The sequence below is a fragment of the Lytechinus pictus genome, chromosome 2, assembly GCF_037042905.1.
Source record: "Lytechinus pictus isolate F3 Inbred chromosome 2, Lp3.0, whole genome shotgun sequence".
Taxonomy (NCBI): Eukaryota; Metazoa; Echinodermata; class Echinoidea; order Temnopleuroida; family Toxopneustidae; genus Lytechinus; species Lytechinus pictus.
This window is the reverse complement of record NC_087246.1, coordinates 8,182,328-8,326,506: the sequence shown is the minus strand read 5'-3', so window position 1 is coordinate 8,326,506 and position 144,179 is coordinate 8,182,328. Positions and strand designations below refer to the sequence as shown.

General features: G+C 35.3%; 6 protein-coding genes and 2 long non-coding RNA genes across 15 annotated transcripts; 2 read left to right on the top strand and 6 right to left on the bottom strand.

The window, feature by feature from the left end:
• The first annotated feature begins 11,807 nt into the window (after positions 1-11,807).
• LOC129253608 (C-type mannose receptor 2-like) lies at positions 11,808-25,638 on the top strand. Of its 3 annotated transcripts, XM_064108609.1 has the most exons (8): positions 17,241-17,321; positions 17,802-17,877; positions 20,129-20,383; positions 20,860-20,973; positions 21,671-21,715; positions 21,918-22,172; positions 22,564-22,680; positions 23,044-25,638. In XM_064108609.1, the coding sequence occupies exons 3-8, from the start codon at positions 20,194-20,196 to the stop codon at positions 23,511-23,513; spliced, it is 1,191 nt and encodes a 396-aa protein (XP_063964679.1). In that variant the 5' UTR covers positions 17,241-17,321; positions 17,802-17,877; positions 20,129-20,193; the 3' UTR covers positions 23,514-25,638. The 3 variants fall into 3 exon arrangements, with proteins under 3 accessions (XP_063964668.1, XP_063964674.1, XP_063964679.1); XM_064108598.1 differs by lacking the exons at positions 17,241-17,321; positions 17,802-17,877 and adding an exon at positions 11,808-12,299; XM_064108604.1 differs by lacking the exon at positions 17,802-17,877 and having other exon boundaries at positions 17,180-17,321.
• Positions 25,639-27,809: 2,171 nt separating this feature from the next.
• On the bottom strand, positions 27,810-34,777 carry LOC129276021 (perlucin-like protein). The gene is made up of 4 exons (XM_054912469.2): positions 34,370-34,777; positions 32,666-32,920; positions 31,747-31,866; positions 27,810-30,658 (listed from the first exon to the last, which is right to left on the bottom strand). The coding sequence occupies exons 1-4, from the start codon at positions 34,464-34,466 to the stop codon at positions 30,387-30,389; spliced, it is 744 nt and encodes a 247-aa protein (XP_054768444.2). The 5' UTR covers positions 34,467-34,777; the 3' UTR covers positions 27,810-30,386.
• A 13,230-nt stretch (positions 34,778-48,007) lies between these two features.
• On the bottom strand, positions 48,008-52,012 carry LOC129253610 (uncharacterized). Its single transcript, XR_010292731.1, has 3 exons — positions 51,962-52,012; positions 51,351-51,414; positions 48,008-48,160 (listed from the first exon to the last, which is right to left on the bottom strand). It is a non-coding gene; the product is annotated as an uncharacterized LOC129253610 (long non-coding RNA).
• Positions 52,013-69,881: 17,869 nt separating this feature from the next.
• LOC129254894 (inactive peptidyl-prolyl cis-trans isomerase FKBP6-like) lies at positions 69,882-108,221 on the bottom strand. 2 transcript variants are annotated; one of them, XR_010295473.1, is made up of 14 exons: positions 108,033-108,221; positions 99,060-99,162; positions 98,417-98,514; positions 97,298-97,421; positions 95,888-95,977; positions 95,164-95,295; positions 93,712-93,842; positions 91,189-91,248; positions 89,813-90,010; positions 86,126-86,303; positions 85,141-85,219; positions 83,424-83,550; positions 80,916-82,071; positions 69,882-72,952 (listed from the first exon to the last, which is right to left on the bottom strand). XR_010295473.1 is itself a non-coding variant. In XM_054893433.2 (13 exons), the coding sequence occupies exons 1-13, from the start codon at positions 108,096-108,098 to the stop codon at positions 82,015-82,017; spliced, it is 1,443 nt and encodes a 480-aa protein (XP_054749408.2). In that variant the 5' UTR covers positions 108,099-108,221; the 3' UTR covers positions 79,298-82,014. The 2 variants fall into 2 exon arrangements, 1 of the variants encoding a protein (XP_054749408.2); XM_054893433.2 differs by lacking the exon at positions 69,882-72,952 and having other exon boundaries at positions 79,298-82,071.
• Positions 108,222-109,331: 1,110 nt separating this feature from the next.
• On the bottom strand, positions 109,332-118,062 carry LOC129276033 (uncharacterized). Its single transcript, XM_054912478.2, has 4 exons — positions 117,410-118,062; positions 112,331-112,518; positions 111,906-111,947; positions 109,332-111,319 (listed from the first exon to the last, which is right to left on the bottom strand). The coding sequence occupies exons 1-4, from the start codon at positions 117,700-117,702 to the stop codon at positions 111,099-111,101; spliced, it is 744 nt and encodes a 247-aa protein (XP_054768453.2). The 5' UTR covers positions 117,703-118,062; the 3' UTR covers positions 109,332-111,098.
• A 3,510-nt stretch (positions 118,063-121,572) lies between these two features.
• On the bottom strand, positions 121,573-128,948 carry LOC129254895 (zinc finger SWIM domain-containing protein 7-like). Of its 5 annotated transcripts, none has more exons than XM_064108540.1 (7): positions 128,160-128,948; positions 127,016-127,129; positions 126,437-126,458; positions 125,662-125,767; positions 124,817-124,895; positions 123,739-123,764; positions 121,573-123,202 (listed from the first exon to the last, which is right to left on the bottom strand). In XM_064108540.1, exons 2-7 carry the CDS (start codon positions 127,095-127,097, stop codon positions 123,077-123,079), a joined length of 441 nt encoding a protein of 146 aa, XP_063964610.1. In that variant the 5' UTR covers positions 127,098-127,129; positions 128,160-128,948; the 3' UTR covers positions 121,573-123,076. The 5 variants fall into 5 exon arrangements, with proteins under 5 accessions (XP_063964610.1, XP_063964603.1, XP_063964620.1 ...); XM_064108533.1 differs by having other exon boundaries at positions 128,182-128,915; XM_064108550.1 differs by having other exon boundaries at positions 128,356-128,915.
• On the top strand, positions 128,086-142,478 carry LOC129254896 (2-oxoglutarate and iron-dependent oxygenase domain-containing protein 2-like). Its single transcript, XM_054893435.2, has 7 exons — positions 128,086-128,511; positions 135,997-136,053; positions 136,302-136,412; positions 137,238-137,337; positions 137,853-137,977; positions 138,325-138,582; positions 139,856-142,478. The coding sequence occupies exons 1-7, from the start codon at positions 128,362-128,364 to the stop codon at positions 140,141-140,143; spliced, it is 1,089 nt and encodes a 362-aa protein (XP_054749410.1). The 5' UTR covers positions 128,086-128,361; the 3' UTR covers positions 140,144-142,478.
• Positions 130,386-134,120, bottom strand: LOC129283375 (uncharacterized). The gene is made up of 4 exons (XR_010295467.1): positions 134,073-134,120; positions 132,456-132,552; positions 131,936-132,055; positions 130,386-131,454 (listed from the first exon to the last, which is right to left on the bottom strand). It is a non-coding gene; the product is annotated as an uncharacterized LOC129283375 (long non-coding RNA).
• Positions 142,479-144,179: the final 1,701 nt, after the last annotated feature.

The window sequence follows — 144,179 nt, the reverse complement described above, 5'->3', positions numbered from 1 at the left end:
CTTTCTTCCAGACCCAATTATTCCAAAATAACAAAACAATACAATATAACCCAACAATCTTTAAAACTAAGAACCTGTAATAAAATAAAGGTTTAGAGAGTTTTCTTTATTCCAGACCTTGTCATTTTCAAAATTAAGATAAATGAAATCTTCATTTAACTAAGACTCAATCATGTTCTTGTGCCTGTTTAACATGAATGAGATGATCGGGGAAGCATTTCATCAACATTAGTTATGTCCGACAAGTTGTCAGAACTGACAACCTTCCTTGATGTTGATTGGCTAAGAAGCAGTGGTACCATGGTAAGTGACGGATAAAACGTCTGACAACTCCTTTCATGAAATGCTCCCCGGGCTCTTTGTTTTGAAGATTTCATTTTTAATTAGAAATTTCTTTACCTTGAAGAAAAGGTATGTTTTATTTTTTTTAATCTTTATTACAGGATCTTAGGCTGGAAGAGGGTTTTAATTTTAAATGTTGGTTTTGTTGTTCTGTTTCTTTTGTCTGGTAAAACTAAGTATGTGTTATCACAGGGTTTTATAGTTTGGAAGATGCTGGGGTCTAAGTTTTATGATTATGTTTCACTTAATTTGTATTTTTAAAAGAACTGGGTGTGGGGTAAAGACAAAAAATGCTCTAAACCCAAGCATTTTAACTGGGTTTAATTTGGAAGATTGATCTTAGCTTTGAATTTTTTTCAGGGTTGTAATAAAAAACATTTTTTATTAAAAAAAACAAATAAAACGTTTTTTATTGTTTTAAAACGTTTTAAATCGTTTTAAAACGTTTTTTTCCAACGAATGATGCAATTTTCTGTGAATCAATTAAAATATACACTAAATACAGTATGATTTAAGCTCTTGATGTTTTAAATAAGAGATGACCACAATTTAGTTAATGAATTTCCAACAAAAAAGTTCATATTTCCCCAAAAATTACTAGATCATGGAAATTGAATGCCTACAAAAAAACCCACTTATAAGTAATTTGACATTTTATTCCTAATACATGTAGTCCCGAGGTATACTGAGTCTTGTCAATCGAGGGGGGGGGGCAGGAGAATTTGCACAATGGATGAAATTGACGTACATGGGGTTTCAAAGCTTAATTTCATTAGCGGTAAATCAATATGCTTTATTTCATTTGAATCAATTATACCAATTTTAGTGCATGAAATACAAATCTATAAATAAAGCCCTTGAACTACTTATTTTTTCAATTCAGGAATTCTGATCAAATGTATATTAAGAACAATCAGTAGGCCTATAGAATGTATTTTTAAACCCTAATAAGACTGGGAGGCTGATTCAGCCCCCTTCGTCACTTTTTGCGATAAATCCACTGCGCAAATTTTTTTACCACGTCACTCTCAGACTTCCTTTTTCAAGTCTCACACAACTTTTGAGACAGAAATTGCGACCCCCTGGCATGCGGTTACGAAATTACGCAACATTTTGTACATGCATGCAGACCCAAAATTGCTCAAAAATGTGAATTTGTGTACAAATCTAATGCAAATAGTGTTTTTAGCCATAATTTATAAATATGCCATTATTTTCCCTTTTACTGATTTAAATCAATTAATTTCACCTTGTTTATGGTCAAAATATAGTCCCTGACTATATATTTCCATTGAAAAAACAATAAAATACATAAGAAAATAAATGTGATGTTGACATTTTTTTAAAGAACATCTCATCAGATTCCTATAAAGAGTCTGTGAACCAAAAATGATAATTTCAGGGGCATTATTTAGTTAATTAGAGCAAACTTTTGATTTTACACATAAGTTTTTTAATAGCAATGACATTTATGCAAAATTTGATTTATACATGTACTTTTTTAGATTACGCCATGGGTAATGCGTGTGCCAATTTCCGTTGTGATACCGCGATCGACGGCCCAGATCATAAGGGGGGGGCACCCCCCTCAGTTTTCTTAGGAAACGAAATAGCCCAGTCTATTAAGGTTACCGGTAATGTTTTTTTTACTTTTTATATTTCATATGTACAGATTTTAAAACTTTTTTTATTACTTATGGAAATTTTTGGCAATTTTCCAATCATTAACAATAAGTAAAAATAATGATACAGATACACATTTTGGCAAGAACTCACATTGGGTTTATACATGAAATCATGTTTTTAAGCAAATTCGGGATCTGATAATATGCACTTGTGGTGTATATCATAACTGCATACCCATGCATGTATCCCAAAAATAGTCTTGAACGATATGGCGTGGCCCTGTTGTGTTTATGGATTTATCATAGAAATTTTTAGGGGGCCATTAAGGTCCCCTGGAATTGTTAGGGTTAAGGTTTGCTAGATGATTATTTTATACTGTTTAAAGTACTTTTCTTCATCTTTATGAAGCGCAAAGTTTCATCAACTTTTGTGTGTACCTCAAGAGTATGATGTCAGGTTTACAGAATTTGTAAAATATTATTGTGGTTGTGGAACACTTCCATTTCATTCAGTTAATTCTATTACATTTACATGTATTTTAGCTTATTTTAATAATGTTTCTTTACCTGTCCAAAAAGTGAGCAAAGCACTCAGATATGAGAATATTCTTAATATGGATTGATGTGCACAATTGAACAGGGAGAAGAGGAACATGACAAAGCAATGGAGAAAGAAAGAATAAAGGGGGAAAGAGAAAGAGGAGAAAAGGAGTGGTGTTGGAAAATAGTTTTAGTTAGTTAGAAGAAAATAATACACCACTTCAGAAATAACAGTATATAAAAAACAACATTTATCTAAAATCACATCCATGCAAATTTATAACACACAAGTCTATGCGGTGTTTTAAAACACGTTTTTTTTGTAAAAAAAACAAGTGTTTTAAAACGCGTTTTAAAACATGTTTTAAAACACACCGTTTAAAACGCACCAACCCTGATTTTTTTGCTTATTTTTTAAACCGGGTCTAGACGAAAGACTAAGCTTAAAACTCGTGTTGCTCATGTCCGTCTGGCCTTCCGTCCGTCCCCCACTTGGTTTCCGCGCAATAAATCGAAAAATATTTAACAGATTGAACAAAAAAAATTGAGTGTGTAGGTAGATGACACCAAAATACAGGCTAAGTTCGAATTCGGAGTCCACAGGTCAAAGGTCAAAGCTCACTTTATATGCGAGTTGGTTCAAAGGTCTAAATTTGTTCATTATATATGCATATTGGTTTCTGCACGATATTAAATTCAAATATATTGAATGGATTTCTGATTGCGTTAAGCGGGGGCATCTGTGTCCTTTGGACACGTAAAATTTATAGTTTATTTTTAAATAACCGTGTCTGGAAGAAAGTCTACAATCGTTCTTCATGTTATCCATAATGTATCAAATTTTATAACCACAAAAATAAGACAAATTAATCATAGGCGTAAATATTAATATCTGAATGGTACACGCCTTAAAACCCACGATAACAACAACAACGTTATTCCACAGGGATTAGATTATCGGGTATTCGTTGTAAAATATTTTCAAAAACTTTTTTTTTTTAATAATAACCAATTCTGGAGGAGGAATATTTGCTTTACCCATGCATTATTACAATGTTTTGTAGGGGTCTTGGTTTGTATTAAAAAAACTGGGTGTGGGATAAAGATAATGCTTGAAACCCATATTTTTTTACTGGGTGTAAATTTTGAAGATTGATCTTAGATTTGAAGTTTTTTTTTAATTCATTTTTATAAATAACCGGGTCTGGAGGAAATAATACTTTTTAAAACTTGTGTTATTCCAGAAGAATAAGAATATGATAGGGTCTTACTTTAAAATATTTTTTTTTCATAATTTTTTGATGACTAGGTCTGGAATAAAGAGAACGCTCTAAACCTCTGTTTTATTAAAGGTTCTTAGTTTGAAGGATTGTTTGGTCTTAGATTTTGAGTTTTTTTTACTATTAGCATTATTTTGAAAAAAAATAACAGGGTTTGGAGGAAAGACTACGCTATATTTCCATGTTATTCAACATTAATATGATTATGGGGTTTTTATATTTATTGTTGAACTGCTATTCATAATTTTGAAATAACTGGGTCTGGCTAAAAGACTACACTATATTTCCATGTTATTCAACATTAATAGATTCTGTGGTCTTTATATTGGTTTTTGGGTATTGTTATTTATCATTTTGAAATAACTGGGTTTGGAGGAAAGGCTGCCATATTTTCATGTTATGCAACATTACCAACCAAAAAATTACTTTTTTTCTTTCCAGGGCTACTTTTTCATTTTCCAGGGCTCTTTTTCCACTTTCCAGGGCTACAATTTCTGGAGCTATTTCGCGGCTTTTTTGCGTTTGTGTGTGTGTGTGTGTCTGTGTGTGTGTGTGTGTGTGTGCCACATTGAAGGGATGCTGGTCAGCAGTGCAGGGCTGCTCTGCTGCAGGCTCTGCTTCAACAAGATGTACTGTACATGCGATCGCGACGAAGCTTCGAAGCAGCGCGGCGCGAGCTAGCGAGAAGTACGTACCGGTACCATCTCAAATTCATAGGCACATGTACCACATGCGCTATTCACGCCCGTAAACAGAGATTCACAGGTAAGTTCTCTTAGCTGACACGATCCTATGATGGACTCGCGTGCGCTGAAATGAGCAATGTTATTGTGCCACTGTATCTTGTATTTGCTTGTGTGACTCTGCGGGCAGCTCCGCGGTGATTTACGTACATATATACGTGATCTTCGCAACTGCAGTCGGGCAATGAGTTTGGGATTTTGTTGTAGCACAATTGGTGTGCGCGTAGGAAACAGCTCAAGATTGTAATATAAGCGGTCACACGCAAATGCAAACAAGTACACATTTAAATGCAATATAAAGTATAATGTATAATTTAAATGCAATCACGTACGTATGCATGAAATGCTACATAAATACACAGTGGCAAATTGTATAGAACGGATAGCGGTACGTTCAACGCTAGCGGGCGTGTATATTTTGCTTATTACATGACGTCATCCAGCCACTGCCGAGAGCCAATTTATGAATGAAAATATAGTAAGCATGCGCAGTGCAAGCCTTCCATAGCCCCATACAGTATTCCACAAAAACAAGTGTGCAATACTCTATCACCTCGTACCAAAATCGACCTAGAATTTCACTTTCCTATAATTTATATGAATTATGAAAGGTATTCTCGGAGGATCTATTTTCTCACCGATACCGAACAGGTAAGCGAATTTCGATTACTTCTTGATTTTCGGTCAAAATCTTACGAATTAGCGTTGATATAGCATCGTGTTCGTTGGAGTTTGTAGAGTCTATCGCAACGTGTACAAAGTCAATTGATTTCCGGGTTTCGGAGCGTCGCGTGAATATGCATGAAATTGCCGAGTCTAGTCTCGATAATTTTCGATCGATACTGGAGCGATCCGATCACGAACCAAGACCATTTCCCGCGTAGACAATGTGACCGGATATCGTTATCGCTATCGATACTTTCGCACGCAGTCCGAAGGGAATTATTTTGGCGACCACGTAGTCATGACGTGATCTGCGCGATTGGCCAATCAGCGGTCTCCGATTCGCTGAGCCGAGACGGTCAATTCGTTGTACACAGTCTATGGACAATTTGCCACTGTGAAATATACAGTGTTGACGGGGGCGATTATGAGTTTTGCAGTCGCCCTCGTGTGAATGTTTTTAGCCCTTTTCCGGGGCTCTTTTTGGACTTTCCGGGGCGAATTCGCCCGCCGCCCCCGTGTAATTTTTTGTTGAAACATTACCAACATTATCATTTTAACAGTAATGTTATGAAAAATTTCATGAGAAATAGCCTTGATTTCAATAAAAACAGTGATTTGCACATATCCCGGAAGTTTGCACATTTCCCGTGAAAATTGTACGTTTGCACAGATGCCGTTAACAAATTTTGACAGATTTTCACATTTCCCGGCGTGGCGTTTGCACAAATACCGTTGTTTGCACAAATCCCGGCGAAATTTTGCACATATACCGTTGTTTGCACATATCCCGGCGTTTGCACATAACACGGCTCCACAACCCCCGGGATACCCAATTTTAATAGTTTACGAAAGTAAACCATAACGGTTTTCTTTGTAAAATGATAATTATACGGACTTTTACAATTCCAAACGTCATCAAAATATAGTTTAACGAAACATTTTTAATCATTGATACCGAAAGATATGATATTGGACAAATTATATGCATAAATTAGATATGAATTCATCCAACTGTTAATAGGGGTCTGAAAACAACAAATACGAGTTCAGTTATGGATGGCCTGACGTGGTAGAATCTTTATCGATTAAATCATTTTACTATTTCAAAATGAATGGTTTTGTGGCGTTTACCAACAGTTTTTATAGTTTCTTTGTATTACAATTATCATTGAATGCATTAACCCACTTGTTTTGTGATGTAATTTCAACCTCTATGATTGATTACGTAAGATTATAATTTTAGAATTTCTAGGCACTTTCGCATGTCATACAATGTAGTCTACCCACGTGATGCCACTACGTCATTTAGAAAGAAGTTACAATGTATGACAGGTTCGGAGGTGTCATAAATTTTTAGTGAGGTTGTTGTACCCGATCTTGGTAAAGAGGGCTTCGTGAAACGGTTGGCGGACAAGTAGCTCACTATATCCGATTTAGTCAAGAAGTTAGACTTATGACGGTGTTGAGAAACGGGTCCCTGAATGTCAACTGCATATTGTACTTGACTTTAGCCTTAGGGATAGCTCAAAGCATCAATCTTAATGAAATCAGATTACAAAAATATTTGTGAATATATTTTTAAAAAAGGTATGTAGACATCAATTTAATTAAAGGGTTACCCTAGGCTGAAAATAATACGATCTGGACATAAAGAAATATCAGGAAAAAGAAAAACACTGAAAAATTCATCAAAATCGGACAAAAGTAGATAACGTTAGATCTAATCCAATTTTAAATTGCCCTGGTGACGTTTCGTTAGGCCTAATATTAATATCATTGGCGGCGGAGCAGAGGATTATCTTTTGTGTTTGGGGGGGGGGGAAACGCAACAATATATATCTATTGTTGCGTCCCCCCCAAACAAAAGATAATCCTCTGCTCCGCCGCCAATAGGTTGAGCTTTTTTGTTAATTTTTTCCTTGATGAATTTCTTGCCATCTTATTCTTATTCTGCAGTAGAGGCGCACGGCCAATATTGGAGACTGTCTCCAATGTGGGAGATTGTCTCCAATATCAGAGACTTTTGTAAAGAATTTGGGTATCCAATTTCAGAGACAGTCTCCAGTTTTGGAAACCAATTTCCTTTGTTTACATTTGCTGCAAAAGGATTACCTTGGCGGCAAATAAAAATGTGATAAGGAGATTCCTCCTGAAAAATTACCCCTTTTCACCGTCTACTTTAAAAATTCACCGTCTAGGCCTACTTTTGTTTTGATAAGGATTTTTGTTGTTAATCACACACAAAACAAATGGGCTTCTGACCTCAGTGAGACAAAATTTTGGGTGGAAAAAATCATGCTTTTGTTGGTGTTGTTTCTTTTGTCCTTTTGCAAAGCAAGTCTCCAATGTGGGAGATTGTCTCCCCTATTGGAGAGAGTCTCCCATATTGGCCGTGCGCCTCTACTGTTCTGACTTGGTCATGTTGGTGAATCAGTGAATGTCTTTTATTAAATATCATTTTTAGCCCAGAGTACCCTGTACAGCAAATAAAGACATACCTCATCTGAAATGTATCTGTTCAAATAAGACTGCAATGCTGCATCTTCACGATAGACATTGCCAAGCCGAGGTTGTTCTTGAAAGAAATCCCCTCGCTGAGCTCTCTTGAACGGGGGTACTTGGAACTTTTGGCCCTGCGGTTCAGGCGCACTCTGTTGTTGTGTTCCGGTGCTGGTACTGGTAGATGCTGCTGCGGCAGAATTAGAAGACGTTCCTAAGTCATATTTTCGCTTAGAAGAAAGGGAATAAAAGGTTGTGCTTTTGCAGATTGATAAATCATTCATGAACCACCCTCGAGGAATGTGGATCCTTGAATGCATCTTTATTTTTTGCTGATTTGCTCTAAAAAATTATCAGAAATTTTAGCAGTAACGAACGTTATGAGGCCCTGTCTCACAGTTAGTTAGTTCGCTGATCGAATAATCGGATTATTTGTCGAATACCGGTACCGGTACGGTAATTATTAGATTGTCGGATTGTACAGTGGACCGGATAAGTCGCTTTGGCGGATCCAGGAAAATGGCTATTCATAATGGTATAGCATTTTCATTTATTTGATGCAGGATAATAAGACAGCAATGTGGATAAAATGCCTTGCATGCTGAGGGGCATAATTGCGAGTCGGGAATCGAACCCCTGATCCTCAGATCTCCAGTCAAGCGCGCGCCTTACGGCTGTTCGCGATCCGATTTTGGAACAATTAAATTGCATTTTGCTCATTCTCTGGAAAATGTGAATGGACCATATCATTTTATTTGAGGTTAAAATTAATTGAAAGAATACTAATTTAACCATTTTGTAAGATTGTAAGCCTTTATTTTGGAGTAAATGCCAAATTAGTTTCAAATCGTAGCCGATCGTACGACCGCTATATATGACGTCATTAAGACTAGATATTAAATTTGTTTTTATTCTAAGAAGGATGATAGCATAGTCACAGATTTTAACATAGGTATTCGTATGATAATTTCGAACATTACACAGTAAGATATTCCAAGTCTCAATATTAGCATCAAATTCTACTACGTTTTATTCCAAAGTTAAGTCGCAGACCAATCGCAAGGTGTGCGGTCGCCTTTAGACAATTCGGCCACGGCACCTCCATACATATACGTATACTACATCTCATTCTCTCTCCCCCTCCCTCCCCCTCTCTCTTTCTCTCTCTCTCACACACATACCCACACGCCCCACGCACGCACACACAGAGACAAATAAATACTACCACTTACTTTGTCTCTGACTCAGTCTTTGCTCCATTATAATCGCCAAATAGAGTTAAGGAGAACACACGTCACTTCCGTCCAAAGCCCCCCCCCCCCTCCCATTTGCCGAAAGGCTGTTTTATTTTTTAATTATGATGAACTACAATTATTATTATAGTAAATTCGTCTAATATAACAATTTGGTATAATACCGATTTGGGTTGATATTATCATTAGGTCTTATTGAGATAAAATCAAATTTTCAAAAATTTGTCCATTGTCCAGTTGGTTTAACCAGTCCAGGGGGCCAGAGGGGCAATGCCCCCCCCCCCCAACAAAAAAAAAAGGGAGAGAGAGAAAGAAGGAAGGAAGGAAGGTAGGAAGGTATATAGGAAAGAAAGAAAGAAAGACGGAAGAAAGAAAGAAAGAAAATAAAAAGATAAATAGATAGAAAGATATCTATTTATATAAAAAGAAAATAAAGATATAAAACAGATCCAGGGGGCTGAAAGGGGCCTTCCCATACCACCCCCCCCCCCCCAAAAAAAAAAACAGACAGACATATAGAAAAGGATAAGAAATGGCTTGGAAAGTGGGAAATAGAGAGGGAAGAAGAAGAAAGAAAAGAAAGAACAAAATAAAGATAGAGAAACAGATCCAGGGGAGTTTGAGGGACATCCTCCCAAAAAATGTAAAGGATAAGAGAGACACAGAGAGAGGGGAGGAAATAAGGAAAGATGGGAGAGAGAGGAAAGAACAGAATTAAAGATAGAGAAATAGATTCAGGGGTCGGAGGGGTATCTCCCCCCAAAAAAAAATATTAAAAAATATTAATAATAATAATAATAATAGTAATAAGAGAGAAGGAAGAAAATAAAGAAGGGTGGGAGAGAGGAAAGAACAATATTAAAGATAGACAAAAAAATCCGGGAGGCAGAAAAAAAATAAAGAGAGACAGACAGATGAGGAGGGGTGGGGAGGGAACATGAAGAAAATGAAGAAAAGGGGGAGAGGAAAGAACAGAATAAGAGAAAGAGTAGCGGTTCCAGGGGGCTGGAGGCTGCCCCCTACAAAAAGAAAGAAAGAGGGGGGGGGGCATAGCCGTACAAATATTTTTTCGCGGGGGGGGGGGCACGGGTAATCTTTTTTGAAAAAACTCAAAAAGCAAGAAATTTATTATCCTTTCTCTTTCTCTTTTTCATCATCATAAGTTAAGTTTATTTTTTTCTTAGATATTTTTTATTCATTTTTTTGGGGGGGAAGAGAATTGCCTCTCCGGCCCCTGGATCTGTTTCTCTATCTTTAATTCTGTTATTCCCCCTTTCTTTATTTTCTTCCTCTCTCTCTCTCTCATTTTAATTTTTTTTGGGGGTATACCAATACACCCCCTGGATCCGTTTCTCTATCTTCTGTCGTTTCTTCTATCACATCTTTCTTTTTTCTCCTTCTTCTTTCCTCTCTATCTCCCCCTTTTGCAGCAATTTCTTATATGTATATATATATTTTTTTGGGGGGAGGGCAATGCCCCTTTCAGCCCCCTGGATTTGTTCTCTATATTTATTTCTCATCTTTTCCCTTCTTTCCCCCTTTTCTTTATTTTATTATTCTCTTTTCTTTCTTTCATTCTCTCTCTCTCTCTCTCCTCTCTCCATTTAGGAGGGGGATGGCATTGTCCCCCTGGATTGGTTAAACGAACTGAACAATGGACAAATTTATGCAAATTTGATTTTATTTTACACCATTTGATACTAATTCGACCAAATGACAATAAACCAAATCGGTATTAGACAAAAAGGCTTTAGACCAAAGGCTATATTAGACGAATTGGTTGCAATTCATTGAAATGAAAAACGCGCCCTTTTGGTAAATGGTGGGGGGCTTTGGACGAAAGGGTGTGTTCCCTGAAAGCGACACGCCAGCGCCCACCAAAATGGTGTAAGCCTTGAAAAGAGACTAAAATCCTTGAACATATTTTGTCAGGCATGAACATAATTCACGTCTTCAATAAAACGAGCGACTTGCATAATTATTATGGCAAGCCTTGCATGAATTTATTTTGTGTCTTGCAAATTATTTTTTTTTCTCGCGTATACTTTTTGTCTTACATAAATATTCTGCGGTTTAAATCTATTTTGTTTCTTACACAATATATCGGGAGTCTTGTTATTTCGTGCCTTGCATATATTTTTAGCCTTGTAAATATTTATGCCATGCATATAATTTGTATTGTGCCTTGCATATATTTTGTGTCTTACAAATGTGTTTTGCATCTATTTTGTTTCTATTTTGGAGTCTGGCATATATTTTGTGTCTTGCATATATTTTTGTGTCTTGCATGATTATTTTGTGTTTTACATATATTCTTTTTTTTGCATCTATTTTGTTTCTTAATTATGTTTTGCATGTATTTTCGTGTCTTGCAAAAGGCCTTTATATTTTGTGTATAGATATCTTAAATATTTATGGTCTTGAATATATATATTTCGTATTTGTTGCATATATCTTTTCTTCTTGAACATATAATTTCATATTTTGTTTCATGTAGTTTTCCTCTTGAACATAAATGATATTTTCGGCAATGGCTTGCCATATAGGTGCATTATCGGCACATTTATTTTTGGTAATTTACCAAAATGTGCCGAAACACCCTCCCCTCTCCCTCTCTATATATATCTCCACCTCTCACCCACCCTTATCCTTCCTCTCCTTCTCGTCAGATTAAGTAAATCAACGGACGATGGTTTTTCATTTGATGTTTGATGAGACTCATCACCCATTGGATATTGGTTGCCATGGTGTCCACTGATCCCATGAAGAGTTCGTACAAACATGTTTAATGATGTACCTTATATACATAATTACTGTTAAGCTTCCCGCGCTTATGAACAGTCATGATGAAAAAACCTAGTATATTTGGAAAGTAATCGGCCGTGGATATGATAGGTACTTCTTTCGTTTAATTAATCGATATCCATGTGGTATTGTTGTCAGATATAGTCGACTTTCATGTCATTATTTCATTCTTTTATGAAATCTCACTCAGACGTAAAAGCAAGAGCAACACGTTTGTGCTCTATTTGTAAATTCAAAGCTACAAGTCTTTATTATCATATTACAGTGAATTCATATTCGTAATTTGTTTCAATCATATTTTTCTCTACATTTTAGAGAAGTCAGACATTGGTGAGTTACGTTAATATGTTCAATTCATCTTCACACAAAGTAGAAGGCCTGGTTGCGATGGAAAAAACTATATTATGAGTAAAATCCTTTATCTCGTGTGGATACCTTGCTGAGTTCTAACGATGTTCTGCTATTTTGTGTCAAAATTATCTTTCTTCGGAGTGATATTGCTTGAAGTCTTAGCTAGCTACCAGATTCAAGTAGTCGTGGGATTGGGTAAGTAATCAATGGTTTTAATGTAATTTTTGTATGATATATGCTATTTGTTAATAATTATAACTGAAGATCAGACCTGAGCCTCAACCTGACCTTGTCATGAAGAATGATTTCTGTTCGACAACTATATAGACCTCTCCTCAAATGGTTCTCAGTATCGTGCAATCCTTTACGAGCGCCACGATTAACCTATCGTAACTGATCGTGAAAATTGTGGAACCTTTCAAAATATTCACAATCATGTATTATGAGCTACACGATTGTCACGACTGATCTGATACGATCACTACGATTAATTTAAGATTAAGATCACCGTTTCAATCGTGGCTCAAATCGTGATAGTGGGAACCAGGTTTGAATAAAAACCAATTAATGAAACAGATGTTTATTTCAAACAACAAAGTTGATGCGACTCGTGTACTGTGTCCATATAAAGCTTTCCTAAAATAGTTTTTGCACTGCGACGCAGAACGCTTTCAAGAACATACAAAAATCTATTTTCAAATGCCCTTCATGACAAAAAACAACCAAGAAGTTTTTGTCGAAAATTCGTGAATCAAAATAGTAGTTTCGCCCTGGACTCTGGACAAGAGACATATTTGCAATTTTTCGTCAGCTCCGAAACTTGGGACGAAACTGCTGTCCCGATTCACCAATAATACAAAAACCTCTCAGCTGTTCATTGTCATTTGACTTGCACTTTCAATACAATATCTGTGTTCTTGAATTCGTTCTGCGCTCGCGGTGTAAAAACTCCACAAGAGCATCGCAACGTCTCTCTGCAGGTCTCTGTGGCATTCCAAAAATTTGTGGAAAACTTGCACTCTAAAAAAAGGATTTACCCACTATTGGGTAAAATGGGAACATGCATGTTGGTTGGGTAAACAGATACCAAATATTTTTTATATTTTAGGCAATGTTGCGTTGAAATTTACCCTCTTAACATGCAGTTTGCCCAATAGGGTAAAAAAAAAACACCCAGATGTTCCCTTTCTACCCAATATTGGGTAAAATTTTACTCAGTGTTTTAGAGTGTGCAGAATATGGATATCGAGGCATATCTGCCCGATACCCGACAACTGAACAACAACTTGGTATCTCTTGACTTCCGAAATTTCTATTCTTAAGTTGTAGGTGTCGCATCATCCAAAATCACTAACTCCTGGGACCAACTATTCGATCTTCATGCCCGGCAGCGGGATGATATCTTCACTGCTTCTCGAGTTGAGAAAAAGGACTCCATGGAAGAACAGTGGTATTTTGTTAATATGGGCCATCCTCCATACTTTATATGATGTATAAGATTTGTTAAATTTGAACATGTATACATTTTATTATTTGTATATGGAAATAAATACAAACAAACAGTGATAGCATAGATAATAGTAGTAATTCATCACTTTATTGACATTCAAATCGTTCAAACAAAGGAATAAAATATATACAAACATAGAAGAAAGGAACGCCCAGGACATTTCTGAGTAACAGAACAAGCAGGGCATACATAAATAACATAGATTATATTAACATAATAGCATATACAATACATTACTATAATTACCCCGAATCAAAATATTAAAACAAGCATGAAATTATTATGTAACAGGTCAAAATGAACTGTTTAATGGAAAATCATATATTTTCATAACTCTTAATCATTTGTCTGTAAGTGATAGATGCCTTCACAGGAAGTGCGCAGGAAGTAGTAGAAAGTAGAAATATTTAACAATCTTCAAAACATCACATTCCAGAGCTATGAGCTTGTATGACGTAGATAATTATGGTCAAGGCTTAGCATCTGTGAATGGAGAGTGATAACTGCATAAAAAGGAGAGAGGATTTTGCTCCAATTCACTCCTGCACTGCACCCCATTCATGGGGCAGGCAGAGAGGCTTCTTCATTTTCGGGTCAGAATTAAAGGTAAGATAATTATCTTATTTTGTCGATTCTGTTAGTTTTGAATAATAGTTTATAAAGTTGGTTCGTAATGCATTTTCTATAGTTTTAAATAATACGTTAGGTTATATTAAAGAGCTATCTTTGCTAGCATAGCATGTTATCTGTCTTATTTTAAAGGGGTTTGTAAATTAAATAATTCATTAGTTATGCATCTGTCTTCGTTACTTCAGATTATTCTTATGTCATTTTGTTATATTTTGTATAATTACTCGTACGTATATACTTGATTGTAGTATGTAGTTATAAAACATAATGTGTTCGGTTCTAATCTTATAGTGAAACAATTTAGTAAAATGATCTTTAGAGTGAAAGATTTTGGTTAAATTGATTTTGGTTATTGAATTGTTAATTCAATGTTTCAGTTTAGTGTTTTCAGAGTAAAGGGTCACGATGATTGCTTACTATGTGTAATAATTGTTACTTTCCTTTTAAAGGTATTTGACATGACATTCGTGTAGCGGGTGAGGCTCTCACCAGAGGAAATATGGTCCTCTAGGCCAGATTGTCAGGGTGAGTGGTTATCATTCATTAACCACTGTATTTCAATGTTAATTTGTTGGCATATTCTAATTGTTGTTTGGTAAATTTCACTTGATGGATGTATTTCATTTATTTGTTGGAAGAGTTATCCATAACGATGGAGGAACCGAATTAGTGATTAGATGATTTGAATTCAGGCAATATTGATTAGGTTTTAATGAATGGATATAGACAACATGCTTATCATTGATTATTACGAGTCTACTTGACGTCAGCATATTGATGAATGTTTTATCTTGGAGTCACAAGCAAATATGTGTATATTTCTATTTTGTGCATTTTCAAACATATCATAATTCTATTTAATTGTTTTGTTCTTATCGGTTTTTGCAGGTTTTTTATATCTTGTGTTCTTGTACTTGGAATTTTGTATGTAACGATCCATCGATATTAAACGAACCGAAACACAAGGAATGGTGTCGTGTGTCATCTTTCTACATCAGTTTCCACGTGTTACATGTGGCGTAGTCGGCAGGATCGATGTTCATCGTTGGATACAACCAAGTTCAAACCCTGGCAATCTGAGGAGCTCATCCGTCTCATCTGTTGGACATCTTGAATTTTGTAAATATGAACGTAGCTTTAAGTTTAAGAGGTATTGTGTGTGTGCCCGGGGTGTGTGCATTGTGTGAATGCTGTAGCCGAAATGTAGTTTGTTTTAAAATAATATGAGGCTACAATGTATTTGATAGGGATTAATACTAATGGAAAGGTATTTTATGAGATACCCTGTAAGAGTTTTCAGATAAAAAAGCTTTGGTCAAGGGAACACTGAGCACTGTTCAAGGTTCATTTTTGTGTTGTCATGGTAATGCTGTGTTTTGGAACAGTCCATGCCCCCTTTCTTATGTAATTCTGGCTGGTTGGATGGGAACCACACATTGGGGTGTTGGAAGCCAGAGACACCAGTATTTTATATGTTGATAGGAGGAAGTACAGTATGTGCAGAGTAAGCTCTGGGTTTGGCAAACATGATTAACTTGTGAATAGTTGAGGCGTTTCTTAGTCTGAAACTTGAAGTTTGTTAACTTTTTAAGTTTGGTTTTGGGTCTTGATTAATATTCGGTTTAATAAGTTATGGCGTGTATTAATGTTATTTTTTTGATCCAGAATGTGTATTTAATAGTTTTAGGGGCTACTTTTGAAAAAGTAGGGGAGCCCACGTGTTGATGAAAGTGTTTTACTTTTATTATGTTTCTGTGTGTCATAATGGTTATTATATTGTAATATGCTGATCTTTCTGATTTGTAACTGGGATTTGGCTAGGAGTACTGCTAGGTTTAGTCAGGATAAAGTATCAATGTAAATTTTGAGAACCTCAATCTGAGACCGGGATTACATTAGAGGGATACTGGAGTGACTATTGGGGCAGTAAGGTTTTTCTCTTTACCTTTGTTTTTCTGTTAACCTTCGAGGCCGGAAAGGACGCATTGGTAGTTGAGTGAATTAGTCAAAAGTTATAAGATTTTTCAGTATGTTATATTGATGAACCATTGTTCCATTGGAAATTGCTAAGATTTGGGGAAACATCTGGTAATTGTTGTTATTTGTTTATTGCCTTGTAATTTTGCTTAACAGTTTGAATCAGCTGTAAGTATAAGTAGGTATATTTTGGGAGTTTTAAGGATGACATTATAGTGATCTATTTACTGGTTATAAAGTATATAACGGTCTGTTATTCATTGAGGTACATGGATTGTGAAGGTTTATGTCGATAACTAAACATTGGTTGGTATAAACTCTGGAGCTGTTATGATCAGTTAGGAAGCACTTGGAATATTAATGCTAGGAGCCTCAACATGAAATCGGTATTACATAATAAGGAGTGTAGTTGAAAACTGAAACAGTTGAGTTTTTGCACTAGATATGTTTTCCGTGTTTATTCTCGTCATGAGACCAGAAAGTTCGTATTAGTGGTGCGGGTTCGCCAACACCGAGTTATTGCTGAGATTTTCATATTCTGTATCGGGTGATTACTGGCTTTATATCTTATTGTCATGATTAATTGTAAATTGATTTGTTCTGTAACTGGGAACAAGCATCCCCGGGTAGTGTTATTTAAAGTAGGACTTTAATTTGTAATAATTTTGGTATAGTGAGTGCCGGGACGTCACTCAATTATGTAGGGGAGTATGTAACAGGTCAAAATGAACTGTTTAATGGAAATCCATATATTTTCATAACTCTTAATCATTTGTCTGTAAGTGATAGATGCCTTCACAGGAAGTGCACAGGAAGTAGTAGAAAGTAGAAATATTTAACAATCTTCATGCTTTTGAAGAAGTATGATTCACACTCTTTCTGGGTAAGAGTGATGCTGAATGGTCTTTGGGTCAAAACATCACATTCCAGAGCTATGAGCTTGTATGACGTAGATAATTATGGTCAAGGCTTAGCATCTGTGAATGGAGAGTGATAACTGCATAAAAAGGAGAGAGGATTTTGCTCCAATTCACTCCTGCACTGCACCCCATTCATGGGGCAGGCAGAGAGGCTTCTTCATTTTCGGGTCAGAATTAAAGGTAAGATAATTATCTTATTTTGTCGATTCTGTTAGTTTTGAATAATAGTTTATAAAGTTGGTTCGCAATGCATTTTCTATAGTTTTAAATAATACGTTAGGTTATATTAAAGAGCTATCTTTGCTAGCATAGCATGTTATCTGTCTTATTTTAAAGGGGTTTGTAAATTAAATAATTCATTAGTTATGCATCTGTCTTCGTTACTTCAGATTATTCTTATGTCATTTTGTTATATTTTGTATAATTACTTGTACGTATATACTTGATTGTAGTATGTAGTTATAAAACAGAATGTGTTCGGTTCTAATCTTATAGTGAAACAATTTAGTAAAATGATCTTTAGAGTGAAAGATTTTGGTTAAATTGATTTTGGTTATTGAATTGTTAATTCAATGTTTCAGTTTAGAGTTTTCAGAGTAAAGGGTCACGATGATTGCTTACTACTATATATGTGTAATAATTGTTACTTTCCTTTTAAAGGTATTTGACATGACATTCGTGTAGCGGGTGAGGCTCTCACCAGAGGAAATATGGTCCTCTAGGCCAGATTGTCAGGGTGAGTGGTTATCATTCATTAACCACTGTATTTCAATGTTAATTTGTTGGCATATTCTAATTGTTGTTTGGTAAATTTCACTTGATGGATGTATTTCATTTATTTGTTGGAAGAGTTATCCATAACGATGGAGGAACCGAATTAGTGATTAGATGAGTTGAATTCAGGCAATATTGATTAGGTTTTAATGAATGGATATAGACAACATGTTTATCATTGATTATTACGAGTCTACTTGACGTCATATTGATGAATGTTTTATCTTGGAGTCACAAGCAAATATGTGTATATTTCTATTTTGTGCATTTTCAAACATATCATAATTCTATTTAATTGTTTTGTTCTTATCGGTTTTTGCAGGTTTTTTCTATCTTTTGTTCTTGTATTTGGAATTTTGTATGTAACGATCCATCGATATTAAACGAACCGAAACACAAGGAATGGTGTCGTGTGTCATCTTTCTACATCAGTTTCCGCGTGTTACAATCATAAAGAAGTACAGTATGTAGAAGAAAAACGGGAACTAAAGCAGTTGAGAAAAGAGAGGTAGAAATAAAAGAAGGGAGAGATGGTACATACAAAGGTAAAATAAAAAATAGAAGAGAAGAAATGAGAAAGGGGGAGAGTAAAAGAGAGAGGAGAGAGAGTGCGAGGGTGGGGGCTGGTGGGAGAGAGAGAGAGGGGGGGGGGGTGTGAGAGAGAAAGAGAAATAAAAACAACATGTGACTTCCAGGGCATTACATAAATTCAAATGATTGCACATAATTATACCCCGACACAGGCAAATGACCAGATTACGTTTCTTTCTTCCTTGGATACAAATAAATGGATATTTGTTTCCCTCCACACATCATACACTCTCAGAAAGAAGAAAGAAAATGTATTGGGCTGGTCAACACATGAATCCACCAACCGCTGGACAAAGAAAATTGCACACGAAACGAATGCATTTTACCAATCAACAGTCGGAAGGCCCATACGCCCACCAACGGCAATATATTGAACAAAATATCTCCGAGAGTGTATGTTATGGGGAGGGGGGGGGGGTCACATTTTGGAAATCCTCACAATAAGTCGTAGTATTTTTTTTATTATTATTTTTTTACTTACGGTATTTGGTTATTATTACATTAGTGGGTTATGACATTCCCATACGGGTTCCTCCTTGGCCGAATATATTACAAATGAAGAAGTGATGGCAAGTGACGCAAGTTTATCCCGAAAGGTCTTGAAAGGCACTGGTTTCCCACATAACGAGAGAAATTTCTTCAGCTTTTGTGAATTGTCGTTACTGATATAGCCCTGGAACCTATTTCTATAGGAAAGAAAAGCACATCGAAACCATTGGCTTCTAAGTCCGAAATCATAGGTGCATATTTATTTGATTTTCGTTCATTTGCCCTGATCAGATTTGTTTCGAAAGGAACCGTGAGTTCAATAATTGCAAGTTTCTTATCCCGTTTCCAAAATATGCACATATCTGGGATTAAGTCTGTTTTGGTGCATTCAAGAGGTACAGTAGACCGGACAGACCGCGCGTCACATGCGAGATCACTTTGGATGACAGGACCCGATACAGATTCACTGTGCGCATCAATACCCGACTTGGCGACCTCAACGATTTCAATTTATAGACTGGACGTACTAAGGAAGCATCTATATTACGTAATCCTGACGTTATAATTTCATTGAGGTATTCATAAACTGACCTGGAATTGTCATTATCAGTGACAAGTGACCCAAGGAACTTAAAATGGTTGTCAGTAACACTCAGTGACAAAACATTCTGGCCCTCTATTTGAAATGAGGTAGTTTTGTTTATTACTCCACTAGAGATTGACAATGACCTACATTTCGATGGCTTTAGTTTGAGACCCAGACTAGAGACATGAGAAGTTAGAGTATTCATGATTCGCTGGTGAGACCTATATTAAACACTTAAAACATGTAGATCATCACGACTTACAGAAAAACATAGATTATCTGTTAATTATTTTACTTTGATTTATCAGGATTCCAAAACCAATTAGATTTTTGAAAAAGCCAGAATCTAATTGAATTTAAAAAAGTGTTAATCATCATCATGAGTTCACATTTAAAGACAAATCATTGATACCAACCAAAAGGATTGTCAAGTCATTTGAGTTATTCTACATGACATACACGACAGAGACCTGCTGGTTTGTTGAGTTTAACTTCCAAAATCACTTCAATATGTTCAATATGTACTCTTTGCAATTCTTGAATACAGAATGTCCAAACGGGACAGGATGGAGCGAATTCTCATCCACTTGTTACTACATACAGGGAGGTAGTATGGTTTGGGACACAGCAGTTGCTACCTGTGAAGGTCATGGAGCTTCGATAGTTGAGATCACTTCCATAGAGGAGAACAATTACGTCAATAGCATCTCAAGTGGCTGGCATATATGGCTTAACTGTAGAGACCATCTTGTGGAAGGACAATTTGTTTGTGGAGATGATGATCACCCAATCACTTACACGGGTAAGTACCTAACATCCCGATTCTTATTGGATTCTGTTACTAGTGTCTAAGTCTAGTCTCTTCAAGATATTCGTGTTATGAAATGTTAAAAACATTTACTTTAAAGTGCAGGCCCTATATTTTTCTTGTTTTAAATGCCAATTTGAAACATTGGACTCACTTCCTTTCCAGGGCTCAATTAATCAACTTTCATCACTGGCATACAGATGGAGGGGGGGGGGGCTTAGCCGTCATGGAACCCCCCCCCCCCCCATAAAAAAGTAAAACATAATACGATCAAGAAAAATAATTATGAAAATAAATAAAGCAAAGGAAAAGATGAGTTATGTCATAATGTAAATTTTGCCCCGTCCTTTGTTCTTTTCTGGAATGATATCAAAAATGATATATGCATCCACCTGATAAGCCTCAAACCGCTTTAAAGAATTTAATAATATTTTTTCTTTCTCATTTTTCCTTCTCACTCACTTACGCAGCTAATGAATTGAGTTCGAATACTGAGCAAGCGGACTGTGTTTATTTTATTGCAGGGACTTGGGGTGTTTACGATTGCGCAGTAACACCCATTTCTATCGTCTGTGAAATAGATGGTGAGTTTTTACCAAAATTAAGACAATCGAGATATCATAGAACCAGCCATGACTTACAAAACAACAATGTAGTAAGATAAATTACTTAAAACCATCAGTATCTGTCACCACATCTGCCATTATTCATGTCACATGTTCTCCTTTGTGGCGCCACGTTTGCGGCGCCTCAGAACCGAAGTATAGTTGAGGGGTTAATATAACGTGTCAAGGTGAATACAATTTGACTGAGTGAGTGTGTGTGACTAAGGCAGCATGATTGATGGAGTGACAAAATTACGGTACCTTTTCCATGTCGATGTCGGGATTATTTATAAGCAATATGTTGACATGGATTTTGGTTCCCGAATAAAGCACTAATCATGCTAATGGTTGGTCTTTTTTTAAATCAGGTACCTTTATGATATACAGTAAAAACTCCCAGATGTATTTTTTATAGGGAGATCGAGTGTCGATCTTACACGAGTGTTCTCTGCTTATGCCATGCAGAGACAATGCTCTACCTTACCATTTGCCAGTGTTATATTTTTAGGATTTGCAAAAATTGAAGATATACTTGATTAAAATTATGGTTGGTCGGGTTAAAGTAATTTTTGTCTTTATACTCAAGACATTGGGATGCAAATGAATCCGTTCAATGGTCATATTAAAATTTCTGAAGCTCAATGTTTCCTCTATTTATTAATTTGGTTTCACATAGATACAAACCCACAAGAACTCTCTTCAGCTACTGTCGAAACTGCAGGTTGGTATACTGCGTTGTTTTATTCTTTACAAGTGTTTTTCTTCTTCTTTTTCTTCCTCTTCTTCTTTTTCTTCTTCTTCTTCTTCTTCTTCTTCTTCTCCATAAGGCTTGGAATTGTAGACTAGTACAATGAATTGATAATGAATTAAGCCTCTAAATATCTTCATGTTCAATATATTTTCCTTGCAATTCTTGAATACAGAATGTCCAAACGGGACAGGATGGAGCGAATTCTCATCCACTTGTTACTACGTACAGGGAGGTAGTATGGTTTGGGACACAGCAGTTGCTACATGTGAAGGTCAGGGAGCTTCGATAGTTGAGATCACGTCCGTAGAGGAGAACAATTACGTCAATAGCATCTCAAGTGGGTGGCATATATGGCTTAACTGTAGAGACCATCTTGTGGAAGGACAATTTGTTTGTGGAGATGATGATCACCCTATCACTTACACGGGTAAGTACCTACACATTCCCGATTCTAATTGGATTCTTTTAACTAGTCTCTAGTCCCCTCAAGATTGTCATGTTCAGAAATGTAACAAATACATTCTTTGAAACTCTTGCTTATATTCACGCAAACTGACATTAATCCGACAGAAGTCATTGCTTTCATGGATTTAGATTAAGTCGGTTTCGCCGGTTTGATTGTATATAGCTTAATCGTTCTCTTTTACTGCGTGAAATTATTAAAAATTCACACACCCATAAATGCAGCTCGAATGATTTTGGTCTGGAATGAATGTGCCCACATATACATTAACCTACCTCAAACAGCTTGAAATAATAATCCCTTCCCTTCCATCTCCCATTCTCTCTGTCTCTCCCTCCTTTTTTCATTTATACAGCTAACGAAATATTGAGTTCGAATACTGAGCAAGCGGACTGTGTTTATTTCATTGCAGGAACTTGGGGTGTTTATGATTGCGCAGCAACACCCATTTCCATCGTCTGTGAAATAGAAGGTAAATTTTTACCAATGCCAATAATTACCAATGATTTACCAATTACTAATACTTTGTTTACTGGTCATTACCGGCAGAAAAAAAAAGACAGGGCAGCGTATGGGTTTCACACATTGACCACGGATGGTGACCCGAATTCGCAAGTTACTTTCGCGCTAGTCTTGTGTGAAGAACAACTTGACAAACAAAGTATTATTCGGAGTATGCGCCTGTAGACTAGGTTAATTATACAGGCCTACATAGGATTAGATGTTGGCGAGCATGAACCCTAAGTGAATCCGCGTGAATAATAGATAGAAAGATGTATTTTACATCTTTTTTTATTTTGATCTAATCTGTTATACATTTTCTGGTTCCACACAGTTGCAAACCCTCAAGATACATCTCAAACTGTTGTAACGACAGAACAACCAATTTTTTCGTCAGCCGAGAGTGTGGAGAGTACAACAGAGGAGCACGTTCCATTTACTGCTGAAGTCACCACTGATCAAACGATTCCTTCTGACACTGCTGTGATCACAACCGATATGCTGGTTTATCCAACTGCGGCTCCGAAGAGTCAAATGCGAGGGTTACACTTCGGATACATGAAGATATATTCAATCAGTACAGGGAACTGTCTAGTCGGTCACGTGATTTATGAAGACCTTCTTACTTCTAAGATCCGCTGTGTAGCCCGCTGTTTGAGCCTTCTCGACTGTTTGTCCATAAATGTTTTCTCAAGAGAGGGGAGAGTTCAGTGCCAGCTCAACAATTCCAATCGAACTGTATCGAGCAATGACTTCCTGATGGTTGATGACTGTCAATATTTTGAGTTTATCATGCATTTTTAAAATCTCGTTTGATTCCACCGAATACGTTTTTATACAAGTCATGTATATCTTTATGATTTCATGGTTCGGTGACAATATGCAATCCAAAGTAGTAACTGATTTTTTTAATCGCTCCTTGTATAGCAAAATATATAGGCTTGCATGGGTTCAAAACCTAGTATATGCACCCCGGATATGCACCGCTGAAGCCAGAGTTGCTTTAGCGTTGGTTTAACAGAAGCGAATGGTAGCGAGCGTTGGTTTAGCGGCGAAGCGAACGTTGATAGAGCGGCGTTCTGCGCATGCGGGCGTTGGCTCGGCGGGGGTTTAAAGTTGGTTTAGCGGTATACCGCTTTTGACTGTACGGAACTGAACGAATCGCTTTGATACAAGTTCTGATAGATTCCAAGTGGGCTCCTAGCTGGTCCATTTCTCCCCCTATTTATAGCCAAATTCTGGTCACGCGCGCTTCGACATCTCCATACCAACGCCAAACCAATGTTCATCACCGTAATGGATCGTTGCTTCAACGCCCGACACCGTTCCAGCAATTCCGTGTCCGCTCGTAAATCGCTTACAACCGCTTCACCAAAGTTTGTGCAACGTTTAATCACCACCCGCGGGCAAAGCTGGCGAAGCAGCGGTGGTCCAGCGTTCAAGATTTCTGTGTTGGCCTTGCGGACCCAAGCAAGTGTGTTCTTGTCGTCCTCCTGAGAACGACAAGAACACACTTGTCGAAACGTCGAGATTGGGTGGTCCTTTTCAGGACCAACACTTGCCCAAGAAAGATACATGGTGTACCGTGAAACCTACTACACTATTCTTTTCTTCGCCATGGAAACCTTCAAAAGTATATAGACCTTGTTCATAAAACTTTGACATAAAGTTAATCATGTATTACTGAACATCCTGCTTTAGTTTCAGGTCACATGACCGAGATCAAATGTCATTTAGTGTCAATGAACATCAAAATCTTAACCTACGGTTGTTTTTTCTAAATTTCATCATAACTTTAAAATTTTATGGATCTAGTTCATGAAACTTGGACATACGAGTAATCAAGTATTAATAAACATCCTGTCCGGGTTTCAGGTCACATGATCAAAGTCAAAGGTCATTTAAGGTCAATGAACTTTTGCCATTTGGGGGGGTAATTTAGGAATTGCAATCATATCTATAAAAGTTTATGGATATAATTATTTTATGAAATATGGACATAGGGGTAATCAAGTATCACTTACAGGTCTTGGGTCACAGTCATGACCAAGGTGAAATGTCATTAAATGACATCGACACTAAATTTTAGGGTCAATGAACATAGTATCATATCATTATATGAATGGTGCTTTTTGTGAATACCCATTTTATAGCAGTTTTTTAAGTCATCGCTGCTGCTATATTGAATTGCGTAATGCAGGCGAGACTGCCAGAGGCGCTCCACTTGTCTCCTTCTACCGCTTCTGCTGTGATTTCTGTTTCTCTCTATAGTTGTAGAGGGGTGGTATCATCATTATGAAGGCTATACTTGGCATTAGTTATTAACATCCAGTATAATTTGATTATTAGAAGCATATTCACCACATGTACATGTACTCATGCCTTGAAAATTCCATAAAATGCCTTGTGTTTCAAGGCGTCAATTCCTCAAGACCAAGGCTAAGGCAAACTCAAGGTCAAGTACTACAACACTGGTAAAATTATGATTTCCTGTTTGATATCAAATTGGAATCTGCTATGAAAAATAAAAGTTTGTGTAAAGTCAGTCAAGTATGATTTTCATGGACAAGCTTTCATTGTGATTTTAATTTTTTATATAATCCATTGTCTATTATGTGTAGACATTTACCTATAGAGAATTTCAATGTCCCAGTATATGCGCTTGCAATACTGGATATTTATTCGTGTAATTAATTGATCACTATAAGCATAAACTCTGCATTATCATCTCCATGTTGCCTAAAAAACGGTCATGTTTTATAAATGTGAATAATGCTGACAGTGCAATGAGTAATTAAGCGAATGAGGTAACTAAACAATTAATTTATTAAGCAGTCATTAAATGTTAGATGTATTGACCTTGCACTCTGGCAACAAAGAATCACTTTATGTAATTAAATATCTAATAAATTATGTTCTTTGACTATAAGGCATGAAACCGACTGATGTTATTAGTCAAACATTGATCTTATAAGCAAATAAATGTAGTAGATAATTTGGATATTTTCTTGGAGAGCACAAAATGTTTGGCCAAATTAAAGTTACAGCCGCTGTAAGCGAAATACTTTCTTCAAAATCACGAGTCAGATTGACCGGGAGATCAGTCCTTTATTTCCGATATTCTGTTCCCGGTCAAAAATGACTCGGAATAAGGTCCTATCTGATAGAGAGAGGTCCCGATATGACCCAGAAATGGTTACTTTGGACATTATTCCTGTTTTTTGTCACGAGGAAAGGAGTGGTGTATTAGTAAAATAAAGGCTGTGAATGAAGGGATTTCAGACCCCCCCCCAAAAAAAAAAAAAGACAGGTAAAAAGGACTAGCAAAAGAGCGTAATAACCATAGGAGGATAAATGAGTGAAAGAGAGAGATGGGAAAGGTAAAACCGAAGTAGTGTATTGTTATGAGAAAGAGGAACGTGTGCAGAAGATCAACTGCAAGATAATCATGAAATGAGGAAACGGTATATCATTGTAGAGGCAAGTACATGTATGTACAGTTGAGGCCAAAAGTTTACATACACCCATGGAAGTCAGTGAAATTTGTTCGCTTACCAAACATCGTAAAATTTACTTTACTCTTCAGAAATATAAATACTACCATGACAAATTTGGTATCAAATAAAAGAGCGTATTAAGCTCTTTCACATAATTGGGATGCTGTTAGGATTATAGTATATTTCAGGAGAGATTTTTTCTTTGAAGAAAAAAAGTAATATTCGTGCCAAATATATTCTATTTCTTATTATATTTTCAAACATCGCTTCATAGAAATATACAAATGTCAAATATATGGTTTATATTACATTTCTATCATGATATGTCAACACTGAACAAAAAAGTGTAATCTGAAATGTTTGTGTTCAGAAGTAACTAGCACAAATATGAAATGTTTTTGTCAAGTTTTTATTTTTAATTTTTCTAAAACATGAAGATTTTTGGGGGATAAATGACACCTAAATATTTTTCAGCTCCTGATGACAAAGCAATGTGACGAAGGGGCATGACATAGTTATTTGTTTGATATCAAATTCGTCATAATAGCTCAATTATTTCATAAGATACAGTAAATTTTATGATGTTTAGCAAGTGTCAACTTTTCTTTGAATTTCCTGGGTGTATGTAATCTTTTAGCCTCAACTGTATCTTTTCTGCGCTTTTGTCAGGCTTTTCTGTGTATATTTCCCTTAAACTACCAAAACATACCTCATCAGCGTTTTATCTATCTTATCTAAGTTTACTTTAGCAAATTGAGTCACAATATTGCTTGTGTTACACATGTATATGTGATTTGTATGTAACTGTAGTCCTGCATTATTGTACATATCTTGCCCAAGTAACTTTGGGCGAAAAAATCTTTCAGTCCGTAAATTGCATGCATAATTATACTGTGTGCTGACTGGCAATATGACGGCTTCATATTATTTGCATCAGACTTGTTAGTTTTAAATATGTTTCATTTGCAATATGAAATGGTCTAATGGAACCTCTCTATCATCATCCTCCAATGAAATCGTTGCTGGCAAGAAAGTGTATAATGAAAGGTCTAATGGGTTTCCAGCTTGAAATATTGATTGACTCTTATTCAGCGATCTCATTAAATATTCCTTTGAAAATCTGGTGTAATATTCTGCAAAGAAATAAATCAATGTAGACATATACATTCGAGGAAGGCATGTCATTCACGGAAGCAAACGATTCGTGGAGGAATAAAACTTACATAATTGCACGATAATCGCTGATCATTCAATCTTTTCGGGTTGATTTGTTCGCCTTTGGTCTAAAAGCGAATAATGTATAGCTCGTGTATGTATTTCGAAATTAACAGTCAGTATTTGGATAATGGTAAACAGGTATCAGAAACTAGATGAGTATCATTTCAGGTAAATGGTTACAAAGGTCATTTGAGATCAATTAAGAATCGATATCTTGTTCAATATTAACAAAAATGTCTAATTACATTGTAAATGAACTTGGGATCTGATTATCGGAGTTGTTATGAAAATCATGACTGCTACTCTATTAAACTGCGCAGTGCAAGCGAGACCCCAGACCCAGATATCCCAAATCCAAGAAAAACAACCATAACTTGATCGTCATAAGATATGAACAAAGTTTTTATTTCAAACATAAAGGAATCATTAATTTGGTTTAAAAACAAGAATACTGCTCACTTAAGGGCATAAAACTGCATTTTAATAATAAAAATAATATTCCGCATTTATATAGCGCTTAATACATCGGAACGACGTCTCTAAGTTTTTAATGATATCCCTGCATGCTTTTTTTCATAACGCCCTAATTCGAGATAAACGCCATAACTTGATCAGCATTAGATATGAACATAGACGTCACATTGTTACAGAATATATATGAACGAGATATTCTTCATCGGTTAATCTCAGATATCGGTGCTATGTGCAGTGAAATATTGCGTTCTGATTTTATTGTTGTTCTCAACCCTGCCTAATTGTTCTCCATTCGAGAATAACAAACATACCCCCAACAGTATATATAAGACAGGAAAATATTATTTTACTTAAATATTTGAAGAGGTTAAATATTTCGGTATAAAAAGGGAGGCTCAGCTTTAAACATTGATCAATGTGAAAAGCTGCTTTCTATGGTATTTATGTTTTAAACAACACCCAATTTATCTAGTTACAGAAACAAACTGCACATTGATAAATAACAATATAGTACTTGTTTAACAAAAAAGGGTCATCTGGCTTAATATTAATCACCTTTTTTTACAAACATGTGTACACATTAGTATCAATAATGCATGTAGCGTTTCCATTTAATTTTATTCATTATAAAGGAACAGTGTCTCACCCAAGAGCCGTACCGCCGGAATCGAAACTATAGGCGCCATAGATGGCATGCTGGCATTACAATATCACACAGGTTTCCCTACATAACCCACAAGTTCTCTCTTTCTCTCACACACACATACACACACCTAATGCACGCCCACAATACATATCACCTCTCTCGCACACACACATCCACCCATATACCCCCGCACACGCTTCCTAAACACTTCATAAAGCAGTGTTTTGTGAAAGAGCCGCGGTGTAGTGGTTCTGACTCTCGTCTTGTAAACAGAGCTCGTGTGTTTGAATAGCACCGCGGTCTAGCGTCCTTTGGCAAGGTTTTAATCCAGACTTTGCCACTCTCGACCCAGGTGCTAAATGGGTACCCAGTAGGATGGGAGTGGGAGTGGGAGTGGAAATTGTGCACTTTTTGTGTGGGACTGTAATGAATCCAATGACCGGGGTAATAATATGCTGTAAAGCGGTTTGAGCCGTTATGGGAAAAGTGCTACATGAAAAACTTGCTAACTAGTGTTTATATCATTTACAAAATATCATAAAATCTTTATAATATATATTTCCACCTTGAACTGGGAGGGGGGGGGGGATAAACACAGCATCGCCCAGACGCCCAACTTCTCAGTTGAGGGATGCATCACCCACCCCAGGCCCCAGGCATTATTGCCCCTGCATGTATTTTCAAGAGCGGTACAAATGGGGACAGAGGCGAGTACGCCTGTGATTTATCAAGTTGTAAGATAAAGAAGAGGAGAAACAATGGGATGAAGAAGCAGAAGAAGAACACACCATGCACGCAGACTGCATAAAGGTTTTGAGAAGTTTAATATTACTGCATGTTATTTACATACTGTATACCCCTTTATAGAAAATGACCTTGCCTCTTCCCCTTTGTTTCATTAAAAAAAACATGTTGCCGCCCAAAATTCGCCATTGTAATCTATGAAATAATAATAAAATAAAACTCAAAATAATTGAAATCTTTAACGATTGACATTTATCTATTTAGCCATGCAATTATTAAAATTATAAATAGATACAGTATAACCCGTCATTCATGACAGCTAAAATAATGGTGAATATTTTGCTTTACCGGTCGGGCAAACTATATCATTTTTCTCTAATGTGCTTGCTCTTCTATTCGAATTGATTTTACAGGCTCTCGAGTAATGGATGCACACATCACTTGAAATAGTTGAATTACAATATATCATTTAGTCAGTACACATGTAATGAAGATCCATTTGAGCATGCCCTATATATAACATTCCGATCGTGCCATAGCCTTATTGGACACAAAGAAAGAAAATTGAAACTAATTCCATCAATAAACATAAAATCGTTATATAAAATGGCTAGAGTGGTTTGCCTCGTTTCTGCATCAGCGAAACTAAACATCACGATCCATTTTGGTCAAAAGTCACTTTTGAAGAAGACAAACAAATTGTAATATTTTATCTATTTGTTAAAGATGATTCGACAATAATTGATCAGCAACGTCAAGAAATATAAATGACTTCAGATATCTATTTTTGTTTGGTTCGAAAATCAAAATAACGGTATATTAATTTGATAGTGAATACCAATAGTATGTCAGACTGAGATTTTGAAAATTCCAATTATAAATATCAACTGATAAAGTACTCTTGAAAGTGCTGTTGGAAATATGATGGTTTGGTTTGACGGTTTAATGTAGATAAAAAAAGGTTCAATGTCAAGGACAGCCGAGCCCCAAAACACGAGGTTCAAAATTTCTTTACCAATTAATTTGATTACAATACCTTTTTGAATAAAAAATGTACGAGCCCACTCGACGTCAATGCACGAAAGATTACTGAATGAATTATGAAAAAATATCAAAGTATTCACAATTGGAAACCTCGACATAATCAGAATCAGAAGCCACAGTCTTAGTTGCACTGTTGAGTTGGCATCTGTCGCGACGAGGGAAGTAATTTATTGAGGCACAATCTCCAGTCTTCAGACAGCGCCCTCCACAGCTGGTCAAGGTAGATTGGTCAATTTCTTCGATTACATTATTTCTGAGACAGTATCCTGGGTTCGAGGTGTCCTTCTTAAAGAACATTGATCTGGACATGCTAGAAATAATAGTCGCTGAAAAGGAAGGGGGTTTACAATAATATGTTTCAAAATAGGAAACAAAAAGTAATAATAAGATTTCTGGACAGGTACGCCCTATTTGATATTGCTATCAATGACTAGGCAATTAACGCCTGCTCTTGAGTTTCCAATCAAATGCTTCTTAACGAGCTTTTAGCAAATTATCAGTTGTCAGTAATAACAAAAATATATATATATGGAAAGTACAAGGGTACATCAGCCTTCCTGTAGTAACTAAACAAATACGACAATTAATAATGAGTTTTGGAAACGATAGACATAGAGGACAAGAAGATTCTGTTAAAAGTAGATCTGCGAATGCTCAGTCTGATATTTTTTGTTTGTTTCGAGTTTTAGAATTATGCATTTGCAAAATCTATTTCATCATTTTCTTCTCGTGGTGTTTCCTAGTAACCCTAATAAGTGTAAAAACTAAATTGGGTGACAATTTCATAATCAAATTTTTTTGCACTCAATAATTTATCAGAGAAAATAACTGAAATTAATTTTTTTGGGGGTGCCTTGTTAAAACATTTTCTTTGCCCACGCTCCCCCCCCCCCTCTATCCTCCCTCACAATTTTCATGTTTGATCCGTCTCTGCTCTCATCAAAACAATTTATAAAAAAATATCAATAATTTCTTTCAAAGTGTCTCGTGATATCATCGAGGATAAGAAATATTTTCACTATCATTTTTTAATATAGACTTACGGGTGCCCCTCGTTCACAAATTAAACCATTCAGATCAAACCTTAGCATACTTTCATTTGCACTTAAAATGTAAAATTTGTAGACCTACAGCTCTGATAATTATGATACCGATGACAAGACCATGATATAATTGTAATTCCCCCCATCCACCACCACTTAATTTCAAGAACTAAATCCAGATCAGCTGTAAATAGTGACAGCCTGAAATTGGATTTGTTTGGAATGCTATAAACTTAGTTTTAAATTTCATCTTTATTCAAATCTGTTAAAATTAAATTACAATCCACAATGTTAGAATCCAACTGTTCGACTGGTCACTTACTTACATGCGATGTGGATTTATTTATCCCTCGTTAATGAAAATAACATACCAGTCTTTTTACAAAGAGCAGAAATCTGACTTGTACAGGGAATGTCATACCAGGGACCATTATAGATTACAACACAGTCTTCATTTCCATCGGCGTTGTTCGGTTCTGATCCTGCCCAACCTGAATGGATAAAGCGACAATTATTGAAATGAAAAGAGTTTAATGGAGAGAAGAAAAGTAGAGAAATGTAAGGAGAGCGGGAGTGAGATAAGGAGAGGGAGAGAGAGAGAGGAAAGGAGAGGGAGAGAGAGGGAAGGCGGAAACTAATACATGCCCGTGAGGAGTCATAAAATTATAATCGTGAAAGCATTATGGAAATTGAATCAGAACATAGCCTAATCAAATGGCAGAATATGTGAGGAATACTTTATGAAGATTGCACGGAAGCGGGAAAAAAAATATTTAAAAAAGTTAACAGATCAGGGTTAAAAAAGTTAACATGGTTAAGGCGCCATCCATCTGATGAGATGGCGGGATATATTATGCTGCCAAAGCAACTTATAAAAAGTTACATGTCGTCATATCGCGAGTTACAACAAGTCAACATATCCAGCATTGGCGACATATACATTTCAAAGCTCGACTTGGCAATATATTAACTTCTGAAGGTTTCCATGGCGAAGAAGAATAGTGTAATAGCTAGGTTTCAAGGTACACCATGTATCTTTCTTGGGCAAGTGTTGGTCCTAAAAACTCGACGTTTCGACAAGTGGGTTCTTGTCGTTCTTCAGGAATATAGCTTTTCCCATCGTGTCAAAATGCAACTTTTTAATTTGAAAAATCGACTTCGCAAGTCGCCGAATTGGCATCATAAGGCAATTATGTCGACTTGGCATGATGAAGTATCTCGTAAAGTAGATTGTAATGCTTCCGTTTGAACCCCTTGGATTTCCCCTTCATAATTCATCCCAAATCATACCTGTGAAAGTAATTGGATGGTCATCGTTGCCACACCGCCAGTCACCCTCTGAGATGCTATCCCTGCAATCTATCCACGCACCTATTCCAAGACCGAGATAACTAGTAATAAAACTTTGCTCTGCATCTGATGTTATCTCAGCGAGCCAAGCATCGTACCCTTGACAGGTTTCCAAACCGTCATCCCAAGTCCTCCCGTTAGTATCAAGGAAGTAGCAGTTTGAAGAGAAGTACGACCAGCCAGATGGGCAGATATCTACATTGATTTGAATAAAATAATGTCATGATGTAACAAAGAAAAACATCCGCGTTCTTGCAGGTTAATTGGAGTAAATTGGATTATAAGATCTCGTTGGTATTTAAAGTGCCATCGACTTGACAAGATATCGAGATATTTTTTCCAGTCGATTTAATAGCCCTATTGTGTTGACATGGCGTGGGATATGACATCGTGCCAAGTAGACTTATATATATATTAAAGTCGTATGTCGACATGGTGAGATACGTTGCTATCTTGCTATGTCGGCTTATGAACAGTTATATGTCACCTTGACAAGATAACGTATGTCGCCATGCCAACATATAATTTTTCATATGTCAACAAATAGGCCTCACTTTTTGTTAGTCGACAAAATCGTTCGTAACCACTGATCTGTTACGAAGGATATTACGAACAACTAGATATCCTTTCTTAGGAAATAAATCAACATCTGTGAAAATACGGTGTATATTATTAACCACAAGAAATGTCACTACACTGTAAAAAAAATCTTTGAATCAGTAGTTAACACTTAATGTATTTAAGTAGAATTTACAATTTGTAATTATTTTTCGTTGTTTTTAAGTAGTTTCAACTTGTCTTTTGATTTACTTGATTTATTTGGGTTCAATATACATTTAAGAAAATTCACGTATTGATAGCTTGCTTTGATTGAGTAAATCTAACTCAATTAGGCAAAGATGATTGTTACTTATAAAATCATGTTGAATGTACTTATATTTTTCAATTAACGCCATATTTAAATAATGCATGAATATTCATTAGAGCAAATAAATGTTGTTGTTTTTTAAATAACTGTCATATCTATTTGTGTTTGAAATTGTTTTGGATAAGGGTGTGCTAACTATTGTATTCTTTTGTTGAATCAATGAAAAGGCAATATTAAATAGTCATTTAGCAGAAAATTATTCTCACTGTTTTATTTGTAAGAATGAAACGATCGCGTATAAATATAAATGTCAGTACCTATACATGTACAGGTAAGTGACAATTCACAAAGTCTAATATTTGGATAAAACATGTCTAAAATGAAAATGATGCCACCAAAAGTGGGACGATGGGGGAGCGGACTTTCGAATCACGAAAGTCCACTCCCCCATTTGATATTTTCAAATATTTTGTTGATTGTTTTACTTAATTGAATTAAGTTATTGTAACTTAATTTTCTTGAGTAAAATGGAAGCAAAGAAAATAAGTAAATTTTACTTAAAACTGCCAAAGTCATAAATACTTGAAAAAATTAAGGCAATTTTTTGCCACAATTTTATTAAGTAATTTCTACTAATTTTTTTTTACAGTGTACTTGTTCGTATAGTCTCTCGTAACTTAGGAACAATTTTATGAAACATCCACCTGGAGTGGGGACCCGACAAATATCCAGAAAACACAAGTAGTTTATGATAAAATTAAGAAAACTGTACTCACCATCAGCACTCTGTAGCGATGTTGTCCATAGCGTCAGAGTCATAAAGCCAACACAAATGACGTTCGTTATCGAGAGTATACATTTGGATGTAGGCATTATTATTACTCTTCTTGTTAAATAATGATGTAACTTTGTCTTTCGTTGTGTTGGGGTAGAACAGAGAATCTGTAAATCTTTCCGCGAGAAATATTTCCAAAATATTTGATAGTAGCATCCGAGATTGTTTATGCATGCTTTTCAAAAGGGAATGAATTCTTCTTTAATTTTACTGGTCAATGAACTAACGACTAATATATAATTAGAAGTGAAAGCATGGTCATCATGAGACCTTTATCCTAATAGCAGGATCACAGACCAGAAAATTGAATTGTTAAAGCCTCCCCTAATGAAGGTACTAGTTCAGGCCTAAAAGAATTATGAGTTCAAGCACTTTTTGACTTCATCTATGTATACATAATTAAGTTTTGATTAGGGAACGTGACTAATTAAGATCTGTTGCATAACGCAATACGCATTACAAAGGAATTACCGGAACACCCAAGGTGCTTAATTAAGGCAAATTCAAATTATGATGATACATGAGTGTATATTGTCCTCTCGTCTCCCATTCTAATAAAATATCATTGAAACACCCTTAGCAAACGATCATGAAATATCATGCAGAAAATGATGTTGCTAAACGGCATATAATTTAACAACTCGTTCTTCAACTTGTTCTCTCGACTTTTATACGACGTATCATGTATACGTCGATTATAAGTCATGAGATCAAATAATAGCCGTTGGAATCGAAATATAACGTGTTGGAAAAAAGTGAGAACGAGTTATGAAAAAAAAAAACAATACTGTTGTGCCGGCGGTTAGCAGAGGCACTGTATACACGAGTGATGCAGAGTATATTTATGTTATCTGACATTTTAGATCATTATCATCACTGATCAAATGTCATGTTTGTTTGATAGAGGTATATATAAGGTGGTCTTATGTTGATGATAAATGCAATGATTTTGATATATGCATTCATCAATCACCAACCCAATTAATCGTAATAATAATAAATGGGAAAACCAAAGATCGCCCTGAATCATAATGTCCCAGTTCGTTTGGTTTTATTCTTGGTGCATTCACTCAATACAGCATTTAAGATTCTCGACTATTCTAGGCCTTAAAAATTTTGAACCGAACTACTTTGTTACTACTATCGCAATCGCGCCATACCTTATTAAAATACAACAATAGAAAATGTAGGTTTTTAATGATAAATTGATAATATGAAATTGGTTTGTCTCGCTACTTCAATATTCGAACTAAATGAAGACACCCTTTTGACATTCATGGTTCTTTGTGGATTATTTTTCATCTGTCAAATCTGCAAATGAATATAATTTTGTTTAAAAAATCAGCGAAAATATCGAAATTGAAGAGACTGCACGTTTTTAATCTTCCAGAACTTAAAACATATTTTATTGATTCAGAGTAAACATGGAGAGTAAACATGGTAAAAGGGCTGTCAAGTAAATCTGTAGATTATACTAAAAGCTGCTGAAGTTACGAATACATACAACATGAGGTAATTTATGAAACCAAAATGTATCAACTAATTTAAACAATTTATGTTAACAGTATACAACAGGACAATCATTAATCAACTATTACTTTCAAGTATATAATACAGCAAAGAATTCAAATCAATATCACGTAAAATTACATCCAACATGGAAAAGTTCTAAATTTATGACCCTTTTTAATAGAGTAATTTTTATTTGGATATTGTGCATGTTGGTATTGAAATGACTAAGTTTAAGGCTCTCCAAAGTTATAACTGTTCTAACACCACAAAATTTTCAGGAAACCTTTCCCACAAGACAGATATAGGTGCTGTTGTTATCGGCGAGAGCCATCTATCCTGTATGTTGGGAGAGGTGAAGAATGTTAATCACTGTAAAACTATTACAATATTATTTTCTTCCTTTCGTATTTTTCTCCATTAAAATGTGCATTAGAAAGGTAAAATTCATGTACCATCCTTGACTCTTAAATTATTTAAGCACACCCTACGTCAATTCTTAACAAATTTTTGAATTATGAAAAAATATCAAAATATTCACAATCAGAAGACTCGACAAAATCAGAATCGGCAACCTCAGCCTTAATTACACTGTTAAGTTGACATCTGTCGCGACGAGGGAAGTAATTAATTGAGACACAATCTTCAGTCATCAGACAGCGCCCTCCACAGTTGATCAAGGTAGATTGGTCAATTTCTTCGATTACATTATTTCTGAGACAGTATCCTGGGTTTGAGGAGTCTTTCTTGAAGACCTTGGATCTGGAACGTGTCGCTGAAGATAAAGATGTAAAGTTTAACAATAATTTGTATAAACAAGTGGAACGCCTCTGGCAGTCTCGACTGTATTACGCGAATCGATATTGCAGCAATGCTGAAAACAGTGGCTACTGAATAATTCATTCACAATATATAACATTCATAAATTATGATACTAGTAATAGAATACTATGTCCATTGATCCGAAAGACATTTGACCATGATCATGTGACCTAAGACATGTGCAGAACAATTACGTATACTTGATTACCCTTATATCTATTTTCATTAACTATATATTAATGATGCGAATTCAACAAATACCCAAAACGGGGCCAAAGTTTATTGAACTTTAATGACCTTTGATCTTGGTCATGACTTGTGACCTAAACGCACACGGGTATTCAGGAATACATGGTTGCTCTGAGGTCCAAGTTTCATGAACTAGATCCATAAACTTTTAAAGTTATGATGACAATACCATAAATACCCCCAACATTACCAAAGTTCGTTGACCATAAGTGATCTTTGACCTCTATCATGTGACCTAAAATTCAGGCAGGATCTCTAGTGCACCATTACCCTAATGTTTAAAGCAAAAGTCCACCCCAACAAATAGTTTATTTGGAAAAAAGGAGACAAATCCAACAAGCAAAACATTGAAAATTTCATCAAAATCGGATGTAAAATAAGAAAGTTATGACATTTTAAAGTTTCGCTTAATTTCACAAAACAGTTATATGCACATCCTGGACGGTATGCAAATTGGGAGACTGATGACGTCACCAACTCACTATTTCTTTCGTATTTTATTATATGAAATATGAAATATTCTAATTTTCTCCTCCTTGTCAGGTGAAACAAAGTTTCATTTCTCCTTTAACATGTGGAATTACCATTATTTTAACAGTTTATGGTTAAGTTAAGTTGGTCCTCCTTGTCAAATCTGTAAAAATTGAAATATTGTATTATTCAAACAATAAAAAACAAAAGAAATAGTGAGTGATGGACATCATCGACTCTCCCATTTGCATATCACTGAGTTGTGCATTTAACTGTTTTGTGAAAAATAAGCGAAACTTAAAAATGTCCTAACTTTCTTAATTTAAATTCGATTTCGATGAAATTTGCAGCGTTATCTTTGTTTGATTTTTCTCTATCGATTCAAATCAACAACGGGGGCCTCAATTTTTGGGATCCCCTTTGGTGGGGGATTGGCTCCGGTGTTCGGCTATTTGTTTTATATCGGTTTTTTTTTATGAGTCTCCAGATTAGTTATAAATTGATCTCCCTCAATGTGAAAGGAATTAGAGATAGTGATAAAAGAGACCGTATCTTTGTTGGTGTAAAGATAAAGGAACCGATATTGTCTTTTTGCAAGAAACCTTTAGTACTAGGGAATGTGAGGATAGATGGGATTCATCGTGGGACGGCACCAGTTATTTCAGTCATGGTTCAGCTCATAGCAAGGGTGTATTAGTTTTAATTGCGCCAACGGTAGATATAGAGATATTACATGTCTTAAGAGACAATGAGGGTAGATTTATATTCATAGATTGTAAGTTTCAAGGGGCTAGGTTGATTTTAGGAAATGTATATTTCCCTACAAGAAATTTTGAAAATGAACAATTGCAATTTCAAAAAAAAAAAAACGAAATACCCTTGCTAGGTTGAATAAAGATAGATACCCTGTTATAATAGGTGGTGATTTTAACATGATTAGGGACAATAATTTAGATTACAACGGACAATCTCTAAATAGGATTTCAAATATATTTAATCGAGACTTTGGAAAATTTATGGAAGACTTTCAATTTTTTGATGTTTGGAGAGTTAGACATCCCCTGAAAAGACAATTTACATATATGCAAAAGAACCCCTTCATGCAAAGCAGACTCGATTACTGGATAATTTCAGAATGTTTAGAGGAAATGGTTATAAAGTGCGATATAATTCCATCTGTGGCCCCTGATCATCATTCAATTTTTGTACACTTATTCGACAAAACAAAAAATAAAGTTATCGGTGGGAAGAGGTCATATTGGAAGTTTAATAACAGTTTATGTGAGAATGAAGATTATGTTAAAGAATTAAGGAAAGAAATTCGTGAATTGAGAAATGAATTGCAATCTGAAATAAAGGATAAAAGGTTGTTATGGGATTTTCTAAAAATGAAAATTCGAAGGTTTACACAAAAATTCTCGAAAAAATTGGCTGATAAAAGAAGGATAATGAAAACGGATTTAGAAAGAGAAATACAGTTTTTAGAAGAACAATTTAAAGATCGTACTGATGCAAATACTTTAGAAAAACTAAAAAATACAAAAGAGAAATTAAGGGAAATCTATAGTTATGTTAATGAAGGTCTTAAGGTTCGATCTCGTGCCTCCTGGTATGAATGTGGTGAAAGAGACTCGCGTTATTTCAACCAGTTGATGCAAAGTAATAAAAGAAAAACCACAATTAAAAAAATAAAAACCACAGATGGAAACATCTGCTGTGATGAAAAAAGAATAAGTGAAGAAATTAGGAAATTTTACAGTAGGCTGTATGATAAAGTAGAGTGCGTGTGTTCGGATAACCTCTTTGATGATTTTTTTCAAGGATTACCTGAATTGGCGGAGACATCTCGAGAACTTTGTGAAGGAGTAATAAGTAACAAAGAATGTCTAGAAATTTTAAAAGAATTGAAACATAAAAAATCACCTGGAAATGACGGTCTTTCTTCGGAGTTCTCCTATACTTTTTGGCCGGATATTGGAGATTTAGTTACAGATGCTTTAAATGAGGCATATTGGTCCGGGGAATTGGCTTCGTCACAAAAACAAGCAGTTATTACGTTAATCGCTAAAGATGGGAAAGATCCTCTTTTATTGAAAAATTATAGACCCATATCCCTTCTTAACGTAGATTACAAAATTTTAACAAATATCTTGGCTAAGCGAATCAAGAAAATACTTAATGAAATCGTTGTGGGGATCAGGTGGGTTACATACAAGGTAGAAATATTGGTGAAGCCATTCGTACTATAGATGACGTTATTTTTCATACATCCCATTTTAATCTACCCGGTTTTTTGTTAGCTATAGATTTTGAGAAGGCCTTTGACTCGTTATCACATCATTTTCTTCAAAAGGCTCTGACGGCTTTTGGTTTTGGTCCATCCTTTCAGAGATGGGTCAAAGTTTTGTATACTGATACTTTAAGTTGCGTTTTAAATGAATGAAATTCCACCGGCTATTTTGAAATAAGAGGGGGGTAAGGCAAGGGGATCCTCTTAGTCCTTACCTTTTTATTTTGTGTATTGAAGTAATGGCTCATAAATTACGAAAAGATAATCTGATTGAAGGAATTAAATTTGGAGATGAAGAAATTAAATTAGCTCTTTATGCAGATGACATGACAGTTTTTGCTCGTAATGTAAAATCAGTTGATAGACTAAAAGTTCTATTTGCAGATTTTGAAAAACTTTCTGGATTAAAAATCAATAATGACAAAACTAAAGTATTAAAATTAGGTTCATGCCAACATTTGCATTATGACTTCTCCTTTGGCGAGATCGTGGATTTTCTTAAAGTTTTAGGAGTATTTTTCACTTTAGATGAACATAAAAAAGAAGATCTAAATTACAAAGAAATCTTAAGCAAAATTAAAACACTCTTGAACTTTTGGAAGCTAAGGGATATAACGCTTATGGGGAAAATTCAACTATTGAAGGTGCATATCTATTCTAAAGTCCTCTTCCGAGCGTCTCTTACTCCTGTTCCTAAGTGGGTTTATGAATCATTGGATGAATTAACTTTTGATTTTTTATGGAAAGGTAAGAAAGACAAAATTAATAGGAATACAATGTTTTTAGACTATAAGCAAGGAGGATTAAAGATGTTAAACTTCCCTGTACAGGTAAAGGCACAGCGAATAATGTGGATTAAAAGACTTTTAAATAAAGATGAAGATATGAAATAGAAACAGTACTTTAATTTTGCCACTAAACATTTGGGTGGAGATTTGTTATTTTCATGTGACTATATACCAGGTTTATTGAAAGTAACAGCTTCCAAATTTTACATGGACTTATTAGAAGAGTGGGTAAATATAAGACATATTAGAAGTACAGAGTTTGGGAAGGTGGTGATTTTTAATAATAAGCTTATTCGATATAAAGGGAGTTGTATATTTGATAAGATTCTATACGATAAAGAGGTATATAGATTGCATCATATTTTGGATAATAACGGTAAACTAAAATGTGATACACATTTTCTTAATTTGAATTTAGATGCAAAGGATGTTGAAAAGATTAAGCATATTTATGCCTGTTTACCCGTTAGTTTGCCACAGACCAGCTCATTGTAAATGGAGATCAAGTGTCTGACACCCTTGACATGGCCAATGAATTCAACACATACTTTGTATCTGTAGGTGCCAGATTGTCTTTAAAATTTACCACAGGGGTAGAATGTAGTATTGATGAGTTACTTACCAGTATAACTAAGCCTACCCCTGGTACTAAATATGTCTTTGAACAGGTTGGGGAACAAAATGTATCAAATATCATGAAGAAGCTGCAAACATCCAAAGCAAAGGGATTGGATGGTCTTGATACTGTGCTTCTAAAAGCAGCCTCTCCTTTGATTTGTACTCACCTCACTTCACTCTTTAATCGCTCACTAGATTCTGGATTTATTCCCGATGAATGGAAACATGCTAAATTCACTCCCATTCACAAGGGGGGTGAGAAACATGACCCTAATAACTATAGACCTATATCTGTCATCCCTGTGGTTATGAAAATATTCGAAAGACTAGTCCATACCCAGGTTCAAGACTACTTTTTGGAACATAGTTTATTTGCTAGTGAACAGTCTGGATTTCGGAAGAACCACTCAACAAGCACGGTTCTTACCTATTTGAGTGATCACCTGTACAAGCAAATGGATCAGGGTCGACTAACGGGTCAGGGTCGACTAAAGTTGTGTTTTTAGACCTCAAGAAGGCATTTGACTCAGTCGACCATGATCTATTGCTTCACAAACTTACCATGTATGGAATTCTTGGAACGGAGTATAATTGGTTTGAAAACTACCTGAAACATCGTTCGCAGTGTACTTCTGTAAAAACATCTTCCTCTGAATTGAAAAAAGTACAAACAGGAGTGCCTCAAGGCTCAATCTTGGGGCCCCTCCTGTTCACTATAATGGTTAATGACATGCCCAATGTACTTAAAGGAGAATGAAACCCTTGAAACCAGCTGAATCCATATCAAAGAGAAAAATCAAAGAAACATATTGTTGAAAGTTTGAGGAAGATTGAATGAATAATAAGAAAGTTATGAGCATTTGAATGTCGAGATCACTAATGCCATGTAGATCCTCCCATTGGCAATGCGACCAAGATATGTGATGTCACACACGTACAACTCCCTCATTACTTTAGTACTTATTTCACTTATATTCTCACTTTTATAGAGTCTATCACAAGGTGAGGTGTTCTCTTTATGAGATGACAAGTACAGAGGTTTCACAACATTATATCATTGATGAATCGTTTGTCATATGATTAGAATGAGCAAAAAGAGATGTTTTGGGGTATATTTTCAGTGTCCAAAAGGGGAGAGTTGTTCATCTGTTACATCATAGATCTTGGTCGCATTGCCAATGGGAGGATCTCCATAGCATTAGTGATCTCGACATTCAAATGCTCATAACTCTTCTATTGCTAGTCCTATTTTACTCAAACTTTTGTTGATCTTATTCTTTGACTTTTCTGCTTTCACAAAAGCTAACTTGCTCCAAGAGTTTCATTCTCCTTTAAGAAATGTAAGATCATGCTCTATGCTGATGATACTGCATTAATGTACAGTGCTAAATGCACTGAAGAAATTGAAACAGAAATCAATGCTGATCTTCAGAGAATAAGTCAATGGCTAATATTAAATCGACTTACACTAAACCCTGAAAAGTCGAAATTCATGTTATTTGGTACCTCAAACAAACTGAAAAATGCTAATCCCTTAAATGTGCAAGTCGATAATCATGCCCTTGAAAGAGTTCCAAATTTCAAATACCTGGGCACGTGGTTGGACGAGTCACTCGCCTGGCAAAAACAAGTTGATGAGATGAGCAAAAAGATTGGCTCACGTATTGCCTTACTAAGTAGACTAAGAAAGTACTTAACTATCGATAGTGCCAAACTCCTAGCTAATGCATTGATAACACCTCATTTTGACTACTGCAGTCCTTCCTGGGCAAACTGTTCACAACACGTAAAGAATGTTCTCATTGCCCAGCATAAGAAAATGGCAAGACTTGTCCTTAGATGCAATTTTATGACACCTACTGTTGAGGTATTGTCACAACTGAAATGGGTAAACATTGAACAAAGATGGAAATTCAACAAATGTAAATTAATGTATAATGCCCTGAATGGAGAGGGTCCTAAATATATTTCTGATATGTTTACTAAGAGTAATAGTGTCCACACTCACAATACGAGGGGTGCCACCTCACAAGGCTTGCTGGTACCTATGGTCAAAACGCAGATGGGGAAAAAAAAGCTTTTCTCATGAAGGGTCACTCTTGTGGAACGGACTTCCTTCAGCACTTAAATATGCAGCAACCAAAGAAGCATTCACCACCTTATACTGGAGATTAATAAAAACTCATGGGGGATTGTAATTACTTGTTAATGCAGTTGTTAGCTTGCCAGGGAGTGTAAATCATTTGAATAGCAATCTTATGTAATATTATATTATTATGTAACATGCAGTCACTATTGAATCTTCATTACTCATATTGGTGGTGATTTTTTTTTTACCTGATTGCTAAGAAAGCATGAATGCTTGTAAGCAAGCAACCAGAGGGCCGACGGCTTAAGGTCCCCTCCGAAGGACCTGGTACTGAGGATTAATGCCTTACCAAAGGGCACTAGCGCACCAAGTGGGAATCGAACCCGGGTCACCGGAATACGAGTCCCCCGCTCTACCGACTGAGCTATCGCGCCTCACAATATCATACGCAATATTTCATACGCTGTGTAAAATAAATGTATATAATTGTTAATTAACTAGAATAATATGATGTAGTCGAATGTATATTGATCAGTAATAACCACTCTGTAGTATAAGTGTAATGTATCTTTTTTTAAAGTATAAGTAACTTGTATCCGATACATATACAATCATAGTTCTTTTTTTTTTTTTTTTTTTTTTTTTTTTATGTTAGATTGATTCCTATATTTACCCTTGCATTGTCACTAAATTGATAAATTTATAAGTATGAAAACGTAGAAACCTATAATAATGAAAATACATACCTATTAATTTTTCCTTGTTTTCCTGTCAATTTCCAATACTGCTTCCTCTCTCAAGAACTCAAATCATTTTTCTCTCTTCGTATTACAGTGTAACAATGTTGACTTTTAATGTGTTGTATAAGATGCATTCTTTTGATTGTTTTATGTATATATGTATTGTGCAGGGCCCTGGTTGACAACAGTGTCTAAACCACTGATCAGGCTACCCTGGGTAAAGAAGACAAATAAAATAAAATAAAAAAATAAATAATTGCAAAGCATAACTCTGGAATCGATTTCAATTTGGGTAAAAATACGACTAATTTAATGTTTTTAAAATCAAAAGAAATATACGAACAGCTGTTGTATAAAAATTAAATTAAACCTTCTATTTTTGACAGAATTAGAACGAATTATGATCTAACCAATAAGGAAATAGAAAGTATATTTTTAAGACTAAGATATTGCACACTGAATAGTCGATTAAGGGAGTTCCAGTATAAACTCTTGCATAATATTATATACACTAACCACCACCTTTTCCGTTTTGGTCTTATTTCGACCAATTTATGCTCATTTTGTGAAAAGGAAGAAGAAACGTATGAACATCTATTTTATACTTGTGAATTTTCAAAATCACTTTGGGAACTGTGTGCAAGAAGTTTAAATTTTGAAATAAATAAATTTAGTTGGCAGGAAATTCTTTTCGGGAAGCAGGAGAAAAGTAAAGGTAAATATCAATTAATTAATCATGTCTTGATTTTAGTTAAATATCTTATTTAAAAAAACCGAGAATCAAAAAAACCTCCTTTATTGATTGAAATAAAAAATAGTATTAGGGGGGATCAAAGAGAAGAAAAGAAATTAGAAACAAAGAGGGGGACTCTTACAATCCATTTCTCTAAATGGAAAAACTTAAATATTAGACCATTTATTGGAGCCCAGAGCCAGTTCTCCACCGGATAGGGGATGGGGGTGTTTAAGGGAGGGTCGGGGGGGGGGGGGGGACCAGGGCTGAGTTTGTATTTCAGTTTGAATTTATTTGAGTGAAGAGGCCGAGGTGATGGGTTTAAAAAATATATGCTGATGGCTTCAATTCGTTTAGGTTTTATTAATGATTTTTTTTTTTTTTTTTGTATTTGGAAAATCTCTCTTTTATGTTTTTTATTTGACACTGAAATTTTTTTTCTTCAATATGTTGAATTTACTGTAGAAGTTTCTTCTTGATGCATATAATTATCAACAATGTTATTTATAATTATGTATTGGAAGATGTCTGACATTGTGTTTAACATTCATGAAAAAAATTATGTTGAATTTATGAGTTGTCAAGGTATTTGTAAAGACATCAAAGTTCTATTTGTTTGTTATATATTTTTTATTTTGTATATGAATCGAAGTTGTCAATAAAAACTACTCAATAAAAAAAAAATTGTGGGGAGGTGCCGTGGCCGAGTGGTCTAAGGCGCCTGGCTATACATGGAAAGTCCGGGGTTCTATCCCCGGCCGCGGCACCTAAGCACGTGAGCAAGTCATTTAATCTACAATGCTCTTTTATCCTGCTTTCAAATAAATGGAAATGCTATATGCATTATTGGTAACTAGGTGTGCACTTTTTTTTTTTTTTGTTTTTTTTTTAATTCTGGGGTGGACTTGACCTTTAAGTTTTATGAACTAGGTTCATATACTTTCAAAGTTATGACGACATTAAAAAAACGTAATCTTGGTTAAGATTTCAATATTGATTTCCCCCAACATGGTCTAAGTTCATTGACCCTAAATGACATTTGGCCTTAGTCAAATTTGCCCCTACGAAATCCGCGCCTGGGTAGAATAATCGTGCTGGCAAATAGATTCTCGTTGGCCGGGTTACCATAGTCCACCTCATATACAAATCATCCAGTCACTTAATTTGAGTAGGTTGAATTTTGATCGGAAGATCACATAGAGCAACAAATTACATATGGGTGGGAGGTGTGTTCAAAAAGTTTGGGGGCATTAGCATCACAGTGTAGATGTAAATAGCCAATGGAGGACATCTTGTTGGCAGGTAAACCGCTTGCTGAGTTACCATCGATCAGCAATCACAAGATAGTGCTTCCAGTCATTCTATCACGCAAACCAGTAATTACCCCCATGTCGTAATTAAGTCACTCTGTGGGGAAAAAGGTATTCAAATACAAAAGGTGTTCGACACAAGTGAGAGTGTCAAGTTTTCCATTATTGTTATTATTGTATTATTAAAAGATCGAAGCGTTGATAAATGTCAGTTTAATGTATACGAACAGTAATTCCAAATAGCATCATGTTTTAGTGCTACCTGTAGCAGAAATGAACAACAAGCAATGGCAATCTTTAGTTCAAGGAACTTTCTTTCCAAATATATCTTTTCTAGGCCAAGACATGAAATTGAAACACGATTCTGCATGAATAGCTCAGTAATACCATAAAGTTAAATAATAAGGGTCATTCGGACATTTGAATTCATGGGATATGCTGGGTGGAACAACCTCAATGAAAATCAAAGAAACAGTCGGTCGTTAAATGCTTTTAAGTCAGGATTTTATAATAAAAATCAAAGGAAATTATGATTTTCCGTATATCGTATGAAACAATCAAAATATGTGAAAAAAAATAATAAATTTAGAGCCTGGCTTAGAGCCTGGAGCGTTGTGGCCCAGTGGATTAGTCTTCGGACTTTGAAACAGAGGGTCGTGGGTTCGAATCCCAGCCATGGCGTAATTTCCTTCAGCAAGAAACTGATCCACAGTGTGCTGCACTCAACCCAGGTGAGGTAAATGGGTACCGGTAGGAAGTAATTCCTTAAAAAGCTGTGTGCGCTATGAACGCCTAGCTTAGCCGGGTAATATAGGAGCGCCTTGAGCACCTAACAAGGTGGATATGTGCGCAATATAAATACCCTATATTATTATTATTAACAAAAATGTGTGATACTTTGATAATTATTTTAATTATTTGGATAACGACGAAGTTCATATTGTTATCATTACTTTTATATTATTGATTTATTTTTGCTTAGATTTTAATGTACTTTTTTGTTTGTTAGTTTTTTCTTATTCTTTTGGGTTCAATATTTTTATAGACATTATAATAAATATTTTATTGTACTGCTGATTATATAAATATTACTGATTCAGTCCAACTAATAAAAGAACAATGTGTCTCATGCGGACAGGACCCCTGTAGAAAGCAGTAATGAAACTGACAATGCTACCCTGTATTAATAAACCTATAAATGAATGAATGAATGAATAAATAAATAAATAAATAAATAAATAAGTAAATAAATAAATAAATAAATAAATAAATAAATAAATAAATAAATAAATAAATAAATAAATAAATAAATAAATAAATAAATAAATAAATAAATAAATAAATAAATAAATAAGATTGAAATTATTTTGAGTATCGTTTTTAAACAAATTCAAGTTCATCAGATTTTTTATGGTAATAGAAGTGTGCCAGACATGGGAAGTATATTTGAGAATGGACCTAATTTATCATAGGCGGATCCAGGAGGGGGAGGGACCCCGGTCCCTTCGTAATGGCGGAGCAAAAAAAAAAGAAAAATAATAGATGAGAGAGAAGAAAAAAAGAAGGGGAAAAGGGAGGAGGAGGAAGACGAGTAAATGAAACAAGGCGAGGGGAAAAATTGGTAAATAAAGAAATCTTCCATCTCACTGTATAAAATTTTCGCTCGTGCTTCGATCGCGCTCGCATTGCTATCTGATGATGAGATTCATTATCTTGTTCAATTGGCTGATATCAAGTTTTGAAGTCAATATACAAAACATATTTTAGCTCGGACATCTAGCTTTCACTATTTTTTTTTAAATTATAATGTCCCTTTTTTAGGCCTGAATATCAAGAATTTTCAGCTTGCGCTTCGAGCCCGCGTTATTTGATCTGTGATATGCATATCCTTTTATTGGCAAATAAAAGATAATAATTACAACAAGGATAGGACTATAACATAATGTTACAATACTTGACCCTCCCTTAACTATTGCGAATAACATACCAGCCTTTTTGCAGACGCCGGCAGATAGCAAGGCTGTACATGGGTAATCATTCCACAGGCCGGTTCTGTCCACCTGGATGCAGTCTTCATTATTGAAGAAGTTGTTTGGTTCTCCTTCTTTCCAATCTGAATAAATACAATGACAAATGAAATATATAAGATTGAAATGATACGGAAAGAGATAAAGATGGTAGCTAAAAATAGGCCATTACCAGTGATAGGTGTATTTAGAGAGCACAAGTTCCTTGGGTGGCACTTTGAGAGTACGCAAACAACTTTTTCTTCCTTTCTCTTTTTTTGTCCCCTTTTCCTAAATTTTTGGCTTCCATCATGGGGCGGTCGCCTCCACCCGCTATAGCGCATTCCCTGTTTACATCGAAGATTCACCAAAGTACTTGCCTGACATTTTGTGCTAGCAGCTTAGAACATGGATCAAACGTCAAATCTTTATTTCAAGACTATAACACTTTATTGATACTTAATCATTTAAAAGAGATTTTGAGAAAAATGCCTCGTTCAAAAAAGGGAAGGAGATCTCGGAGTATTTTTTAGGAGCGCAAAGAGGAGAAATTAAAGATACGACAAAGGAGGAAGAGAAATACTAGAAATTCAATGAAAACCAGAGGAGCTCCATCTCCCTACATGAGGATCCTTCAGTTAAAAAGGGGCGGCAGAGCAAAGTTGAACGTTGGAGAGGGGGTACAGCGAAAAAACGGACACATTTTCTTTCAAAAAAGGCACTCTTTAAAAAAAAAGGAAGACTTATCTACTCCACTCACATGAATCTTAAGGCACGTACGGTTATTTTAACAGGTTTTTTTTTCCTTCATAACTAGTAACATATGAAAATGAAATCATTTTTTACTTCTTTATTACCCGAATCGCCTAAAAAAATTGAACGAATTCACTAAATATCAGTAATCAGATCTCCTTCATTTCAATAGTTCCAATAGATTACTTCAAATTCATAAAGTCGCTCTTAAGTTACGAACAACTTTATGAAGATCCAACTTTTGCCTATAGGGGAGGGGGTGCAAGGAAAGCACTTCATCCACATTTATCATGTTTAGCCCGATCAGTCACTAAAAGTTATTTTTTGAGGAGGTATTCCGATCTAACATCTTACAATTTATTTCAAGAACATTTCAACTTTATTTTTACAAACACAATGAGGCCTAACTAATTAATGCAAGCACAAAGCACGAACTAAAACTGTCTACACAAAGATTTTCAAGGTATGGGTCTGAGATTTCGTATAGTGTGTAATGTTTCAGGGACCGCGGAAGTGGGGGGGGGGGGGGCTGGATGGGTTCAGCCCCCCACTTTTTTCCAAATCCGTTTAAAAAATGTAAACATGACCAAATGATTGTGATTTTTTGGCATGGTCACCCCCCCCCCCCCCCACTTTGAAAACAGTTCCGCAGCCCATGTGTTTATCATGCAAACTTTTGTGAATTTTTCTATTGTTTTATTTTTTTTCTCAAAATTATGAATTTAGGGTGCACTTTTGGCCAGATTGTACTAATTTAGAAAAGTTGTAATATTAGTCATTAGAGTTGTATAATTTGTTCCTAATGCATGTAAGAAATGTAACTTTACTAGTTTAGTTTGATTTCTTGTTGAAAATATGATCTTTGGCAATTCTTAAATATTTCAAATGGTCAATTTGTGCACTTTAATTTTTATAGTATCTCCTATTTCCTCCACATTTGAAAGGATACAGTTCCATGCAAGATAGTACAATAAAGCTATTAAAGGGAAAAGAAAAATAGGAATTCAGAGTAAATCGAATAAAAAATTAAGTGTTAAAGTAAAGTGAGTAAAGTAATTGAATTTAATTAAAAGAAATTATCAGTGTTTGACGTCAATTACAATATTTCAATTACAATTACTTTCCCTTTAAAAAATCAATTATAAATTACAATTACTCTAAAATATGTAATTAATTACGTAATTGATCAATTACTCTGTAATTGAGCCCAACCCTAACATAGGCCTATGTACTTTACCCAGTAGCGTACCTAGGATTTTCAATAGGATGGGGGGGGGGGCAAAATCGTCCGCCAAAAAATTTGACAAGCAAGAAAAAAAAAAAGGTCTTCAACCACAAATAACACAATTTCGTACCAGAAAAAAAAATGACAAGCCATAAAAAAAAAAAGGGGGGGGGGTCCTCAACAGGATATGAAGGACATTTCGCACCAGAAAAAAAAATGACAAGCAAAAGAAAAAAAAGGTATTCAACTTCAAAGGAGGGGGCTACTGGCTCGTCAGGGATCAGTTGTGACTCGTCAGGGGGGCAGTCTGCCCGCCCCCATAGGTACGCTAGTGACTTTACCCTTACCTGTTTATAAAAAGGAAAAACTAAAGGGGGAAAAAGAATGGCTGTCTCTTCTGATTTCTTGACACATTTCTTATTTAAGTCCTGCATGTGACAAGGATGGAACGTTCCAGTTGTGCGTATGGAACACGCTTAATTTTTCCTCGTATTCCTCGACATAATTAAACATGAAATTCATCAATTTGAAATGTGTTTTTCCAGAATCATAGTTAGGAACACTTGTTCTAAATTTAATTCGAGGTTAAAATGGATCAATTTTATGATCAAAAGAAAAAGAAGTGGCGAAAGGGGCAAATCATATTTTGGAAGGGACGAGCGCTAAATAAAGAAACCGAGCGCTCATTTGGGCAGGAAAAGAGTGGTTTTTAAGAACAAAAAATCTGAAATGAAGAACAGATACCTATGAGAAGCAGGGGCGTCGATCCATTTTTCAGATTGGGGGGGGGGGGGCAAAATCATGAATCAACGTTCCAAATAGGCTCGATCACACAAAACAAACAAACCCACACACACATAGGCCTATATATATATATACATATATACATACATACATACCTACATACATACATACATACATATATATATATATATATATATATATATATATATATATATATATACTTGTAAATAATTCAGCATCAACGCAAGACGTAGCTTCCATGTATCTCTTTATTACAAGCTTTCGGCCAATGGGGCCTTCATCAGGCCTATAATGCATTGAAACAAACAGAACAAACCATACAAATAAGGTCGAAATAACAAAGTAAATGTGTAACAAAGGGTACAGAACAGAAGGGTTACACTAAGATAACAAAAATAACAGAAATTAACAACAGAGGGGGTTGAGTACAGAACAGAAGGATTATAGTAAGATAACAAAAAATAACAACAGAGGGGGTAATGACTTGAACGAGATGGTGGAATACAATAGAAACGATTGGGAAACTTAAGTGTGTGAAAGGACAAGGTATTTACCGGCATTGAAATTAACTTGGGATTCTGTTCATCAGGAGGAGTAGTGGGTCTTGTGTAGGTAATACTGTGAAAAAATGAGGATAATGTTTCAAGTAAAATGATAACTCGTTTCAATATTGTATCTTGTGTTTGGGTACATAACTATATTGATCCGTTTACATAGTATTCAAGTAACTGGTGATACAAGTTGTAGTTTGAGACATAAAAGGGTACATTGTCATGCGCGGGGAAATATATACGTGTAATTTATATTGATGTTTGAGCGGTAAGCAACATAATAAACAAAATAACAGATTAAACATACAGCCATCAGGAGCAAAATAAACATACAGCCATGAGGAGCAAAGAAATTGTAATAATCAATCAAATAATCAGATACAATCAAGTGATCAAGATACTAAAAGCATACCAAACTGTATAGGGGTAAAGAGATGTGGCTATTAAACTATATGAAGTGGCCTGTTGGGGCGGGTGAGACTGTAAATTAAACAATGAAATAGGTCGAAAAGGTATGTAACGGGTTTAATAATTACCAAACATTATTATGCATATATATATGAATATGTATATATTACACAAGATCAGATAAATTCAAATACAAAAGTAGTTACCTATAATTCCAGTGTCAGTGAGAGTGTGTCGACTGGGTGTGCAGGTATGAGGTAAAGTGAGGTGAAGTGAATGCGTGTGTGTGCGTGTGTGGGGCATGCAATGGGTCATTGGTTCTAATTATCAACATTGATTCCGTTTGGGGTGAGGGTGCGTAGAGTGGTGATCCAGTATGATTCTCGGTGTAAGATGATTGAGCGGTATTTATTGTTAATCTGTTCTATTGCCATGATTGAAACATCGTTTATAGAATGATCAGGGAGGTTAAAGTGGAGGACATAGGGGATGATTTTATTGTTGTGATTGGTGGTGCGGTTGTAGTTGCGGATTTCTGATCTGGTGTTACTGAATCTGGTGTAGAGTGTGTTTTCTGTTTTACCAACGTATTGTTTATGACATTTTTTGCATGTGATGAGGTATATGATCCATTCAGATTTGCAATTGAGTTGTGAATTGATAGGGTATGTTTGGCCGGTGATCGTGCTGGTATATGTTTGATTTTCTGTTGTGTAATTGTGTAACATGCATCTTTTTGATTGGCAGTTGCGGAAGCCGTTGATGTTGTCGTTGTCTTTGTGTCTGTTGTGTTTTGGTGTGGGGTCAGCCGCTTTTGTAAGGAGGTCACGTAAAGTGCGGGCTCTCCTGAAGGCTACCATGGGGGGGTCCTGGAAGGTGGTATGAAGTAGCTGGTTTTCTGATAATGTTGGGTTGTGTTTGTGGATGATTCGAGGGATTTTAGCTGTGATGGGGTCATAGGTAACTACTAGGGGGGTTCGGGAAGAAGGGGGGCGTTTGGTGTTATTAAGTAATTGGTCACGTGGGATTTGACGTGCGCGGTCGATTTGTTCCTGAGTGTGTTTGGGGTCGTAGTTACGTTGTGTGAAGTGTTGTTGGAGTGCATTAAGGTGGAAATCGCGGCGCATGGGTTGGGAGCAGTTGCGTGTGATGCGGAGTGCTTGACTGTAAGGGATATCTGTTGAAGATGTGATGGGGGTGACAGGAAGATGGGAGGAGATAAGCATGGGAGTCGGTGGGTTTGGTGTGTAGGTCAGTTTCTATTAAGTTATTGTCCATTCTTACAGTTGTGTCAAGGAAAGGGACTTCAGAGCGGGATGCTTCAAATGTGAATTTAATTGTGGGGTGGAGGGAGTTGGTATCATTTTGGAATTTGGTGAGAAGTCAGGGGGATGCGGTCCAAATGAAAAAAATATCGTCGATATATCTCTTCCAAGAGCCGTTCAAGATGGATTTTTGTCCGTGGAGTAGTTTTTCTTCAATTGTACCCATGAATATGTTAGCATATGAGGGGGCTACGGGCGTACCCATGGCGGTGCCTTGAATTTGTAAGTAGTGGGTTCCATTGAATTTGAAATTATTGAGGGTCAATGTGAGGTGTAGGAGACGGATAAGGTGGTCAGTGGGTGGGTATGGGTATGGAAAATCAAACATATACCAGCACGATCACCGGCCAAACATACCCTATCAATTCACAACTCAATTGCAAATCTGAATGGATCATATACCTCATCACATGCAAAAAATGTCATAAACAATACGTTGGTAAAACAGAAAACACACTCTACACCAGATTCAGTAACACCAGATCAGAAATCCGCAACTACAACCGCACCACCAATCACAACAATAAAATCATCCCCTATGTCCTCCACTTTAACCTCCCTGATCATTCTATAAACGATGTTTCAATCATGGCAATAGAACAGATTAACAATAAATACCGCTCAATCATCTTACACCGAGAATCATACTGGATCACCACTCTACGCACCCTCACCCCAAACGGAATCAATGTTGATAATTAGAACCAATGACCCATTGCATGCCCCACACACGCACACACACGCATTCACTTCACCTCACTTTACCTCATACCTGCACACCCAGTCGACACACTCTCACTGACACTGGAATTATAGGTAACTACTTTTGTATTTGAATTTATCTGATCTTGAGTATATATACATATTCATATATATATGCATAATAATGTTTGGTAATTATTAAACCCGTTACATACCTTTTCGACCTATTTCATTGTTTAATTTACAGTCTCACCCGCCCCAACAGGCCACTTCATATAGTTTAATAGCCACATCTCTTTACCCCTATACAGTTTGGTATGCTTTTAGTATCTTGATCACTTGATTATATCTGATTATTTGATTGATTATTACAATTTCTTTGCTCCTCATGGCTGTATGTTTATTTTGCTCCTGATGGCTGTATGTTTAATCTGTTATTTTGTTTATTATGTTGCTTACCGCTCAAACATCAATATAAATTACACGTATATATTTCCCCGCGCATGACAATGTACCCTTTTATGTCTCAAACTACAACTTGTATCACCAGTTACTTGAATACTATGTAAACGGATCAATATAGTTATGTACCCAAACACAAGATACAATATTGAAACGAGTTATCATTTTACTTGAAACATTATCCTCATTTTTTCACAGTATTACCTACACAAGACTCACTACTCCTCCTGATGAACAGAATCCCAAGTTAATTTCAATGCCGGTAAATACCTTGTCCTTTCACACACTTAAGTTTCCCAATCGTTTCTATTGTATTCCACCATCTCGTTCAAGTCATTACCCCCTCTGTTGTTATTTTTTGTTATCTTACTATAATCCTTCTGTTCTGTACTCAACCCCCTCTGTTGTTAATTTCTGTTATTTTTGTTATCTTAGTGTAACCCTTCTGTTCTGTACCCTTTGTTACACATTTACTTTGTTATTTCGACCTTATTTGTATGGTTTGTTCTGTTTGTTTCAATGCATTATAGGCCTGATGAAGGCCCCATTGGCCGAAAGCTTGTAATAAAGAGATACATGGAAGCTACGTCTTGCGTTGATGCTGAATTATTTACAAGTGTACATAGAACATGACGCGCTGTAATACACGTTATGCAAAGGGCCCTCTTCTTTTATATATATATATATATATATATATATATATATATATGAGAAAGAGACACATATCTCACCAACAAATAAGTGCGAGCGCGAAGGGCGAGCTGAATTTTTTTAGTATACTGTCCTGAAAACAGGAAAAGGTCCTTGCTTAGGACTGATATTGTAGTAACTCATGAGGAGAGTACATATCTCACTACACAGATAATGCGAGCTTAAATTTCTTTATATTCTGACCTGAAAGCTTGATATTTTAAGCATTTATGGTACCAATGATTAAGACAGGTATCTAAAAAAAAATAGATGCGAGCGCGAAGCGCGAGCTGAAAATTTTTATATTTCGATCTTAAAAAAATGACAGTTTAATGGAGGTTTTTAATATAAGAACAAGATATATAGCCAACAAAAGATTATTGCAAATCGAAGCGGGAGTTCTTTTGAGGTTCAGAAATGAAAAGGGAACATTCTATTTAGTTATTTAATCATGAAAAGTATGGGTTTTTGCTCAAGAAATCATGCGAGCGCGAAGCGCGAGCAGAACATTTTTACATTCCAATTGGAAAAGCGTACATTTTGAGCACGCGATTTTAAATCAAGAACGAGTTGTGTATCTCAATCTCGCTTGCTGATTTCTGTGTAACATTACAATCTTATTTTATTTTTGCACATGCGGAATTATTGGGGGGCAAACGATATGTTTGCCCCCCCCCAATATTTTCATTGTTGGGGCGATCGCCCCCTGCCCCCCCCCCAGGATCGACGCCTCTGATGAGAAGATAAAGGGCACTAGTAAACATATAAAACGGGTCTTTCTCATGTGTAAGGGGCGCAGAACACGTTCATGAGGGGACACTTTTTGAAAACAAATTGGCTAAATAAAAAAACCGAAAGCTCATTTGGGCAGGAAAAGTGTATTTTAAGAGCAATTATCTGAAATGCAGAACAGATACCTATGAGAAGATAGGCTAAGACGGGTCCTCCTCAGGTAAAGGGGCACAGTACACGATCGTGAGGGGGCATTTTTCTTGCCAAAAACCATAAACTTTCAAAGTTCCAAAATTATGATGGCAATATCCCAACATGGCCAAAGTTCATTGACCTTGAATGTCCTTTGACCTTAGTCATTTGACCAGAAATGCACGCAAAACTTTCAATAATACTTGATAACCCTGATGCCCAAGTATCACGAACTATGCCAAGATACTTTTTATGTTATGACATTTCAAAAAATTAACCTTGGTTAAGATTTCTAATGTTGACGACGCCGCTACCGTCAGAAAACCGACGCTCTGCTATCAGGCGAGACAAGAATTGATAAGAATAGTCGGATTGCGTTTCGAGCTTAGATTAAAGTTTCGAACCATTTCCCAGAGGCGTCGATCCTGGGGGGCAGGGGGGCGATCGCCCCACCAATGAAAATATTGGGGGGGGCAAACATATCGTTCCCCCCCCCCATAATTCCGGATGTGCAAAAATAAAATAAGATTGTAATGTTCAGCAAGCGAGATTCAGATACTCAAATAGTTCTTTATTTCAAATCGTGCTCAAAATGTCCGCTTTTCAGATTGGAATATTAAAATTTTCAGCTCGCGCTTCGCGCTCGCATCATTTCTGTAGCAAAAACCCATACTTTTCATGATTAAGTTAGGTGAATAGAATGTCCCGTTTTCAGTTCTAAACCTCAATAAGAACTACCGCTTCGATTGGCAATAATCTTTGTTGGATATATATCTTGTTTTTTTTAATAAAAAATGTCCATTAAACTGTCCTTTTTTTCAGATCGAAATATCAAAATGTTCAGCACGCGCTCGCATCTATTGTTCTTTCAGATACCAATCTTAATCATTGCTACCAAAATGCTTACAATATCAAACTTTCCGGTCAGAATATCAAGAAATTTCAGCTTGCTCTCGGCACTCGCATTATCTGTAGTGAGATATGTATCCTCATGAGTTACTACAAACAGTCCTAAACAGGTACCTCTTTTCCTGTTTTAAGGTCAGTACACTAAAAAATTTCAGCTCGCGCTTCGCGCTCGCATTAATTTGTTGGTGAGATACGTGTCTGTATCTCATGAGTTATATATATATATATATAAATGTGTGAAGTTATACATGTACTACAGCTTTGGCAACTCTTTTTATATTTAAATATTGTGTGAAGGGTAGATAGCTCTGGGGAACCTTGATTTAAGCTACGCCTACCATTGTTCTCTTCATCCATTTCTTTCACACTATATATATATATATATATATATATATATATATATATTATATATATATATATTATATATATATATATATATATATATATATATATATATCTATATATATGCCTGTGTGGGAGGTTGTACGATCGAGCGCCTTTGGAACATTGACTCATGATTTTGCCCCCCCCCCCCCCCATCTGAAAAATGGATCGACGCCCCTGCCATTTCCCATACTTTATATCATTGGTCAGTGCTCCATTCAGCTTTGCAAAGCGATTTTTGTATATTTTAAACCATTGAATTTACCCAATCTAATCCAATTAACAAAATCCTTCATCTTTCCTTTGTTTCTGGTTATACATTGCAAGATTGGATGGAGTTCGCCTTTTTTGTGTATATCGACTAATCATATTTCATATCATATACATATTGTTCTGTCAAATTTACATGTGAATCTTTTTACCGTGTTGAACATTTTGTAATTCAGCCATTGGCTGCCAAGAATGTTTCGATGCTTAATAAAGGACATTATTATTATTTTTAGTGCAAATAACTGTTTTCACAAAATATTGCTATTCTTAAAATGAAATTTCTTGCATTTTGCTCAGTGAATTATACTCTATTTACTTAGATATAATTATCGAAATCCATTCCATGCGAAAGGTTTAAAAAGTGTTTTGAGAAACATAATTTTTGGCGCAGTGTTGCATAGGAGCAGCGTACAGTTGCGCAGTGTTGTGTAGGAGTGGTGTACAGTTTCGAAGTGTTGCGTAGACGTGGCTCTACGCCAACAGTGCGCAAAAATGCATGTTTAAGTTTTTGCGTACGTTCCTCTCGCTTACCCATTTGGCGCAGAGTTGCGTCGGCAAAACGAACGGGGCGCATTGTTGCGTAAAGTCTAGCAGATCTCGGTGTGAAACCCCCTTATATCCCTATACCGCGGTCACATTTGCTCTACGGCGGCCGTACGGCGAGTCGTAAACAGCCGTTTTATTCATTTTTACTATATAAAACTACCTATGTAGCGGGTACAAACAGTAATGTCAAACGGCTGTTTACGCGGACTCGCCGTACGGCCGCCGTAAAGCAAATGCGACCAAGATATAATAAAGCATTGTAATTACAATGTGGACACCATGCTTGTTTACAAAAGCAGAAAGGGGTTCTTTTCACCATGTTTTCACGACTGGGCGATCTACGCGCGTACAGTGAGTAGGATTGACACATTGCCAAAAACAGGGAAAATTTGTTTATTTTTCAACTTCTTTGTGCACATGGTGAGTGGAAGGGGTATAAGCATTATGAACATTTTTTAGGTTGTTGTAGAATATACTTTTAGGGGGCCCAAGAATCCAAGGCAGCAGTTTTCTTAGATACGCCTTGTGATACGTCGGTTCACAAACCTAAACAATTCAAGGAAAAGAATAGCTTGCTGCGAACTGATTATGTTTGATGTATTCTGACCAGACCTCAAAATCAAATCAATTTTATTCTCATCAGTATAGTTGGATTTTCATTATTACCCTGTTACCATTCCTTCCCCTTTAACTATCCCTTATCCAACTCCCTCGGATTCTCCCTTAATTGTTTCAAACATACTTGTGAATGTAATCGGATGATCATCGTGGCCACATCGCCAGTCACCCTCTAAGACTGTATCACTGCAATCTATCCAGAAGTTTATTCCAGGAGCGAGATAAGTAGTAATAAAACTTTGCTCTGCATCTGATGTTATCTCAGCTAGCCAAGCATCGTACCCTTGACAGGTTTCCAAAGCGTCATCCCAAGTCCTCCTGTTAGTATCAAGGAAGTAGCAGTTTGAAGAGAAGTGCGACCAGCCAGATGGGCAGATATCTACATTGATTTGAATAAAATGATATGTCATGATGTAACAAAGAAAAACATCCGCGTTCTTGCAGGTTAATTGGAGTTAACTGGATTATAAGATCTCCTTGGTAATTATTTTTGTCGAACATGAACCTATATGGAAGCTTTAAAGTGCCATCGACTTAACAAAATGCGAGATATTTTGTCTTGCCCAGTTGATTTAATAGCCTTATTGTGTCGACATCTCGCCAAGCCATCATGTAACTTCTCATCATATAAATGCCAACATATATCCCTAACTTTCTAAAGTCTACATTACGAGATAGTACATATACATTCTGATAAGTCAACTTGGCAAGATTAGTGTTATCGCTAGACAGGTATATATTGAAATAAAAAACGCTAATTCGTCTATACTTGATAAGATAAGAATTATTTCGCCCTCTCATCAAATCGATGGCACTTAAAGGCCTAATTATAAATCATATCATATTTGCTTTCTCATTTATTAATCTGCAGTTTGTATATAATTGAATATTTCAGCATCACATGTCTTGCAAAATGAAAATCAAAAAGAAAATTATGGAATGCTTTTAATAATATTTTTTCGAACAAAATTATTAAATTGGTAAAATGATTGAGTTGTTACTTGAATTAGTAGCTTTTTTATAATCGAATTTCTGAACTTAAAGCGTTTTTAAGTCTATCTATCTATCCATCCATCCATTCATCCATCCATCTATCTATCTATCTATTTACTTATCTATCTTACTATCTATCTAACCAAAAATTTACAAATTGTTTTAATGGACTTGAAACCTTATCAGAATGCCACATATTCAAGCATTTTACTAACAATGACAATATGTCTTCCACAAGTGATTCTATGTTTAATGATGAATATTGTAAAAAAATACTTTGTTATATTTTGGGTTACATTATTAGAGAGAAAATGAAAAATAATGAGAAAGAAAGAAACATCAATGGAACAAACTTTGTTGGTGAGCGTTTCATAAAGTTGTTCGTAAAATCGTTCGTAACCACTGATCTGTCAAGAACAGCATATGGCGATCCTTTCCTAGGAAATACATCACCATCTGTGAAAATATGGTGTATATTATTTACCACAAGACATTTTCACCACTTGTTCGTATAGTCTCTCGTAACTGAGGATCAGTTTTATGAAACACCCACCTGGAGTGGGGACCCGACAAATATCCAGAAAAAACAAGTAGGCCCTAGTTCATGATAAAATTATGAAAACTGTACTCACAATCAGCACTCTCATGACTCTGTAGCGATGTTGTCCATAAAGTCAAAGTCATTAAGCCAACAAAAATGACGTTCGTTATCGAGAGTATACATTTGGATGTAGGCATTGTTATTTCCCTTCTTGTTGAATAATGATGTAACTTTGTCTTTGGTTGTGTTGGATGGAAGATAAAAATTGTAACTCTTTCCGTGAAAGATGTTTCCAAAATATTATCGGATAGTAGCGTCCGAGCGAGATTTTGAATGCATGCTTTTCAAAAGGGAATGAATTCTCCTTTAATTTTACTAGTCAGTGGACTAACGACTACTAGATGATGAGAATGCCTGGTAATCACACATTCTTTAACCTCAATCGAAATTGAATCATTGTCAAAGCTTCTTCCCTAATAAGGATTAGGGTTACTAGTTCAGGCGCAAAAGAATAGTTAAGAGTTCAAGCGCTTTCTGATTTATCCGTAATTAAGTTTTGATTAGGGATCGTAAGTAATTAAGATCGGTTGCGTATAACGAATAAGCATTACAAAGGAAAATGATCGACCGTATCGTCATCTCGAACAATACCATAAAAGTACCTGTTAATGATAATGAAAGCTCCCTCACTTATCTAAATTCACAATAAAGAACTAATGTTACCATAATACTTTCCCATCTCACTAAACAAGCAATGCAAGCGCAAAGCGCGAGCTGACTCTTTTTTTTTTACATTGAACCTAGATGGTATCACAGGCCTAATTCATTCCCCATAGACTCGTGTGTTAAATTTGCACTTTAAAAAATTCATAAAAAATAAGGAGGAAATTCGGGGGTCGAATGTTTACTACCAGTGGATAGGATATATATCTGGCAATCCATATCTGACCAGAAAAGGGTCCCTCGACCGGCTCATTTAAAAAATAAATTGGCGTGTTTGAAGACACCGTCGGGGGGAGCAGATTCATCACCTCAAACAGCAAAATAGCCCTAATCCTTCCGCCAGTCAAAATATAGTCCAAAATTTGTGATATTTCTTCCCAATTTGGGAAAAGGAAGTTCAGTAATTACCAAAAATAGAATCAGTGTTAGATGGACAATCATATGCATACAATTTGTCAATCAGCCATATCAAATTTTAAAAAATAGCAATGGGTTGGCTCGAATGAATATCGCTTGCTTTCCCAATGTTAATAGGCCCGTGTAGCCTGTAGGGGACATTTAAGGACTATATTTTTAGGAATTCTGAAGAGCATACACATCTCATCATAGTCATCTCATGATTTTTTTTTAGAATTACACCTAAACACATGAATAACTGTTTGTATTCACCGTAATCATGATACGTATCTCAGGCTAATCAAAAATTGAGTTTTTATCATATTCAGACCTAAAGAGGGGAATTCTAAGGTTTGTTTTTAGAAATTCATTAAGACCATACGTATTTAACGAACAAAATGATGCGAGCGTGAAGCCCGGGCTGAATTTTTTTTATATTCAGATCTGGAAAAGAGGGACATTTAAAGAACTGTTTTAGGAATTCATGAAGCAGACATAATTCTCTAAAAAAAATCCCTTAGCGCGGACTGGAAATTGTTTATATTCAGACGTTAAACGGGGGCAATCACTTTAAGGAATCATGAAAAAGAAGCATTACGTCACTATATGAAGTGGGCGCGTCGTGGTTTAGTGGTTCTGACTCTCGCCTTTCAAACAGAGGGTCGTGGGGTCGAATCCTAGCCATGGCGTGTTTTCCTTCAGCAAGAAATTTATGCACAGTGTGCTTCACTCAACCCAGGTGAGGTGAATGTGTACCCGGCAGGATTATTTCCTTGAATGCACTGAGTGCCGGTGATGGTACACTGCAAAAACTGTGGTGTTAACCGGTGTACATAGAGGACCACACCAGTTATTTTACACCGGTGTTAAATTGGTGGTGTTAGTTTTACACCTATAGGTGTTATTACAACACCTATGATTGTTACATACATACATTTACACTCTTTGGTGTTATGTTCAATCTCTAGGGTGCTATTTTAACACCTCAGGGTGTGGTCCTCTATTAACACCAATTGGTGTCAGTATTAACACCACAGTTTTTACAGTGTAGCTCGAGCTATAGCCGGGGTAATAATATCAGCGCTTTGTATCCTCAGGCAAAAAGCGCTTTATATGCCCGTAAGCAAATTATGTTTCATAAACTTTTGAAAAAATATTTCTTTAGTAATATAATTTCATTCATTTACGTTTCATTCATTCATTCATTCATTGGGTTTTTTTTCAACATTTTTCATAACAAAAGTAACAATAATATGATATAATACAATATACTATATTTTTTTCTTCTTCCCAACTAAGTTTCTCTTTCTTTTTCTCCTTCCCCCATTTTTCCAAGCCGATTGGGGGGGGGGGAGAGGCACGTGCCACCCCCGTAGCTACTCCACTGTCCCTCGATGAGGACCTTAAGCCGTCGCGACCGACACGTCGCTTCTTTGGTTGTTTGTATATAGTCCAGGATAGAAGAGGCATAACCTTGTTTTTTTTTCATATATATATATATATATATATATATATATATACAATGTTTTTTTATGGTTAATTCTTGTCAATTCGAAGGTGCTGATTACGAATCTGAATGATGCCACTCGTGTAACCTTGAGCATTTTCTGCAAATTGGCAAAATCCAATATGGCCGCCAAAATATGCATATATTACCCATGAAAATCATAAAATTGCCAGCAAATTGGCTATAAAATTTATGTAATTGTGTTGCAGGAGTAAAATACTCTCTGAAAACACATTTCTTGACAAAATATGTATTTGTTGATATTCAAAATGGCCGCCACAAACCTTTGTAGGCCCTATATCCTATTATGTACAATATGAATAGGGAAAATTAATTTTTCACAAAAATGATCGCTAAACTGCAAGTAATTGTGATCTATGGACGAAGAAATATATGCAAATCATCAATGCTAACATGATATATCATTTATTATGTCATTTATGGGAAAATTGTTGTATTTAATATTCAAAATAGCTGCCACTGGCCCAAATAGTATTATTTTCTATGGCAAAGGTGCCAACAAAAATCGCAAGTGAGCACTAAAATGCATAATATTATTAAGAGAAATGAGTGGAATACTGACTAAAAACACAATAATTGCTGACAAAATATATTATTTCATATGCCATGTATGTGATAAATGCTGTAGTCTGATATTCAAAATGGCAGCCACAGGCCCTAACAGTATTATGTAGGCCTACAATGAGAAAGAGGACCAAAGAAATCACAAGAGTGAGCACTGAGATGCATTTATTTGTGATGAATAAATGGGATACTGTCTAAAAAACATAATTTTTAACAAAATATATCATTCAGGTTTAAAGCTTGTGTTTAATACTGTATTTTGACTTTCAAAATGGCCGCCATAGACATTGATTGTATTGTGTACAATGCGAACTAGGAAATAAATTTTCACACGAGTGATGCACGTAATTGTGCATGAGTAAAATATTGTCTGAAAGCATAATTTCTAACAAGATATATCAGTTCTTATGCCAGGTATGTGATAGATACTGTATTTTTAAAGTCAAAATGGCGCTACAGGCCCCAACAGTATTGTGTACAATATAAATGGGGACAAATGATTTTAACAGATTTTGGCTTTGCTTGACTAATGGTGTTGTATGATTGAAATATTGTCTGAAAACATGATTACTCACGAAATATATCAATTATAATCTAAAATTTAGGTGATAAATGTTATATTTCAAAATTCAAAATGGCCGCCATATGCCCTTTTGTGAAAATTATCTGTCTTCATTCAAATTGTACATAATACAACAAGGGTCCATGGCGGCCATTTTCCATTTCAGAATGCAGCATTTATCACCTTAAATGCACCAGATATGATATACCTTGTTAGGAACCATGGTTTTAGACAATATTTCACTCTTACATCACAATTATATGCAATACTTGTAGTCAAGCGAAGCCGAATTCAGTCAAAATTATGTCCCAAATTACAATGTACATAATACTTTTAGGAACTATGGCAGCCATTTTGAATTTCAAAGTACAGCATTTATTACCTACATGACCAATATGTGATGTATTTATTTAGAAATCATGTTTAAGACAATATTTTTACTCATACATCACAGTTACATGCATTTTATGATTCTCACTCTTGTAAAAAGTAGGTTACCTATACGCATGTAACATCATTTACTTAGGGCTTGTATCAGCTATTTTGAATGTCAAAATACAGTATTTATCACTTACATGGCAGAAGAAATGCTATACATGTATACATATTTCATAAAAATCATGTTTTCAAATAATGTTTTATCATACAATAGGACTTTATGGATTTCATACTCAAGTAAATCCAAATTCTTACAAAATTACATGTCCCCATTTACATTGTAGATGATACTGTTAGGGCCTATAGGGGCCATTTTGAATTTCACCATACAGCATTTATCTCATGCATGGCAAAAGAAATGATATGATTCGCTAGGAAACATGTTTTCAGACATTATTTTACTCGGTGATCACAATTGCATGCATTTTATAGTTCTTACTCTTGTGAAAATTAATTTCTCCAAACACATTGTACATAATGTATAATGGGCCTATGTCGGCCATTTTTAATGTCAAAATACAACATTCATCACATAAATTGCATTTGTATTTCGTTAACAATTATGTTTTTAGCCAGTATTCCACTCGCTTATCTTAATACAATGAAGACAATTTGGGACAGGAGGCTTCATGCCACAGTAATTAAGTTAACTTTTTCTGTCCCTGGCGTTCCAATGGTTGATATTTCTTATTTTGTATTGTTCACATTGAAATGTATTTTTGAATATTATTTGCCGAATAAATGATAATAATAATAATAGAGTAATAAGCATTTTAGGACTCACTCTTGTGATTTTCTTTTGTCCCCATTAACATTGTACACAAACTGCCGGGGCATTTGGTGGCTTTTTTAATATTAAAATGCTTCATTTATTACATACATGACATAACTTAATGATACATTTCGTTAACAATCATGTTTTCATCCATTATTTCACTGAAAACCCGTCAATCTGAGCATATTATCCTGTATAAAGATATTTAAAAAATAAATAGAATTTAATTGAGAAAAGGGGCTGAAAAGAAAAGATGTGATGTTAAAACTGCCAAGATAAAGATAAATAAAATCAGGCAATTTGTGAAATAATTTTGTTCAAGTATTTTTGACAGTTTAATTTTACGGTGCACAACAGGACAAAATTAATAATCAATGATTACGCTAAAAGCATAGAATATAGCAGAAGAGAGAAATTAACATCGATTTTGCGAAATATTTCAACCAACATGTAAACGTTCCAAATATCATGACCCTATTTAATCCTGAAACCTTTCCCACAAGATAGATATACGTGCTGCTGTTATGCGCGAGAGCCATCCAGAATAATTTGATAATAAGTGCTTTCTAAAAAATAGTTTTAAAAATCATAGAATATCAGTTAAAATGAAGGAATCTGTAAATATCGATTCAATTGATCTTTGATATCCATAAATTATTTGATGGATGGTCATTGATCAGTAATAGGCAATGTCCTCAATTACTTCATGAGATGTTGTGAAGTAAACTCATTATACTTAACTGTCTCCATATTATTTGGTACAAATTTACAATGATCACTTATTTAGTAATACAAACAAAGATTCATTTTTTTTGTCTAAGATGTGAAAGCTTATGAAGTGTTGCAAGAAACCTCATTGCAATTGATTGTTCATTTCTCAAGTTAGAGTAAAAAGATGTTTTAATTATACTAAACTGATTCATACTCTATATTTTCATAAAGCAGATTAAAAATAATTTTGCTGTGTGAATTGATCGCCAAGTGTCTAACATTGCTTCCCTTGGCCTGTGTCTATGACATGTTTGAAGTTCAGAAAATTAATTATCACCAAAATGAATATGCTGTCAATTTTGAATAACTATACAGTACGTATCCATACGTCCCCGAAACAGAAAAAAACTACATGTACAAGATAGGGATCATTTTTCACATAATATATTCTCAAGCTTTGGTCTCATTAGACAAAAACATAATTTTTAACAAAATATATCATTCAGGTTTAAAGCTTGTGTTTAATACTGTATTTTGACTTTCAAAATGGCCGCCATAGACATTGATTGTATTGTGTACAATGCGAACTAGGAAATAAATTTTCACACAAGTGATGCACGTAATTGTGATATATGAGTAAAATATTGTCTGAAAGCATAATTTCTAACAAGATATATCAGTTCTTATGCCAGGTATGTGATAAATACTGTATTTTTAAATTTAAGTCAAAATGGCGCTACAGGCCCCAACAGTATTGTGTACAATATAAATGGGGACAAATGATTTTAACAGATTTTGGCTTTGCTTGACTAAAATGTTGTATGATTGAAATATTGTCTGAAAACATGATTACTAACGAAATATATCAATTATAATCTAAAATTTAGGTGATAAATGTTATATTTCAAAATTCAAAATGGCCGCCATATGCCCTTTTGTGAAAATTATCTGTCTTCATTCAAATTGTACATAATACAACAAGGGTCCATGGCGGCCATTTTCCATTTCAGAATGCAGCATTTATCACCTTAAATGCACCAGATATGATATACCTTGTTAGGAACCATGGTTTTAGACAATATTTCACTCTTACATCACAATTATATGCAATACTTGTAGTCAAGCGAAGCCGAATTCAGTCAAAATTATGTCCCAAATTACAATGTACATAATACTTTTAGGAACTATGGCAGCCATTTTGAATTTCAAAGTACAGCATTTATTACCTACATGACCAATATGTGATTAGAAATCATATTTAAGACAATATTTTTACTCATACATCACAGTTACATGCATTTTATGATTCTCACTCTTGTAAAAAGTAGGTTACCTATACGCATGTAACATCATTTAGTTAGGGCTTGTATCAGCTATTTTGAATGTCAAAATACAGTATTTATCACTTACATGGCAGAAGAAATGCTATACATGTATATATATTTCATAAAAATCATGATTTCAAATAATGTTTTATCATACAACAGGACTTTATGGATTTCATACTCAAGTAAATCCAAATTCTTACAAAATTACATGTCCCCATTTACATTGTAGATGATACTGTTAGGGCCTATAGGGGCCATTTTGAATTTCACCATACAGCATTTATCTCATGCATGACAAAAGAAATGATATGATTCGCTAGAAAACATGTTTTCAGACATTATTTTACTCGGTGATCACAATTGCATGCATTTTATAGTTCTTACTCTTGTGAAAATTAATTTCTCCAAACACATTGTACATAATGTATAATGGGCCTATGTCGGCCATTTTTAATGTCAAAATACAACATTCATCACATAAATTGCATTTGTATTTCGTTAACAATTATGTTTTTAGCCAGTATTCCACTCGCTTATCTTAATACAATGAAGACAATTTGGGGCTTCATGCCACAGTAATTAAGTTAACTTTTTCTGTCCCTGGCGTTCCAATGGTTGATATTTCTTATTTTGTATTGTTCACATTGAAATGTATTTTTGAATATTATTTGCCGAATAAATGATAATAATAATAATAGAGTAATAAGCATTTTAGGTCTCACTCTTGTGATTTTCTTTTGTCCCCATTAACATTGTACACAATACTGTCAGGGCATTTGGTGGCTTTTTGAATATTAAAATGCTTCATTTATTACATACATGACATAACTTAATGATACATTTCGTTAACAATCATGTTTTCATCCATTATTTCACTGAAAACCAGTCAATCTGAGCATATTATCCTGTATAAAGATATTTTAAAAATAAATAGAATTTAATTGAGAAAAGGGGCTGAAAAGAAAAGATGTGATGTTAAAACTGCCAAGATAAAGATAAATAAAATCAGGCAATTTGTGAAATAATTTTGTTCAAGTATTTTTGACAGTTTAATTTTACGGTGCACAACAGGACAAAATTATTAATCAATGATTACGCTAAAAGCATAGAATATAGCAGAAGAGAGAAATTAACATCGATTTTGCGAAATATTTCAACCAACATGTAAACGTTCCAAATATCATGACCCTATTTAATCTTGAAACCTTTCCCACAAGATAGATATACGTGCTGCTGTTATGCGCGAGAGCCATCCAGAATAATTTGATAATAAGTGCTTTCTAAAAAATAGTTTAAAAAATCATAGAATATCAGTTAAAATGAAGGAATCTGTAAATATCGATTCAATTGATCTTTGATATCCATAAATTATTTGATGGATGGTCATTGATCAGTAATAGGCAATGTCCTCAATTACTTCATGAGATGTTGTGAAGTAAACTCATTATACTTAACTGTCTCCATATTATTTGGTACAAATTTACAATGATCACTTATTTAGTAATACAAACAAAGATTCATTTTTTTTTGTCTCAGATGTGAAAGCTTATGAAGTGTTGCAAGAAACCTCATTGCAATTGATTGTTCATTTCTCAAGTTAGAGTAAAAAGATGTTTTAATTATACTAAACTGATTCATACTCTATATTTTCAATAAAGCAGATTAAAAATAATTTTGCCGTGTGAATTGATCGCCAAGTGTCTAACATTGCTTCCCTTGGCCTGTGTCTATGACATGTTTGAAGTTCAGAAAATTAATTATCACCAAAATGAATATGCTGTCAATTTTGAATAACTATACAGTACGTATCCATACGTCCCCGAAACAGAAAAAAACTACAATAAGTACAAGATAGGGATCATTTTTCACATAATATATTCTCAAGCTTTGGTCTCATTAGACGAAAGCATAATTTTTGACAGAATGGCATGCTTGAGTGAATAAAGCTCGCAGACATTGATTTGCATAAAAAATATGATTTTCATGCCATGACGAGAGAAAAAGGTAAAAAAGCAAAATGACCGTGCTGTACATTTATCTAATTTGGGTGCTTTGGGACATTTTTAGGCAGTGGAAATGAAACAGGTACATTGTAACTCTTTATAACAACTTGTCTACCCGAATAACATTCTAACCCAAGGTTAATATAACTTTTCAGTTGTTTGTGCTTCGTCTTGATCTGAGGATTAATTGATCCAAGGATATAAAGTTAAGTTTTGTCATTTAAAGGGTGTTAACATTTCATACTTATTTCATACATGTTTATCAACTTTCCCCAGGCTTAACATGGCATAACAGAAGAAAAAAGTCAAACCTTGGCCATTTCATGTGAATCACTTCTGCATGTAAAGCAGATATCACACCACGATGGTCTAGATGTGTAGGGGAAGGGGGGAGCAGTGAATGTTTTGGCCAATGAAAGAAGTTAGAAAGGAAAAGGGCATATTCTAATCAATCTTCTTTATAGCTTAAGTCCATGTATGCTCTTCATGATTAATATCTAATTTTACCCATATACCTATTTTCAGGTTTTCAAAACTTTTTTGATATGCACTGTATATCATATAATGCATGTTTCCTTTCTTTTTGTTTATTGAGTCTTCATAAGAATGGAAAAAACATTAAACTTCCACTTATATACTGCTAAGATTGTCAATTTCTATAAATTGCATAGAAATTTGTCAGTTTGAATTCTTTTACAAAACTGTGGAGACAAATAAAGATACTATTCAAAACATTTATTTGAAAACATATTTAATAGAATATAAGAGTTCAGCTGAAAAAAAAAAAAAAATAAAACAAAACTACGTACACCTGAGAGACATTATAATCAGACTTAATGTTAAATAAAAGGAAGCATTTGTCACATTAAGCTCCCAGTATACTACACTGGTGACCAACCATTTCCAATCCACCTACCATTGCTCTCTTATAAGCACCTTTCAGGGATTAGACACCTTTTTACTCCATTGATTAAAAAAAAAACATCCCTGACTTGGCTATTATTGTTCCAAATCCAACATAAGAAATAACAAATCAAAACATTATTTTCTGAATGAAATAAGGAAACATAAAGGCACTCCCTGAATTGAATAAAAGATTTACTGTGCATATTTTACTTTCAAGACTAGCTAGAGACATTTTGGCGGAGTTGACACCAAATGAAATTGTGAGCACCAAAATCAAATAAATTTTTTTACTATAATTTGATCTAGATAGATAGAAATGGTAATTAGAAGCAATTTTAAATTACTCCAAATGGATTTCATATTTGAGTTGGGTATATTATTTTTGTAGTTAGTAATTTGTTATGGTTGTAATGATTTTGTCACTTCTTTTAGAACTGCTACTCTCTTGTAATACTATATGTGAAAATTGGGTTGTTTATTGTTTTATTGGGATTGTATGTTTTAGTTTGATACAATGTTAATTTCAGTTTGATATATCTAACACACTTTTTGGAAATTTCAACAAGTCTCGCCTATAATTGTACAGATTTTTAAAAATGTTTTTCTAGTATGTAAACTTTTACACCAAAGTTAGATCACATGAACAAAACTTTTAAAATCTTATAGATTTTTGTAATCTCATCCAATCATCACTTCCATACATACATTCATTAACCAAGTTAAATGCTGATTTATTCATTTTTCTCATACTGATAGACAGACTGATGTCATAATGCATATACACATGTGGGCAGAGGCTTAATAAATGTATTTAAAAAAATGCATTTTCAAAGATAATAACCCATTTCTTCTTTGGTGACAGTGACTTCATAATAATACCTTCAAAATCATCATGATTTCAAGATTATTTAACTCCTTGTATGCAACACAGGGTTGGCAATTTTTTTTTTCATTAAAAAAAATGTTAAAAATCAGATTTGATTTAAATCTGATTTTTATAAAAACAAAAATTGTATAAAAAAACAAACGCAAATACGGTACCAAAAATATAATCCTTTGACATAAATTTCCAAATCATACATTTCACTACTAAAACCATTCTTAGCTTTCTATTTCATAATCAAATCAAGTCAAAATAGAATTTATAGAAAATATTGAAGATCATGAAGATGCTTGCATTTTCTGCTGTGTCTGCTGCGTCCTGTGATGTAGAGAGCTCCTACTGGGTTCAATATTGTCTTGGTACAGCTAATGCTGCATAGTTAGTGTTCCTATTCAAAGCTCTTTACACAAAATGAGGATCGGTTTCTTTGGAAGAATTTCCATGACTCTGAGACTCACACTCTCCAAACAGAAATATTTTTTTTTATTTTCAAGCCAAGGATTGAAGTTAAAGAAAACTGCATTTTTTTTTTTGGTTAAAACCTCCTTTGTTCTTTAAGCCATAGTTGGAACTCTTTGACTGTTTCAAATCATTGACTGATTGGGAAAAAACTGAGTTGCAAATTGATTTAAATAAATTATTTTATAATAAACCTGAATATTAGTATATGGCAGCTGTTGGCAGTTTTTCAAAAAATAAGAAAACAGGTTCTAGAAATGCAACATTACTAGATTGTAAGTTTTAAATACAAGTAAAAGAATGAACTGTTGAACTATAGGTTACCAGGGATAATGCAGATCTTATGTATTACTCCACTCAATTCAACACATTCACAGAGAAATGTACAAAAATAAATGCTCACTTTTGGCAAAGGGCATGTTTATGGTTGTTGCCATAATTTAGTGTCCTTTACCAAGAGCATGCATACATTTTTTAATTTATTACTGAACCTTTCTCAGTGTACCAGCTGAATGAAGCACAATCGTATACAGAAAGTCTGAATACTAGTATGCCTTGGTTCAACCCCATCCAGGCAAAAACTTCTGATGGACTTCAGCCTCACAAATTCAGGGTTTCTTTTTTAAATTCCTCTTTTTCAATTTTAACATGTTTTTGTTCTGAAGTGTTATGGATGAACAAATTGTTCAAGAACTTTGTATTACTATCAACAAAGGAATATTTACAGGAAATATTTTGTCCATTGTAAAAGTGGAGTAGGGTCCAAGTGTTAACCGCTTATAGGATAGATTACATGCACATCTTTGGTTTTACAACATTAACCTGATTTTATTGACTTGATTTCAATTGCTCTAAAATGTTTTGATGATAAAAAGTTGATAAAATCGTTTCTGAGTGAAAAAAAATAAAACTGCCGCAAAAAAAATTGTCAATCATTTGTACATGTTTCAATGGAAGTGACTAAAATCAATGATTAAAAAAAAATCATTTTGATTTTAAATTGAAATTTAAATCAACGTTATTTAAATCGGCCAACCCTGATGCAAAAACATAATTCTTGAAGACAAAATGATGCACACATGATAAAAAAGTTTATAGAATATGTAACAGACTTAAAAGGAGTTAATTTGGCACTTTGTTATAATGCATATTAATAAATGATTCTAGCTGAAGAATCCACAGCGTTACTTTAAGAGTTTCCTCTGACTAAATGAATCTTTTTTTATAGATCTTGATTAGATAAATGTACTTTTCTCTAAGACTGGGTAGCTGATTCAGCCTCCCCCTCGACATTTTTCACAATAAATCCACCTAGCAAAATTTGTTGACCGCATCATTCTCTGACCTTTTACTTTCAAGTCTCGCACAACTTTGGACACCAAAATTGCGGCCCCTGGGTATGTGGTTCCGAAATTACGCAACATTTCAAAGTCCCAGACAATTTCCATTGAAAATACACTAAAGAAATACATAAGAAATTTAGAAAACTATAAAATACATGAAAGAAATTGTGATACCCCAGTATTGCAATCTTTAAAATTTAATTCGAGCAGAATCCTAAAAAGAGTGAACAAAGATGTTTTAAAAAGAGCATTTTAAAGCTCGTGGATAGTGTTGGTAAAGGATACAAAAATTCCAGTTGAATGGATCTTTCCTATTGAATAACGATTGCTGATGATGATTCAATGCGAAATTGACAGAATTTCTTCTTGGAAATATTAAATTTTAAATAAACTCCGAGAAATAAAATCATTCTCCTCGGCTGAATTTCAAAGACAGTTCGCTGAATTTATGCGCACTTATATAGCGCCCACTTTCGTCCACGACTGATTTTTTCCCCTGTTAGTTGATCACTAGCCGTTCCACTTTTAGCAAACCGAAATATCCCTGCGAGCGTAGTCTGCTAATTCTGTGTACCCGCTCGTCGATCATTGTTCTTAGTTTTAGCATGGCCTCCGTCGAGTTTCTCCCCCAGCGAGTTCGGCGAGGAGCACAGGAAACCGTTGAATTTTTGTTAGATGGGTTAGATAATTATTTAAAAAAATGTGGACTAACTTACCCCTTATGCTGTCCCTCCAACCTGTAGTTCACATGTTACAGTAGTTTATTTTGACGTTCATGAAAACGTATTAGAGATGAGTCTGTCAAAATTTTGGCTACAAATTTCCACGTGCGACAAGATTGGTTCATGGTTCTTGAAACTGCGAGATACATTATACTGCATGCTGCATGCGATGCGATGCGATGGACATTGGTCACGCTCGCTCAGCTCGGCGCTTCGGCCTGACATTCTCTCACGCTTTATCCAACTCTATGCATTCTGTTCATACACAGTTTTGCGTGTACGATGTGTTCATGTCTTTCACGTCATATTTCAGCGCATGCATTGGGGAAGGGAAATTAATTTGGAAGTGGGAAAAGGGAGAAAAGAAGAAAGGGAAAGGTAAAAAAAAGAGGATAACAAGTAAAGGAAAAGAAAGAACAAATGAGGCAAGGGAAACAGGAAATAAGAATGGAACGAGCTAACATGATAGCAGAGGCAGATCAATTTCGCGGCCAATATCACGAATATGGGGGGGGGGGATTTTTCACCCATTATTTTCCACGATCGACCGCTCTGAGTTGATTTTTGTTTGTTTCTTTCTTTGAAGGTGTAGACCTAACAGTCAGCTTTATTCTTATAAAACAACATAAATGCAGGGGCCGCAGAATGGTTTTCAAAGTGAGGGGGGGGGGCTGATCGAGTCAAATGTGTTTTTTTTGGGGGGGGGGGGTGACCATGCAAAAAATCACAATCAAATGGTCATTTTTACTTTTTTGAACACGGTTATGGAAAAAAGCAGGGGCTGGAGCCCCCCCTCGCTTCCGCGACCCCTGAAATGTATAATCCTATACGTACTATTCAATATAGTGCGAGTGATGCGCGAGTTAAAATTTTTCGTAAATGTCATATTTTGTCCTGAAAATAAAACATCGAACTAATAACTATACTGCAAATACGAAGCACGAGCAGATTTTTTTTTCCATATATATTCTGGCCTGATAAACAAGGGACCTGTTCTGATTGTAGTAGCCATGAAGACGATACATAGGCCTATATAATTATGATGGCCTATTTCAAGAATGGAATAATGCGAGCGCGAAGTGCGGGCTGAACATTTTTGACATTCCAACAAGAAAATTGACATTCTAAGCATTAATCCTGAACTGAATAGGTATATAACTAGACAATACGAGCGATAAGCGCGATGGGGAAAATTAAGATTTAGAGCTAAAAACGGGACACTAGTTCATGTTTTGTAAGGCGTGAAGATGGGTAATTAGGCATCTTCCTACGTAATGCGAGCGGGAAGTGCGAGCAGAATTCTAATCTGAAAACTATTTCAAACACTGAAAATGAAACTGACTGGATGTGGATCGCACTCAATAAATGATTCAAGCGCGAAGCTCGAGCGGATATTTTTCGGAAATTATTCTGACCTAGGACGGGAACATTCTAAGGACATTTTGTCATATGAAAATAGAAATTATCTACCTATTAAGTGTCCCCAAGCGCGAGATGAAAATTCTTTCAATTATAAAAAAAGACAATATAGTTATTAGCAATTCATGAAATGTTATTGTTATTATCTTATTTATTACTCTAATAAGCCCAATAAGAGCGAGAAATTTGTTAATATCAATTTCTGAAAACTGGATATTCTAAGTATTTTTCTATTTATGAATAGAAGGCATTGGTTGATATATCTTTAACAATTAATGCGAGCGCAAATCACGAACCGATTTTTTTTTAAATAAATTGTCATGAAAAGGGATTTTAAATAGTTTGTTATAGAGATAAATAACTAACCAATCGAAATGTGAGCGCGCAGCGCTAGCTGATAGGTTTTGACAATCAGAGCTGATATGTTTTGACAATCAGACCTGAATAACAATATTTCGAGAATTTATTGTAAATACGAAGACTAGAGATTGGGTACTTGACAAATAATGCGAGCGCGTAGCGCGAGCTGCATTGATACTCGATCAGACCATAAACGGACTACGGCTGCACATTAAAAAAAATCAATTTGTAAATCAAGCAACGTGATATTTTAAGCTCCATATCAGCCCATTGAGGATTATTTGTATCTCGATATCTAACATGCAAGTGCGAGCGAAAAATTCATATAGTGATATGAAAGATTCTTATTTTTTTTGTATTTTCCAAGTCTTCTTCTCACCTTATTTTTTTCATTTGTCTTCCTCCTCTTTTCCTCCTTTTTTTCTCCTCTCTTTTCCCTTTTTTTATTTTCCCCACTCCTAGAGGGACCCGGGAACTTCGCCCTGGATCCGCGCTCGCATTATTCATGTTATTAATCTAGAAAGATCCCAAATTACTCATCCTTTTCATTATTTACAAAACATGAATGATGTGTCCCGTTTTAGTCTAAATCTCTTTTTTTTACTCTCGCGCTTCGCCCTCGCATCAATAGTTCAGTGATATACATATCCTGTTTACGTTTACAAAAAAGCTTAGAATTTCCCTTCTTTAGGTAAAAATGTACTTCTATTTGATTGTTGAAATATGCAACGCATTCATGGCTAACTGCAAGACGTCCTTGACAGGTGCATGGTTCCTTTTCGATCAGATCAAAACGTATATTTAAAATTTCTGTTCACGCTTCGCAGTAATTATTTAGTTGCATATATACACGATTCGTTCAGGCTCACAAACATTGCCCAGAATGTTAAAATTTCAAATACAAAATTAGCTCGCGCTTCGCGCTCGAACTATTTATATAAGGCTTATGAGATTATTAAATATTTATGTTGATTTATAGGAATACAGCTAATGGACTACCCCTTCAAATAAACATACATAAATCAACTTCGAGCGGCCGATTGTGGAAAATGTGACTGAAAAATCCCCCCCCCCCATATCAGCGAAGCTGGATCCGCCCCTGTACCCAACATATCATTTGTAAATATGCCTCTATAAAGGAGCTATATACAGTTCTTTACTTGTGTTTCTGCTCAGACTCATTAGAAAGGTGCAAATTGGAAACTTGAAACTGATCATGCATCCAGTGCCATTTGGCCAGGGTATACCAATCATGGTACAAGAGCGATTTATATAGTTTATGGCAATATCGAATTGGACTGTGTCAGGCAAGGTCGCCAATTATAGTAAAAAGATTCTTATAAAATTTTACGTTGTGAAGAAAGTTCAAAAATGGTCACTCGTTTCGTGTTAGATGTCAAGTAAGATTTTTTATTTATTGGAACGTGGAACAAAAGAAAATGTATCATTTTGGATTTTGAAATAAAAATTGGTGGAAACAGCAAAACAGACGGGCCCATATTTTATAACGGCAATTTTCGTACATTTAGCTCTATTGTGCAAGACTCTCTTACACTGGGGAAATGAAACAGAATATATGATAAATGACCATGCATGAATGAATGAATAAATGCATACAATTATTAAAGTAAATAAATAAAAATGTATGTCTGTGAGCAATTTTCAAAATATACCTTGGTCGCCCCCAGCCCTGATCCGCCAATTTACATGTGGAAAGAAAAATTTGGGAAAACTGGCGTATATGCTGTATTCTCGACCGCTGGTCTTTCTCACATTCATAAAATATTTTGGGAATAAGTTTTGACTTTATAAAATTATGAAGTCAGAGATCTTTTCATTAGAAGAGATTCGTACTTTGTTTCGTTGACAAACAAAAATTACACGTTTTATACAGCCGAAGGCCAAATACTTGCTCGTGCAGTATTATTTTGTCCACCCTATGCGATTGGTGAGGTTGGGGGGGGGGGGGTAGGCCTATTGGGGAAGGGATAGGCCATGCAGTTGAACAAATAGGCATTTTCACAAGAAAGTGTGTGTGAAGAAATAATATTACTTCAATGCACTATGAATTATGATGCAATTAATTTAGGCCGATATCGCAACATGTTTGTTTTGGTTTTTTTTGCTTTTCTCTCACTCATAACAGTCCGAGTGACAATATATATCCGGTTATTCATGAGGGACGTGTATCGTTTGGTTGTCAAGTTAGAAACAAAGAATTGCAATAATAAAGTTTGTCAGACTAGACAAATTCCCAACGACTCGTTCCCATGCAGCTCGATCCCCACCCAACCCCCCTCCCCTACGTTCTTTCTTTCTCTATATAATTTCTTTCTTTCATTGCATTTTTTCCCCTTCCCGTTCTTTCACCTCCTTTTTCTGATAATGACTTGAAAATCGATCAGCGCTTGGCTTGTAAATCATTGCCCCTGCCATTTTTTTTGCATCTCTCCCACAGTTCAATGTTTAATTAAAGGTCAAGTCCACCCCAGAAAAAAAAATGTTGATTTGAATCAATAGAAAAAAATCCAACAAGCATAATTTTGAAAAATTCATCAAAATTGGATGTAAAAATGATTAAATCAGTATGGCATTTCCAAATTTCACATAGCCTATATTTTTCACAAAATAGTTATATGCACAACTCAGTATTATGCAAATGAGAGTTGATGATGTCCCTCGATCACTACCAACCGCGTAGCCAGGATTTCATTTTGGAGGGGGCGGTAAATGCACGCGAAGCGTGCCAACACTTACAGAGCGCGCGAAGCGCGCTCCCTAGGGGTTGGGTGCAGGGAGGGGGAGTTTCCCCCTCCCTTGCGAAGCTTTTGGTGTTTCATAAATTAAAATGAAAAGGAGCCGTCTCTCTTGTCTTTAGTACCTATATATCAGCTCCAATTCAGTTGACTATATTGTGATTTTGAACATTGTTTTCAAAAAAGATTGTGAACGCACAAAAAAGGAATACAATGGAGGAAATTAAAATGATAATAACCCCGCGCGAAGCGCGGAAACTAAAGCGTTTTATCAATTTTTTGCCATGAAAAGGGTCCCGAGAAAACGGTATTCTCAAACACATATTGGATACTTCCCTTGGAAAGGTCAGATTTGATTACAAACAATTTAGCGACAGTGCATATCTTTAACTCGCAAAACAGAGGAGAAGAAGTGTATATGCCGGGAGGAAGATATTCCTCCCCGCGCAGAACGAAACTCTGAAATTTCAAAGGGCAGACGTTTCATCAAATGCAGATATCTCCAATACCCGATCGGCTCTAATTCAATTAATTTTCTAAGATCATTGAACTTCATTACAAGGAAAATAGTGCGCAAAAAGTTGAAACTTCTGTGATTTATTGAAATTATATAAAAAGGATACCTAATTTCTTTGACTTAGCTGAAGCGCTTCATTTTGAATTATAAAGAAACTTTGGTGTCATTCAAAATTTCAAACTGAGGGCGCAAAACAGGACAGGAGATGAATGTGCAGGGAAATGACATGAAGTTTAATAGAATTTGATAAAAAATATTGTACTTTTTTATTTAATAAGATACGAATTTTATACCTTCCTCTTTTTAAATTAGGAACCTGTTTGCCCCAAAAATTATGGTTGTTTAGTAATGAGCTGAAAAGCGGGAGAAGTTGACTTTATGGAGGTGACGGCAGAAATTGATATAAAGATTTCACCCAACCGGAGCCGACCCGACCAGAAGTTGCGCGATCAATTAAAAAAAAAGATAACTTCATATACTTCGGCCTAACCATGCCCTAATGTATACATTTGAACTTTACCCGGCAAGAAACACATATATAGCTGAGGTGGAAAAACAGGGTTAGAGAAAGGGTGGGGGGAACAATGGAGATCTTCAATATTGTCATTTAACCGCGCGCAGCGCGGAAGCAAAATTCATATATAAATCTAGAGCAAGAGTGAAGGAGTTTCTCTTTTGAGAAAAAAAAAAGAATAAAAAGAAAAAAAAACCTCAAAGCTACCTTTCTTCCCTTTCCTCCCTTCCCTTTTCCTTTTCTCCTCTCTTTTTTCTCTTTTTTTCTTTTTGGGGACGTTTTTTTTTTTGGGGGGGGGGGGCGACCGCCCCCACCGCCCCCCTGGCTTGTTTGAATTATATTTCAATTAGAGATTTGAAAATAAGGACCAACTTGACTGAACCATAGATATAATCCTCAGCGGTTATTCCACATATTCAGGAAAAAAATAAAATTATGGGGAAATATATAAAATGATATCGAGGCCCTATATCGACGTTACACCCGACCCACATTATTATTTTTATTGTTCTTTTGGTAGGCCTATTTAGTTAGTGAGATAGTGGTTATTACCATGTGAAATGGCCATATTATGGAAAGATATACGATCAAACTGAATAACATTATTTACAGAACTTTATCCAATAAATTACTTATTCCATAGGATAGCCAGTTTTCTGAAACTCGGCATGCTGAGCTGTATACTAGGCCCATGGTTTCGATTGAATCAAATTATCTCGGGACACGCAGGATCTCTCCATGTACATGACCAGTGAACTGAACTCTTCATGACCTGTAGGAGGCCCGGTATACAAGATCATTGCATGCAATGTATCTGTTGACCTTATTACGTAACGTCTCCACACGCACTATTCAACACAAACACACACACTCATACCGTACACCCACGCACAAGTGAATGAAATTCCCGGCCAGTCCTACTGCATACACAGAACATACATCCAACGTGCACACTGTACTAGTCTACGAATTCAGACACAATTAACCCAAAGACTGTTTATATATCATTTTAGTGAGAATTAAATCAATGCATTTCCAAAACATAAACAGGATGCACAATCTTGGAATTTTCTTTGAATGTAAGGGTTCTTTCTGTTGGTTTCATTTTCCTTTCTTTTCTTTTGAATCATTAGAATCGTAAAATAAAACTTTTTGTCAATCTGAAACAACATGAGCTGAGGCTAATACGCGGGAAGTCGGAGAAGAACCAAAAAAAGAAGTTTTTCCAATTCTAATTCTGTGCTGTACGTTATATTCATTCTGATTTATAAATTGTTCCAGTGTTATATTAGCAATCAGAGAGCAGATACTTATTTGCAACAGCTAATATCGTGGTTGCATTTTTTTAATGGGGAAGATGGGACGGTCGAGGTTTGTTATATGCAAGCGGCCCCCAGCCAAGGGCAAGTTCAAACTTCAAGGAAGGTAGGAATGAGGTACGTACTCCTAATATCGATCAAGGCTGTTTAGATCTAAAGTCTGCTCTGCCGTTCGTTGTAATGTGATGCAATCATGCAAGGAAAGTCTGGAAACGGCAATGTATCTACGACTATGAGCTTCGTAAAACCATAGAGCTGTAATAGCTCTATGGTAAAACTGATTGACAACGCAATTGTGTAGCGAGGACTACATTATCGTTCTCGCGTAGCACACGCACGGCAGAGGCGGTGGTGCGCACTTTGAGTGTCTGCATGCAGCTACGTTTCAAAAAGCTGGGTATCCCGGCAAGGTAAAATCCACACATGTAAGAGCATAATTTATCATGAAAAACACCTTTTCATTTCATATCATCCACATCATGACTGTTTTAGGACATACACATTCATATAATATACAAATTAATTAGAATGGTGACATGCCGATTTTGAGGAATTACCAAAACTATCCACCCTCTTTAAGGGCCTTATTTAGTTATCTGGCATTACACATACATGTAGACCTATCTAATATAATATACTCAAAATCATACAATCTAGTAAAAGTGACAGACCCATGAGCCAAAAGTATAACATTAAAAGCATGAATGAGTGCTAATATGCATGTGGTATTAATCCCAAGGACGATGATGCAATCCCTTGACCATAATATGTCAATGTGTAATGTGTGCCATGCTACTCTCTTTGAGAAACACCCATGGATATTCCATCATGGCTTAAATAAAGTATGATTCTGGTGCCAAGTGATCAAGGATATAAGAACACTCATTCAAATCTTTAAAGCTATTTTAACAGTTATCCAGGGACAATCGGCTAAATCACATTCTAACCTCGTATACATCAAGAAATCATATGACAGTATAAAGACTGTCCTCAAGGCGACATTTTGACATCCTTGACCAAAGCCTCAATCTGTGTACAAAGTCTATGATAGAAACTTTCTTCTGGCAGCCTCACTTCCATCCCTTGTGAGAAAAAATAATTATCTACTAGTATATATTCCTCACACCTGCCAGCAGCAGCGAAATGATATCAAAAGAAAAAGACTTCACTATCAATGCCTTTGACGTTCTTATTGTACCAGTGTTGAACAGCACATTAATGTCAGGTTATTCATTGTCTTCAACACATCCTAGAGTGAGTGAGTGATAAAGGATGACAATACTGACAGGAGCTTCTAAGATCAAGTTGGAATTCCCTCATAGAAATTATCATATCCACTGTAGAAGTTCCACTTTTTCATCCTGCAAGGTTTGAACTTTGCCATCTGGTGCAACTAAACTTAATTTACCGGTAGCCATTGCAGAGTTTCCTTCCAGTTTCTCTTGTACATTTTTGCTTGGGGGTCTCCAGGCTACATGTATGTCAACAATACTGCAAAGTACAATCATCAGTGTTTTTTAAAAGGTCATGCAAAGGATAAGAACTATCATCCTACAGCATGCTGGTAGTATTGAAGTAGCAGATGAAAGCAAACTCAGCGAATTGTGAGAATCTCATGGTGATTTGGCAAGGTGGCTTAGCTTGCAAAGGTTCTGATAAGAGAGTTCTTTCACTGTTCAGCTTTACCTGCAGCTTCCTTTACGATTTTGATAATCTGCTCGCCTTGCTGTAAAGAGATAAAATTAAATAAATACATAAATCAGTTTGCTGCTACTACTGCTTTAACTACTTCTACTACTACTACTATATTTCTGTATATTACTACATATCTTTATTCTTTTGCCCTTCATAACAGACCTACAGCCTTTCCTCTCTAAAGTTGATACTGAAGGCAAATATGGCAAGACAGATACACAGGTATATTACAACTTTATGCTTATGTATTTGTCATGTTACATAAGAAAGAGAATTTAGTGTATTTCTTAGTTACTCCCTTTACATGCAGAATGACTTAATAACAGTCATGAAGTGAAATATGTCCTAAGCTATTGTTATTACTGGTTATCCCAGAATCAATTTTCTTTTTAAATTTCCATACTGATACATTTGTTATAACTCTATTTATCTTCACATATTTAAATTACCTTATTATAATTAATCTTTGTTTATATACAGTGGTGCTAAAAAGTTAGTGAACTCCACTAGAAAATGAAAATATTTCAAGTGTTTAAGTTCTGCAATGCAATAGACATTTAATTGTGAAATCAGGTGATAAAATATTACATTGAATAAAGTTTAATTCTCTTGGCTCGGCGAACATTGTAGTGTTGTCTCTGTTCTACACTCAGCATGAAGGAGTGAATTTTTTGGTGGGGTTCACTAACTTGTTAGCACAACTTAAAGGGATGGTCCTGGCTGAAAATATTTATATCTTAATACATAGAGTAGAATTCACTGAGCAAAATACAGAAAATTTCATCAAAATCGAATAACAAATAATAAAGTTATTGAAGTTTAAAGTTTAGCAATATTTTGTGAAAACAGTCGTCATGAATATTCATTAGGTGGGCTGATAATTTCACATCTTTACTTTCTGTTTTCTTATGTTATTATATAAAGTCATAATTTTTTCATTATTTCATACTTGTGTGAATAATATGTCTCCCTTATAATAAAATAAGTTGCAGCAATAAATATCTAATGCACTAAATCAGTTGTCAATCCAATTTTTCTAGTTCTTGGAAAAAAAAATTGAATAAACCTAATTTCATATAATAAAATACAAAAGAACAAGTGGAGATGTGACATCATCAGCCCACGTAATGAATATTCATGACGACTGTTTTCACAAAATATTGCTTAACTTTAAAATTCAATAACTTTGTTATCCGATTTTGATAAAATTTTCTGCATTTTGCTCTGTGAATTCTACTCTATTTATTAAGCTATACATACTTTCAACCATCCCTTTAAGGTCTCCAGATTATTTTAACACAAGATTTTGTTTGAATAAAAAATGAAGAAAAAAATTAATCAGGCTTCAAGTTAATAATGGCTTACTAACTTCTTTGAACTTACATATTCTCTTTTCTGGAACGTCATGCTGAATTCCTTAGCAACTGTCTCCAGGAAGTTGATTTCTGATGGTGCCATAGTCTTGGCTTGGAATGTCATTTCGTTCTTCTTTTTGGCTTTTTGAAAATCCCTTTTAAAAGTCATAATATGCAATACTAAACAATAACAAATTCATCTAACAGCATAGACTTTTTATTATTCTACAGATATGATAAAGTGGACAACAAACAATAAAGGACACCTGTTTTTCAGTACAGTACATTTATCATGATGATATAAACATAATTTCAAATTGTGAAACTAACCTGTAAAATAGAAGTCAATGGGTAAATGAGAATCATGTTCATGGAATGAGCCATGGCTCAATTTCATTGAATCTGCCATCATAACAAGTTCCAATGCCATGACAGATTTTCTCACTCAATCAAAATCACGTATTTCACTAAGTACTTGTTTAATATTGTTTTCAATAAATGGAAACCTGTTATCAACATTGACATCTGAAAAAATAAATAAGAGCCGTTTCCAAATTATTTGTTGAGGGGAGGGGGGGGTTAGTATAGAGTTGAAGTCAATATAAAACAAAAGTGTCGCTAAGAGCGTTAAGCACATAATACGCCCACCTGTTACACGGAAAAGGGAGCTATTGTTCAAGCAAGAAAAGTGGAAGGTGGCGTCACCTTTGACCTTCTGACCTCAAAATCAATAGAATTCCTGGGATCTATGCTAGTATCATACACACCAAATTATATGAGTCTAGATTAAGTTAAAGCGGCCTGCCATTGACAAATCATGGGGAAATTGAATCAATACGAAATTTGCAAAAGGCCAATTGACTTGCACAATATAATCCGTCCGTCATGAGAGCCCGTCGGACTAATGCGATAAAAGTTCGGACAACACAAATTTGACCAAACTCGTGATCGTTATTTACTTCAGGTCGTCGCAGTTCTAGTTTCCAACATTCCCAAATCCTAGACTCTTAGCAGGTCTCTTGATTGATAAACCAAAATAAATATCCTCTGTGAAGTTACATGTTTCAAAATGAAAACACGCAGTTTACTGCTGGTTGGTTAGCCTACTATCTATTGCTCTCCTATATAAGACCTCCCAGACATGCTGACGTCTATTACCTAAGCACCCCCAGGCATACAGCCGAGTGAAAGACTAGAATCCCTTCTCTGTTCTGAGCTTGGCCCCATGATTTGTCAATGGAAGGTCACTTTAAACTCAAGTTATCGCATTTGCAAGGACTGCAGAAGGGTAAGATGAAAACATGTCAGTGTGACCTTGACCTTTTGACCTCAAAATCAATAGGCTTCCTGGGATTCACGCTAGTATCATACACACCAAATTATATGAGCCTAGGTTAAGTTAAACTGAAGTTATCGCATTTACAAAGACTTCAGAAGGGTAAGATGAAAACATGTCAGTGTGTCCTTGACCTTTGACCTTAAAATCAATAGGCTTCCTAGGATTTATGCTAGTATCATACAAACCAAATTATGTGAGCCTAGGTTAAGTTATCACGTTTACAAGGAAAAGTTAACGGACGGACACCGAGCGTTTTACTATAATACGTCCTGTAGAACGAGCGTATAAAAAGGAAACTGTGTATGGATCAGAGTTACAAAGTGGTACATAAAGAACAAAAAATGCCCCCCTTCCTTTTCAAAAGGGAATAAATCCTTTCAGTTTGAAGGATGCAAACATAGCTTACCGTAATTTGTCTCTGATGTTTTTCTGAACGTTTTCAGGTATTTTCCTTTGTGACTTCTCACCTTCTTTCAGCTGGTCATCTGGAATCCAAAATTGACAACCAAAATAATTCACAGGATCACACTGATCTTCATTCCTCCATGAAATATATCAGGAAAATCATCAAAATAACTAAATGCCTCTGCAAACTTTCTCCTAAGTCCAACAGACTTCTATTGTCCAAAGAGATTCAACTAAAGCATATTCTCCTGTCATTTCTGAACAACAAGGATCCAGTTTTTTTTACAATCTTTTCAAGCAGAGCTAAAAAAAAAAATCATACCGTCAATTTGATCATGTCCATTGGGATACTGGCAGGGCAGGGCCAGTTAACCCCCCCCCCTCCCGGAAAAGAACAAAAAAGGAATTCTTTAAAAGAATCATTGAATATTTCATATATTTTTAGTTGTAAGTTTTTTACTGAAATACTTCTAGCCAATGTGACCTAATTTAAAAAGTTATTCGCAAACATTCTACTATTTTAGGATAAGTTTACAGCAAAATCTGTCAGAAAATAAATAAATCATAAATGAAACTTTAGCCCCCTTCATATTAGGCTCATAACACCACCAAACCTGTTACAATAGGCCACTATTTTTCTTAGCCATTGTAATACAATGACATCTGAAGAGAGGGGAGGGAGAAGAAAGATCATTATGGAGAGGCACTAGACAGGAATTTGAATTCATAATGAATTTCCATCACAGGAACTGGGATTTTCCGAAGACTTCCAGTACAGGATTCTTAACGAGATGTTTCCCAAATTAGTGCTTTAATGTCAGATCATAAATTACATAACAATGAAACAATTTCATATTGGTTCTATTCTTGCAAATGTTGGCAACTGAGCACTGCCCCAAATTGTCATTAATGTGAACTGCCATTTCTACACATACAACCAACCCAAAATTGGAGATGGAATTTTCATCATTAAATGGTGAAATTACCTTTCTTCCAATCTGGGAACATGTTGCCATAGCAAGTACGTTCCATTAAATTCCACTGCCTCCATGCCTTGTTAAGTTCCCTGAGACCACTGAGTATTGCAGCATTAGATGGTTCCTGCTGTTGGGCTTTGGTCAGGAATACATGGGCACCTTGAAAATCACGCAACTCCATCTGGGCCTGTTATAAAAAGAAAGCATGAAAGAATTACCAAAATGTGCCCAACTATGTTTGCAACTCATTTTGGTAACTGCACATGTTAATTTATCAAAATATGTGGGACATTTATGGCACATTTTGGTAGCTTCTGGGATCATTCGCTCAGTTATCCGTACTCATTCATTGCATTAAAAAATGAAAAATGCCACAAGGAGGTCATATCATTTGGTCTGTATTTTCTAAAACCACATCAGCTAAACCCCATTTAGTTTACCATTAATATTGTATATCACCAGTTGGTCTAAGATCTACATGGTCCCAATTTGCAGGCTTATGTCCACTTTGTTCAATGCCATTTCATGCAATGACCATGTCGTCTAATGCCGTTTGGTCCGAATAAAAAAAAAACATGAAAAGAAATTTACAATTTCATGGATTACAAACAAATAAAAAGTAATGATTCCATGTCAAAATTGACTGATGCCTTGTGCAAGAGAGAGAGAGAGAGAGAAAGATAGAGAGGGGGGTAATAGAAACCAATAAACAAATACTAAAAAAAAAAAAAATTAAAGTAAATGAAACCACGAAATACAGTTCCTCAAAAATATTAATTATTTAATGAACATTACTATGCCCAATTTCATTTGTCTTATTTCAATATCAGAGTCATAAAGTATACCTCCTCCCCTAGTATTTAAAAAAAAACAATGAGGAAAACAAATAATGGAATCTCCAATATCTGATTAATTGGATAACTGAACAAATAGGTAAAAATAAAAGGAAAAATAGGAGGGGAGAAGTCAAACATACAAAATTAAAAGAGTTAAGCCTCTGGTATGCAGATATGACTTCAAATTTAAGTGTCAAATTTGCAAGAGCATGAGGTTTGGTTTCACATGATTTTATATTCATAAAGGAATTAAATTGCAACACCTAAAGTGCCTTAATTTGAGAAAACTGGGTATAAGCTAAATGCATCGCAGAGACTTATCAAAATAAGGCTAATATTAAATGTCTAAATTATAGTTTTTCATCCGATATTGTTGTGTTTCTTTTTCTATCCCCATTTTTTTAAATGGGGGTGAAACCTTTTCACCCCCTGGATCTGTGCATGCCCCCAGTAACAGTTATTGGACCAAGCGGGTATTGGACCAATGGGTATTGCACCAAGTGGGCATTGGACCGAGTGGGCATTGGACCAACTGCCAATTGGTCCCTGTGGGTATTGACCAATGGTCAATTGGTCTAAGTGGGTATTGGACCAAAATGTCAATTGGACCAACTGGCAAATGAAGTTAGATAATTAATAATAATAATTAACATCATTTATATAGCGCTTATCACAAAGAATGTCTCTAAGCGCTTAAGGAAAATAAATAGAAAGACAAGAAATTTCAGCTAAAAGTGAATTATACATGTTGACAGTTGAAAGTAGACAGTTGAAGCTGCATATGCTAAGGACGATCTATTTAACGAAAAGGTGAGTTTTTAACATAGATTTGAATTTGTCAGTTGAGTCTGCTTGTTTTATGCTCTGAGGTAGGTTGTTCCAAAGTTGAGGGGATGCTGAATAAAAAGATCGGGAACCATAAGACTGGGTGTTGATGGCAGGAACTTCTAAGAGTGATTTTTTTGCATGAGCGCAAGTTGCGGGAGGGTGAGTATTCTGATATTAACTGTTGAAGATAGACTGGAGCTGATTTTATCAAACATTGGAAAGTAAGCAAGAGGATCTTAAAATCAATTCCTTCACGAACCCTTAGCATATGAAGCTCCCTTAGCAGTGGAGTGACAGAATCACGTGAACGACGTTTAGCATTAAGCCTAGCTGCTGAATTTTGTATTCTCTGCAGTTTGTTAATTTGTGTATCAGGTAGACCATACAGAAGAATGTTGCAAAAGTCAATGCGAGACATGACCAGTGCCTGAACAAGCCTCTGGGTGGTCTTTTTTGTAAGAAATTGACGGATGCTACCGATTTTATGCAATGCAAACGAGGCAGATCTGCATACATTGTTCACATGGGTCTTTAGAGACATATTATAATCAAACATGACCCCTAGGTTTCTAGCAGCTGTAGAGCATTCTATATCAGTACCATCAAAAGAAATATCGCCAATCGGACTACAAGTCCTATGCCTGCTAACAAAGTGTAAACATTCTGTTTTACTTTCATTTAACTTTAATCCATTCTGTATGGACCAATTCTTAACGTCTGTAAATCATGCACTGAGTCTTTGTAGCGCCACAGCGTGGTCCTCCTTCAACACAAGGTAAATTTGAGTGTCATCTGCATAAGTCATACATGATATTCCATGGTGTTTGATGACATCCTCTAATGGAGATGAGAAGATTGTAAATGCTATCGGACCGATGACGGACCCTTGAGGTACTCCGAAGTTAGAAGAGCTGACAATCGATTCAGAGCCATTAACAAAAACAGACTGGGTTCTAGATGAACTAGCTATTGGACAAAGTGTCTAAAGTGGCATTTTATACAGGAAGTGGCTTTGGACAAATGGCTCTTTTCAGACTAACTGGTTATTGGATAAAATGATATAGTAAAGAAGCGATGACGTCAGTTGCCATGGTGTCATGGTGGCCTGGTTCTAAACAAATGAACCCGCCGAATGAAAGCGTGTGTTTCTCATAGATAAAAATGGCTGCTATCGTAATTTGATCGCTTGCAACCAAAGTCATTTGCAAATACAAATGTGTACATACGATCGTCAGCTGCGACTCTCTTTAGAACCAGCCCGCCATGACACCATAGCAACTGACGTCACACTTTGGTACTCTATTGGACCGAACAGCATTAGAAGACATGGTCATTATACAAAATGGCATTAAACGTAGAGGGAATCACCCACACACACGCACACACATAGACAGATGCCCAATGAACGAGGCTTCATTCTCACCAACAAGAAATTGCCAAGCCATTTAGCGACGGCCTTCTGTTTGAAACATAAGTAATGACATTTAAAAAATTCCTTAATTTTTTCAAATTTTACATTGTTACCATGACAACGAAGTGAACAAAACACTGATATAATTTTTTCTCTAACCCAATACCATAATAATCAACCTTTACTGTCAAATTTGGTTTTTAAGTTATGTTACCAAAATGTGCATGCACATCACATATAACTGCACAATTTGGTTTAAAAAAAATTCCATCAGGCATAGGTGCACTTTCTACATATTTTGGTACCAAATTCATTCCATCAAAATGTGCAGGAACATGTTTTTATGTGCATAATTGGATTTTGAAAAACATCATTTGAAAAACATGACCCAGGTCTTGAACCTCAGATCTCTGATTAGAGTGTAACTTCTACATGTAGCAGGACTACAGGTGCAGTTTGTTAGGGGCCAATGGTTGTCACAATGTTAGGATAGTTGCATGGAAAGGGGTAAATTTAAGCCTCCCCCCAGCTTGGTTTAGGGTCGGAGAGGGGATGTCACCAACCCACCTCAAACATTCTTCTCTCCCCCTCTAATACTACACTAAACTTAGGATATCTTACCATTCCTTTCCTGTAGAGCGCTTTGGGATTTTTTGGATCCACTGCCAAGACCCGATTGCAATATGATATGACTCTCTCTGGTGTTTTCAGCTTTGAACTACATAGAGCAATGTTAAGACAGATCTTGGTATGAACTGATCTCATCTGATCCTCTTCCTCCTGGTTCCTCAGGTGAGCTCCTTCCAAAATCCTTAAACACTATGAAGAGAGCAGATAATCATGCAATACAGCATAAAATGATTACCACAATTGCAATGCTTTCAAATCAATCTCAACTATGGAAAGCTGATAATGCCATGAATTGACATTAAAAAAATGCACAACAATAGCAAAACAATGTCACAATTTGTCACATATATCATGAATGCTTATCTGTAGAAATCAGGGATGTCTTAATTTCCCATCTACATTTAGAATGAATAACTATGGAAAGCAGGTGATGTCATTCATCATCTACATTTAAAATGCATAACTATGGAAAGCAAGTGATGTCTTAATTTGTCAATCTACATTTAGAATGTATAACTATGGAAATCAGGTGATGTCTTAAATTGTCATCTACATTTAAAATGCATAATGGAAATCAGGTGATGTCTTAAATTGTCATCTACATTTAGAATGAATAACTATGGAAAGCAGGTGATGTCATTATTCATCATCTACACTTAGAATGTATAACTATGGAAATCAGGTGATGTCTTAAATTGTCATCTACATTTAAAATGCATAATGGAAATCAGGTGATGTCTTAAATTGTCATCTACATTTAGAATGAATAACTATGGAAAGCAGGCAATGTCATTATTCATCATCTACATTTAAAATGCATAACTATGGAAAGCAAGTGATGTCTTAATTTGTCAATCTACATTTAAAATGTATAACTATTGAAATCAGGTGATGTCACAAATTGTCATCTACATTTAGAATGCATACCTAGAGAAATTTGGTGATGTCTTAATTTGTCATCCACATTTAGAATGCATCGAATCAGTGTAAACACACCATCTCTCTATAAAGCATTGCTCACACACACACATACATGCAACTCACAATTGCAACAATTATTATGCCATTACAACACCAAATGTACCATATTGGCAAAGAATATTTGGAAGAGTCCCAAACTTGTCAGCTAACAGAGGAAAAAGCAACCTGTGTTCAGGATATGAGGATTTCTAATGAATAATAAAAGTACAAAGATTAAAAAAAAACATACTCAAGGTTTTCTCTACTATAATTTTTACCAATATTCCACATTTGTGTAAAACTATCAATGTATATGAAATTTGATATAGTCTTATGAATGACAACAATATTATGATATTTACAAACCTAATGTACTTATTAGTTTTGTATGTTGTTCTAATACTTACTCTCATATACTTTGATAATGCCTGTTTGTACTTCTTATCATTAAAGAGTTCATTTCCTTCCTAAAAACAAAGAGGATAACAGAAAATATCATCAGTTAATGAATAAAACATATGTGTGTTTTAATTCATTATTACCCTTATTAACTGTGAAATCTGACTATGATCTTTCTTTTGATCATACCAACTGAGTTTGAAAAAACACAGACCCAAATAACATTACCTGGCAGACAATATATTTTGAGCATACATATGCAAATAACCCAACTTGGATTAAAATACCCTGTGGAATTTACCTAATGTAATGCAATATCACACCACAATGTACAAGCAGCAGCAGCTCAGCAGAGCATTGAATTACTACCACTTACTCTCAAAGTTAAGCTAGAAATCATTAAATAACTACACAAACATCAATATAATCATAACCAAATCTCTGATTTTCACATATAAAATAAAAGAAAATAATAAACAGAAATAAATCCAAAAATTACCAAGCTGAAATTTTCAATCTGTGACTCTAAGGTATTTGGCCACATCTTGCATGCTTTAAACCAAGCTTCAATTTTTATCTCTAAAATGTAAAGATCCATTCCCATCATTTCTTATCTATTGTTCAGGAATAACATTTTGGATTATGAATATTCAAAGCAAAGTTTACAGTCTCTAAATAATTGCAATCTTCCTCCAAAGTGGAGGAGATATGAGTAAAAATCAGAATATTTGTGTCAGTTTCAGTTCTGATAGCTTACCATTCACAACATTAACAAATGAAACTTAGTATAAAAAGATAAGTTTCCATTCATTTTAAATTTTTTAATTTTGTCCATTTTCTCCCTCTCCAACAGTCCAACCACTCATCATAAATTGTCATACATATTAAAGAATATCATGCCACAGAATCATAGCTCTGAAACTTTAAAGGATGCTGGTCCTTACTAATTTTAAGCTGCATAATGGTATGATCATAAGACCTTCCAAGTCAAAGGGGAATTTCACTCTGACATTAAGTTGGCATTAAATAGCCCCCCCCCCCCCAAAAAAAAAAAGAAGATATATATAGTAAAAGAGATGAATGAACAAAACAATGGTAGGCGTTGCTTAAATCAAGGTTCCTCAGAACTATCTGCCCTTGGGAAAATTTGATGATGCCAAAAAAAGTCTCGGCTGGGAATCAAACCCGGACCCCAGCTTTGAACGCCAGTGACTTAACCACTAGACCGTCAGATAAACAGATTTTCGACGCCACCAATTACATTTTCCTTTGTCGGTGTAGGTGAGCTTTAAACAATGACAAGCCGCCATGCCTCGGCTGGATCAAGGCTATTGCTTCAATACAGTACATGTATGGGACAATTAATTATACAATGTGAGAAATTCTACATGTGCAACAGCTTTGTGAAAGAAATGAATGAAGAGAATAATGGTAGGCATTGCTGATTGCTTAAATCAAGGTTCCTCAGAACTATCTGCCATTGGGAAAACTTGGTGATGCCGAAAAAATGTCTCAGCCGGGAATCGAACCCGGGCCCCAGTTTTGAACGCTGGTGCCTTAACCACTAGGTTTGATTCCCGGCAGAGACATTTTTTCGGCATCACCAAATTTTCCCAAGGGCAGATAGTTCTGAGGAACCTTGATTTAAGCAATGCCTACCATTGTTCTCTTCATTCATTTCTTTCACAGTATATTTGAATACAAGAGTTGCCAAAGCTGTTGTACATGTATAATTTCTTACATTATAATAATTGGCATTTATATAGCGCTTTATCAATCTACGACTGCTCAAAGCGCTTCACAATTATTATTACCTGGTCACTGGATTCATAGCATTTCAAGCAGCCTGTTAGGCGCACACTTGCTAAACCAACCACAATGACAGTTGTTTCCTACCGGTACAATTAGCACCTGGGTGAGAGTGGCAAAGTGTGGATTGACGCCTTGCCAAAGGACGCTAGGCCATGGTGGGATTCGAACACAAGACCCTCTGATTACAAGGCGAGAGTCAGAACCGCTACACCACGGCGCTTCCACATATATATATATAAATATAACAGATAATTTGTCAAAGAATAATAGGTAATGGATTGTTTTAACTTTGTGATGTTACATGTGCACAGTTCCCCATAAGTCATGTGATAAAAATTTCATAAAATTTTATAAAATAAAAATTTTCAAAAAAATGTTAGAAAAGGAGAAATGTGCATAATCATTAGACACTTCATTTAGTTCATTTCTAGAAAAAAACAAGAATAAAAGGTAAAGGTCATTTGTATAATTTTAAGCAGCTCTTGACCTTATCACAAAGTGGCTTTAATATTAATACTACATGACCTATGGGACTGCTGCTTGCACACATCAGAAAATATAACATTAGAAAAAATCTGGATCTCTTATTCTGAAATGGGTTTTCAAACTTCGCAAATGCTTTTCTCGATTTGTTTTGTTTACTATAGAAATGATGGTGACCTGCCCAGCGATAGAAAAAATGTATAAGTAATATTAACCAATTATGATATAGCTCTTACCGTTCTTTCTTCATACACTACTTTCAGCTTTCTCTTAAATGTTATTTCTTTGCGTTCTTCTTCACTCATGTTGTTAAACTCATCTAGCTCAGCACGATCTGTGCAGTTCAGTACCTCAATCTCCATCAAAACTGAGAAAATTCAGAAAGGCTTTTTTTAAATATTTGTTGCATTGTGAATTAAGTCTTTCTGATTTATTTTCATTCAAATCAGCTTCAAGTGAAATATGATCTTTTCAGATTAAAAATCTCTTGTTAAACAAGGTGGTTCATGAACCATGAGTCTCGCCTGATTTCCCTAGATGACCTTTGCACCCTCATGAACACATGTGGTATTACCCAATGATCATTTGTACCAAATGTGATCATAATTGATGCAGAAATTAAGAAATAGTAAGTTGAACAACCTTTTGACCCCTAGATGACCTTTGACCCCATCATCCTCACCAAAACATATTTGATATTACCCAAGGATCATTTGAACCATGTGTGATCAAAATTGATTTAAAAAATGAGAGCAAGTTAAAAAATTAAATAAAAAAGGATGGACAAGACCTCATATCATTTGACCTTTAATCTCTATTCCTTTGACCCCATCATCCTCATAAACACACATTTGGTATTACAAAAGGATCATATGTACCAAGTGTGAACTTAGAGGTAAAGTCCATCCAAGAAAAATGTTGATTTGAATCAATAGTGAAAAATCAAACATGCATAATGCTGAAAATTTCATCAAAATTGGATGTAAATTAAGAAAGTCATGACATTTCAAAGTTTCGCTTATTATTCTCAAAACAGTTAAATGCACAACTCAGTGACATGTAAATGAAAGAGTCGATGATGTCCCTCACTAACTTTTTTGTTTTTTTATTGTTTGAATTATACAATATTTCAAGTTTTACAGATTTGATAATAATAAGGACCAACTTGACTGAACCCTTAAGTGTTGACAATGGTATTATCATAATTCTGGGAGGAATAAAACTTTTTTACAAGACAATGAGGGGAAAATAAGAATAGTTCTCATTTCATATAATGAAATACAAAAGAAATAGTGAGTGACATCATCAGTCACCTCATTTGCATACTAACTAGGATGTGAATATAACTGTTCTGTGAAATTGTCATGCTGGTTGGATTGCCTCTTTTATTCAAATCACCTTTTTGTTGGGGAGGATTTGTCTTTAACATTTTTGTAACAGACCGTTCAGGCGAGACAAAAAGGGGGGGGGGGAATGTGAAAGTTCATTTCTTCCTGAAACACATGTAAGGGTTTATAAATTCACTCCCACTTTGTTAAAATTTGAGAAATGTGGGATATCTCGTTCAGCACAATAACAATTAAACAAAATATACATAAACATAACGTATGAACATGTCTTACAAAATTAATTGGTTAAAGGGTAAAAATATACCAAGAAATTCCAAGAGACATCTGCATTCTACTTACTTGTAGCATTTGCTGGAATCCTAGGGGGAACACCAAGGTCTTTGAAGGCCAAATCAGGATGGATTAAAAACCTGGATATCTCCCCTTTACGCATTGAACTTAGGGCCAACTCCACACTAAGGAAAACATCACCTAGAAATGACAAAAAGAAATTTGGTATACATATTGCATTACAGTGGGGATTTCTCATATCAGTAGTATATACAAACTCATAAAAAGGAAATATAATGACAAGCAAGAAAAAAAAACTATATCACATTGAATTTCATCACAGAAGGGCAGAAGGGCAACTCAATTCATATTCAATCTATCAATAACAAATTTACTGAGAAATAAGGAAGGGGTATCTTTACAAAAGCAATGTCACACAACCAAAAGGTACTCAATGTATGAATCAGGGTGGCATAACAGACAATGGTCAATGTTCACTAGATTGGTCTAAATATCCATGTGTTGAACAAACAAATGATATTCTTTATCACTGCAACTTTAAAATCACTGTATATCCCAAGTCTATACTCTGTTAATTGGCATGTACAAGTGCACCGAACTGAATCATCAAAATTACTGCAAATTTTATTTTTATTTTTTATTTTTTATTTTTTAAATACAACCTGTGATATAAAAAGTGGTATGTGATCAAATTTTTTTTTTTTTTCCTTCACAGAACTGTAATGTCACCAGAATTTTACACCCCCTGATTTTAAAAAGGTTTTGAACTTACCTTTCCCGAGTTTGATTCGCTCTGGTTTGTTCCTGAGACGCGTTGAATCATACGGCTCATCACTATACTCCACATAGCAATTATAATGTACTGAAAAAAAATACATACAATTCTAATAAAGGTGCTCTGCTACAATTCGTGGACTAAATCCAATTAATATGTGGGTCATAAAATGAACACATATTTCAAGAGGATATGCACAAAAGGTTTTATGAAGCAATTTCCAGACTGTCAAGACTTGTGATTTTAACATTGAAAATTCCCCCAATGTAAATATTTTTAAACGCAAACTGAAAAAAATGTTAATTCTGCAATACTCGTCGCAAACAGGTCAAGCTGAATAACTAATTAAATTATACTCGACTTTTGTGTATATGCGTATTATATGCGCTCATATTATATACATAGTCATGTATATTATTCGTTTAATTATTTTCTTCTTAAAATTGCAATTAGCCAAAGTACCTGCTCCTGCTGCCCGCCTTCTTCTTTCTTTCTACTTAGTGTACTGCACTCCTCTGTCCCTCCTGTCTTCCCCCCCTCACCTCCCCCCTCTCTTATAATATTGTAAAACGTAATTTTTTTTCTCACACGATCCATCAGTTACGTTTTTGTCAAGTGCACAAAAATTGTTTGTATTTATTTTTAAACAAAATTATTATTAAGACCCAATATTTATTTGTTGTAATTTTGTAATGTAACTAAGATAGGGGCTTGTCTCTTGTACAAGCTTTGCTTTTTTTTGGCAAGTCCCTCCGTTTTACTTTTAAATACAAATGTCATTTGAGATATCTCTATTTACTGAATTGTGCTCCTTAAATCTATGATTATGTTATATATATTATATTTTGTCTTGTAGTATTTTCGACCTTGTTATGTTATGTTTATCAAATTATGTACAATTGTGAAACGGAAATAAATAAATCAAATCAATTCCATTTTCCATTGGTTTGAAGAATCAGAACAGGAAGAGCATGTTTTGTTTGACTTTTGTTTATTAAGACAGAGGGAAATGAGTGAGTTGCTCTATATTCAATTACTGAATTGCTATTTATCTTTATGTGGAGCAATCATGCATTAATGATTTCAGATGGCTATTCATGGCAGTTTGGTCAATGTACAGAAACATGGGCCATCCTGTATCCCTCATGCCATGAGCAAAAACACTTTGGGAAATGCTTCCCATTTAACCTTTTGCCTAATTTACAAAATTAATGTTTTGCAATGCCAACTGGTGCCTGTTATTTTTTACACCTTTCATTGTACTTTCTTATTTGATTCTTGGCACAATTTATTTTGTGAATGATATATCAAAAAGTGTACATCAAAACTAAAGGCACATTTAAGTACATTTAGTTCCATAATATTCCAAGTTCTTACAAAAAATAATAAGAATTAAAAAATATTTACCAGTTAGAGTCATGCCTTGAATAGGTAATGCCCCTGCTCCTTGCTTGATATAACTCTTGAGAACTTTCCTGTTCTTCTCAGGAGTGATATCCTCCATTTTCTTTGCCATCTTCTCAAAAGGGGACTACAAAACAACAAGCAACAATATACATGAAATACAAGAATGTTGGAGGAAAAAATGCACTGATAAACAAAGGTTGAGGTTCAGAAAGGATGTTAAAATCCCAATGATTGTACTTCATGTAAAAATTTATAAACATAAATACTTGCACATTGCTCATGCATATTTGAAATATAAGTATATTTGGGCTAATGTTATAAAACTCTGAAAATTAGACACAGGTTTAACACCAGACTAAACAAGAATTCTAAAATCTTATCCACTCTTCTATGGAATCCTAGATTCCATCTCATAATTATACATCAAATCAGGGCACGACAAACCCACTTTCCCGGGGCAAGTGAAAATGATGTGCGGGCAAGCATTTCTCAAAGTCAATTGCCCGATCGGGCAAGTGGTTGTTTTGGAAAAAAATATCAGTAGACCCTCTAAATTTCAATACCTTTTGGATAATCACAACTATCTCTCATATTTTGTCAAACCAGTAAAAAAAAAACAGTGGAAACTGATGTAAAATCAGCGCCAATTACCAATAATTTATCACCAGGTACCTAGTGACAAATTTTTTTTTGTAGAGGCCTGTCAAATCATTAATGGAAATTTAGTGTATCCATTATTCTTCTCATTTCAAAACAAAATTATTTTGAACAGATTTCCACTGCATGATGAATTGATTTGTTCTTGTTAAATGAGGTAGAAGATTGTATTTAGTTTTTCACCTCTCTCTAATGACTACAGAAATTTTACCTTTAAGATATTAGATGATAGAGGAAATATCACATTTTGGATCATATGATTTTATAATACATCTTGGCATGGCTATAGGCCATTACTCACATTATGAAGGATCCTTTGTAGCTTTTACATAATCCACACATGGTTTACACATAGATAGAAGAACAACATCATTAATAATTATATCACAAGAAGCAATATTATTTTTATGATAATGACCTCTATGATTGCAGATTTGTTTAATTGTTGTCATTAAGGCTTACCAGACCCTCATCATCATTGTCACCATCGTCTCCTAGACATTCTCTGTTCAGCTGCTTGAAAACTTCCTCAGTTTCAAAGTATGCATCTGTGTCTGGATCTGTCAAGAGATGAAGAAAAGTTGCAGCAACAGGACATGGAAGTCATTATCACTATCAATCATCATCAACATTCGTCATCGTAATCATAAATATAATTATCATTAGTAATATCATTGCATCATTGTCTTCATCATCATCATCAGCCACATCCTGGGGAGTATTTCATGAAAGGACTTGTCAGACATTTTACCTGAAAAGTCCTGTATTATCCAACAGTTACCATGGTAACAGTGCTTCTAAGCCAATCAGAATCAAGGAAAGATTAGAGATCTAACAACTTGTCGGATATAAAATGTTGATGAAACACTTCCCTGATCTGCGACATCGTCACCATTGTCATCAACATCGTCATCATAATGATAATCATCATTTTCCCCATAATCATTAATATTACAATCATCAAATCTATGATAATCATCTTTAATATACCTTATTCAATCAATCCAATGATCAATTGTAAGACCATGACACATTGTGTACTTAGAAGTTATAATTGATCACGAGATTGACAGAATATCTAGCTAATATGAGATAGGGTACACACCTGGCAAGTCTGGTGGAGGTTTGACTTCAAAGTGAGCACCACCTTCAGTTTTTAAATCATTCAAGACAAGACCCTTGTTCAACTCCACTCTCACCTCATCATACTGAAAAGAAAATGTAAGAAAAATGATATATTGCAACCCTTCTACACATTGATGATGTCTTATCAACAGCAACAAAAAAATGAAAAGGCCTGTTAAATTAAAGTCTCACTCAGACAAGTCATTGTTTATTTTGATATACAATGTGGCCAGACCAGCAGTCTTGTACCTGTGTTTTAAGGAGATATGTAAACAAATATTTACAATATAGCAAGAAAGAACAATAAACAAATTAACAAATGAAGCAAACAAATAATCACAAGTAATATATATGTACATGAAAGAAAATAATAAATGATTAGGGAATAACACAAGTTACACAACATAAATTTCAACCAGCATTACAATAAGATGCATTCAAATAAATTCATTTAAAAAAAATATAATCTAAATTCAGGTAACTAGACGTGGGTGGATACAATGTACTGAAATCTACTTGTGAAAAACTAAAAATTGCAAATCATTGACTTTTTCTATTAAATTAACATGAAAATACATCACATTACTATTATACTAGGTACAGTGTATCACATGAGTATGAGGTCTGGGTACATGTCTCTGCTTGATTTACTCATATTGATTTTCTGTATGCTGCAGAAAGTGAGGGTGCTTCCCCCTGAGCACCATTTCAAGCAAGTAAAGCATTACTGATATTCTATTGAATCTGGAGTACAGAGTGTCAGAATGATAAGTTCAGGAAGTAAAAACAAGTCTCTCACTTCCCATATGAGTTATGGGGATAACGTCACGCAATGTTAAACCAAGAATAAAAGCTGTTATATTTTTATGAGAGTTTACTTACAAAACACACACCTTTATTGGAATGCTTGGCAAGCAATGCCTATTGGTAATTCCCCAATACTGCAAAGCATGTACAGGTCTATGACATGCTAATATAAACATGTATGAATTTATGTTGAAAAAAAGAAGTTTACTACCTTTTAATCTAAAAAAAAAACCCTAATTTTTCAAGTTCATTAATATCAATATTAACTCAGGTACTATGATTTTTTTTTTGTTATTTTCCTTGTAATCGTTTCATTTTGGTATTGCACAACTGATTCTGTATATATGTACTCTAATTGAAATTTGAGGAGTTTTGATTATAATGAAAATCTGAAAATTTGATAAATCAAGTTTCTGAAAAAACTGGACATTCCAAAATTTAAACAAGGGTCTAGAAATCTTCATTTCAAGAGACAATGTCATAAAAATTGTAAGCAAAATGTGATATCAAATGATTCAGTGGCATTTTTTGTCTTTCTAACAATGTAACTTTTACAGATCTCCATGACTTGTGTAATTTCTTGGTAGCTTTGTTATTTGAAAAACATCATCTGAAATTTGGCCAGCTATTATTAGTTAGAGCCACTGATCTGAATACTATCTGGATGGACGGTTGCACTTTGATTGGCTATTAAGAAATGAAGTCACCGATGCAGAGCGGCCGCCATCTTGGGACCATACAAAAACAAAGGTTTTGCACAAGAAGACATGGGCTTCCATTCTATTTGTCCCTAATGAAATTCTGAGGTTTTTCAAAATATTTTAACAATTTTCGGCATTACTCTTATTTGTTTAAGATCGCTATGCTCGATATGTACTCAAAATCATAAGTCAGAAAAAATTGGAACCAGTGGGATTCGAACCTGCCATCTACTGCTTTACGGGCAGCGACACCAGGCTATTCTGGTTCATGGCTAAGAAACGATGAACTGGAATTCAAAATAATTTTGCGATATAAACTTGTATTACACTCTTGGTTTATATAAATTGTGATGATGAGGGGAAAAAACCCTGGAAAATCATTGCTTTTTGGAGGAAATATAGTCCCATATGTTACATTTCGTGTGAGCGCAATGAATAATGTTTCACAGAGGATAATATGTCATCAGGCATGGCAAAACCCACAAAAAGTCGCCAGGGATGAATTTTCAGTTCAATAGCCTTACTGAAAGAGTGATTCTTACATGTAGCTTTAAAATATTATATAACCCACTAACAATAAAAAGAGGAGAACGTTCATTACCATTCATGTAGATTATTCCTTTTGAGAAAACAGGGATTAAAGTTAACAAGTCTATTGAAGCACATGACCTAAGGGGGGGGCACTGAAATTATTTTTTGATGGGGGTGACCGGTGTGCCTCACAAAACTCTGAAATGGGGGTCTAAGGAACTGACTTAAAGGGTAAATTACGGGGTCTTGGGAACTAAATATATACCGCACGGTGTAAAAAACAGGGTCTACGGAATGGGATTGCAGCACTGCAGGTACTGTGCACCATAGCACTGTGCATGCGCTAGCCATGCATGAAGCGGCTACTAGTTATATTGTATATGTATTGTAGGGAGTTGCGAAGCCATAGATCTACGCATCTCGCATGGGATGCTCGCGCTTGACAATTTTGGCGGGATTGGGGAACCGAGATGTCTGGTAACGAGATTCTTGCGAGCGGGGCTGGGCAGCTTCTGAACTGAACTTTTGTCATTCAGAGTATCTAGAGAACTGAAAATTGGGACATGACCTCCCACAATATTGTGCAAATGTGTCATAAAGAGGATTAGATGTCATTAGATCTTTCAAGGGGTCCTTTAATTAGTTCCAAAGTTGTTACACTAATTATTTACTTATTTATTTATTACCGGTACGTCTTATTTTACCAGGGTGACTCTGTCAGTGGGTCAAACCATGGACCTATTACGAATGGACATTCAACGAATCCCCTCCTTTGGCCCTAAGACCGTCACCGCTAATCCTTTTATAAACAGAGCGCTGGCAGCTGACGCCCATCAAGCCGGTCGTAAAACACGCTCTCACTGATCGACAGCGGAAATCAATGGTACGCTGCTCCTACCCATTGCGATGTTGTTCGTTCACTTTATCAAAAGCAACGCACAGCAGCGAACGTTAGCGCTATGAAAATGATATCAGAAACAAGAAAACAGGCATGCATAAACATATTTTTTACGTACATCGCAAAAAACCACACATGATATGCATTGACATCACCTTGCAGATCCGTATATCTACGGCAAAAAAGCAGTTGAAATTCGACGGAGAAATGTGCGGAAAAACGTTAAAAATGCATCTTTTTCGGACAGTATTGATGTCGATAATAGCGCTTACCTTCGGTCAGAAGTTGATTTTCATTTGGGCATAAAGTTCCACAGGATTGATGAAATTTAACGGGATTTTTTTTTGATGGTCAGACGACAATCGCACATTATAGACAGCCTAAAATAATGTACTGAAAAACCGGATATGAATTGCGCATTGCATTCTAGGTAATGTAGGGACTTTCCCTATTGGCAATCGGGGCTAAAACATGACCGTCTTTGGTCGAAAGAGGGCCAGTGATCGATCGGTGACGATCAATGGCCGAAAGGAGCTTGTGTAAACAATTGCCCCGGGCGGTCGTCGTAAAAACTGCGTAAAGAGAAAGTTAAGGGTTAGACAGCGGATTTGACAGCTGGAAACAGGTGGTGGTCATAAAATGCTCTCGTTGAATGTCCATTCGTGATAGGTCAATGGTCAAACACTGTTATACTTTAGCACATTCTGTTTATTTTAAAGAAAAGAGGTAATGCAGAGCTAATCAATTCTAAAGCAAACCAATTAAAGCTTAGGTTTAACATCAAACAGTGTTCAAAATAAGGGTAACAGGGACTCAGTTTTAAGGGGAGTGAGAGTGATCACTACTGCTTGCCTTAATCCATTTCAGGTAGAGGGGCAATTCCAAGCAAAAGTGGACATTTTGGAAAAAATTATATTGGCTCTATTTCAAATTTTGATCAAATTTCTCTATCAAAACTCATACGGGATTTCATAAATAAAAAAGGGAACATAATTAGCCACAATTTTTTTTCTTACGCATCTCCTTATAGGAGAATCCAAACCATACAAAAAATTCTATACATGGGACTACATATATTGTTTTTTTTTACTTAATTTCAATTTAACAGAAAACTATTGCTTGTTTTGTAAAATTTTCTTTTGGATGATCTGAAGGTCATCATTTTACATCACATAAAAAGAAAATTTTAAAATATAAGTTCATTTTACGTTGCCTGTGTGTGAATATTTCAGATGTCACTCCGTAACCTGGTATGGGTTTATGTTTTAACTTTTAAGTTGTAATTATTATTAATGAAAAAATACACCAATGTTTTAATGCAATGCAGCATATTAAAGCTAGAACAACATATAATCCAATCAATAACTCAACATTGTGATAGCCATTTAAAGTTCACAGAGCAATATTGAGCAATATGTTTTCTCCTCAAATATGCATGTCCATTTTACGTCACTCCATAACCATGTTTATGAATATTCATATCTCATTAATTCAGTGGATCAAAATAACAAATGTTATTACATTGTATTTTGAAAAGTGGGTTTCAGCAACTACTGTTAGGTACCATTTCTTTGCAAATAACTATCTAAGTATGGGTGAAATCTTTGTTCAAATGCTAAAAACTTGTTTCTGAATGTCACTCCGTTATCTTAGAACTGCCCAGAGCGATTTATCGCTTGCCTACGCGAACTGAATTTGTTTGTGATATGGAATGATAAATGCAGAAAAATAAGAAAACATTCAACATCATACACATTATATTATTTGTATAGTTTATTTCCATGTGTAATCTCTGTGCCGACATTACTTAACCTGAATCAGGGTTGAAAATAGACGGGAGCGATGAGCGATTCCTCCCTCATGTGCTTTGGTATCACTTTTGCAACTGCCTAAAACTACCAAGTACCGAGCGACGCCTATGAAAATCGCTCCTGTCCGCACCCGTCCTTTCTCCCATTCACGACCGAGTAGTAATCAGACAGCCAGGCCAGCGCAGCTGCAGTTTTTACTTTCATGCATCGTCGCGTTCTGACGTGTAACTGAGTAGATTTTTAAGAATCACGGGCGCAGCACGTCAGAAAAAATTTGTATCGAGTTTCAAACTCTCGATGTCCCTGATACTATTTTTCAAAACGCTGCGCGGCACTGAAACCAGGACCCTGTTGCATAAAAATTTATGTTTTGAGTTATGTCATGATTTGTGTCACAATTTATGTAATATAGGCTATATAGCATAAATCATGACATAAACACAAATATTGACATAAATCCATTGCATAAAGCTTTGTGTCATAAATCACAACATAAAATAATGACATAAATCCAGACATAAATTTATGTTGTGATTAAAATCAAGACATAGATAGCGGCTTTCCGCAAGAAGGGACTTAAGAGTAATTTTACTATTATTTTTTAATCATGCCCTTTGTAGTTTGATAATATTTTTAGTTTTACTTGGAGTTTCAAAATAATTTTTGTGTCATTGAATAGCCTTCTTTCAATATTTGAAAAAAATAATAATCGTAAATATTTCCCTTATTTTTATAAGCAGAGCTAGGCCTCAGCATAATAGTTAATTAATGTTCTTGCTTAATTGAGGAAAACCATGAAAAATCCGTTTTTTTAGACCCCTTGTTCCTTAACTACGATGTTCAGAAGTAGGCCTACCGATGGTGATATTTTTGATGCGATATATATATGGTGATTTAGGTTTAGAAAATTTCACTTTTTATTTGAGATTTTGCCCATGTCGCTGGATGATTTTGTAGTGTGGTAGTGAGTTAGTGAATGTGTAGTGTACATGTCTAGAGTGTGTTGGTGATTTCAGTGGAATATTTGCCGAGTCTGCTGAACGGCCGCACACCAACCCCCGGCCTCGCAGTGCCACAGACGCAGTTACCCTAGTCTAGCGATCAGACTTTTCTTTTCAGTGGGCTGAGCAGTGCGTGGGCACAATATCAAATTTTTTTACTTGGCCGAATTATTGGGGCTTTTTTTGTTCCCCTCATAACGTTAGGCCCTGCTAACGTAACCACGGTAGCCATGCCCTAGGCCTAAGCCAGGCTATTAAAGCTGAGCTAGATGAGCTCCCTGACCAACATCGGCGGCGGCGCAACCCAGGGAGCTCATCCATGTAATATTAGGCAGTGGGAACTCTCCAAAATGGGGTAGAATGGGCCTAGTCGCAATAGCACCCAAAAGAAAAAAGGGGAACAAATAAATTATGCACCTCGATTATATGGATAAAGGTCTATCGTGACTCAGAATCCTGACACAAACTGGACTCTCAAAAAAAGGAAAAGTTCTGTCATACACGTTCGTTCTCCTTCTTTCAAAATTGAAAACAAAATGGCCGATCAATATTGAGAACGAACGCCACATGGAGGTCTAACTTTTCCTCTTTTTCTTGACAATGTGTGAGGGTCCAGTTTGTGCCTCGATGTAGGGAGTTCGGGTGAAATGCCACTTTAAGAATTTGTATCTGTCTGTGCACTCATGTATAAAACAAGTATCCCTATAGAAACCTATACGGCTATACCATGAGAAACTTTGAAGTTTTATGAATAAAATGATGTATAATTCAAGGGCATACCTTGTCCCGCATAACAGCGCATTGCACTTTAAAAAGAAGGATTGCACAGTCCCAGTCATTGCATTTTGTGTGAGTTATGAAAATTTACTTTTGCTATAAAAAAATCTGCACATTCTCTCCTTTAAACAGAAATATCTGTCAATATTTGACATCATGAGTTGATTTAAAAACCATTCTTTTTCTTATTTTACAAGCTTTCGAATAGTACCAAATTTGTCGGGATTCCTTCCAGATTTAAAAAAGCCACTGTCTCCCCACTCAAACAAGCTTTTATCATTTTTTATCATTTTTTTTTAACAGAACAAAATCTGCATATTTTTACCTGTAAATTGGAATATCTCTGTCAATATATCAGACAATGACACCCATGGGTGCATTATTGCCGCCGTCTACAGGAAAATTGAAGGCACGGCGCATGCAAAATTGAATCAAACTCCCGCGAATTTCCCCCGAAAAATTGTAAAACTAAGTACTTATAAGAAACTTACCGAACGATGTGAAGTCAATTCCCCCAATATGATGAATATCCCTCAAATAGTGTCATTTAAGCGTTGATTTTTCTTCAACACTTGACAAAATACGGACCCTGCTACCATCTCCCAATTTTTTGTCTAATGAGCTAAAGAGAGCGCGTGATTTATCTTCATATCAAAGACTAGAGAAAGACTAGGCACAAAAACTATTTTACACGTAAATCGATGCAAAGCGTTACGTGAAGTCGGCAAAGTGTCCATTCTTTTTACTGTAAAGACTTTGGTGGAACGTTAATTGACAAATGAACGGTAGCACTTACGGGGCTTCGTTCAAGGTACGTAGAATTTTCTACATTTTTTGTTTAATTTGTCATCACTTTGAATATTTTCCAAAAAGTATTATCGTCAGCAAAAATAATATAAAAAGTATGTTTTTTAAGTCACTTCATTTTTTTGGTGTCTATTTTATCAAACAATCATTGGAATTGAGCATACAATGAATAAAAAATCTAGTTTAAAAAATACCGACAAGCTGAATTAAGGTTGTGAATTGTATTAGCGCTACAAACGACCTTCCTTTTATTTCCGTCGAAGAGACATGCGACGCAACTTTCCAGGCCAAGAGCGATTTTGCTCTTTTTTTACTAGACCAAAAGCTTCGGTCTCTGTTATGTTGGTTGTTCCGCTGAACTACGTTGGCTCCACTCACCAAATACATAGACCGAAGTTAAACCGTCGTCAGTACAGGGGCTCAATGGCCACCGCTATTTTTTTTGTTTTTCTCCTCGATACCGCGATATTTTCCACCAAAAGTTCATACATATGCACCTATAGCTGAAAATGTATAAGTAACGACAGTTTCTTACCCTAAATTCCCGCTTTAAAACTGGCAATCAGGGAATTAACTCTGAAAGTTGACACTTGCGACTCGGACTAGTGGGCAGCCATCTTGGTAAAGAATAATTCATGAAAAAGTGGCGCTGGCCGACGAAAGTCAGACTCCGCCCCATGACCTTTACGTTGCACATTACAGAAGGGGAAAAGAAAGGAGCAGTTAAAGAAACAAAAGAAAAAAGGGGAAATAAAAAATAAAAAGAAAAGTAAAACGAAAAAAAAAGAGAGAAAACGAAAGAGAAAGAGATAAAGGAAAAGGGAAAAAACCTTCTAGAATTTTAGTATTCATAAACCCGACGTAAAAGAGATGATCTGATTGGCCAATGGTTTTGATACTCAGTTGACCCGGAAGTTCTTCCAACGGCATATGTTTGTGTGTTATATCGACTTCGGATGAACGAGTGAACTAGGAGCTACACGACAGCCGAGGTAAGTCGCTGTTTTTTTTCCTTTTAACTTTATTTTTCCCTCGTTTTTGGCAATTAATGCCAAGAGGGAATATTAATTCGCATATTTGTCCATTTATTTTCATATATATTTATGAAATAAAGACAAAAATCGATGAGCCCCGTCGGGGGGAATTTGCATTGTACCTCCCCTAATGGTGGCGACACGCTAGCGAGCCGTCTGTGTATGAGGAGAAATTAAAAAAATAAAAAAATGTTGAAAAACTCCTCGAAACAGACGGCTGCCAGCTGTCTATTTTTTTACATGCTTTTTACATTAATTAATAAAATTGAAAATGGAACGCTTTTCACCAGAAAAAGCCCTGGTGAGTAACGGAATAAGTTTCGGCTAACAATCATTCGCGTTGTGAAGCGATGTTAACCGACAACTCTAAATTCCATATAATTTATTTAGAGTGCTATTGCGACCCCATTTTGGGGAATACCCATGTCTGCATAGTAATATCACACGAACGAGTCCTATGCTCCAACCCGCTTCGCGGGCCGGAGCTCCCTGCTGGGTTAGCGGCCAGCGGCGGCGAAGCTCGCATGGTACCCTTGCGCGTGCACGTTTGATGGTTAAACTTGATATGATTAAATTTTCTCCATACCTTTTCAATGTCATCATCGTCGTCGTATTCTGTAAGCTTTGGTAAATCTAGTTCAACACTTTCCATGACTTCACTTCCTTTAATGATTCTTATTTTTCTTTAAATCGAATCGTCTTGATGTGGATTGGTGTCGTATCGACCGTATCAAACAGACAGAATTATGTCTATTGATAACTCTGCAAACAGAGTGTTGCTGCCCTCTTTAGTAAATTCCTCTTTTTGAGCTGGGTGTATGAGTTGGGCCCATGCATGCATGGGGGCGGGGGCTAATCTTTAATAGGGGTGTTAGTTGGCCGGTTAGTTGGGCAAACAATAGAATATCTAATTTTGCTACCTCATAGAGGCATTAAGATGCTAATGACATTTTAGGGCATAGATGTTTGTTGGTTATAATTCATCCAATTACATTTTCGGTACTGTTTCATATGCCCCTAATTGCAGCTATAGGGCGGGGTATTAAAGAAAAAGAAAATGAATTACTGAAAAGAAAATGCTTCATAATATAAACTTACAATAAAAGAGTATCAGCTTCAGGAGTAAAAACAATCTACTGATTAAAATGACCTCACTAAGGGCATATTGAAAAGGAGACATTTTTCTCAGTAACTTTTTTTGCCCTCCGACCCCCTGGTTCCAATTACACCCCCCCCCCCATAAGAAATCATGGACCCTATTATGAATGGAGAGGGCGATATAGATCTTTTATTCTCATTATGCCCACTGTTCGCCTCCGAGTCCTCACCCCTCCTCTCTCCCACTCTCTCTTCCTATATGCCCGACACTAAGCCTTTTTCTCTTTCTTTTCACAGATATATTCCCTATCCCCTTCTCTATCTCCAGCCTCCCCCGCCCCTCCCCTCACCTCATTTTTTTTTTCAGCTTTCTCTTATGTTCGCTTATATTCATGGAGAGGTGCTCTTTGCATGCTGAATTAATTCTTGGGGTATAATAATGACAATTGTATTGATGAAATTTTCTTTGAAATTAGAGTTCATATTTGTACCATTTGTACTGATAATTATTGTGTAGATATTAATCAAGAACTATATAGCCATTGGTAAGCTTCTCCAGTATAAAGTTAAAGGAGAAAACTAATTATTACGATTACCGAATGTAATTGTACGAATGTGCAAAATTGCAACATTAGCGTGGCAAAAGTTACTATACTTTTAGTGCTGTTGCTGTTAGTTTGCTTTTACGAACAGATAATTGCCAACATTAGTATGTGTGTGTGTGAGGTTTTTTTAAAATAAAATCACCTTTCATCATACAAATTATTTCACACAACAAGACACATCTGAAACTGAAAAGTTATAAAGTGGATGATAATAATGTATTGCAATAAATATCAAATGCATGAAAATACATACTATTTTTAACACCTAAGTAAATTATTGTCAAAAATATACAATAACATCTTTTATGAATATGTACATTTACTTAAAGCTTAGCGTAGAGTGATATAATACATTGCATACAATATTGCATAGTCATGATAGACCAGTATAATATTTTAAATAATACATCAAAGGTATAGTAGTCACATTAGGCCTAAAGGCCAAATGTTTGTGGATATATCCAGAACAAGTAAGTCAAAGAATACAAATATGACAAGCAGTTGCGCAAGAAAAAAATATGAAACCTGCATGACTGATGCAAATAGAGAAGAGATCATTGTCACCTCAGTTTGTCTACAAACTAGCGGTGAATGAGCAAAAGAAAAAAAAAATGAGGGGGGGGGGGACATGACGCATGGGACAATTCTAAAAAGCTGCGAGCGAGCAATTTTTTTAAACCTTTTTGATGTAAAAATATAATTTTGTGATAGATTTTGACACGATATTCAAAAAGTATTATTCTTTAAATATGGTGTCAAAAGTATATAGAATAATATTTTTATATATCATGTCAAAATCTTTCGCAAAACTATATTTTCCTTCCTTTTCTTTCGTGTTCCCCCTTTCGGGGGGGGGGGGCATGGCTCCTATAACCATCATCTTTACACCAGTGTATACAGGATTAGCGTTTCGTACCAAAGCTGAAGACCCCAAAATGTTGACGATTTAATACATATATATATACCGTATATATAATATTACATATAAGACGATATCATAATTTTTCTGAGTGAGTAATAATTTTCAAAAGATCTTTTTTATAATATGTATGTAAAGCACCCAACTCCATAACGCCAGGACTGTTTGTGAAAATTCATGAAGACAGCTTATCTCGCTAATCAAATAATGCAAAAGCGTAGCGCAAGCTGAAATTTTGGTAAAGAATCACGAACAGGATGTGTATTTCTCTGAAACAATATAATGAAAACTTGAATCACGAAAATAATTAGTGCATATTGACTTGAAAACGGGATTTCTTTTTCAGCAGATTGTCATCTCATTCATGATAATGCACGCGCGAAGCGCAAGCAAAATTTCTAGTTTCATATAATGACCTGATTTTTTTCCTCTCCTTATCCCCTTTCCTTCTTTTCCTTTCCCCTTTTTTTTTGCGCCAATCGGAGTTTATAATGTTCAAACGGTATAAAGTGACATGATCACAATAAAACATACATTGAACAACCTAATATAATAAAAAAAAATTACCCCCCGAAATGGTGTGTGATACTATCAATCTACCTTCCCCTCCTTCTACCCAGTACCCCCCCCCCTCCCACCCGACCTCTCTCCCTCCCGACCATATACATTATGTGAAAATATTATAATACAAAATGGCTGCTACCGGTAATAAATAAATCACATAAATATTTAAAACATATCAAACAAAAGAAGTAGGAATCTAATTCTTTTATTTTCTTTTCTACTTTTTAACGAAGCTTTGCTGCTTATTTCATAAGTAACCAACATTCAAAGCTGAAGTATCGATAAGTAGAAACAATCAAGAACTTTAAACCGCTATAATCACTATGTTCCATTTTCACAGTAGTGATGTAAAAGTATTATACCAAAAATTTCGAGATGGCAGCAATATCAAATTCATTGTCCTAGAAATTGCATTGAATACAACATTAAAACCACGGACGGAGTATGGTGGCTTTCTCCATGATGATCAGACAAACGTCTCGTGCATACACGTACAACCTGTCTGCGTGGATGTGGATAAGTTACTTGGAACACGGCTCATGGTTCGATACCTTATTCGTTTGCGATGGAAGGTGACAAAAAGGATATTAATTATTACAAAAGCGACAAGAAAAGCGACAAGGATGATGACGACGGGGTGCTGATACCAAGGTCTTTCTTGGAGTGGCTCATCTCTCCTCGGTTCATCTAAAATGATGAAATAAAAAGTAAAATATATATAAAGGCACATAGATAATAGATAATTTTCATGGCAATATTCTATTTCCAATTCGTGATTTTTGTATTCCTTAGATGCCAAGGAGACTTACCGCCCTTTCACACGGAAAAAAAAATCGTAATTTGAATGATACCAGTTGAAAAATAAGACTGATGACGAATATTTAGCATGTGAGAAACCAAACAAGAACATTAATAGAATCACGAACGCTAATCACAGTCACGATTACAATAGCAATCATCATTACAATGATGATTTAAAATTCATGTATGAAAAGACCCTTATTCTATCTTATTTAGATCGATAGATAGATAGATAGATAGAGAGGGAGAGAGAGAGAGAGGAGGGAGAGAGGGGGAGAGATAGATAGATAGATAGATAGATAGATAGATAGATATATAGATAGATAGAGAGAGAGAGAGAGAGAGAGAGAGGAGGGAGAGAGGGGAGGGAGAGATAGATAGAGAGAGAGAGAGAGAGAGGGGAGGGAGAGAGGGGGAGAGATAGATAGATAGATCAATCTAGTATGATGGCTGGTTAAATAAGTATCTTCACCTAATCTGGCAGTGGATTTCTTCAAAATGTCACTCGAAGAATCTGTGTGTGTGAGAGAGAGAGAGAAAAAAATGATTCGACAATTACCTTTGTCATTTTTATGGGGTAACATTTTCACAGTTTATACTCAAAATATTGTAATAACTATACGGGCTTGGGCCTTATAGATCCCCCCCCCCCCCAAACACACACGCAAACAAATTTTCTCCATAAATTCCATGTCATAAAAGACTTTATAGACCCCCCCCCCCCTTACACACAAACATATTTTCTCCGATTAAAAATATCTTCTCCGACTCTCAAAAGGGGGATCACCGGCCTGATGTGCCCCTCCCCCTTGGATCCACCACTCCTTTGAAAGTCCCCTATATAAGTCTAGCCCAGCATAAAGATCGTAATAACTACGTACTATTATTTTCCAATACCTTTAGTTTGTTCCAAGAAATCGGGTGGTTCAGTGGGGTTTGGAACACATGCCTTTTTACCATGATCAAAGAAATGATTGGGATTAACACATCGGTCTAGATTGCATGCTGTGTCCTTATCCTGCCGGCATTTTCCCGTCATAAGTACACCATCCGGACATGACGAACATGGTAGACAGATATAGTAGCTAGAATATTGAAAATAAAAATAAAAAATCACAGTCGGACTAGCTAAAATCCAAGCGCGTACGGTACGGCGGGGGTTACAGAAAGAAAGAAAGAAAGAAAAAAAAAAGAAATTAGAGTAAAATAGGAGAAATTTTTCTGAAAAATATCAAAATATATCTGAACTAATGTCAAAATATTTCCCGAAATTAGATTTGTTTGTATTGAAAAGGTTATTTTTTCAGATTTGTAGAAATTCCAATGATAATCGTTGTTGATGATGGTTATGATATAATGATGACCATAATAACAATGATAATATTACTTCTACTTCTACGATTACAACAACAACAACTACTACTACTAGGCCTATTACAACTACTGCTACTAAACTACTACTATATGACGATAATAATGAATATGACAATACTAATTAAAAAGGGTAATTCCTATATATAACAAAGGTCGCTTTCTCACTGCTGTTTCAAGTGGAATTTAATCGATAATGACCGCCATATAACATGTGCAAGATAAATTTACAAGCGCTCTACAATTCTTTGATATGCTCGAGTAACTCCCAGTCAAAACAAAATTCCAATTCTACTACGCAATCTGCATCCCACGTGGGTTGAACACAAAATGGGACTCGGTATCGAAGGCTGCAGAAGGTAATCACATTTTGCTATGTCATCGTAGATAGGAGAGACATGGGGACACGACGTGCAATAAAGATAAGGCCTGCCGCCTGCAGTAGTAGTAGTACTATTTAGGCCTATAATATTCACCCTATATATATATATATATATATATATATAGAGGCCTATATATATATATAAATGTGTGAAATTATACATGTACAACAGCTTTGGCAACTCTTTTATTTAAATATTTTGTGAAAGAAATGGATGAAGAGAACAATGGTAGGCGTAGCTTAAATCAAGGTTCCCCAGAGCTATCTACCCTTTGGAAAAATTGGCAATGCCGAAAAAATGTCTCTGCCGGGAACGAACCCGGGTCCCCAGCTTTGAACGCCGCGGCGCGCCGGTGCCTTAACCACTAGACCACAGAGATGGGTTAGTGGCCAGGGCGACCCCGATCCGATATATATATTTATATATATATATTTATATATATATATAAATATATATATATATAAATATATAATGGAAGCGACGAGTCTGATGTACAAAAGATAGCAGAGAAATGTAGGGAGACTAAGATCATTCCCCCTGGTAGACCCATTGTCTCAAGCGTTGATTCTCTAACAGATCTATGTCTAAGTGTGTCGACGAAAAACTTCAGGCATTTCTACCTATAACATTAAAAGTTATGTGAAAGACACGACAGATTTTTTGAACAAGATCAAGTCTGCTCCCCTTACATCAGACTCCATACTCGTAACCATGGATGTTAAGAGCCTCTATACCAACATCCCCCACGACCAAGGTGTAGAAGCCCTTCGTATATTTCTACAAAAACAGGGTACTCCCGATCAGGAAATTGAGGACTTGTCCTCCATGGTGGATTTCATTCTGAAACACAACTACTTTGAGTTCAATGAGAAGTATTACCTTCAATGCAAAGGTACAGCAATGGGGACAAAGATGGCACCAGCGTACGCTAACTTGTACATGGCTGTCCTTGAAGAGGATTTTCTCTCCAAATGTAGTCTCAAACCGTCATTGTACATCAGATACATCGACGACATCTTTTTGATTTGGCCCCATACTGAGGACGATCTGGCATCGTTCCACAATGCTTTCAATGCCCACAACCCTAACATTCAATTTACCATTGAGAACTCATGAGAGAAAATCCACTTCCTGGATGTCAATGTTTCTAAGAATGGTGATTCGTTAAGTACTAGTGTATACATCAAACCAACCGATTCCTTCTCTTATCTTGAGTATAACTCATTCCATCCATCCCACACGAAGAAATCGATTGTGTACAGTCAACTGCTAAGGTACAAACGTATCACATCAGACCCCAAAGTGTTTGAGGCGGACGCTGCGAACCTCGGTGAACTTTTCATCAGACGAGGCTACCCACCTAGACTTGTCCATCATGCCCTTACCCAGATTAGAAAAAAATCAAGAGAGGATCTCCTATCTGCAGAACCAAAACAAGGGAATAATGAAAGGATCCCTCTTGTTACTACATACCATCCCCAGGCCAAAAGGTTTGCCAAAACCACAAAGAGGGAATGGTCTGCGAATATCAACCTTGACCCTAAACTCTCTACCGCTATGGGCGATCCTCCCCTTCACTCACAACGCCAGCCTCCTAGCATTAGAAAGCTACTAGTAAGGAGCGAACTGCCCAAACCTTCGCCCCCAAAAGGCAACAAAAGATGTGGCAAGCCACGATGCCAAGTGTGCACTTACTTAACCACCGATAGCACAGTAAAAATTTCTCAGTCCCTTACTGTCCACCCCCCGAACCACACATGTGACGCACAGAATGTCTTGTATTGCATAATGTGTACCAAATGCCCGGGGGTCACTTACATTGGTGAAACCAGCACCAAATTTCGCACCAGATTCAATAACCACAAAAGCTCCATCACCAAAAACAAAAAGGACTTTCCAGTGGCCGACCACTTCAACCTCCCTAATCACTCTGTCAAAGATATCAAAGTCTGCATCTTCGGCGGAGGATACAGATCGGCAGAGGAACGGAAATGGGCTGAGCTGAGACATATCGTCAAAAGCCGCACGTTTGAAAGTGGCCTGAACAAAGATCTGTCTTGGCTTAACGCATTCACATTCTATAGATAATCATATCTTTTTCCTCTTTGCCTTAATTTCCTTAATTCAGCTATCTTGTTTATTATGATCTCTCTGTGCAATGTGCAGCGTGCGCGGTCTCAGTTAGACACTCTTATTATTACGAAATATTTTTATTGTTACGAAACCTAAATCATACTCTTTTATTATTACGTAACTTACGTCATTAATGGTCTATTACCCAAAAGCGCGCACTATACATTCATAACAGCATTTTGCGCAGCTAGCAGTGGTTACCCGTACCCTAGTCCCGCTGAGATCGCGCACGCTTTAATAAAAACAACTGTCATTCAAACTTGTCACAATTCACGAATCTTCCCTGAAGAAGGTAGATGTCTACCGAAAATTTGGAGATTGAATAAAAGAACTTAACTGTTGGCACTTCAAAAACTGCATTACTCGTGAATTTGTTTCGCATTTCTGATGTCTTATTATTATTATTGCCAATACGTGGAAAACCAAGATGCTTATATATATATATATATATATATATTCTCCCAACCCCCAATTCTACACAATGCATATTTGATATCATTAAAAAGATCATTTAATTATCTTTAAAATGAGACCATGCTTAATTGTTATGATCATGCCATCACGAAAAGAGCAGAATTAAAAAGTTTTGGATGAGGTCTGAATTGAAAAGCTGCAAAACGAGCAGAAATAGTCATTAAGGGTCAATACAGAACATGGTTCTTTTCTCTGTGTCAATAGAGATGAAAATCCGTTCAAATCAAGCCCCAGCCTCTTCATTTTTGATGATTTGTGGTCACATGGTATATGTAGTGATGGTTATGTGAGATAACATGGTTTGAGTAGTATAGTTTGAAATACCCATGCATGTTTTTTGTGCAGAGGTGTGTTTGATTCCATGTTAATATGTTGATGTTAAGGTGCATGAAAACCGGAAACGGCTGAGAAGCCCACTCATCACCACAAAAAAACAGTGACTTTCAATATTGTCATTTTGCAACTTTTGAATTTTGACCTTGCCTGACATTTCAAGGCACTGCACCTCCATGTGAGCCATCATGTAGGGTATTAATTCAAGAGAATTAAAAAGTAAATGATCTATTCGTTGATATCAATCACACTAATATTCACTAAAACCGAGGATGGATTATCGATCAAAGTCAGATTTCCAAACTTTTTTGAGGAGTTTATAAATATATAAATATGATGAAAAAAAAAAACGGTTGGCCTTGTTTACGTTAGGTAAAGGCCTCCAGGATATAACTGTACAATAGATAATGTTTGAACCCCCCCCCAAAAAAAAAGAGCACTTTGTTTCCTAAATATTTAAGGTATTGGGTTTGTGTCATTCAAGGCATACAGTGGGATACAGTGACAGTGAGTCTAGTATCTAGGCCTGATGATACCCACACTGAATATGTACAAATTCTTGTTCTTGCGTTAGCTATTATTAATAATTTTTTTTTTACTAATATTTCGTGCAGATCGCCTGATCATGAAAACAAAGCGTGGTACACATCTGGCAACTTGCCCAAAATACGTGGAGCTTGCTTGCCGAGTAGATCTATAGACGGAGAAAATTTAACCATTGACAAGTGCCGTGTGCAACATAACAATACCAACACATTCTAACAGCTTTCCTATTGGACAACGCAGTTGCCATTCATGAAACCAACATGTGACTATCATCCGCGCGAACGCGACATGCTCGAGTAACCCCGAGTCACAACAAGCTTGTAATATACGTAGTAGTACGCAATCGACACATTGGCCCGAATTCACAAAGGAGGTTTCATTTAAAACCACGGTTTATAGAAACCGTGGTTTTAAAAAACCACGGTTTCTAAAACCTGTGATTCACTTACGATGGTTTCTAAACCACGGTTTCAACCGTGGACTCAAATGAAACCATGGTTTTTGCAAAAAAAAAACACCTGTTCGGGCCATGGGGTGCCCGTGCACTGATATTTAAATATTTTTTGAATTTTGCTTTGTAATGCCTCGTTTTTCATTCTCATCAACTGTGACAGTAAATATGTTATAATTGAATATTATCCCAGTAAAATAAACTGAAGCCTATGCCGGACTTCTCCCTTTAATCTTATTTTAAAGAAAAATAAAGTAAAATCTTGTGCTTACTAGGCCTACTTACATCTTTTTATTCTTGCGAAACTTTGAATGATACCATTCACCTTCCATTTCTTCCAAAGGCACCTCGTCTTCTCGCACAACTTTGGCATACTGACCGCACCAGCAGTCGGGAAAACGAGATTGCGTCTCCCCTTTCTTACACCCAACAACTTCAGCCCAGTCAGAATGCCAAGGCGCATCGGGAATCCCTGAACCATCTTTAGCCGGGGCCTCAGGAGGTTGAAAGATAATTGTCGAAGAAACTGACAACATGCTGAATATGATGAAGATTCGGCAAGTTTCTGCTGGCTTCATGATCAGATGTTATCTAGGGTCTGTCCAATTAACGACAGGAGGAAGAGCCAAATAGACCTGTGCTGGTAGGCCTATGAACCACTCTGTAGCCTGTACTAGGGACTTAATTCCTCCAGCAATGATTTTTAAGTTTAAGTTCAAAGTATTTAATTCAGCAAGCTTGTTTGGTAAGATGACCTGTTTTCAACTCAGCTGGTACATTCGTAATGTAACTGTAAGTAGTACAGCGATAAGCAGAAGCTTGCCAGTAAAATGCCGACCTTCCCTGCTAAGATGTAAACAAATTCTGTTTTACTGATAACATACCTGTACTATCATCTGTACACATATATGCACAGACAGCGCAGTCACATGCACAATTTCATTCATTTGGGGTGGGTGGGTACGGTGAACGAGCGCACTCACAGAAATATAACAATTCGTTGAGCGCACTACCTCATCGGGGATTCCCCTACCCTATTATTAGTGGAATAGTCTGTGCACAGTCAATGAAGAAAAAAATAGAATGATTCAAGGCTTTCAGGCAATCTGATTTATGATTATCTCAATTTATTGGATGAGAAATTACAATACAATAAATATCTAGAATAGGATATCTTGAGAGAGGACTAGATCATAAACTCTACATATATCGACTAGATAAAACATAACTAATAAGTGTTTGGGATTAAGACTAGCTTTACGAGAGGTGGGCGTGACCAACAACAAAGCGAGAAAATTTTGAGAAAGTCACCTTCCTCGTGTTATTAGGTGGTCTGTCTATGACAGATCACCTCATAATTTCGTCAGAATTTTCTTTCTTTATTAGGTGGTCTGTCTTTATGGTTCTTGGTTATCAGTTTAAAGAAATAAATGAACTTGAGTATGATTAGAAGACGAAATATCAACCAAAATAAATTATGAAATATAACAATGATCACAAATTTTCGTAAAATGTGGAGGGTGGGGAGCTTGTTGCCTTTTAGTCCTAGAAACACACTGATAGCATTTTATTTATATCTGCCTATTTCATTGCTGCTAAAAGAGCACCCCCCCCCCCCGGTTGGAGGGGGGGTGGTGGGTAAGCATATTAATAGAATGATTATTCTCCAAATGGCATATAGGCATTTGTCATGTGCCAATCATTTCGCAAAAACAAGTTTGAGTAAGGCAGTCATGAAAACGAATATTATATCGAACATGATGGTAGGGCATATATTTACCAACTCATTTACCATCAAGGAGCCTCAATTATTTCCAAGTATTTTTTTATGAAAAGGAGAGAAAGGGAAAATGGATACAGAAAATGAAAAAAGAAAGGTGTGTATGGGTTATCAATTCCATAGCACTCTAATTAATGAATTGGAACAAAAAATTAAATATCAGAGTAGACCCCCCTCACACACACCCAGCCTAAATGGAATGTAGGGCCTCCCCTGTTTATAAAACACGTTGGTTCGCTTAATATACAAAATAATTTTTTCAACATTCCAATATAAAGAGAATAAAAAGCGGATTGGCACCGTGCCAGACACACTTCCGTCTTCGTTCTTTTCAGTAGGAGCGTTGTCATGGATACCATTGGCTGCTATTAACCGTGACTTGGCATTTTAAAAGTTCAATGTTGAGTTCAACAAACTATTGCTGTTCTGAATTATCCCTTGGCATTCGCTCTCTGCTCTGTGCACTTGGTTATTTACATTGTTGAATATGATTGGAGACGAAAATCAAACAAAAATACATTATGAAAAATGATAATCTCAAATTTTCCCATGTGGAGGGGGCTTGTTGCCTTTTAGTACTAGAAACACTGATGGCATTTTATTTCATACAGGCCTATATCTTATGCCGATTTTATTTGCTGCTAAAAAAGCCCCAAAGCAAGAGTCCCTCCTGGTTGGAGTGGGCGGGTAAGAAAAATGATAGAATAATTATTCTCCAAATGGCATAGGCATTTGTTAGGTGCCAATCATTTCGCAAAAAAAAAGAAAAATGAGTAGCTAGGCTGTCCTGGAAACGAAAACTGGTATTACACTGAGTATTTTCAAGTATTTTATTATGAAAAGAGGGAGAGTAGAGAAAATGACAAAAAGAGAGATGTATGAGCCAGAGGGTTATTCAATTTCATATTTTGCTCTAATTACTCGATTAGAAAAAAAAGTTTTATATCCGATCAGAATCCCAACACCAATCCTAATTGAAAATTGGGGCCTCCCTTGACATGCCACCAGTACTGGTAGGTCCGAAACAATATTTTCATTGTAATGTCTCGTGTTTTCAACATTCCTATATAATGACAATGGAAGAAAAAGCTTGTTTGGCACCGTGCCAGACAGACTTTTTGCTGTAAGAATGTTGTCATGGATACCATTGGCTGCTAAATTCACCATGGAGCCAAACGAGATTCAATAGTGGGTAAATAACTGCCACTTGGTCTCCACCCTGTTAGTGCACTTTCTATGTGGTACAGATCTACGGCTCATCCTACAATAGTCTAATACTAGTTCGTCTCAAGGGCGATGCCGGGATATTTGATACGGCAACACGACATAAAACATATTTTTATTCTCAATTGAATATATAGGGGTATTACAGGGTCACTCGGCCAAGACCTCTCTTGTTCTCTTCTTCCTTCTTCCCTTTTGTCCCATTCTTATATTTTCAACATAAAAAATCATGAGGGTGGTCGCCAGCAGCTGGTCACCCCTGACCATCCCCCCCCCCCCATTGCACCGCTCCTGGTAAAACAAATATTTCGGCTTATTACATTTAGCAAAGTGACCGATTTTTGTCTAGTTTATAGATTTGGTCTTAACACCATACCCTTCAAGTCTAATTCTGTATATGACTATATGGTCATTTTATGAAAAAAAATTTAATTTGACAATGTGCAAAATAAGTAGACAGAGTGAAATATTTCAAAGTTACACAAGAATAAATGAAAGTTTGACCAAACAGAGAGTAGACCAAGTGGACATAAACTGATTGCCGGAATTCCCCACTGGTAACTTGGCATTTTAAAAGTCCAACGATAAGTTCAACAAACTATTGCTGTTTTGGATCATCCCTTGGTATTCACTCTCTGAGTGCACTGGAGTGTTTACATTGTTGAATTCTTCTGCGACTTCCTCACATTTATTATAAGTTAGAATAATTCAACAATGTAAACATCCCAGTGCACACAGAGAGTGAATACCAAGGGATGATGATCTAAAACAACAATAGTTTGTTGAACTTAACATTGAACTTTTAAAATGCCAATTCACACTTAACCTGTGAACAATAACTGTTTGTATGGTTTCATGTTTTGTCCCCGGTGTTTTGCTGATGCCCCCCCCACCCCTTGGTAAATTGTCAATTCGTCTATTTTCATCTCGTTCACTTATCACATGATCTTCCTTAATAGTCTAATGCCATTCCATTCGAACAATTCGTCTAACAATCATTTGGTCCAATCATAACTTCGTCTATGACCATTTCGTCTCATAACCAGTTGGTCTAATGCCCATTTTATTTTCATTAATTTTGCCCAAATAACACTTCAATTATACCAAATGGTACATGGAATAAATGGCAATTGGACCAACTGGTTATTAGACCAAATGGCAATTAGACCATGTGGATAGTAGACAAACTGATGGTAGACCAAATGATAGTAGACGAGTTGGTAATTGGATGAATTGGCATTTTAACTATTGAAAATAAACCCCTTTCTCTCTTTTTTTCTCTCTTTCTGTCCCTGTAGTCCTCTCTTTTTTCACTTCATTTCTGTAGTTTCAACACTCTTCATCAAAGCAAAAGAGAATACATAGCATTTGACAACATCAACTGCACTTAGGACTCCAAGTTTAGCCTAGGAGAATATAAATGCTGGTATTTTGTACAACATCATGTGATATACATGTAACTTTAATTAACTTGAAAGTTGAAACACTTTGAAACTGGATGAGCACATGCAAACAAAACAAACATGCTGGATTCAGTCATCTGCGTGAGTGCTTTCAAACTAAAAATATTTGGTCAACATAACAGGTAGACTTTGCAAACTTTTTTTAAAGTCAAAGGCCTATATTCTGCAGTCCATTTCATTTAAAACCATGGTCTAACTCTGGGCTAAAATTATAGGAAGCTGAAAAATAAAAAATGTCACAAATTTGATTACATTGTTCTAATGTTTAATGTACTTTTTAATAAGAATGATGAAGTAAACTGTTTTAAGTTACTATTTACAGGTAGTTAATAATTATTTGAATGTCAAATGAGCAGATAAATTGAGCATGTACCATGAGAGATTTATTTCACAACTGGCTTTAGACCAGAGTTTAAATTAAACTCGACTTCAGAATACAAACCCATCGCTCAAGATTATATCAATTTTCTTGGAAATATCCAAATGAACTTTCACAGCAGAAATCTTATTGCACCTGGGGCTAGTTTCTTGAAGACTTCTGATTATCTTTTTTTTAATTCAGTAGATAGAAATCAAATCTCAAATTTGATCCAAATGAAGTGTAATTTTTCATAAGACGAGCATGTAGGCATGAGAGTTTTATAAATGTGTTAAGTTATGCATAACTGTACAAATAAATGGGACAGAAAGATGGCTGAGAACATATTATGCATTTGATGATTATTCAAACTACAATGTAGTGTGAAGTTCTGGAAGGCATCTTTCTGCTTTCACTGATGTGACTGATAATAGCTGTCAACAAGAATTTTTCTTACCAAATTCATGTGGTACATAACATCAATACACACACATTTATGAAGTACCCCTGGATTGAAATATAATAAAGATTATGAAGACCTAGGATCAGGAATGTATCAAATTACAAAAATGTTTTACTGCAGTTCCTTCCTAATTTATCAAATGCAATTTGTACAGTGTTTCACTGTGTTTAGATATTGTGTACTGGTAATTCTGGGAGTGCTTTTAACATTATCTCAAGAGTAAGAGATGTGGCTTACTTCTGACGGAAAAAGTCAGTAAAGCTACATGTACTGTAGAAGTCTAAGCAAATCACACTATACTGCTATGCTATTTACCGTTACCACAATGTCCCCCAGCTCAATTTTGGGGTACGCTACCACATCTTCTTTTCTATTAATTAGTTCAGTTTATTCCTGCATACATTATTTCAATCAAAGCAATGGTAGTAGGACTATTCCCTAAGAGGACATAAGTCCTGGCCCTCATTCAGAAGGGCTCTACACCAATCCTCGCTGCCAAGAAAAAGAGCCTAAGACTTGCTTCAAGACGATTCTTTATCATTCTTAGCGGCTTAGTGCTTCAAGACGATTCTATATCATTCTTAGCGGCTAAGTCCAGGACATCCTTCATTCAAAATACGTCCACATCAGTCTTACCAGCACCAATAAATGACTATTACCTTCTTCAAGATGGCTCCACATCTGTCTTTGCAGCTTCAAGGAGGAGGTTGGTCACATGATGATCAGATTCAGAAGTCTCTTTCACCAGACCCATAGCAGAGGCAAGCAGTATAGCAAGCATGTGCTTACACTGCAAGTAACAAAACACAGATTTCAATATATTGATAACTATTACATATTATTACCCTACACCAATAAAGAGATTTGACCTATGCAGAGAGTCAATGTACATTTTCTGCTCCATGGGGAGCACTTGACCCACGGGAGATTTATAAGAGACTTTAAGACATACATATACAATGCTTTAACTAAACTAGACAATAAATTAGACCAACTTAGAAAAAGCGAAGAACCATCCCTCTAAAAAAACTTTTGATTATTTAGTTCATTTCTTAGTTTTCCATCATTTCAACAAAACAAAGAGAATTAAATCCATTGCTATGTGGGTGAACATTAGCGTTTAACCCAGATTATAGCTCAACTCAATTTTTAAACAAATTTACAGCAAATTCCTTGGACTTGGGATGAGTGTATGATTGAACAATACAAAGAACATTAATTATGATCCCACAGACCACTAGTTTCCCCTGTGAAAAACAGGATAATACGATAATGAACACTATAATATTGTATATGTTATTGATCATAAACAAACAGCTTGCTTACCATGGGAACCTCTTTCCTCTTGATTACTGTGAAATGTTGAATAAATAAACATGTATATCATAAAGGACTGAATAAAATAAATTTATACATATGACAAATTCAGTATAATTTACTTCTTTACTGAAGGCCTGGTCCCACTGGCCGATGGACACAAAACATATTAACGGATACAGAGGACAAGCAAAATTTTTCATCAGCTCCAGACAAATAACAAAATGGGCTAACAATAAAATCACAGTGGACGGATGCTCGATGGATATAGAGCATATGAAACACATGCAGAGTACACAACAGATACATAACGTTTTCCAACGGATAGCCAGATTCTTCTCTGTTTTACATCCTCTGCATCACGTAAGTGCAGTGGGACCAAGCCTTTACATGTATTCATATGTAATTATTCAAACTGTATTTTTGTAATTTACATTCTACAATTTCTATGTTTTAAAACCAAATAAATAATGGTAATATAATGGTAATGGTAATATATATAATATCTGTTCAAGATTCTTACGTTCCTCCTTTTCCAATTCTCTTGTTACCCCCAAAGTTTCCAAAACCTGGGGGGAAAGATCATTTGTTTACTCATCCTCTAAGTTATGGAATAGCCTCCCTGAAAACATCAAACATGCAGTGCTTGACCTCTGAAACTTTCAAACATTACCTTAAAACATTTCTCTTCAATTCTTCTTAACTTCTTTTATAATTTCCTAAAAAGCGCCTTGAGCACTCTACAGAGTGGATTTGGCGCGATATAAGTCTAATTATTATTATTATCATTAATAAAATCCTGCAAACTTTACTGAACACTACTGAGCATTACATAAGGAATTCACCAAAAGTGGATTTAGAAATATAATTTATTTCATACATTTACACAAAAGCTTTCAAAAACAAGATCAGGTATCTGGAATTCATAATTAGAAGATGGAAGTATTCCTTCAAATAGATTTAAAACTCCATATTATCCATAATACATTACATTTCATACATGGATGGAGAGTGGTATATGTAGATTTGAGTCTTGAAATATGTTTGAATCATATATGATCTGCATTCATGATCAGATAGTACTTACCTGCAAATGAGAAGAAGAGACAAGGGCAATATCCAGCACTCGGTAGGCAAAGGTATGGACTTCCAGAGCTACCTACAACCTGCAAAATGAAATCATTGTAAGAGATTCACTTGTACATAAACAATAATGACAGAATATGAGTCAGACAGATAAGAGTAATACAAGAAATCAAATTGAAGAAATAATATCGGACTTATGTTCATATGTGGCGATTTCATACGATTTTTGGTCTATATGGAGAAGGGTGACAAGACAACCCTCTCCCATAGGCTCAAGTAGACAAGTACAACATTTGAAAATTGAGAGGAATCCCCCCCCCCTTGCGGAAAATAATGAAAACTAATATTAGCAAGAGATCTCTCGGGTCTCTTTAGGGTAAGGCCACTTTTCGATAAGGCACATGATATATCCTATGACACAAAATGAAAAAAAAAAGAGCAGCAAGTCTCCGAGGCCAATGAGAAGAGCACTGAGGTCAATCATAAGGACATTCACATTCATGACCTTTGAAATCATTGGGTTAATTCAAGCCCTGGGGCCTGTAGCATAAAACCTTTTCCATAAAAACACACTGGCAAACAAAATTATGTCATTCAAACTTACACAATGTAATGTTTGTTTTTTGCAACTGGCCCCATATTTGTCGCTTTGGTCACTAATTAATATACAAAACTGATAGTATGAAGCTGCTAGCTAGAACAAGAATGATGGGAGGGGGGGAGGTTCTTGACAGAGGATATGGGAATGTGTATGTAAAAGCATACAAAAATCTATGGTAAAAGGGGGGACTGTCTAATATCCCAAATCAAGAGGCTTGTGAAGCTCTATCTGGTGCCTGTTATTACCTGATACACTATTCTGCCTGCGGGTTCACTTTTAATCAGTGTAACACTCTGATGGTCAACTAAATCCAGGGCTTGTAGAAGAGGAGGTCCAAACATAAAATGAAGTCTATTATCAAGGGAAATAACAAAGAAAGAAAAATTGTCATCAATGGACATCCAAATGAGTCCAACACACCAATTCATATCCCACCACTAAAACAAGTCAGTACAGCATTTTTTTTATTGGAGGTTTTTACGGTAAACACCATGTATGTAGTCCCGAAAAGGACTGTTTATTTTTTCTTTTCAGAGCTAACATACAATCAAGAAAGAATAACAAACAGTCCTTTTCAGGACTACATACATGGTGTTTAGGCCTACCGTAAAAACCTCCAATATTCTCTCCACCATGGAAACCTTCAAAGATCATCTTGGCATTTTTTAATGAAATGAATTAAAGTTAATCAAGATTTTGTTAAATTTGTACGTAAATCTGTTCAGGTCAAATGTAAGTTTAATAAAACATTTTAAACTGATTTATTCTTTGCCATGTATTTACATTGTTTCATGAACTTTTTAGCTTATTTACATTGGTTAGAATGAGATTTAAAAAGCGCTATTTACATGATAGCCTTCAAAATATCAAAAATATCACAACTGTTATGATGATTGAAGGGCTTCAAATTTGCAATTAGAAATCATCAGGAAAAATAGCCTCATACACAATATTGAACATTTTAAACAAAAAGTATGAATGGCAAAACTTCAGTGCAGCAAAAAGATGTTAATTACTTACGCAGAGAGGATATCATCCGTCACTGAAAATTTAATCAAAAAGGAAAAAAAAACTGTCACAATGTACAATCATCAAATGGCAACTGTTCAAATTTCTAAAACACGATGAAACAGCTATGTGAAAATTCTAGGGCTGTTATCGATAACGTCTTTATCGCTAGTCTTGACGATAATCACTTGTTTTTTGCCACTTAGCGATATCGATAACCTTTCTCTCGTCGATAATACCCGCTATTTTGTAAGGACACAGTGATTTTTCGTGAATTCCGTGAAATCCTAATATCCATAGACTTACATCATTGCCGAGTGGAGCAACTGATTATATCAATCTTTTATGTTGCATGGACAATGGGCCCAGAGCTAATATGTATTGCAAGTAGTATCTATTACTATTTAATATTTTTTATTTCATTTTCATATGGATTCCCATAATGAACTGTAATATAAAATTGATATTTCTGTACTTGTTTTAATAAGCACTTGGTGCATCATTTGTAGCACAACTTTTTAACAAGGTGAGAAATCATGGATCAATCATCTCATTCATGAGTAAATTTATTTGGAAACCCATCATACTCACATGATCCTTGCTCCTCATATATTGATTTTGCATGTTGCAGTAGTTCCTGATTAACCAGTTCACTTAAATTGGATGCTTCCATTTGTCCTTCAATTTAGTCCTTGTTCTAATAATCTGGAGTTAGTGGGAAAACAAATAGAAACCGGTATAATCAACAAAGTTTCATGCTAAAAATATTTTTAATAGAATAGATTAAACCCATACAAAAAAAAAGAAAGGACTCTATCAAAATTTTAGAAAAATAATGAAGCAATAGAATTTAAATAATTCAATGCATTTTGTATGATTGCCCTCACTTTCCTTTTTATTAAAACTCACACGTATTGCGAGGTTAGTACTATTACTTTAAATAGTATACCAACCTCGCACCATGAACCGCATTTGGCAGTGGATTTCTAACTAGTGTGTCGCGCGTCCTGCGATCCCACTTCTGGTGTCCACATTACACGACTTCTATGGCTTGATTTTTCTATGCGCGGCGGCATGTATGAACCCTTGAGTGATTAAAACTATGATAATTCATTAGGCCCATTTCATGCATACTGGGGAAAAAACAGCAACATACAGTGATGATTATCATTACGGTATATATAAAGTGAAAGTCATGAAAATTTATATTAATATGATTTGGGGATACGACAATCTGACATAGGTCCGTGAGACCGTGATAGTATGAGTTTTGACCTTTGTAGCACGTGCACACAAGGCCTTAAATTCTTAGTCTTAAATGGTTGGCTGATCTGTTTATTGCCAAGGGTTATTTTACTCAACTTTAGTTAATAGAGGAAGGCGATTTTACAAGCTTTGTCTCGTAAAAATAGTACATCTAAAGTTACTGACTGTAAAAGTAATAGAAACCTGGCTAAACTTTACTAGGAGCCTACACTATTTTTAAACGATTTATTAAAAGCATGGCTGAGCCTGAGAAAGCCTGGGCTGGCCCAAGTTAAAAAATAAAAAAAACTCAACACTCACTCACTAACACAACAGTGACCACTACATTTACAGTACAGTCTAACTCTCTTACTTTAATAGTCTAAAGTACAGACTAACTCGGGTGAAAGCAAAATGAAAGAAAAGGAGATTGATTTTTGGTGTTCAACTCAACAGAACTTCAGTGAAACTTTAACTCAATATGCCTTACCTGTACTGTTATTAAGGCCTACCTGATATTGGCTTTCAATCCCTGATCAGCTAGCTTTATCAAACGAAAAACGGCGCCCCGATTTAACGTACGCACATAGCTAGAAAAGTATTAAGGTTATTTTCGGTCACAATGCACTCGTAACGCATTACCACCGAAACCTGACCGGAAAAACAAACATCTGTATGATCCGTACCGTACCATGTCGGTGACAAAGTCAACGGTCTTCCCAGGCCCAGAGAGATTTTTCGTTTGTGGCTGCTTCTTCACCCACAATATATTTCTCAAGAAATTCAAACAACATGTCACGTATTTTGAGGACGACAAGCTTTTCAAGAGTTCATGGAAAGAGGTAAAATTTAAGACTTAGCTCAACTAAGATTCGTGGATTTCGATAGCATCCCAAGAATGGCAATATTCGCAATCGCACCATCACGCACGCATATGCTGCATAGCATGCGCTATGCGCTGATAACTTGCTAGTGGGCCTGGCCCAAAGACCTTATAATATATTACTAGACCAAGCCCCCGAAGCTACCGCCATTTTGTTTAATCCATTAGAAGCTAAAATAAGCCCTCATTAATATTAATTTCGTACGATGCTCCCTCGTCAACTGTGGTTTTGTACGTGTATTAGACAATACGCACACCAGCGCAATGACAAAGGTCAACTTGGCAAATTCATTAATGTATTCATTTTGTTACGCGCTCGTGACGCGAAGGATTCAGCGAATCAAGCAAGCGCAAATCTGAGACGATACGTTGCGCTCTATAAAGTATCGATATCACAAGCGATATCACTTATAAACAAAGCAACCTTTTTTTATTGCGTCTTATAGGCCTTTGCTAATTCCAAAAGGGACGATGAAAAGGGTAGATCGAGTCGTGATTAGGTAAAGAGGTCTCTAGTGCTTTTGCCATCCCTAAATCGTAATTACCATACTTGTAACTCATGATGAAACGGGCCCCAATTTATCATGTTTAATACGTTTCCTGTCCCCTTTATTCTCCAGCATTTCTTACTCTGTTTTTTTCCATTTAATCATTTTCCCACTCAAAATTCTTTTGTGCCGCCTTTTTTTCTCCTACATATGTAGAGCTCATTTTCAAAAGGGGTTAGGTCCATTTTTCATCAAACTTGATTCTTATGTCTTAATGTAAAGATTTTTAGTAGCTATATAAGATGATACCATAGAAAAGTTGGAATTCGGCTATTAAAAAGTGAACTAATATGGCAAAGAAAAATCACCTTTTTTTCAAAAGGGGTTAGGTCCATTTAAGTTTAGTTGAAAAAGGGGTTAGGTCCACACAGACTTTTTTTGGAAAATAATATCTTAAAAAATATGAAGACAAGTAAATATCTTTTATACCCAATTTCATGTTCTCATGGTAGGGTATCATGGAAATTCAGTTTCGCATAAGAATATTGCAATATGGGAGAATTAAAAAAGAATTATTTTCTTGGAGTGGACCTAACCCCTTTTGCAACTAAACTCTTCTGAAGAACTCATTTGTCAAAAGGGGTTAGGTCCATTTTTCATATATTTTATTGTTTTCTGTCTCTAAACCTCTAAATTTTCAGTCACTCTGATGATACCAAAGAAAAATTGAAATTCAAATGAAAACGTGAATGGAAATGGAAAAAAAAAATCACTTTTTTAATCAAAAGAGATTGGATTCACTTCAATTTACTTGCAAAAGGGGTTAGGTACACAATGATTTTTTTTTAAGTATATAGAAAAAAATTGAAGACGGGTAGATTTCTTTTATACCCAATTTTATGTTCACATGATAGAGTAGTACATCATGACAATTTAGTTTCTCATAAGAATATTGCAATAAGTGAGAATAAAAACATGGTTTTTCTCGGAATGGTCCAAAGTGGCCCTAACCCCTTTTGCAACTAAACTCTTCATATATTTCCTTCTTCTTTTCCCACTTGTTATCTGTCTCCTGGTTTCCATAAATCTCGTCTTATTTCTCTTCCACCCCTTTTGTTCCTACTTCCCACATTCTAGCTCTCTTACCACCCCCCCCCCCCCGCTCTAAATTATCTCTTCATATGTGCCCCTCCATTTCTTTCTCATCTCTTTTCAATCCTCTTCTCATCACTCTTTCCCTCTCTCGATCTTCATCTCATTTTGAATTTTGCAAATTCCAAATCCCTTTCATTTTAGCTCTGTACAAATACTATATGAACACAAATGAAAGACATAAAGGAATTCTCTGGTTAGTGGTGAATTTTATTAATTAGCCATAAAAAATATCACATTACCAGAGGATTAAGCTTTACCTTTTTCTTAAGCGTATGTTAATACTTTGAACCAAAAGAATATTTTTTTTGTATGCTGGGGCAGCGATCCTGGGGAGGGGCACAGTTCCCCCCACTTCTTTAAGCACTGAAAAGTGCCTTTTTATGCAAGAAAAATGCCCCCTCACGAACGTGTACTGTGTCCCTTTCACCTGACGAGAACCCGTTTTAGGTGTTACCAAGTGCTCTTCCTTGTATGCAATTTTTTAACCCCAAAATGCCCCCCCCCCTGGAACGTGTTCTGTGCCCTTACATCTGAGGGCCCGTTTCATGTGTTAAAGAGTGCCCCCTCGCCTTCTTGTAAGTGCCCTTTCTCGAATCACTGCCCCCTTTTACCCAAGAAAAGTGCTCCTAAAGAACTTGTTCTGTGCCCCTTTCACCTGAGAAGGACCCGTTTTATGGCCACCATGACGATTGCCCTTTGAAACAAGAAAAATATATTCTTATTTCGATAATATACTTATGAATGAAATCCTTTGTGCATTAAGTTTAATAATTCATGAGTGGGGGTATATAAGCAGTTTCGTACAGATGGAGGGGGGGGGGCTTGAAGGACTCTTGCCCCCCCCCAAAAAAAAAAAAAAAAAAAAAAATCACGACCAAGAAAAAAAAAGAGAAAAGGGTGAAATATATCATTCTGAATATTTTAGATTTTCTTTTTTAAAATGTCAAAATTTTGCTCGCTCGCAACTTCTTAAAAATTTCACGTAATACAACATTTTTCCTATGCCCCCCCCCCCCACTTTCAACTTCACTCCGCCGCTCCTATTTGGATGTTTATAGCTTCTCCTTTTGCAACCAGTTTTAATGAAAATCAACAAGAAATTTCATACGTCATGAATTTTGGGTTGTGATAATAATTTTTTTTTTTTGTTGAAAAATTGGACTTGGAAAAAAAAACCTTTTCCATCTTCATCAAGTGGTTCCTAAGTCAGACTCTTGAATTGTTGGATTTCTTGAATGAAAACATCTGTTACACCAGTCCTGCAGATTGAAAAAATAGAGAAAGAAAATCAATGAATTTAAATTAAAATTGTCGTGATTTATAAAACATAAATGTTTTAAGAAAAGTGAGACTATACATATACCGTATATGATTCTTCAACACATAACAGGAAATCTTACTTCTACTAATTATATACTTGTACTTCCATAAAGCATATCACTTAAACCTGTTCTATACAGTTTACATACCACTCTCCATTATAACTACATGTACTCTATGAAAAAATGTCAGAGATTTCTCATAAATCTGAATATATGAATCAACATATGTAAAATATATAAATAGTCAGAATTAAAGTTGATATGTTTTGTTGCACAGAATATTTTGATCTGTGATTAAAAACGACACTAACTATAATCTAAAAACAAAATTGAAATGGGTTTTTCAAAGGCAGGTCTATTTGTTGCCAAAAAAATGTGAACAACCTCCATTATTAACAATATTCACTAATTAACTCACTCATATAACTGCTGTAGGTTGTATTTCTCTTTGTGGTCTAGTCGCTGTTCTATTAGGCCTACTTCACCAATTATTTATCATCATCAATCACCTCCATGGAAATTGTAAAACTGCATCATCCTATTGGACAAAATGTAAAATAACAAGATTTAAAAAAAATCGTAAATCTACAAATATGAAATATGAATATCACACTAAAGAATGAATAAAATGAATGTTTGTAAAATATGGAAAATAGATATTGCTTTGTTTAAAACAAATAGGAAATAAAAAGGCCATTTAATTACTAGTAGATCTAGGACATGACCTTACCGGTATTTTATAAATTTGCCCAAGGTACATAACTTTTGGTATTGGTTCTATTTTAGACTCGAGAGCCTGTATATTTAAGAAGTGTCTATATTCATTACAGATCCTACCTCTTTGTGGCTCGGATTATTTTTATTTAATGTAAACATGGTTAACATTCAATGCATGTAATGTATCTGTAATTTTGTATGGGTTAGTTTAAGTTTTATACCTGGATGAGAATCTGCAAAATGATGCATGCACTTATGATCATCATCTTGAACCATATAGGTAGACCTCTACTGTTTTTCTTGTTCTTCAAACTCAACCTGTTTGTGAAAGAAAAGAGAACAATAATAAGAAGTGATCTTTTTCATGGCCGTATGTATAGGGGTGGGGTTTGGGTAAGAGCTGAAATGTGAAACCTTCATCGAAAAGAGAATTGCATGACATCCTTCAATTTACTTTAGTAAATGCACAAAACGGCCCTAGGTAATATTGGCCGCTTCAGGCCCTCGCTTTCTGAATTTTAGGTTTCTCTAAATTTTTTCACATGTCTGCCCCCCCCCCCCCCAAAAAAAAAAGATCTGCATCTTTTTATTCCGAAACTTAATTCATTTGATTTTAACAACATAATTTCATAATCTCATGCACTAGGTCTAGATCTATTTGTAAAACAGTATAGATCTAGTCCAACCAGAATCAGTGCTTCGTGACAGCATTCATGTATCTAAATAAGGTCTAGATCTAGACTATCAATAGACTCTCGATCTATCTAGACCTAGAATGTAAAGCTAACCCTTCGATGACTTTACCTAGATGTATATCGATTTAGAAATTTTTGATGTCTGACTTTTATTCCTGGCTAAACCTTCATTGCCATTATTGACCGAGAGTAGATCTAGATGATAGATCTCCTTGGTCCACTGACAGTCATACTCATAGTATGTAAATGTAGTCGTTTAGGCCCAGACCTACATCTAGGCCTAAAATTATAGACCTAGATCCTAGGCCCTGGGGGTACGTGTCGAGGGTTGGGAAAGTAAAAGTTAGATGACTAGATACTTGGTAATAGATTTGAATTAGGTAGGCCTAACGTTAGATCTACGTACAAGCATCGATGGATAAAAATAACATAAACAGATGAAGTAAAATTAAGAAGCAAGACTAGGCTCTGTTAACCAAGTTAAAAATTAGATCTTGATCTATTGATAATAAGAGTAAGACAAACATGCAGAGCAGCATGTTATTTCTAATACCGAGTCTAACTATATATTATAAATAACAATAAGAATTAAAATGGGTGGGGGGCTAAATGCAGAAGAAGCCTGAAGTTATGCAAAATAAATTTGATATCTGAAACTGACGAGAATCTAGACTCTAGTGAGGATTGACACAATGATGACAGGCATATCTTCTTCCACACTCCGCTTCACAGACTATTCCTGACTGAGTCTCGATCTACTGAAGATAGATGCAGATCTCCCTCTAGATCTAACGTTATAGGCCTACAGTGTACAAAAAGAAGCTTCATTCTTCTTATTTTAATCAATCGTGGACTCCCGGCCCGATTTTCTCTCGATGCCCAGCCGGCTAGGAGCCCGTACAAAATACATGTGGTTGACACAGCGGCATAACCACTGAAAAGCAACATACAGGCTGCACTGGGCCGGGCGACGATGACAATCTAACTTCAATTTCAAAGACCAAATTCTGCTTTTCTTTACCAGAAGTATGATAGCAACCTCTCTAATTAGTTAAAGAAATAACCTAAGATCACAAAATACAGTGTGAAATGTGTAAATAGTCCACTGAATTAATGTGGTTATATCAATTTATACGTACTCACCGGAGTGTTCGTAGGTCCATTTTTGTGTGGAAAGAAAAGTTTCAGAATGAATAAATTAGATGACGTAATGAGGTCAAATGAATAATTAATTCTGTAACACGATACCACTAGTATCGATGACAAAGAATCGGGGAAATCGCGTATTATTGACGCTCCTAGCCAATGAAAAGGCCGGATTATGAATATCTTCATGCTCATGAATGTCAATGAGGGCTTATTTTTGTCTTCAAATGATCGCGGTAGGCGGAGCCTAATCTCATTTGTTTTGTGCTGAACGCGCACGCAGCTTTCGGTCTACCTGGCCAGAGCAGGCGCGGGATAGGTGATCAGCTCGGCCTAGGCCTGCGAGATGGGCGTGTCTACGTGGATTGTCTGTTTGATATAGTTTTTTTTCTTTCTTCTTCGTTTACTTTTTAATTTGTGGTTTGGGTGTAAAAAATATAAATCATGAAGCAAGAGAGTAGAAAACCAACCAACGTACCATTCAGAGACCGAGATGATATACGGTGAACATTAGTTTCTGTAATATTCATAATTTCATAAGCTTGAGCCCAGTCTCTGTGCATGCAGTTCAGCTCCTGATCGAACAATATTTTTCCTAATTTTTGTAGTCAGTTGTGAATTAATGCTTTGGTATTTTCAGTTTGTATCCATTTATGTTAGGTCTCATTTTAACAGAATAAATACTATTTGCTGTCCATTTATATTTGAATAATCATTATCAATTATAGGTTTCGATGTGCCATTAAGGCAGTGCACCATAGTATTAGTAGATCTTTAACCTGCACCATAGACCAATTTGCTTTGAGCAATTGATGGCAGATCTAAGGTGTTTTATACCTTTATACCTCCACTCTTGATCTTAAAAATTCTATACCTCTGTATCGGTCTTTATGATGTCATTTTCTTAGGATTCTTGCCGATTTGAGGAGCGGTAGCCATAGGTATATTTGCTAATAAAGCCAAAAGTTGGTGTCAAATTTACACTGCAAAACAAATAGTTTTTAATGAGGATATATTTTTAAAAACATTTTATGAGTTAAGTAGCTGAAATAGATTTTAGTTCTTACATTAATAATACCTATATGTCCCAGGAGTATACCTCTATGAAAGGACAATAATTCTCCAGTATTAGCTTCGTCAATTCAATTCAATTTCATTATATTGTCCACATAGAAATTTGTTTGCTCACATTATGAACATTTGTAATAAAACATTATATATATTACATTTATCACATGCATATAGGTACAGTTATACAAAATTGCATTGGAAAGTGACAGATACGAGGGGAATTCTTCATGCAGGACAATGCTAATTTTTTTCCAATAAAGATGTAAAAGTAAAGAAGATCGTCCAGTAGAAAAGATCAGAAAAAAATAATCATGTGGTGAGATTATTGTATGTGCGGATGGATAGGGTAACAAAGGGATTAAGGAAACGTTGAGTGTGACAGTTCAGTGACTGAAGTCATTACCTGAACGCATGAAAACATAAATGTAGAAGAGTGGGGGATTTTTGTTTTTCAGTATTTATTGTATTTCTACTGAAAACACGAAAATCACCCACTCTTATATAGTGTTTAATGCGTTCAGGTAAATGACCTGAAAGATTCTTTGTCAAAGATTTTCTTGAATATCCACTGTAACTGAATTGCTCAATGACCATTTTTGCAGGCTTTTTTGTAGTTTTGCCAGGTTTACACACTTTCATAGCATTTCATCATAAGTGCACAAATCACAATACTGCACCAACTAATGAATTCATTCAACATTTTCTAATTTGCATTACTCATTTTAATGGCTAGACATTCTATTAAATTACAGTGTTGAAAATGTCAATAAATGCAAAACCAGACCTTCTATAATGTTTAATCTTTAAGTTTAACCGTCTCATTCCTTTTTGTCTCCCCATATATACGCAGATTCTAATGAAGAAGGGTTGTCAGAATGAAGAGGAATTAGATGCAGCATTGGTTCAGGTAGGTACATCAAATTTATTTTGGAAGTGTATATAAAAGAGTAAATCGCTTCACTGGCTTCTTTACATTATAATTCCCGATATGAAATGAAACCTACCTAATTCACCCAAACCAATCAAAAACATGATCGTGCTGTTATATGATGCTTTACAAAGACATTAAAATCTGTTTAATTCAATTACTTATCTATTTAGTTGTACTCCACATATCATATTACACAATGGATTTTAAAATTTCCTCTGTATCAGGTCAAAGCAGAAGTAGAGAGAAGAAAGCTCCGTGGCTCACAGCTCTTGGAAAGAAAAGAGAAAATTTCAGCTGGTTACAAGCCTCTCTATCCCCATCTATACACATTACAGGTATTTCACCTTTCCAATTAATTGTTCTCTGCAAGTATTTTTCTTACCGTAATAATTTGAATATATTTGTTTTGTATTGAAACTAGAATGAGGACCATAGGAGTTGTGATATGTTTCACATATATTTTTTATACCTTTTACTAATTTCCATTGTTTTATATTGAATTTCTTTTTTCATAATGAAAAATAATCATATTAATGAATGAATCTATAAATTGATAAATTAATCATACACTACACACATGGGTAAGATGAAGGAATTTGTAGATCAACCTGAGGTGAATATTTCCAAGGTATTTTCTGAGTAAAAACAACACCACTGTCTTTACAAGACTCATATTTGTCTCTCTCATCAGCTAAATTATGAAATTTGTCAACAAGTGCTTTTTTTTAAAGCAAATTATTGGTAGAAAATTGGGGGTGGCAACACTAGCACACCTACATATTCATAGAGTTGAAGTTTGAAGAAAATGTGTTATATATGCCTGTTCTTTGAGATAATGATGTGAAAGGCCTGAAAATTCATTAATCATTTAATTTGAAACTATTCCTTCTATAATAGAAACAATGGTTCTTTCTCATTCTGCTCTTCATTTCTCTTCTTCTTTTGCTCCTGCTTTTCTTCTGATTCTAGTATTATCATTACCTATATATGTATATCTCTCTCTCTCTTTCTCTCTCCCTTTCTCTCTCTCTTTACTACCCCCATATCCTGCTTTGAAATATGAATTTACCATTATATAATAAGTTTCATAGACATTCAGATGATAGAACTATATTAAAGCAAGCTATATTGCCTGTTTTTTATTTCATTGTTTTTAATAGGAGTCTTATTTTGCACCAGAGTTTTTAAAAATTGTTGAATACTGCCAAAGCATGAGTGCCAGTTCAGAGGGGTTAGTTAAAAGATTAACAAAAGAAAAAGGTAACTATGTAATCTTGTCAGTAACATATATTTCCATTAATAGTAGAATTTGTAATGGTTCCATCTAGCATGCAAGGTCTTGATAGCGGCTACTTTAAATTTGTTTTGTATTTTACAGAAAATAAATATTTTTATCACCTCTTCTTAATGCTGGAGAAATCGGGAGGAATTTCCCATGGATCATAATATTGACTAGCTTTAAAGCAAAAAATATACATTTGTTAAGAAGGATTGTCATCATAAAATAGAATTCAAATTTTATATTAAAATAAGGGGGCCCTTGGTTCTCTCAAAGTTACTGAAGTCCAACTGAACCCCAAAGAAGGCAGGGGTCATTTCCCCTGTATGATTCTTCAAGTAGTGAAAAAAGGGGGGAAAGAAGGGAGAGGTATTCTTTTTCCCAACCAAATTCCCTGCACTGTCCCTACCTATCAATATCACTTAGATATATAATTCAGTTTGATATTATATTGGATCAAAGGAGTAAACATATATTTTTTAAAATTCTATTTCAGCAAATCGGGTGTTTTCTTTTCCTGTCTTCACTGCTGAGTTTTGTGATCAGTTTGTTGAGGAGATAGCACATTTTGAGAATTCTACTCTCCCTAAAGGAAGACCAAATACTATGAACAACTATGGGGCAAGTTAATGACATATTTCTAGTTATTATATTGTCCTCTGGAAATCAGTTCTATACTAAGCCAACAGGATAGAGTGAATGTAGTCAACTGGTAGTTAACATTCATGCAAAGATGTCAGCCATTTGTTTTTAATCAGAATGTCTGATATGAAAACACTTTCATTCTTAGTGACATTTAATTATTTTCTTAAAAATATTTTACCATGAAGCTTCTTATTTAGTGATTTTAAAATAATTTTAACCTTTAGCAATTTAGAATAGGATTTTCAATGATCGTTTTCATGCTCCCAAAAATGCTGTTTCATCAATTTGATACTAATTGCAACCTTTCCCATTATCTACATTAGGTCCTCCTTATGGAGCTTGGCTTTGACATTAACTTCCTGAATCCTCTTCGAATTGACTACCTTGCACCCATCACCTCACTCCTATATCCAGATGTTGGAGGGAATAGCTTAGACTCTCACAGGGCTTTCGTTGTGAAATACAAGCTAGGCGAGGATGTGGATCTGAACTATCACTATGACAATGCTGAGGTGACCATCAATGTGAGCCTGGGCAAGGAGTTTAGTGATGGAGAGCTATACTTTGGAGACATGAGACAGGTAATCAGATTACCAGCCAGTGAAATAATATGTGGGCTAAATAGGGCTATTTAGTTCTTTTGAAAGGGGGTGGGTGTTGACTTGGTCACGGTGTTAACAAAAGCAGAAAAAATTAAAAAATATATTGGTGAAGGTTTGATTGATGATATCCATCAAAGAATAACAGATTTATGAATATCTAAAGTTTTGATCATCTGACATCACAAGCAAGCAACTCTTCAATTTTTCTGTGTGTGATATGAATTACCCAAATACAATTATCTGCAAAAATAAATTAAAATGATTTTATTTTTCCTAGGGATATTTGATTGATGATATCCATCAAAGAATAACAGATTTATGAATATCTAAAGTTTTGATCGTCTGACATCACAAGCAAGCAACTCTTCAATTTTTCTGTGTGTGATATGAATTACCCAAATACAATTATCTGCAAAAATAAATTAAAATGATTTTATTTTTCCTGGGGATATGTCATACCACATACCATTTCATACCCCCTTCTTTAAGAAAAATATTTGTATTCATGATATTCCATTAATGGAATTTATTTATACTACATGATATATGGGAAAGCTGCTCGCATACTAAGTATGATGTCACACATTAAAAACTTTTAAAAATCATAACTGTCTTATTCTTTTATGGATTTTCATCCAACTTTAACCAATATTTTTCTATAATTTTTCTGCTTTTATTAAAACCAACTAACTTCCCTAAGTTGCATGTAAAAAAACAGCCCACACATATTTTGGCTCATTACAAAATATAATTTAGAAATGAAGGAGATGAACAGAAGCAGGAAAATTATCCCCTTTAATAGAAATTTTCCTTCCAGACAAAAAGGATTAACTTGTCATTTCAAGTTGAATAAGCCAGTATTCATAATGTGATAATTATTAAGAAAATGTAAATGAATGAACAGGTTTACAATTGCATTACACTTTGGAAAACAATCAGTGCATAAAAAAGAGGTATTTTCAATTAATGCTTTATATAAATAAGCTGTTGTTATCTCCTGATCTTCGGTACTTGATTGATTGTAGAATTTTAGATTGGAATCAGACTCTATTATATAGCGATATATCTCATCACAAGTGGGGTTTTCTCCTTAAAAAATCAAATAGGTACTTTTAACTCAACTTCTCAGCGTTTTAATACCATATATCGTTCGATGGTGGTGGGGCCGGGGGATTTGAAAAATTCAGATGTAGCACTGCTACTTCCTGTCTAGATGAGTTGTCTTAATTACCCATTGTATTTATTTTTACAGATGCCTTGTAATGAGACAAGATACACCAGATTCCAGCATCAAAAGAGCATTGGTCTACTCCACAGAGGACAACACATGCATGGTGCCATGCCCATTAGTGATGGGGAACGCTATAACCTTATCATCTGGATGCGGTCGTCACAGCAACGGAACCAGCTCTGCCCAATGTGTGATGAGAAACCAAATTTAGTGGAGAGCATGGGTTATGGGGATGGTTTTACAGATAAACAAAGAATGGAGGAGAATAACTCTTCTCAAGAGACTGTTGAAATGTGTGCCGCCCTCTGAAGCTTTGCAGCACTTATCTTCTTTTATTTTTATTTGGCTGCTGCATATGAGTCATAAACAAAGCAGAAAGATAAACAGTAATTGCTAAAGATGTACTCCAAGTTGAAAATTATATGATTTGAAGAGATAGAATAAAATCAGACAAACAACATACTAAAAATTTCACCAATATCTGTTAAGGAAAACATAATAATGACATTAACAAAAAATGTTTTGCATTATTTGGTAAAACAGTTCTATGCACATCTTTATGAATATGCAAGCTGATGATTTCATATCCCCACATAGTATTTTATCATATAAAATTGTATTTATTCAAATTTTGTCATGCAAGAATGAAATACTTCACAAGATTGGATTGACTAGTGATTTAATGTGTGAGATAATCATTGCTGCAATCTATTTTGTTACAAGCGAGACATATCATACACTTACGTATGAAAATATGAAATAATTATGATCTCATTTAATAAAAATAAGAACAAGGAAATTTGGGACATGACATCATTAGCCCTTCATGACAGCTTGCAAACTGTTTTCATAAAACTTTCAAATAACATTGTCACTTGTCCTCAGATTTTGATGAAATTTTCAGCATTTTGCTCGGTCACGGTGAATTTTACTCTGTTTATTAATATATTATTATTTTCATCCTAGAGTACCCTGTTTTCATGTTTATTGTGTCATTGTTACACAGGAAAGATCAAGTGATAGAGAAAGAAATGATAGTTCATTGCATCTTTTAAAATTTTTGTGCAATTCAAACATGCTAGAGATAATTTGCTTGAAGTAGAAATGATTTACCAGTAGCCAATCAGAATTTTGTATTGAATTGCCATTGATTGCAAACCTGTATGTCACATGAATCCTGGAGTTTAGTGTTAACTAAATATGTGACATATAATTTATTTTCTTATACTCTGTTCAGATTCTATGATTTGGTATGTTTGAGAAGATCCATACTAGATACTGTACGTCTCAATCATAAGAAAAGCCAATCAGTTATCATTTGTTGATTTTTCTTTAATCTTGTTTTTGTATCATATGATAAAGCTCAGTAACATTTTTTAGTGTTCAGACTCATGTTAATACATGCATCAAGTTTAAAAAAAGAATCATCCAAAGATGTGCAAACAACCTTATGACAATATCATGATTTCATTCTGACGAGCCATGTTATCTGATGTCATAATTATTGCATTGCAACACTGGGTCAAACACATTTTGAGTCATCTATTAAATAATTTGGTAAGTTCAGTTTGTAGCGAGGATATAAAAAAAACTTTCTCCAGCTTCTAAAGCATATTGGTTGCATAATTTTGCATCACCTTATTTAATTATCTTTGAGCTTTGTCTGATCATGTCTGAACAAGCCTTTGGAGTATCCGTATCTGTGTTCAAGTCAAGAGAAGCACTGATGTAATATTGGATGAAGAAAAATCAACTCTAGTAGGTGGTCCTATTGTAGTCTTAACTATTTTTTACCCATCCTTTTTCCCATCTTTATTTTTATGTCATTACCTCCCTTATTTTCCACATTTCTTGAATTTCCAAGGAGGGGGGTTGAATCCCTGATCTTAAAAGACCATAATGTCCAATCCCTAAAATGAACTATTTATTGTCTTATGTCTATGGAAATACTTATATGCTAACTTAAAAGTGAATAAATGTTTCTGGTTTATGCTTGTTTGTAAATTAAATGTGAAATATTAAATTTATTACATTCAAAGGCATACATGATTGAGGATATAGTCATGTTATGAAATTTGAACTTGATAACTTTGTACTCTGTATTTTGAAAACATTTGCACCATGCTTGCTGTCCTTACCTTCACCATCTGCCATCCCAGGACAAATTTCAAATTGAATATACATCATGTAGCAGGGGTGGATCCAGGATTTTCCAAGGGGGAGGGGGGGGGGAATTTGTACAAAAATATTTGACTTGTTACCCAAACAGAGAAATGGGAGGAAAGAGATACTTTTCCCATCTAGAAGTGATTATAGGGACCCAATTTCAGTGTCCTATCCAATTGTATGGATTTATTTACTTTACAGAACTAGTTCTGATTAATCTGTTGTCATTATTGTGATAATAAAACATTGTGAAAATAAAAAGACCTGTAATTTTATAGAATATTTAGGTAGTTTTCTTATTAAGGCTATTTACATGTCTCAATAATTGTAAATTTCATTTGATAAGGTTAAAATAGAGTTTGATCAATATTTTAGTACTGTCCAGAGAAATTTCAGGCAGAATATTTTTGTCTTGATGCTATTGAAACTTTTTTAGTCAAAACACAGTAATAGTTTTAATAAATATATCTGAAAAATAGCTTACATGTTTGCATTTCATGATCTAGTCGTTTGTAAGGTCATGTGTAACTATGTTAACATCAACTTTGTGAGGAGGCTCTTGACATTTATTGATTACTGTAATAAATGCAGTCTCAATTAAAGTTTCCTCATTATTGGAATGGATATAAAAAATAGAAGTTCATATGAAAGGAAATATGAAAAAATAAATGATGTAGTTTTCTTTCAGTTTAATTTATTTTAAATAGAAAAGACACTAGTTATAATTGATGCATTATTAACATTTATCATTATTTATTGTTTATACAAATCAATTATATGTATAATTGGATTAATTTGTAATGATTTATATATTTTTATATAATAAAATTCTATCTGTAAAATATGAAATAGTATTAATTTGTATTCCATGTTTTTTTAATATATATATATATATATATATATATATATATTGAGAGCTATGCTCCTTTTAAAATCTACGATTTTATTTTTACGGCATTTTCTAAACCATTTGTGATTATTATATATATATACTAAAATAGATTGATGATAAACATTGGAGTTATATCTCTTACCAGCTAATATAACTGAAATATGATTTAAAGAAGAATTACCCAACCCAAATAAGTTTTTTTTAGAGGAAAAAGAAAAATCAGACAAGTAGATCAATGTAGTGATATAAGGGGAGGTCTACTATTCCATTTACTCCAAGATGCATAAAATGGCTAAAATGTTTGACTTCAAATTATTGTGTTTTATGAGGATATAAAACAATATGCTACCTCTATTATACTGCCCTAGCAGAATAAAGGAAACCACAAATCTCTGATAATTAACTACATGGCCTATGGGAAAGTTGTCCCTCCCTGGCTTACCACATGGTAAATTCACTTCCCAGTTGCCAATTTGAAATTTACATAGTCTTTAGGGATTAAAATTTTAAAACGGTCGTAAAAATATAGTACTTGTACAATTTCTTTCAAATTTTCACCATTGTAAAGTTTCATCTGATTGGTATACCAATTTTTCATCTTTTACACAATAAATTTAGAAAGATGAAAATTTGTTTTATTTCCCATTCTGTTTCTTTTTCTCCTCTCTCACACAACATTTTATGACCAAAGTTTGGATGCTAATTTAAGGCAAAGTAGTTGTATGAAAACAAAACAATAGCACTGAGTTAATATATGTTGAAGCTAGTTTTTACTTGTCTTTTTTTGCAACCATCTAAAATTGATATAAGAATGTAAATTAAAAAGCATTAGCATGTCCCAAAACAGTGCTTGCAATACCGGAATTTTGATTTTGTTACGTTGAAAGAAAAAAAACATTGACAATAATTGATCAGAAATTTTCAAGATTTTTTTATATAGAAGCAAGTGAGTAATTAATTCACTTTTCACTATGGGAGACAATATTAGAGCTGGACAGAGAGAGAAGCTTAGGCGTGAGATGAAGAGATATTGATGGAAGTGCATGGAGTGCTGAATTGTTTTCGTTTGCTTAATTTCTCAAAGAGTATTTACCCAATTTAAAAACTACTTAAGATGCCCGAAAGACAGACTGATCTACATGTATATCTGGTTGATATATAGCTTTTCAGAAATTCCGTCTTTTGAACTGCCACTTGTGAAATTACAAGTGTTTCAAAGGGTTTCAAAGTTGATTTTTAATTTGTAACCATGCATATTGATAATTAAGACAAATTTGAGAAAATATA

Coding starts and splice junctions, on each gene's coding strand:
- LOC129254894 (XM_054893433.2), bottom strand. CDS start 108,098: ATGGAAAGTGTTGAACTAGATTTACCAAAGCTTACAGAATACGACGAC. Junction 99,163..108,032: donor ACGATGATGACATTGAAAAG/GTATGGAGAAAA, acceptor TTTTCTTTTCAG/TATGATGAGGTGAGAGTGGA. Junction 97,422..98,416: donor ACAATGATGATGAGGGTCTG/GTAAGCCTTAAT, acceptor GTTGTTTTGTAG/TCCCCTTTTGAGAAGATGGC.
- LOC129276033 (XM_054912478.2), bottom strand. CDS start 117,702: ATGAAGCCAGCAGAAACTTGCCGAATCTTCATCATATTCAGCATGTTG. Junction 111,948..112,330: donor TTTCTTGGAACAAACTAAAG/GTATTGGAAAAT, acceptor TCACACACACAG/ATTCTTCGAGTGACATTTTG. Junction 111,320..111,905: donor GAAATCCACTGCCAGATTAG/GTGAAGATACTT, acceptor TCATCATTTTAG/ATGAACCGAGGAGAGATGAG.
- LOC129254896 (XM_054893435.2), top strand. CDS start 128,362: ATGTCGGTGACAAAGTCAACGGTCTTCCCAGGCCCAGAGAGATTTTTC. Junction 128,512..135,996: donor TCAAGAGTTCATGGAAAGAG/GTAAAATTTAAG, acceptor ATATATACGCAG/ATTCTAATGAAGAAGGGTTG. Junction 136,054..136,301: donor TAGATGCAGCATTGGTTCAG/GTAGGTACATCA, acceptor CCTCTGTATCAG/GTCAAAGCAGAAGTAGAGAG.
- LOC129254895 (XM_064108540.1), bottom strand. CDS start 127,097: ATGGAAGCATCCAATTTAAGTGAACTGGTTAATCAGGAACTACTGCAA. Junction 123,765..124,816: donor TCTCTTCTTCTCATTTGCAG/GTAAGTACTATC, acceptor AACATTTCACAG/TAATCAAGAGGAAAGAGGTT. Junction 123,203..123,738: donor AGAGGAAAGAGGTTCCCATG/GTAAGCAAGCTG, acceptor TGTTACTTGCAG/TGTAAGCACATGCTTGCTAT.
- LOC129253608 (XM_064108598.1), top strand. CDS start 12,206: ATGTTCTGCTATTTTGTGTCAAAATTATCTTTCTTCGGAGTGATATTG. Junction 20,974..21,670: donor TATCGTCTGTGAAATAGATG/GTGAGTTTTTAC, acceptor GGTTTCACATAG/ATACAAACCCACAAGAACTC. Junction 21,716..21,917: donor AGCTACTGTCGAAACTGCAG/GTTGGTATACTG, acceptor TCTTGAATACAG/AATGTCCAAACGGGACAGGA.
- LOC129276021 (XM_054912469.2), bottom strand. CDS start 34,466: ATGCCTACATCCAAATGTATACTCTCGATAACGAACGTCATTTGTGTT. Junction 32,921..34,369: donor ATCGCTACAGAGTGCTGATG/GTGAGTACAGTT, acceptor AAATCAATGTAG/ATATCTGCCCATCTGGCTGG. Junction 31,867..32,665: donor CCATCCAATTACTTTCACAG/GTATGATTTGGG, acceptor TTATCCATTCAG/GTTGGGCAGGATCAGAACCG.